We start from the raw sequence: 144,179 nt of genomic DNA on the forward strand, positions 1-144,179 counted from the left end.
TAAGATGGGATATCACTCCCATGTGCATGTTACATTCCATGACAAAGGGATTTTGCAGATGTAATTAAGGTTTATAATCATTTTATTTTGAACTAATCCAAGGGCAGATTATTCTAAGTGGGCCTGACCTAATCAGGCGAGTCCTTAAAAGTGATAAGAAGCAGCAACAGGTTCTTTCCTCCTGGCCTGGAAGAAAGCAACTGCCTTGTTTTGAGCTGTCCATGCAGGGCCACATGACTGAGACCTGAGGGTGGCCTCTAGGAGCTGAGAACTACCAGTTGGGGGTCAGTAAGAAAACAGACCTCAGTCCTATAACCACAAGTGAATGATTCTGACAACCACCTGAATGAGCTTATAAGAGAACCTGAGCATCAGGTGCAAAGGCAGCCTTGGCTGATACCTTGACTGCAGCCTGTGTGGCCTGAACAGATGATCCTGTTAAGCTGTGCTTGAACTCCTAACCCACGGAAACTGTGAGATAGGAAATGGATTTTTTTAAAGCTATTAAGTGCGTGTTTATTATGTAGCAATAGAAAACTAATCCACCAAGTAAAGGAAGTGTAGAAAGTAAAAAGGAGTGATTAACTATGTCAGAGGGCTGCTGATAGGTCAAGTAAGGTGAGGACTGAGAATCCACTACTGGATTTAGCAGCTAGGAGTTATTACAACTTGATGAGGGAAGTTTTGTGCAGTGATGGGAGTGGAAGCTGATTGGAGCCACGTACGAGAGAATGAGAGGATGAGCCAACTCCTTGAGGAGCATCGCTGTGAAGGGGAGCAGAGAAAGGGGCTGGAGCTGGTGGGGTCAGGGCAGGGTGCTTACATCTGCTCCTGGTGGGCTTCTCAGGGCCTGTCCTGTTCCTCCCTCCATCATGCACATGTGGGTACATTTCAGTGCTGCTCCCCAGGTAGACCACATGTTCCCTTGGGGTTTCCACGAGGCAGTCAGCCAGAAGGTCACGAGTGCACAGGGAACCTTGGGGAGAAAAAGAGCCAGAGCCAGGCTCAGAACGTTAGGTAGAAGCCTAAGGGGTCAACCTCTGCCTGTTGGCAGGTCTACCATGATGGACACAATGACAACCTCACATGTCAGGTGAGAGCTGCTCTCCTTCCCTCCTAGCCCTTTCAAGGCACATACAGCTTCGATGGCCCCAGGCAGTGTGATGGTTGGTAGAGGGGCAATGAGAAGTGACCAGGTGGTGGTTGTATTTTGAGGGCAGAGTCAACAGTGTCTGCTAATGGATTAGATACTGAGTGTAAGTAAAAGAATGACTCCCAGGTTTTCAGCCTGAGGCACTGGCAGAATGAAGGTGGCATCAATTGAGATGGGGAAGGCTGCGTGTGAAACAGGTTTTGGAGGGAAGATCAGAAATTCAATTTGGACATATTGAGTTTGAGACTTCTATATGATATGCAATTGGAGATATATAGCAAGCAGTTATACACATATGAATAAACTGGAGCTCAGGAGAGATGTCTGGACTGGAAACATATTAATACTTTGCAAGTTATTTAATCTCTCCATGCCTTGGTCAGTTTATCTGCAAAATTGTAAAACAATAGACTCTTGTGGATTTGTCATGAAAATTAAATGAAACTATAGGTAGAGTGCCTATTTTAAATAAGTACTTAATATTTAAGTACTTAATATTTGGTACTTATTATCTTTACTATGATCACTACTACTATGATTACTACTACTATTACTACTCCACTGTTTATGCCAATGATCATTTAGTCTTCCTCCTTTCTTTCATCGCAAAAGCATGTTTAATGAGGGCTTATTGGTTTCCATTTCCTATTTCTCTATACTTCTCCATCTTGTAAACATCATGCTCCTACATTTCAGGTTGAGCTACAACTCCTTGAAGGACCAATTGATATATGTCTTTAGAGAGTCCTCCTTAGCAGACACTAACACTCTTAAGAAAGTCTTAGTAAAGAGTAGAGGATGGGCTGGGCATGGTGGCTCATGCCTGTAATCCTAGCACTTTGGGAGGTGGAGGTGGGAGGATTGCTTGAACCCAGGAGTTCAAGACCAGCCTGAGCAAGAGCACAACCCTATCTCCACAAAAAATAGAAAAATTAGCTGGGTACAATGCCTCTAGTCCCAGTTACTTGGGAGGCTGTGGCAGGAGGATCTCTTGAGCCCAGGAGGTTGCAGTAAGTTATGATGTCACTGCACTCTAGCCAGGGTGACAGAGTGAGACCCTGTCTCAAAAAACAAACAAATAAACAAACGGAAAAAAAACCCACAACCAAATGGATTTCTCTGAATCCATTTCATCTAGGTTATCTAATTTATAGACATAAAGTTGTTCATAATATTCTTTTATTATCCTTTTTGTTTTTGAGACAGGGTTTTGCTGTGTGGCTTGGACTAGAGTGCAGTGGTGTCATTATCGCTCACAGCAACCTCAGGTTCCTGGGCTCAAGCAATTCTCCCATCTTGGCTCTCCCACTCTGGCTCCCAGAGTGCTAAGATTATAAGCATGAGCCACTGCACCTGGCCTGTTTTTCTTTTTGTGATGTTTAGTATCCCTCCTAATGCTGGTTTTCCCCCAAACATCTAGTGATTTTTGAATTTGCTTATTCTGTTATAGTTGTCTACTCCCAGGGATTGTGGATAATTTCTCACTGTGGGGGCTCCTCATCCTTCTTGAGGGTCAATAGCTCTGCAAAAGGCAGTGGCTCTGATGAGCCTGCTGCCCACATACTTCGCTGCCCAGTGCATTGGAGAACTAGAAGGAAGGTCGCTGTTTAAATGACCTAGTTATTGCTGATCGTGCTAATGAATGCTCCTGAAGCTCACATCACTCACATCCATTGACTTTGAGCTTGGTCTTCCCAAATCACTTCTTCTTCCATTGCTATCTTTCTTAGCCTTGCTTATACGTGGTTTTTCTTCATTTTGTTTCTCCATTTTCCTCCATCCTCTCTGCTTTCTGTTTTTTAAAATTACTAAAAAATGCTGGTGGTATTTATTCTTGGTCCCCAAACTATTATGGATAGATTCTTGTTTCTCTTGTCTTTTATGCAATTTCTTGGGGTTGAGGGTGGGAAGGAGAGTAGATGCTTGTGCTCAAGTTGTCATCTTGATTCAATTTCTTTTATTGCCTTACCTTTCTACATACTCTGTAACTGCAATCCTGATTTTTCATTTAGCAGAATATGTATAAATTTCCAAGTATATTATTTGAATGTCCCATAATGAGAATATATTTATGTTACTTGGGTGATAAAAAAATTAATAGTAGTAAGAACATTATCAAACTTTATGGCTGCAGTGAGTCTGACAAGATAAGTTTTTAAATGCCTTAACTATTGAATTAAAACGTATAAAAACATAAAAATAAATGATCTGGTTTTAGAGAAAGAACAACAAACCAAACTTAAGGAATGTAGAATGGAAGAAATAAAGAAGAAAAAGCATAGCTTAATAGACTAGAATACTAATAAAAAGGAGAAATAAATGAATTCAAATATTTTTAAAAGACCAGTAAAATTAATCAACAGACAAGGCAAAAGACCAAACACCTATTAATGAAAATTAGTTAGGGTTTTAACCATAGATACATAACTTAAAATTATAAGATTACTCTTTGCTAATGTATTTTAAAACTGAAAGATAATAAATGCTACTTTCTGTGAAAATATAAATACCTAATTTACTCTGAAGACTCAAGAATACAAATAGACAAATAATTATGAAAAATCTTTCAAAATTTGTCACCACCTTTCCAAACTCCAGCATCCAAAACATCAGATCTGTAGTTCAATCAGCCCTATAAGAAAGATATCATTCTTATGGTATTTAAACTATTTCGGAACATTGAAAAGATGAAAAATTCCACATTCATTTTATGAAGCTAACAGAACTGTTGTACTAAAACTTAAAGATGGTGAAAATAAACGTTAAGAGCATCCTACTTAGGAAGAGCAATACAAAATTCTAATTACCATACATAGTAATGGCAAGCCAAATTCAGTAAAAAATTTTGAGGACAACACATGATTTATGACCAAGGATACTTTTCCTCCCAGCTTTATTACTGAGGTATAATTGGCAAATAAAAATTGTATACATTTAAGGTATACAACATGATAATTTGATATATGTTTACATTGTAAAATGATTACCACAATTAACACATTCATCACTTCACATAGTTACCTTTTTGTGTGTGTGTGTGTGTGTGCTGAGAACACATAAGATTACTTTCTTACTAAATTTCAAGTATACAATGCAGTATTGTTAACCATAGTTACCATGCTGTACATTAGATTCTCTAGAACTTATTTGTCTTATAATTGAAGGTTTATACCCTTTGATTGACATCTTCTCACCTCCCCTTCCACCCCCAGCCTCTGGCAACCACTGTCCTACTCTCTGCTTCTATGAGTACGACATTTTGAGATTACACATATAAGTCATATAGTATTTTTCTTTCTGTGTCTGGCTTATGTCACTTATATAATGTCCTCCAGGTTCATTCAAAGATTTTTTTTAAAGGACTATAAGAAAGGTTTAAGATTATGATTTCTAATATGAAATTTAACATATCAGAAAGCAAATAGAGAAATGCCATATGATCATGATATATCTATAATTGATATTTATAAAATAAAATACAAATTTAAATTAAAAATCATTTTCTAATAAAAACTTTGTACACTTGAAACAGAATCAAACTCTTAATATAATAACATTAAAAACATGTTAATATTTTAAACTGTAAAGTGCTCATAAATTGTACCAGTTAATAAGTATTTTTTTTTTTTTTTTGAGACAGAGTCTCGCTTTCTTGCCTAGGCTAGAGTGAGTGCCGTGGCGTCAGCCTAGCTCACAGCAACCTCAAACTCCTGGGCTCAAGCAATCCTCCTGCCTCAGCCTCCCGAGTAGCTGGGACTACAGGCACGAGCCACCATGCCCGGCTGATTTTTATATTATATATATTAGTTGGCCAATTAATTTCTTTCTATTTTTATGGTAGAGACGGGGTCTCGCTCAGGCTGGTTTTGAACTCCTGACCTTGAGCAATCCGCCTGCCTCGGCCTCCCAGAGTGCTAGGATTACAGGCGTGAGCCACCGCGCCCGGCCAATAAGTATTTTTATACAAGTTATGTTATACCCAACTAATAGTACCTTAAGCAAAGTGTGTATATTATGTTACAGAGATAGGACAGTTCCAGTTCCAGGGTTAATTCAGTTGCTCAATGATGTCATCAGGGATCCAATTGCCTTCCATCCTTGTGGCTCTGTATCCTCAACATATAGGTAATGTCATTCCTCATGGTAGCAAGATGGATCCAAAAGCCCCTTTATATCCCACAAAGACATGACAAGTGAAGAATATGGGTTTCCTCTCCTAATCACTTCTTTTTAAAAGTCTTACCTTTTTAAAGCCCTATCTAAGACTTCCTTTTTCAGTTTCCATTGGCTACCTACCCCTAATTGAATGGGAGGTAAGGAAGTGGCCAACTGCCTTTGGATCCTTAGTAGGGCAAAGTGCGCTGGCAGCAGGGAAGAGGAGCAGGATAGGTGAAGACAGGGACTACCTGTTGGGTTGGCAGCCAAGTGTCCCCATATGAATCAGTAAGTAGAAGAATCTAATAAAAAAAATTACACTGCAGAGATGTCCAGAAATTGTAGAACTGTATTGGATCATAGAGTGATTCTGAGAATCATTTTCTTGTACCTGACCTTATAGGAAATACATTTAATTTTCTCCATTATTATGATTTTGGATGATTTTTGTTACATAGACCTTTCATTACTATTCTTAGTTTCTGAGATTTTGTTTGCTTATTTTTTAAATTTATGGAGTCAAACTTTATCAACCCAGGCTCAACTCCTTCTCTTACAACCTAAGGATACTTGTCTACTTCTAATGTCACCTCTTCCTAAGAGTTTAAAGGTGAGTCCCTAACTGCCAAGTGAAGGTGTCAAAAATGGGGGTAATTGACAGTGGTGTTTTGGTATCTTATATTCTCCACCCTGAGAATCATTTTTTCACTCTCTGTAAGTGAATCTGGAAGGACACAAACCTCTAAGGTTTTTGATATAAGCAAATGAAAAGATGGATCTAAACAACTGAGATGAAGAAAACTGTGGGCTTGCAGAAGATAAGAAGTTTGGATTTAGATAATTGATCAGAAATGTCTATTAGAAATTTAGTCTTTAATAGTTTGATTAAAGATATTTATTAGATGTCAAGTAGGCTACTTAATAAACATACTGGAACTTGGCTTTTTGCATAATCTATGTCCAGTATAAATAACTCTTTTGATGAGTTTTTCTGTAAAGTGGAAGAAAAAAATGGGGTGGATATATTTTTCCTTCTTTGGTCCTATCTTATTATTTTTTGTCAAAAATGAACTTTAACAATGTATTTTTTTCTCCCTGGCCCCGACCCCCTAACAATGTATTTGATTTTTAAAATTTACATATCTTTTGCAGCATACTCAGATTTTTTTTTTTTACTTGAGTATTCCCTGGCAGAATGTTAGAATGTTTGGTTTATGGATCTTTGTGTAGGAAGTTTCTTATACCATATTGCCTGAAGATATTTTTTTGTATTTCTACTATAACTCATGTGACAATTTGCTGGATATAAAATTCAAAGTTCAAACTTCTTTTCCTTCAGTTCTGGACTGTGACTCCATCTACTCTCCAAATGCTGTGATCAAACCCATCCTGTTTGCGGACAGCTCTACCTGAAGGGAGCATCAGTTCCCTTGTCCACTTCCATGTCATAAGACTTACAGGGCAGGCCTGAGTGCAGTGGAGTGGGTCAGTCTGTCTAAGTCTAGGGTTTATCTTTATCGATTGCTCAAAGATATAAGCCACATTTTCCAATTCATCACTAATAAAAGTAAGACTTTGCTTTTTCTTACAGCATTACTTTTAGATAATGTGTAATTGTACATTCTCTCTCCCTTGAGACATAAATATTTTAAAAACCTTCTTGCCAGTCTTATAATCCAGGACTGTCTTTCTCAAGGACCTGAGAACCTTTGAAATGCAATCGTCAAGGTATCTAGTTCCCCTACATCCCAGTCTCTGGAAGGACAGGGGCCTAACTTCAGTGAGAACCTTGCCCCAAGTTGTAAAATTACCTCTTGACATGAATATATGAGAAAGCTCAGTCTCCCTTTGGGTGAGGTCAATTAGCAAACACAGTTGGTCTACAATCTCCCTTAACCCATCTCTTAAAAACTCTCTAGTCTTTTGTTTCATCAGAGTTGGGTCCAAACTGAGTTCTGGCCTCTCTCCCCTATTACAATAACCTTGAATAAAGTCCTCCTTACCTGTTTAACTTTGTCCACTGTAATTCTGCTGTGTGATAGGATATACAACTGATTTTTAAATTGGTTACTTTTAAAAAGAAAAATGGTGGCCAAATAAAAACTGTATGTATGATAGCCCATTTGTGTGAAATGATACATACATGTATGTCTATGTGTGTGTAAAGACATATGAAATATGGTTATAAAAAGAAAAATAATGGCAATCTGAAAATGGTAGAATGGGATTTCTGGTGATCTTTAGTTTCTTTCTTACTCTTGCTTATATTATTTGAAATTTTCACAATGAGCATCCGTTATTTATGTTGCCTTTTAAATGGGTCAAATAAATAGCAGTGCTATTTGTATAAAGAAAATGAAAATCTCAGGGCTGCCTACACAACTCCTTATGCAAAAGGGAAGGTAAAGGCCTCAGGCCCTGTGCAGAGCTGGCCCCACAGATCATTCATTAAGAAAATTCCTGCGGACCTTCCATAAGCAAGGGCATGCAAGTTGTAACTATGTCTAGCACCTAAAATTAAAGCCTGTTCAATTAATCCCTCACTAATAATGAATTACAGATTTATCTTCACAGGCAGCAGAACAGAGGCAAGACAGGATCAAACATTCTTCCACCTACCCAAGGACATCTACATAATTGATGCTTCTGTCACTCCCTTTTTCTGTTCTAACATTTGCCTTATCTTATATAAAATGTAGATTTTCCTGGGTCACACAAGAATGTAATCATTTTTTCTCACTGCTCCCACTCTCTTGCCTTTTTTCCCTCTCTATATGCTTTTAAAATGAGGAAAATTCCAAATCGCCCTTGGGAAAAACATCCATAGGTCTGTCTGTGATTCCTGTCTTCCTGGTGTGTCTTCAACTTTGGCGTAATAAGCCTCCAGTGATCGAGATTTTTGCCTTGGTCACTTATTTTGGGTCGACATGTTTTACAGCCATAGGTTCCAAACCAAATGGGAGACTGACAAGACAGGGAAAGACATATAGAGATAAAGTTACTAGCTTTATTATTGATAAAGTTCAGATTGGAGTATGTGACGTGTATGTATAAGCAAGTGGGCTTCCTGATTCCGGTATCCACTATTTGACATATTTACACCCAGTCACAGGTCACTCTGAACCTTACCCATGTTGGGGTTACCCCCACAAAAGTGTAGAACATTCAAGGGCAGACTTTGCTGTATACTTCCTACAAGCAACTTACTTCCAAAAGGGAGATGGGAGAGGAAGGAATTAAGTTAATCTTGTCCAGCTATACCTTTGAAACTCACAAATCAGATTAAATTGCTCTTCCTACCTGCCAGGAGAGTGAGTGAGACTATTATGAGAGGCCAAGAGTGTGAAGCAGTCAGGACCCCATCTATACAAGAGGAAACAGCAAAACAGCAAAGAAACTTTCCTTCCTACTGTGAACTAAAAATAAAATCCTAAGTCCCCTGCTGACTGAATGGACTCATCTTGGCCAAGGGGACCCCAGAGAAACCTTAAAACGGAGTTCCCAGCCACCATGGGATGGGAGGTATGAAGCACAATTGCACATGCACATGTTTTCTCTTTTCATAAATATTTATGACTCCTATAACTTGTTAAATATGTATATTTAGCCACCCCATTCAGTTTAAAATCCTGTTCTCTTTGTCCCTCTCCTGAAGCACGTGTTCTTGGCTTGTGGCCGGGAGGCTGTTCCCCAGCCTGCCAGAGTGGCCACTGTGGGCGGAGGCTTTATGAGAAACAAATCTCTCCTTTTTCCAAATTATAAACCTCATTATTTATTCTTAGTTAACAAATTGGTCACCATGAAGGGATCCAGGGAGACCTTCAGTTTCCCCCAGCATGACTGGAAGTCAATGAACTGACATATGCATGAGCCCATTGATACCTCAATTGTCTCCCTGACCTCCCTGGGAGGAACTTGGGTAAGCTCCCCTGGATCCCAGGTCTCCTGCTTTTGGGATGAAGATCTCAGAGACTTTATTTCTGTCCACACCTTCCCTTCATTTCTCCCCAGTTCCAGTTCCTTCCATTACAGGCCACAGAGGGAATGTCTTTGTTGGCTTTGGGTTTTGGGGGGCTGAGGGGATACCCCAGCTTTCCTAATTCTCTTCATTTTGGATCTGGGAGGGAATTTCTTTGTTGGTGTTGGGTTTGGGTCGGGGGAAACCTATTTGGACTCAGCTGGTCCAAAAAGTTTTGTGAGGATGCTCACGTTATGGGCACTGGAAGGGACGCCTTCATAAGGTAAGCATGTTATCAAAAGTTTGGTACTTGTCCCTGAGGCTAAACCAGTGAGAACGAAGAATGAGGACAAGTGGTTTGAGGAAAAGGAAAGAGAAGTTTATTAATTTGCCAGCAAATGAAGAGGGTTGGTGGCAGACTAACATCTCAAAAGACTGCCATCCTGACTGTAAGCAGAAAAGCAGGGCTTTTTAAAAGGGGATTTTTCAGCAGTTGGGCATGGGGTCTACATGACCTGTGTCACATGTCATGGCTTCAGGCTTTTGTTGTTTAACTATAATTGGTGGTTTCTGTGAACTTTATCTTCAGTGACTATGATCAATCTTTGTCTGGACAATTCTGTTGAGCCATATCCTATGGTTTAAGATATTAGAAAACAAATGTTAGGTAGCTAGTGAGGGACTCTAGCCCTCCTGGGGACAAAGGCCAGTGTCCTGAGCAATTGCTACATATGGGGGAGGAGGGAACACCCTACCAATCTGCCAATCAGAACTTAGTGTGCTAACTGCAAAGGAATGCAGAAGTATAATAGGGTTTGGAAGCTGACCTAGGACAACCTAAGGCTAATTATCATGCCATTAGCTTAAATATACATTGTGGTTCACCTCTCGAAATGGTCTTTCAAAGAGGCTCATAAGAGATCCGCATGTGCAGAAAGGCTCAGGTCATGTAACTCCAAACTGTCCATCAAAGCGGCTCATGGTGACATCTCAACCACAGGGAGGGCCCAATCCAGACACTATAAAACAAGACCCAGACCTTAACCAAGGCCTTTTTTGTTACAAGAGGCCTGCTTGCCTGTTGTAACATATCTTGCTCTTATTCTGTAAACTAATATTTTACTATTGCTCTATAATCCTATCTTTCTCTCCTCAATAAGCCTTGTTTTGTGTTTACCCTGCTTTCAGTGTGTCTGGTCATTCTTTGGTCAAGAGCATACCAAGAACTGAAATTTCAGACTGCTAACCTGACACAAACAGCAAAGAACATTTTCCTGCCCCTTTGATTACTGGCCCTATTACTGAAAACTTGGCCACTTGTCCATGAGGACGAACCAGAAGAATGAGGACAAGTGGTTTGAGGAGGAAGGAAAGAGAGTTTACTTTGCCTACAAAAGAGAAAATATGATAGACCTTCTCTCAAAATCTCAAATTTCCTGAAAATAGGCAGAAATACAGAGCTTTTAAAGGGAGGGCTCTTAGGTTCAGGCATTTACTGTAGTTAACTATTCTAATCTTGCCGTCTTTGCCAAAGACAAAGCCTGTGAACTCCGCCAGGCGCCCACCTGGGGGGCTTGTGACACCTGGGAGGTTTTTTTTTTTTTTAAATTTCAGCATAGTATGGGGGTACACATTTTAAGGTTTCAAATAATGCTCTTGCCCCCTCTCCTTCCAAAAGTCTGAGCCTCAAGCATGACCATCCCCCAGAGGGTGCACGTCTCACTCATTATGTATGTATATACCTGCCCCTCTCCCCTTCCCACCCGCCCATTACCCAATTAATGTACTTCCTATGTGTCCACTTAGGTGCTGCTCAGTTAATACCAATTTGCTGGTGAGTATATGTGGTGCTTGTTTTTTTATTCTTGGGATACTTCACTTAGTAGTATGGGTTCCAGCTCTATCCAGGAGTATACAAGAGGTGCCATATCACCATTGATTCTTAGAGCTGAATAGTACTCCATGGTATACATATACCACATTTTATTAATCCACTCTTGGATTGATGCGCACTTGGGCTGTTTCCACAGCTTTGCAATTATGAATTGTGCTGCTATAAACATTCAAGTGCAGGTGTCTTTTCATAGAGTGACTTTTGTTCTTTTGGGTAGATGCCCAGCAATGGGATTGCTGGAAAAATGGTAGATCCACTAGTATCGCTTTAAGGTATCTCCATATTGCTTTCCATAGAGATTGAACTAGTTTGCAGTTCCACCAGCAGTGTAGGAGTGTTCCTATCTCTATGCATCCACGCCAACATCTATTGTTTTGGGACGTGTTGATAAAGGCCATTCTTACTGGAAATAAGTGATATCTAATTGTAGTTTTGATTTGCATTTCCCTGATGATTAGAGATGTTGAACATTTTTTCATATGTTTGTTAGCCATTATTCTGTCTTCTTTAGAAAAGTTTCTGTTCATGTCCTTTGCCCACTTTTTGATAGGGTTGTTTGATTTTTTCTTGCTGATTTTCCTGAGTTCTAAGTAGATTCTAGTTATCAGCCCCTTATCAGATGTGTAGGATGTGAAAACTTTCTCCCATTCTGTAAGTTGTCTGTTTACTTTCATGACTATTTCTTTAGCTGTGCAGAAGCTTTTTAATTTGATTATGTCCCATTTATTTATTTTTGTTGCTGCTGTGATTGCCTTTGGGGTCTTCTTCATAAATTCTTTGCCTAGGCCGATGTTTAGGAGAGTGTTTCCAACATTTTCCTCTAGAATTCTAATAGTTTCATACCTTAGGTTTAAGTCTGTTATCCAGCGTGAGTTGATTTTTGTGAGAGGTGAAAGGTGTGGGTCTTGTTTCAGTCTTCTCCATGTAGCTATCCAGTTTTCCCAGCACCATTTATTGAAAAGGGATTCTTTTCCCCAGAGTATGTTTTTGTCTGCTTTGTCAAAGATTAGATGGCTACATGAGGATGGTTTTATATCAGGGTTCTCAGATCTGTTCCACTGGTCAATATTTTAATAAGAGACTTAACCTGCCTTAGGGATACAGGCCAGGCTGCAATTCCCAAAAAGAGTCAGGGAAGTTTTAAGGAGACAGAAAATCTCTTTGGCATTTTTTTTTTTCCAGGCCATTCTCTCTGTTACAGCTCTGGGGAAGGAATGCAGGTTTTCATTCCCAAAAACGGTGGGAGTTTTGGAGAGACAAATCATAAAACCTTTCCTTGCCCCTTTTCTGACCTTAGCCTCTGTTACAAGCACAGTTATATAAAACTTTAGTTCTGAGGAGACAGACAGACTGGTCCACTGTCATCAGACTCCAGCAGCTAACATGCTTAAAAACTATAAAACATTTTTTGTAAATATTTGGGATCCTAAATAGAGCTAAACTGAAATGATTTAAAGCTTTGCTGGCTACAATAAAAATTTTAAGAGACTTCTAGTGTATCTGTATGCCCAATTAAAACAGACTATCAAGCCTTCCAAAACAATAAAGATCATTGTATATTTAGTATTTCACGTCTTCCAAATAAAATCAAGAGTCTCTCATAGCCTCCCTTAACAAAAATAATTTAAAATTAAAGGGAGACTCGATAAACTAGAAAAAAATGGTGCATGAGAAATATTTAAAGTTGTGTCTTTCTTTCTTCCCACCCTGTGTCTCCTCCTTCTCCCTCTCTCACCCCTCCTTCCATCCCTGCTCCTAAAACAATTGTTTTTTCCTTCCCGACTAATATAAAATGGATCCAAATGTTAACTTTTGTTTTTCTTCTGTTTGAAAGCTCCTCTACAATGCCAGCTCCTAGAATGGAACACAGCTGCGTAACTAAACGGATTTATTCAAAGAACTAAGAAACTGACTAAAGAAGCTATGGGATGATATGTTTAAATTTTGCTTTTTTCCCCTCATTTATCCCAGTTTGGGTTTTTTCCCTCTTACTCCTTTGTCTGTCTCTAACAACCTCTACCCTAAATTTCTTCAAAACTATCAGATTGGCTTTTAATTTGTATCATAAAACTTCTTAGCTTCAAAATGGAGACTAAGGAGATTAAGAATATTTTGCCCAAGGTATATTTCTTTAACATATTTAAATGGCTGCCAAAACCTCACAAATAAAAACAACTGCTGCAAAGCTGTCTTTTGTGGTAGAAAAAATTTACATCTGTAACACACACACACACACACACACACACACACACACACACACACACACACACACATGAGCTAGGTCTATCCTTTCCTGATCTAAAAACATTAACTGAGAATCTGAGTAGAAACATTTGCCATCTATTCTCTCCGAAGGCTGTTACCCATAAGGCTTCATTTGTATAACAAGACCACCTACCTTTTGCTAACTAGTCAAGACTTTTCCTCTCTCCCTCCCAAAGTCTGTTTTTCTGTTTTTCAAGCCACAAACCTTTAATTTCCTGTCTTTTCCCACCTACTAGAGGCACATGAGGCTTTTGAACTTTGGTGTGTAAAGGGTCCCCCGGAAAACCTGGAGAGACTATTGCCAAAAACCCCATAAAGTTCTAAAGTTCTAAAGGTAATTGACAACAGTTGTTCATGGTAGATGGTTGTTAACTACAGAAGACTACCGGTTTCCTTTGCACGTCTGGATAGAAAAGATGTGGTTTAAACACTGAGAAAAATGTCTTTATAAAAAAAGTGTATTATAAAAGCATTGTGTAGCATGATCCCATGGTGTCTTTCTCTTTTCTTGGGGTGGGTGGTGGTCCAAGTTTTATTGTTACCTGTCTAGATGAAGTTGGTCTCTTTATAAGCCCAGTGAGAAACTACTATGATTTTATGATGTGTTTGGCATCCGTTTTTGACTTCCTCTAACACATCCAAACTCCTTGAAAGGGCTTGGATTTTCTCTCTATGTGCTTTAAGATATTAATACCCTGTTTCTTCTGAAACTCTTCTGTCAGGGCTTAGGCTGTGTGTGAGTTAGACAAAAAAAAAAAATTTTTTTTTTAACCTTTTCCATTTTCAATGACATGGTTTAAATCCAGCTGTCTTTTTAGACTGAGGAGTTTTGCCAGTCCCATGGCTAGACATTTTCACCTGAACTTGTTGGTCAGGCAGGTCAGGTACTATGTAGATGTTTTTTCCTTCTTTTGCACTATTTGTAGCAAATTGGAAAAGCATATTTTCATAAACAGTTTGAAACATTTTTCTCACTACTTGATTGCTTCAAAGTTTAGAAAACCATTTATAAATGTTTTATTTTATTGGCAATATGGTTATTTGCAGAAGTTTAATAAGAATCTGTTTTCTTTCACAACAGGACAGAATTAGAGGTGCTGGTTATTTTACCAAGCCTTTGGCTGGAATGACATATTTTTCGATATGCCCAGACTGTTGTGAGGAATTAGGTTGACTTTATAAGGCCAGTAAAGACCCTCTGGAAAACTGTTCTGATACCTCATCTATAACATCTCCTGATCTGTGGTAAGTAAAGAATGTCACTTTCTGACAGATTTAGGAACCCCAAATTACTTTGGAACCTCAAGAAAAGAGTAATTTACCCAATTCATACAGGTATCTACAGGCAGTTAAACCCTTGGTTTGGCTTGAGAGGCTTTAAGTCTGACATCATATTTCTTATGAAAAAAAAAAAAATTCAAACAAAGCCAATTTAAAAAGAAGCCTATGGCCAATGATTATTCTTACCGTACTTTAAGCAAATAATCGAGCTGAGTATAATGAGACTAAAATTTATTTTGCAGATAAATTGGTCCTACTACGATTTGTCTTTAGTAAAAACGGGAAACTGGAGAGAGTAAATTATGCCTCAAACCTGTTATGAAATCCTAGCATTGTCCTTTTGTTTTTGAGTTTTTAATTATTTGTCTGATTTTGGACTAAATCCTGGGTTATTTCTAGACTACACAAAAACCAAAACAATAACAACAACAAAACCCCACAGAAAACAAAAATACAAAACCAGGTTGTAATTTTCTTCATGATGTTTTTATTTGGCTCCCTAATGAAATAAGTTCCTTCCTTTTTTTCCATTCTAACACCCAAGTGCTCCTTTAATTATCAAACTATTAATGTCATTTATCTCTTGTTTTACTTCCATAAAAACCGGAATCATGATATCCTAAAGAGGAGAGATGATTCGATGAAGCCTGCAGGTCTTCCTCAGCTAGGGTCCCACTGGGCCTGTTAACCACTGCCAGGCCCGCCGCTATGAGGACACTCCCTGCCCCAGGCGTAGGGACAGTGCGGAAGAGGGGAGTGCTTGATCTTGTAAGCGCCAGCTTGAGAGAGAGCATTAGTTCAGACCCTCCAAATTGAGGACGGGCACAGAGGTACAGAAGTCTCTAAATTCCTTAACTCAAATAATTTTAACAAAATGCTTATGTTCTATATAGCTAATTGCTCAATGCTTATAGATAAGTTAATTTTATAACCTTGTTTTTGGCTTTTGGTTTTCAACTATATTGCTTAAAATGTTTTAAGGGGTTAATGAATGCCTGTTCACTGCCATTCCTGTCTGGCCCAAAACTTTTAATCAACTCTAAACCTTTATGGCTGTAAACCTCTGCTCTTGGCCATAGGGATCCCACTGAAGGCCCACGGGGCAAATAGCCACTCCATCCAGGCAAAGGTGAGACGAAATCAAGTGTGTCCATTGCTACTGACTTGGGCATATCTTGGCCAAAAGGGGGACTGTGAACTACAAATAGAATCCTAAACTCCCTGATGGCTGAATGGACCCATCTCGGCCAAGAGGACGCCAGAGAAACCTTAAAACTGAGTTCCCAGCGTGACAGATGGGAGGTATAAAGTACAATTACGCATGTGCATGGTTTCTCTTTCATAAATATTCACAACTTCTCCTATAGCTTATTAAATATGCATATTTAGCCACCCTGCTCAGTGTAAAATCCCGTTCCCCTTGTCCCTCTCTTGAAGCACGTGTTCCTGGCTGTGGCCGGGAGTCCTGTTTCCCAGCCAGCTGGAGCGGCCACTGCAGGCGGAGACGTCATGAGAAATAAAGCTCTCCTTTTTCTCAATTATAAACGTCATTATTGTTTTAGTTAACACTGTGCTAATTCTCCCCAATATCCATTCTTCTCTTCTTTATCTGTATTAGAACTCTCAATTTTGCTGAGCCCATGGCCACCCAGAAGCAAAATCACATTTCCCAACCTCCCTTGCCAGTGGGTGTGGCCATGTGGTTAAATCTGGGCACTGTGAGGAAGTGGAATAGGTGTTGTGCAACTGCTAAAAAGTTTCCTCAAAGGAGGGGGTGTGCCCTTTTCTTTTCCTTTCTTTCCTTCCTTCCTGCGGTTTGTAACGTGGGCATGATAACTGAGGCTGGGGCAACCGCCTTGGACTGTGAGATAAAACATGTATGGTGAGGATGATAGAGGAAGAGGACTGGAGAAACTTGGGCCCCCATGGTGGTGGATTCGATTCATCATGTGAACTCTAGACTTCCCACAATCGAGAGAGTGGGGGTAGGGGAGGGAGGACATATCTAGCATGTTTAAGCCATTGTTTGTTTGTTTATTTCCTGCTGAACCCAATCTTAAGTAATTTATACCCTGTTACTTGAAGTGGGGACATGCATCTCTCTAACAGAAACTGAAAATATGGCATTGACTTGGTCATAACTAGTAGACAACTAGACTTTGCAGGCTGGCAGTCTGGTGGCTATTATTGCTATGCAGAGAAAAAACACATCTGAAAAAAAGAAGCTGCCACGGTTGGAAAGCTAACCATCTGCCCACTGAAGAAGTGGTATGAGTGAGAACAATGGCAAAAAATGCAGAATATTGGTGTGGGTTGGCAGCTTCTTGCCATTTTCCTTAAAGTCCTAGAAGAGAGATAAACCCAGGCTAGAGCTCAGCAGTCTACAAACAGAGGAGAGGGTACAGCTCTTTCCCAGGTGCTCCCTGCCTGAGGCCTCTAAGTTAAATTAACTGAAAATCTAGTATTTGCCTTGCTCTTGGGAAAAGATAATCACTATAGTACCTCAAAATGCAGGCTGGGAAAAGATAGCCCAAGCTGGAGATAAGCTGTGGCCCTAAGCATTTCAGCACCTGTTATGAAGACTTTTCTGTCAGACAAAGGTAGCCCAGTGCAACAACGAATTTCAGATTACAGATGTTACCTTTATGCTAAAATAGCTTTTTCTTTTTTTTTTCTTTCTGAGAGCTTCTAGACAGTTGCCATTAACTTGATGGCTTAAAGGTCGTGGATACAGGAAAGAAGTGAATAAGTACAGACCAGACTTTTCAGATTTAAAGACTCTGCACAGACGTGTTTGGTTGTGGGGTATTTATTTGCACGTGGGATATCTGGAACTGACCAGAGGCAAAGAGATCATATGTCTAGTAAGTTTTCAAAGGATTGTATTGACAAAGAAACCACAAGCCTGGCTGTAAAAGCCTGTGATTGCTCCAGCCCTGAAGCCCAGGCCTCTAACCCACAGGCAGTGGGAAGTCGTGCAGCTCCGGGGAAGGCAGTACTTTCCAGTGTCTGCCTCAGTTCCGAGGTGGAAGACAAGAGACCAGGAAGAACAGGCTAGATGGGGCGCTGGACGAGGGAGTTACTCCCTAGCAGAAGAATAGGGGAAATTCAGATGATCAAAATAATCACTTCCTCTGCCACCAGGGAACAATAGAATTTGTTAATTGTTAGGAACTGGTGACGGCTGTGTATTTTCCCTGCTCCCTCTTACCAAATCGTAGATTAAATTGCATTTAATCTGTTTCTCACTCCTCCATTGCGTCTTGAGGGTGTTTGAGGCAGGTGAGGTCACCAGATCGCAAAGACCCATATGTAGAATTGACTGAGACAGGGTTCGTAACCCAGAGATTCTGGACTTGGATCTGGAGGCTGTGCCTGGTTAGGACTTTGCTGTTGTTGTTTGTGAGGACGGTGTGTGTTTGTCCTTCAGGGAGAGGAGAGTTGTACACAGATGGTTGGGTGGCCTGAGGGACAGATTGTGTTAGAGACTGCAGTAGGACTCCCTAATGTACATTCTTCCCTTTTTCCCCAGTGGGAACCCTCAGGTGTCAGATGGAAACTTGACTGCTGGACCTACAGGTGATTTCCCAGCTGCCAGTGCTGCTGTGACGGCCTCCAGACTAAGTTCTGGCCAAGAGTATGTGAATGAAAGTGTTTGGTGCATCGCTGAGAGGTGTCATTAGAGGGGAGAATGGGAATGCCTTTCTTTTTCCTTTTCCTCTTTCCTGCTGGCCAGAATGAGGATGTGCTCCCTGGAAGTGGAGGAGATGTCGTCAGCCGGAAAGTCATGCAGAGTCCACATGGTGAAGAGGGTGGTATAACAGGACAGAAGGAAGCTGGGTTATTGATAATTGGGAAGCCCCAGAGCAGTCATGGGTTGCTTATGCCTATGTGAAAGGAAAATGTATTTTTGGATCTAATCCTAATTAATACACATTTCCCCTTAGATTTATGTAATCAGGTAAAAAACCCAGTGCAGCATTTTAAGTGACCACACAGCAACATAACCCAACGGAAACAGCTTGAAGAGGAGGCAACATGGAGAGGTGAAGATGAGAATTGAAATGTTTTGCATCCGATTTGACTGTCAAGAGACACGACAAATTGTGTTTTCTTTTCTCTCAGAGATCATTTCATTGACTCAAAGCACCTGATGTATTGCTTGGAATTTGGGGGCTGCGCTGCAATTTGGCGCTATTACAGAGCAGGCGTGTGTTCTGATATTGGTGTGATCCTTCCCTGATGAGGGACCTTTCTCAGACACTTTCTCTAGAGATACTTTTCATAAGCAAGCTTTTCTTTCCTTCAACATCAGGCATAAATTGAATTTATTAACAGGCAAAACAGGTTGATTTGGTGTTAGAGGGCTATACATAAATAATTGAAATACTACATAAATGCCACATAAAGGTAAAGTAGTTTAAACAAGTTGCAGTTACCAGCCCAGTTATGATATCATATAACAATAGAGCATCTGATACTGGCCACTTTAATGATCCATGTGTCTATATTCTATGTATATTAGAAATGTTCTTTCCTAATACATTATTCAGTGGAATTACCACATTCAAAAGCCTAATGCTAAAAAGTAATATTTGAAGCACTTAAATGTCATAAACATTTCAAATATATATGAAATAAAGAAACCATAATATCCTTTGTTTCAATGAAATCTTACTCTGAAGTGTGGAATTTAAAGAAGTTGGAAGTTTAAATTCTTCTGATATAAGCCCTGGAGGGTGCGTGGAGCCCCCCCCCCACAGCCTTCTCCCCAGTCCTGGTGTGTGCTTCTCAGAGGGGTGAGGGGGATGCCCTGGGTGTGGGGTGCAGTTAGGCAAAAACCTCTCTAGTTCTTTGCTCTCCTGTAACATAGGAGGGGAAGATATGCTTTTTGGATCATACCATGCAGTAAGAATCCTTTCTGTGAGTGGTATGTCTCAAGAGCTCTGTAGTGTTATGGCCCAGGGTAGCATGAAGTACCTTTTGTATTTATTACTCTTCAGTTTGTTTGTTGGGTCTACCAGAGAGAGCCTGCAGGCGGGGAGGGATGGAGAAGGGACAGGAGAGGTGATGAGGGGGACAGGAAGTGCCAGTGTTACTCTTTATTGAGAGTAATCTGGTAAGAAAGTTCCTTTCTTACTTTCATCGAACTAAACTTTTCAAACAGTTAAAAAAATGACTAATACAATATAGCACGAGACTATGTAAAAGACTTACTTAAGTCATTAACGAGGGAACTGGGAAGATGGGAAAGACTGCTATACTTGTTAAATTAAAGAAAAATTGCTGGAATAAGGTTGCAAAATTGGATTCAAAACTGATTGGTGCCTTATAGGACTCAACTTTGGAGTAATCTTTTCTGCTGGACAGAAAATCATTTATGACTTACCAGTATTCCCCAAATTAACATCCAACTTTACAGAATATGGGCTATACTCAATAATATTAGTAAGTCAAACAATACCACATTCCTTATAGAATCAGGTGACTGTTAGGTAAGCTTGTTAGACAACGTTCTCGTATGACTTTGAAAAGGTACATGGTAATCTTTTTGTCTTATTTCCAAGTTTTAAATAACTTTTCTTAATACTTGTTTGTTTTTTTTCTAATTTCCAAACATCTTTAATTTATTCCTTTTTTTTCTTTTTTTAAAAACACCCACCTAAAGTCCTTTATAAAACTGAGCTCTGTTCTGTTTTCTGGGATACAATGGAGAGAAAGCATCTACAGAGGTCTAGCTTCTCTTGCTCCATCCAGCTCTGTTCACTGGGATGGCAGCTCAACCAATCTGGTGTAAGAGGTGAGGACAGTCTTCCCTCTGCCCGATTCTCGTGTACCACCTTCCCAGGATTTAGCCCATCCACCTGTTGGGATGCTCTGACAGCGCTTGGTGAGGCTGGCGTCTGCTGTTACTTGATACACTGTCCTGGGGAAGAGGGAGCAGGCGCGTTATTTGTTGCTCAGGACACAACCAGTAAGTGGAGTTCTTGAGCTTCACATAAGTTTACCAATGTGTTTACCTTTTTTTTTGCCTCTACATTTGGAAGGTGTTTCAAAGTACGCATATCCAAAATTGTGCTCATCATCTACTCTTCCCTCTGTCCCTTACCATGTCCACCTCCTCAGAGTTGGTTCTTGTCCTTTTAAAAAACAAGTAATAGCTGTTGTTCCATTTTGTTTGTACATAATTACATGACAAAGAGCTTCCAAAGCAATTTCTTTGACAGACAGAAAAATAGTGACAGTGGCTGATGGTTTTCCTGTTTACAGCCAGCAATTTTGTTAATTATACTGTGCTTTATTACTTTCTGAATAAACACCTGAAGGACATGAACCAAACATGACAATTATGGTTGCATGAAGTTTCCTTGTTGCTTTTACAGTTTATAAATATTTCTGTCATCAACTTCACTATAGATGTGGGAGACCCAGAAACCTCTCTGAAAGCAAGTGAAGGAGAGCAAGGTGAATTTATCACAAAGCCACCTTGCTGCACAGGTGTCTGCTGTATGAGATACTGAAGGGAAACATTTAATAGCACCAGTAAAATATAATTCAGTGGCATACTTTCTAAAAGGAACTTTTACCTAGGGTTAATAAGTTTGGGGAAAATCTTAAAAGTTCTTCTTCAACATTTAAAAATGGTTTTTAGTCTAAGTAATAATTTTAAAAGGTTTTTCTCTTTTTTGGGGGGGATGGCACAGATGAGGGATAAAAGGCTTTTTTTTTAAGCATGAAATGAAGTTTATGGAGGAAAAACAAGATAGGTTTATAGAGCAAGAGCAAGATACATTCACCACAGAGGAAGAATGGGCCCCCTGTCATAATAAGAGGCCCTGGTTATGGGCTGGGGTTCTGTCATATTTTTTTAAATTTCTGCATATTATGGGGGTACAAATGTTGAGGTTATGTTGCCCTTGAACCCCATCCCCAGTCAGAGCTTCAAGCATGTCCATCCTCCAGACAGTGCGCATTGCACTCATTACATATGTATATACCCATCTCCTCCTTCCCACTCCCATCTGCCCGACGCCTGATAAATGTTATTCCTGTATGTCCACTTAGGTGTTGATCAGTTAATACTACTTTTCTGGTGAGCACATGTGGTGCTTGTTTTCCCATTCTTGAGATACTTTACTTAATAGAATGGGTTCCAGTTCTATCCAGGAAAATACAAGAGGTGCTATATCACCGTTGTTTCTAATAGCTGAATAAGTACTCCATGGTATACTATATCACATTTTATTAATCTACTCATGTATTGATGGGCACTTGGGCTATTTCCACATCTTTGCAATTGTGAATTGTGCTCCTATAGACATTCAAGTGTAGATGTCTTTTTTTATAGAATGTCTTCTGTTCTTTTGAGTAGATGCCCAGTAATGGGATTGCTAGATCAAATGGTAGACCTACTTGTATCTCTTATTGGTATCTCCACATTGCTTTCCACAGAGGTTGAACTAGTTTGCAGAGATAGGAACACTCATACACTGCTGATAAAAGGTTTTTTATTTCAAAGTTTTTGACAGACTCAGAACTAATGCAGCCTTTTCTTAAATTATTCCTGTAAAATCTGTTGGTTTGATTAGTGAGAACATAATGTGTTTTTCCAATATTTCACAGTGTCCCTTTGTCTCTCTTCTGTTTTACTTATACCCTTTGTGTTCTTTATTATGGCTGGATTGGTGCTAGAACAAACAAACAAACCTGGTTTGTATGTGAATGTTGATGTGTCTGACAAGTATTTGAAACATGGCTTATGTGATTTTGGTGTTTTTCTTTTGTGTGAAATTTTAAGGTGGAAAAGTTGACATTCTGCTTTTAATATTCTGCTTCACATCCTTATATGATGTGAAGAATTTCCAAATAGTATGGTTTGCATGTAAGATTCATGGTCTAAACACAATTAAAATATTAAAATAAAAATTAAATATGATTCTTAAAGACTATTTTGTTTAATGGCAAGCATGTTGGTACACCAAACAATTCTATAAATATTAATCTTGATTAGTCTTCCTCTTAATATTATTATTTAAAATATATTTCATAAACATTTGTTGGCTCAAAAGGAATAATATTCTTTCCAAATTCATCTAGCCAATGTACTCTCTTCATATTTGTATTAACTAAAAACCAATTTATCGAACAATTTAAAATTTAAAAACTATTTTTATACATAAATGAGTGGGTTTTATACTCATCGTTAATCCTTGCTGTGTCTGGGGTCCTCCAAGACCACCCTCAAGCTCTGTGATTCTTTAGAAGGACTCACAGAACTCATAAAGGCTGTTCTAATTACACAGTTGTAGTTTATTACAGTAAAAGTATACAGATTAAAAGAGAAAGGTGCATTTGGCAGAGTTCATGAGAAACCAGACAGCCACTGGGTTGTCCTCTCCCAGTGGAGTTGAGTGGATAGTGCTTAATTCTCCCAGCAACGTGTATGTGTACTGCCAACCACGGTGGCTCATTGGAGCCTTGGTGTCCAGAGTTTTTATTGGGGATCAGTCACATAAACATGGAGTACCTACATGATGGACTTCAGGTACTCAGTTTCCAGCTCCCCCAGTGTGGGGCGCGGTGTCAACGCCATTACAAGTTGGCGCCTGTTTCTGGCTTTGCCTAGAGCAGCTAACAAGTTCAGCGCACGCACAATTGTCGGTTGCCCTGTGGCGCGAGAATGCAAACAAAGGGTCCTGATATGGACTAATGCTTTGGTGGCTCGACAGCTGAGCGGCCTATTGCAGCTTAGGGGTTGTACTTCTGGGGTATATAGCGGCCTGCACGCTGCCGGGCTGGGTCTTCCGCATCATGTAAGTCTAAAGGGAACCCCATTAAAGCACTGTCAGAAGAACTCCTGTTGCCGCGTCTTCCTTGCTGGCGAGGCGGGCGCGACACCCCAGGGGTCAAACTGATGCAGTGTGGTCCAGAAACTGGTGAACAGAAACAGGCATTCACCATAACAGGCATTCACCATAAATCACATTATGAACTTATCACATATTGAACTTATAGCTCAAGTTCTTGGATATAAGAAGATACTCTCATTAGGAAGGGAATTCCAAAGGCTTAGAGGTTATCGCTCAAGAACTGGTCAAAGGCCAGTCATTTCTGTGGAATGTGCAGGGTTTGAACACCCAAGCTTACTAAGTTAACCCTGTACTGCACATTTGTGGAATTTACTCTTCCAACAGTAATCTCGTATGAGGGTTAGCAATGCATCTGAATGATATGGCTTGTTTGTATTACTGATGCTGTTAAATCATTAGCTTTGAAGGTCCCTTTAAGGTAATATGGTCATTGGTCATGCAGAGGTTCAGAAATGCCAGAAATGCATGTTGGAATAGGTATTGAGACAAAGGCAGAGGTATTGAGACAAAGGCAGAGGGAGACAAAGACAAAGTTGAAAAGCAGATTCAAAGACAGAAGAGGTTTTCCAATAGATTCTACATCTTGTATCTGCTTCCTGTTCCTTTTCCCCAGTAGCAGGTCCTCCAGAGTTAAGCCCTTTTCATGTATTTAACACACACACATACACACCCATAAACTAGACATTTCTCTTCTGAGTACTGCTCATGCACATTATGTACGTACCACCACTGGAGTATTTTAAATCCACTTCTCTGTTTCTTAGATGTGTTGGCCTTCTTAGAATGGTGAAATATGAGGCATCATTTAGATGCTGTTATGCTAGGAAGAGCAGAAAGGCCAGAATCTTATGACAACTCGATCACTTCTTCAGTCCTCATAGATCCCCAGGGGCTGTATGTATGTAAGAGAAGAAAAGCAAAAGTAAAAGCAAAGTAAATGCAAATTCAAAATCAAAGCATTTTTTTTTTGTTATTAACCAGGGCTTTGGTGGCAAACTCCAGGGAAGAATTCCAGTGAACTGGGCAGGATTACGTGGAAAACTCTTTCTTCATAGTTCATTCATTCAAGAAACTGTCCTTGAGTGCTATGTGTCAAGCATTGTTTTATATGATGGGGGTATAGGAGTTATCATAAGCCACGATCTGATAGATAGAGAGGTTGATTTTTTTCAGGCTATTGCAATAAGAAAAGCACCCCAAATCTGAAGATCAGAGTCTCAGCAGGGCGGTTTTGCCTTAGGTGGGAGGGGTAAACAAGCTGCATGCAGATGGGGTGACTTACAGTCGAAATGGTTTTAAAGGCAGGGAAAGTCTAGGCAGTTATCTGAATAGGAAATGCTTCCTCTGTGGTTAGATAGTATTTGGGGATAAACAGTTCTAATCTTAGCTAATCACATAGAAGGCAAGATTGGGAAGTTGGAGGTTCTGAATCTGGCTTTGTGAACAGGTTTTGGCAAAAGGGGAACGGTTTCTGTTTGACCTTGTTAGAATGAACAAAACAAACCACTGCCCTCATACAGATTACATTCTATGAAGATAGAAACAAAACAAAACAAAATAAGTAAATATGTAAATATGGTTAAGTGCTTAAAGGAAGGCAGAATCAGAATGTGACATTTTTCTTTATAATGGCACGATTAGGGACAGAGCCTCTGAGGAGATGGCATTCAAGGGGTGATCTAAGGCAGTGAGAGAGCGAGCCCTGTGGATATCTGGGGAAGAATGACCCGGCAGAAGCGAGAGCCGGTAGAAAAAGCCTGAGGTGGAGCATACCTTCTTGTGAGAGGCAAGGAGGCAACATGGCTGGGGGAATGTGAAAAAGGGGGAAGGCAAGAGTGGATGAGATCAGAGGGGTGGCTGGGGCAGGGCACGTGGGGCCTGTGAGAAGTGGGAAGCCCCTGGAGGCTTTTACAGTGGGCTCTCCATAAGCCCAGAGCCGTGGGTCAGAGACTGTGCTGATGCAAAACCACATCCAAGATACCCAGCAGAAACTGAATCAGTGTCACCAGCAGATGCCTGTTTTTATCCCAAATTTCTGTGCACTAAGTACTAGACCCAGTTAGCATCCCAAATCTGACCAATCATAACCTCCTAGCGCTTTCCTCTTTTTTGGGCAAAAATGAAGAGGAGGTGAGGTGGGAACAGTTCACTTTTATTTTTTCTCTTGCTAATGCATTGAGTTTAACAAACTTATAGCTCCTTGGAAGAGTAATAATTAACATTTGTTGATCACTTACTATGTGCCAGAAATTGTCCTAAACAATTTACATGTGTTAATACAAATTAGTTTGATTCTCAAACTTACACTTTGAATTAGACACCATTATTAACCATATTTTTTAGATGACGCAAATGGGATCATGAGGTTAATAACTTGTCCGAGATCTTCCAGTGGCCAAGTTGGGATTCAAACTCAAGCAGCCTGGTTTAGAGCCTGCACTTTTTGCCATCTTTCTGTTGGTAAAGGAGCTGATGCTGTGGAAAATATATCACTTATATATCCCCTTGAGACCAAACAATTGACTTCACATATTCTTTAATCTTGCCAGACAAACTTACTACGTGTGCCAAAGGAGGATATAATTCAGTTTATTCCAACACAATGCAGTGAGAATTCACCTCTGCGCTTGTTCCTTCTCCCTGATTTTATAATACTTCTGTATAGAGGGTCTATTAATAACTCTGGTCAGTGCAGTTTTATAATGACCACCAGATGGCAGTATAACCCAACGTAATACGATGCCAGCATTGACAAAATGCCCTCTATTGAACAGTTCTGCTTTCCTCCCGTTTTCATCATCCCACACAAAAACACTGTCCACAAATTGAATATTTTGCCCCTTGATCCCACCGAGAAATTAACTGGTAAGAATATTTCTTTCTCTTTTTCTCAGTTGTGCCACAGGAATTTTTCCTGGGGAGGGGGTGAAACCTAGTGGCTTCCCCAGCAGTAGCCACATCCGTGCCTGGACATCTACTGGCCATGTTTTCGTTTTTAGCATCCACATCAAAAGCTTATTTAGGTGAGGTGATGCATATGTTAATCAGCTTGATTTAATTTTCTACAAGGTATACACATATCAAAACATCACATTTACCTCATAAATATATACAACTATTATTTGTTAATTAAAAAAGCTTATTAGTGAGGCACATCCAACTATTTGGGAAATAAAATGTTTCCTTTTTCAAAGAATTGCATCTAAAGCATTAATATTGTTATCTCGATCCCCAGGGATTTACTGAGGCCTTCGCCTCCTTCTTCCTCCTTAGGGTCCATAGATGAAAATAAAAATTCTGGCATTTCTCCTTTCCTCCGGTTCCAGGAATCCTGGCTTCTTGATGTTGAAATTGGTGTCGGTGCTGTTAATATCTGCTATCTACCATGGTCTCACGTTACCTGCAGCCTGAATCATCTGTCCTGCTCAGTCTGCTTCTCCCTTTCCTGAAGGATCTCAGGGATATTTCAGGTGTCATTTATGACAGCTGCCATGGCCTCCAACAAGGTTTTTTGTTTTATGCCAGAAAAACCTAAGAGTATTCTGCCTTGGTCAAGCCTCTTCTCTTCTAAGCAAGGTTCCTTAGAAAAATAAATCTATGAAGGAGTCAAGACAAGCAGAGCAGCAAAGTTTCAGTACGTGTTAACAAACTCCTACATGGTCAACACCTATTTCCTTCCTACTTTCTTGCCTTAGCTGAGGTCTGGCTTTCTCTTGCAGATGCTTATATTCTTGTGGCCTTTCAAGGGGAGGCTGTTGCTGATCCCACACTCCATGTTCAAACCCAGGATCTTTACTTACCTATGCCAGCTTTTACCTTCCTCATTTTCAGATTTTCCTGGCACTTGTTGAAGCCTTCAGGACTTGCTCAGTCATTGCTGTATTTTAGGTCCTCACATTATCATCCAGTGTCCCTGCTCCTCTTTGTCCTTCCAGAGCTTTCTGACTACCTCACGCTGGGAGGACTCAAATAATGTCCTTCTACTTAGCAACCAATTATTAAACAGTTATTAGATTAGATTGAAATGATTATTATCTTATTTGTGGTTTCTAAATTAGTGATATCTAGTACACTGGGTTAGACTAGTAATTTTACAGCTGGGTAGCATATCCTGGGAGTATACAGTTACAGATAGCTTAAAGGGAATAAATCTGGAGATACTCAGTTTTCACATATTCTTTCCTAAAATTTGCTTGCCTATGAACCAGCCAACAATCAAGGAATCACGCTGCTGTGCCTTTCCCATCTCCCTTTCCTGATTATCTTTCCTACTTTAATGAGAAAAGCAGATTTCTCATCCATGCAGAATACTGCAGGTGCATTACCCTGATGTGTGAAAACCTCCAGGATGTCAAACAGAGGGATATTTGAAATATGGTGCCAGTGTTGAAGAAAGTGAATAACTCTAATGACTGAATGGCCAATCATTTTGCAAATCAAGTGACTTCTCTGTGTTAGCTGATAGATTATTAATTTTTTGATAATAGATGACTGTGATAGTTTCAAACATATAACTGAAAAGGAGTTCAAAGAATTGACTGACATTGTTAAAATAAAAGTTTATCCATTTCTATCAGCTAATTTATTTGAAATGATTTTGTCAGTGCTCACAAATAAAAATAAGAAATAGAAATAGTATTAATGCTGAACACTCTATAATTAAGTAATATTTGTACTTAGATTTATGAACTAATATTCATTCTTAGATTCATGCACCTCATAGATAGGATTATATTTTTGATATTTGTCAAGTGATATGTTTGATGGTTATCAAGATTTATAAGTTACATATTCTATTTTGATCAATCGTGAATATATAAAAATTGTGATAATAATTAAATTAAGAAGTAAATTTTTAGTACTTAGAAATTTGTGGCTACAGAAAAAAATGTAAATAATATACATATTTTTGTTAAAAAAGAATATAAGGTAATCAATAAAAATACTTTCAAGGACAATTATATATTAGGATAAATTTCTGTGGGAGAGTGAAATATAAATACAGGTAAAAAGACCAAAAGGAATTTTGTGAAATTTTTAAGTTTAAAAATACCTTGTCTTTTAAAACTGTTTGATGGTGGGTGTCAAATTTCTATGGCATTTAGATTCCATTGGATACATTTAAGAGAGTGAAGTAGCAGTTTCATTTAAAATGTCAGTATTATAATGTGCTAGAAGTTATATCACTTGCAACTATTTAAACTTAAATAATTTCTTTAAAAATCTTAAATGTCAATTTAAATGTGTGAGAGGATATACAGTTTTTCTCAAATCCTCTGAGGGTGCTTGTGAGTCAAATGTTTAGGCACCACATGGGTGTCTCCTTTGACCCCAGGCCTAAGCGGCCCCCTCTTTCCTTTGCCCAAGATAGAATATTCGAAGTTACTACTCGAAAGGGATGAAGAGTTTACATGTAAAAGTATTAGAGGAAAAAGAGCCAAAGTGAGGATTTCCCCGTTGCCTCTACCCACTAAAAAACATGTCTTCATGCTTGATCTGACCAATCAGAGTAGCAGGACTCCTTCTCCCAGAGAAAAAGCGAGGTATCAGTTGTTGGTAGAAACATAGACGGCCCCAGGTAAACAAAGACATGTTTATCAGGCAGGATATTTCAACAGCTTACTTGTTTTCTTTTCAAATCTGGTTAAGGGTCACACCTTTCTTTGGAATGTGCAGGGTTTGAACAACCCAGGTCTGCTGAGTTAATCCTTTGCTGCACAATGTTATTTTCTCCTGAAACAGGAACTGCATTTCATCTCTTGGGCTGTAATGTCACCTGACCTCAGTTGCTTTCCTGGAGGCAAAGAAGGAAAGCCAGGGCAGATTTTAAAAAGGGCAAGAAAAATCTTGTGAGTTACCTGTATCAAGTGTTATCTTTGTAGTTATTGAAGTAAAGGGAAGCTGCATGGCCTAGTAAGAGAGAGTCAGCTGCTTTGCTAGCCTGCATGATTCAGAGAAATCTGGGGTTTAAAATTCTCAGTATCGTTTGATCAAATATTCCTATATTCCCTTTCAGGTCCAAGTCTTTCTCTCTCAAAGCCTATACCAGCTTAAGAGACTTCTTAAGGTTTGTGTTGAGTCTTCTTTTCCAGTCTGCTACTCTTACAATTAAATCCTGTGCCTGGTTTTCAGCAACATCTGTGTTGACTACAGGTGATAAGGGTCTCCCATGAATGTGTTCTGTTTTCATAGTATGTGTTAAATTTACTTGGTTATCCTGAGTCTGTCAGTTTTGTTTGAGAATATTTTTAAAGCCATTTATAAAAGCTAGTTCACTCCATGCTTTTTATAATAACCATTTCCCCCACAGCATCCAAATACTACTTTGCAAGCCAAGGTCTCACTTTACACTGGCACCTTATCCCAATCTACCACCAGTGAAAATTTTAATAATTGCCTATTGTATGTCAAGGATTATCACCACCTCACTTATCCCCTATAACAGTATTGTTATTGCTTCTGAGAGTCTGCTTTCTGGGCCAAGACTTGTACCATCTTTCTTAATTTAGATTCTCTTGGATAGCATGGCCTGCAACAAATCTTACATGCAAATATGTATTTTGAGATGTGTGATCAGAGAACAAGATGTGAACTTGAAAGGGTGAGAGAAAATGGAAAGTCAAGCCAGGGATATGTTATTGAGCTGATTACTTTGTCAACTAGAGCTCAATTTTGCTGAGGACCTTCTAAGACACCATGTACAAGGTGCCTCACAATTGTTTGCCTAAAGCACAGTTCCACAGCTCCACTAGCTCCTCCAAAATATTGATCAAGAGTGTCCTCAAGGTGCGATACTTCTTTAAAATTTGAAACAGCTGTTTCAGAAAGTGAGCAACACATCATCTGGCTCAAGTGTGTTACCACCATATTGCACTTGAACACAGCTAATTGCCACAGTAATGGCTGGTATGAAAAAGGTGCCCTGAGAGGATGTGAGATGGCCATAAAAGATGTCTTACACATTTGGGAACTGGTAATTTTTCTACACTACACACTGACTCATTGGATAAGGACTATGATCGTTGGAGAGACCAGGTTGGAGCAATTTTGAATTGACTACTCATACAAAGTGACAGAGCAAAAGCAATACTATACCCATGAGCAAATTTCAGATTAGTGTCAATACCAAAAACTTGAAAGACAGATTGAATATGATTTCACTCATACCTAGATGTAGGTATGAGGGATTTTGCAAATATAATTAAAGTCCCCATTTAGTTCACTTTAAGGATGAGAGATTATCCTGAATAATATGAATAAGCCTAACTTAATCAACAGGCAGGCCTGCAGACACAGAGCCCCAGATCTGGACCACGACTGTCAAAATGCCTTTGAAAAACTAAGGTGGAGTCTTATGATTGCCCCAACTTTGGGGTAGCTTGACTTACAGAAAAAAAAATTAAATTATATGTTCATGAATAACAAAGAATGAGGCTTAGAGTCTTAGTACAGATGCTGGGAGACATCCTACATAAAAGCCACTGGACAATACTGTGAGAGGATGGCCCCCTTGCCTCTGGGCAGTAGCAGCTACTTGCGAGTTGTGATCAAAGACTGTGTCTACTTTCAATCCCGCCACCCTGTTACCAGCGGAAAAGAATGGGCCTTTGCAACATGACTCTTTAGAGGTTCTGGAGGCTGTCTATTCTAGCAGGATGGATCTGTCAGATCAGCGATGCCAGAGCCAGATGGGGACCTTTTCAACAATGGGAGCAGCTTTGTGGACAATGTACAATGAAGGGCTGGATAGGCATTGGTCATGGAAAGACGCTTATTGGAAACACTGACACTTATGCCTAAGACCAGAGCTCTTTAGTTATTCAGAGAAAAAGTAGGTAAACATTTATATGGAGTCTAAATATGCTTTTATGGGGGGGGTGAGGAGCAAGATGGTGATCGAGAAACACCACCAGACAGAGTGTCTCTGCAAAAAAGACAGTTTCTAGAAGAAATTAGAGGAAAGAAGCAAGCAGATGAGCATACATAGGCTGAGGGTCAGAAGGAGGGGTACTGAAGACTATGGAAGACTCCATGGGAGGAGGTTGCAGAGGAGAACTGAAAGCAGAGACCTCCCAAGTAGCCTGGAGACCAGCAACAAGGGTAGGTGGAGTGGTTAACTTTCCCCTCCCTTGCATCTTTGACTGCTGGTGGGCTCCCAGGTGGGTGAAGAGACCTGCAGACACCAGGCCAGAGACAGCTAGTGCCAGTGAGCTGTAACCCTGTAGCAGACATGGCACCAGCTCCCAACTCCCTTGGGGCACCTCCATGTTCACAGACCTGAGCCACGTAGCAGGTGCCATATTGGTCCATTCTCCCCTTCCCCAACCCTATCCTTGGTTGCCAAGAGAGATAATATAGCCACCAGCCAGAGGCATTGCCAGGGAGCGGGACATACCCTTTTGGGGGCCTTCAGCTAACTGAGGGGTACACAGACAGTGAGCTCCCTATCTACCAGCTCTCCCAGGTACTGCTGACCAAGTGATTACGGAAGAGCAGGGCAGACCCTGAGGCTGAGAGACATCAACCCAGCTTGGGCTCCCGTAGGTGAATTGGGACTGGCACTCCTCTCCCTGGTGGGGACAGAGACTAGACACTGGGACCCAGAGGTCAGAACTGCGGACCAGATACCATGCAACCAAGTCTCACATTGCCTGGGGCACAGAAAGGATATTCATGAATGAGCCTACTAAGATGTGTGGGCCTTTAAAGGCAGATTAGTGTGCTTAAGGGCAACCCTCCTCCCAAGGCAGGGCTGTGTGCATGGCTACCCTGCACAGGGAAACTCCAGGCTGTATCACACCCAGGGGAGACCTGGTGGTGTGAGGTCCTACCTGCTGGCAGAGGCCTAGGAGCAGCTGCGGAGTTGGGGAGGGTGGAAAGGAGTGGGGCCCGCTCCAGACTGCAGGTTTCAAACAGCCTGACCCCCACATGTAGACTTTCTGACTGAGTGGGGCCATTCCAGCCCCTCCCAGACAGATTTTCCAGGAAGCAGAGAATAGAACTTTGACCCCTGCCAACAGCATTTGTGGTGCCTGAGGGCAGGCTTAAGCAACCCGCTACACCCAGACTGACCCTCAGACCAGCCCTCACTGAGGTAGAGAATAAGGACACACCTGGAAGTCCCAGGGACCCACCCACCACCTGAGGCACTAGAGTGCCTCTTCAGAGGAACAAGAGCTGGTTACAGGACACAAAAACAACAGTGTAGCCTGCTCCTCTGAGCAAGCACCACCTACTGATAGGGAGGACATTCTGAACACCTTTTCACAGCACAAACTGACTCATCATACAGGGTGCGGTCGAATCTCACCCACAAACACCACCTACTGGTTCAGAGACCAAACAGGGCATGTCATTACCCAAAAGAAAACCAAAAGGCAAGAAGCAACAACTGATCCAGATGGAAGAAATCATCGAAGGAACTTTAGAAATATGAAGACTCAAATAAAAAGCACACCCCCGAAGAGGAACACCAGCTCTTTAGAAATGGACAGCAGACAATATCAGATCACTTAAATGACAGAAGAAGAATTTTGAGCTTGCATTGTAAGAAAATGCAATGACTTGCAAGAAAAACTGGATAATCAACACATAGAAAACACAAAAAAACTCCAGGACATGGAACAAAAATTCACTAAAGAAATTGAAACAATGAAGAAAAGTCTAACAGAACTCCTGGAAATGAAGAATCAATTCAGGGAACTACAAAATACAGTGGAAAGCCTCAAGAACAGGGTAGATCAAACAGAAGAAAGAATCTCAGAGATTGAAGATAATACTTTCTAATTAAATAAATCAGTCACAGAGATAGAACAGAGAAACAAGAAAAAAGAGTAAAGCCTACAAGAGATATGTAGGCTCTTGAGATATGTGAAGAGAGATATGTAGGCTACAAGAGATATGTGAAGAAACCTAATGTGAGGATTATAGGGTTACCCGAAAGGGAAGAAGAAAACACTCAAGGGTTGGACAAGATATTCGAAGATATAAAAGAGGAAAATTTCCCAGGTCTTGGTAAAAACTTCAATATATAAGTTCAAGAAGCTCAGAGGACACCTGGGAGATTCAATGCAAACAGAAAGATGTCACAACTTGCAGTTATCAGATGACCAAAATATCAACTAAAGAGGCCCTTCTACAAGCTTTAAGGCGAAAGAAGCAAGTAACATACAAAGGAAAGCCAATCCAAATAATGCCAGACTTCTCTACTGAAACTTTACAAGCAAGGACAGACTGGGGCCCCATTCTCACTCTTCTGAAACAAAATAATGCCTAGCCTAGAATCTTATTCCCTGCAAACTAAGTTTTGTATACGAAGGAGAAACCAAGAAATTCTGAGATAAGCAAAGACTGAGGGAATTAACCAAGACAAGATCAGCCCTCCAGGAAGTTCTCAAAAGAGTGTTACCCATGGATCAGCTTAATAAACACTCACAAATGTAAATCTACTCAAAAGCTAAAGATCAAAGCCCGGAAACCCTAATGGCTCAAGAGAGAAAACAAAGCAACAAAGTTCAACCAAACATAATGAACAGAAATCTGCCCCACCTATCAGTTATCTCAATCAATGTGAATGGCTTGAACTTCCCACTCAAGAGACATAGGCTGGCTGAATGCATAAAAAATTACAAGCCTAGTGTCTGCTGCCTTCAGGAAACACATCTGACCTGCAAGGATACAGTTAGACTAAAGGTAAAGGGGTGGAGAACACTATTTCAAGCAAACAGAAGCCAAAAGAAAGCTGGTGTGATGGTGCTGATTATAAATAACTTAGTTCTTAAATCAACAAAAGTAATAAAAGACAAAGAAGGTCACTATAAATGGTGAAGGGTACAGTTCAACAAGAAGACATAACAATTATAAATATATATGCACCCAACTTAGGTGCACCCAGTTTCATAAAGCAAACTCTGTTTGATCTAAACAAATGGATAAACAACAATATCATAATAGTCAGGGACTGTAACACCCCACTGCCAGCACAGGACAGATCCTCCAAAAAAAAAAATCAACAAAAAAATAATGGACTTGAGCAGAACTCTAGAACAAATGGGCCTGACTCACATTTACAGGACATTCTAGCCCCAAACCACTGAATATACATTCTTCTCAACAGTTCATGGGTCATTCTCTAAGATTGACCATATCCTAGGACACAAAGCATGTCTCAAACAATTTGAAAAAATAGAAATTATATCATGTATCTTTTCAGATCACAATGGAATAAATGTAGAAATCAACCCTAACAGGAACTCTCATTTCTACACAAACTCATGAAAACTAAACAACCTTCTGCTGAATGATCATTTCATAAACGAGGAAATCAAGATGGAAATCAAAAGATCCTTTGAACTAAATGACAAAGGAGACACAAGTTATCAAAACCTGTGGAACACAGCTAAAGCAGTCCTGAGAGGGAAGTTTATTTCCATAAATGCTTATATCCAAAAGTCAAAAAGATCACAAATAGACAACCTAATGAATCATCTCAAAGAGCTGGAAAAAGAAGAACAAACAATGCTCAAACCCAGCAGTAGAAGGAAATCTTTAAGATCAAATCAGAACTACATAAAATTGACAACAGGGAATCTGTACAGGAGATTAACAAAACAAAAAGTTGGTTCTTTGAAAAAATATACAACATTGACACACCTTTGGCTAGACTAACGAAAAGCAGAAAAGAAAAATCTCTAATAAGCTCCATCAGGAACAGTAAGGGAGAAATTAAAATGGATGCCATAGAGATACAAGATATAATTCATGAATACTACAAAAACCTCTATGCACACAAACTGGAAAATATGGAGGAAATGGACAATTTCTTAGGAACACACAGCCTCCCTAGGCTCAACCAGGAAGAAATAGAATTCCTGAACAGACCAATATCAAGTATTGAAATTGAAACAGCAATGAAAAACCTTCCTAAAAAGAAAAGTCCTGGACCAGATGCTTTCACACCTGCGTTTTACCACACTTACAGAGAAAAACTGGTGCCTATCCTGCAGAAATTATTCCACAACATTGAGAAGGATGGAAACCACTCCAACACATTTTATGAAGTGAACATATCCCAGATACCAAAAACAGAAAAGGATGCAACAAAAAAAGAAAATTATAGACCAATATCTCTTATGAATATACATGCAAAAAATCTCAACAAAATCTAGCCAATTGAATCCAGGTGCTTGTGAAGAAAATAATCCATCACAACCAAGAGCTTCATCCCAGGGATGCAGGGATGGTTCAACATATGAAAATGTATAATCTATGTAATTCACCAGCTAAACAGAAGCAAAAACAAAGACCATATGATCTTGTCAATAGATGCAGAAAAAGCATTTGACAAAATTCAACACCCTTTTATGATAAGAAAGCTAAAAAAAAAAAAAATAGGCATAGATGGGGCTTACCTAAAAATGATACAAGCCATATATGACAAACCCACAGCCAATATCATACTGAATGGGGAAAAATGGAAAGGATTCCCACTAAGAACTGGAACAAGACAAGGTTGCCCACTATCTCCACTTCTATTCAACATAGTGCTGGAATTAAGGGTGTCCAAATGGGAGCAGAAGAGATCAAACTCTCACTCTTTGCTGCTGACAGGATATTATACCTAGAAACCCCCAAGGATTCAATCAAGAGACTCCTTGAATTGATAAATGAGTTTGGTAAAGTCCCAGGATACAAAATCAATACACAGAAATCAGAGGCATTCATATACGCCAACAACAATCTAATTGAGAACCAAATCAAAGACTCAATTTCCTTCACAATAGCAACAAAGAAATTAAAGTACCTAGGAATATACTTACCCAAGGAGGTAAAAGACCTCTACAGGGAGAACTATGAAACACTGAAGAAGGAAATAGCAGAAGATGTAAACAGATGGAAGAATATACCATGCTCATGGGTGGGCAGAATCAACATTGATAAAATGTCCATACTACCCAAAGTCAATTGGGTAGTATTGACTACAGAGTCAATACAATCCCTGTCAAAATACCATCATCATATTTTTTTGTTTTAATTTTAATTTTTTTTGGCATATTATGGGGGTACAGATTTTAAGGTTTCAATAAATGCCCATTCCCCCCTCTCCCCACAAGTCTGAGTCTCCAGTGTGACCATCCCCCAGATGGTGCACATCTCACTTATTATGTATGTATATACCCGCCCCTCTCCCCCCCTCCCACCTGCCCAATACCCTATTACTGTAGTACCTATGTGTCCACTTAGGTGCTGCTCAGTTAATACAAGTTTGATGGTGAGTATATGTGGTGCTTGTTTTTCCATTCTTGGGAAACTTCACTTAGTAGTATGGGTTCCAGCTCTAACCAGGAAAATATAAGATGTGCTATATCACCGTTGTTTCTTAGAGTTGAATAGTACTCCATGGTATACATATACCACATTTTATTAATCCATTCTTGGATTGATGAGCACTTGGGCTGTTTCCACAGCCTTGCAATTATGAATTGTGGTGCTATAACATTTGAGTGCAGGTGTCTTTTTTGTAGAGTGTCATTGGATCTTTTGGGTAGATGCCCAGTAATGGGATTGCTGGATCAAATGGTAGATTCACTTGTATCACTTTAAGGTATCTCCATATTGCTTTCCACAGAGGTTGAACTAATTTGCAGTCCCACCAGCAGTGTAGGAGTGCTCCTCTCTCTCCGCATCCACGCCAGCATTTATTATTTGGAAACTTTTTTATTTTATTTTATTTATTTATTTTTTATTTCGGCATATTATGGGGGTACAGATTTTAAGGTTTCAATAAATGCCCCTTCCCCACCTCCCCCTACAAGTCTGAGTCTCCAGCATGACCATCCCCAGATGGTGCACATCTCGCTCATTATATATGTATATACCTGCACCCTCCCTTCTCCCACCGGCCCAGTACTCTATTACTGTAGTACCTATGTGTCCACTTAGGTGCTGCTCAGTTAATACCAATTTGCTGGTGAGTATATGTGGTGCTTGTTTTTCCATTCTTGGGTAGATGCCCAGCAATGGGATTGCTAGATCAAATGGTAGATTCACTTGTATCGCTTTAAGGTTTAAGATTTACTTGTATCGCTTGTATCTTACTCGCTTTAAGATTCACTTGTATCGCTTTAAAGCGATATTATTGCTTTCCACCGAGGTTGAACTAGTTTGCAGTCCCACCAGCAGTGTAGAAGTATTCCACTCTCTCCACATCCACACCAGCATTTATTTTTTGGAGACTTTTTGAAAAAGGCCATTCTCACTGGAGTTAAGTGATATCTCATTGTGGTTTTGATTTGCATTTCCCTGATGATTAGAGATGTTGAGCATTTTTTCATATGTTTGTTGGCCATTCTTCTGTCTTCTTTAGAAAAGTTTCTGTTCAAGTCCTTTGCCCACTTTTTAATGGGGTTATTTGATTTTTTCTTCCTGGTTTTTGTGAGTTCTGAGTGTATTCTAGTTATCAGCCCCCTATTGGATGCGTATGATGCAAAAATTTTCTCCCATTCTGTAGGTTGTCTGTTTACTTTCATGACTATTTCTTTGGCTGTGCAGAAGCTTTGTAGTTTGATCATGTCCCATTCATTTATATTTGTTGCTGCTGTGATTGCCTTTGGGGACTTCTTCATAAACTCTTTGCCTAGGCCGATGTCTAGGAGAGTGTTTCCAACATTTTCCTCTAGAATTCTAATAGTTTCAAACCCTAGATTTAAGTCTGTTATCCAGCGTGAGTTGATTTTTGTGAGAGGTGAAAGGTGTGGGTCCTGTTTTAGCCTTCTACAGGTGGCTATCCAGTTTTCCCAGCACCATTTATTGAAAAGGGATTCTTTTCCCCAGCGTATGTTTTTGTCTGCTTTGTCAAAGATTAGATGGCTATATGAGGATGGTTTTATATCAGGATTCTCAGATCTGTTCCACTGGTCAATATTTCTATTTTTGTGCTAATACCAGATTGTTTTAATTACTACAGCTTTGTAGTATAGTTTGATATCTGGCATATTGATGCCTCCCATTTTGTTTTTGTTGCCTAGAATTGCTCTTGATATTCGGGGTCTTCTTTGGTTCCATACGAAGCGTAAAATTATTTTTTCTATATCTGTGAAGAGTGATGATGGGATTTTAATAGGCATTGAATTGAATCTGTAGATCAGTTTGGGTAGTATAGACATTTTAATGATGTTGAGTCTGCCGATCCACGAGCATGGTATGGATTTCCATCTGTTTACATCCTCTGCTATTTCCTTCCTCAGTGTTTCATTTCTCCCTGTAGAGGTCTTTTACGTCCTTGGTTAAGTATATTCCTAGGTACTTTAATTTCTTTGTTGCTATTGTGAAGGGAATTGAGTCTTTGATTTGGTTCTCAATTAGATTGTTGTTGGCGTTTATGAATGCCTCTGATTTCTGTGTTTTGATTTTGTATCCTGAGACTTTACTAAATTCATTGATCAGTTCCAGGAGTTTCTTGGTTGAATCTTTGGGGTTTTCTAGATATAATATCATATCATCAACAAACAGTGAAAGTTTGATCTCTTCTGCCCCTATTTGGATAGCTTTAATTCCATTTTCCTCTCTGATTGCTGTAGCCAGGACTTCTAACACTATGTTGAACAGAAGTGGAGATAGTGGGCAGCCTTGTCTGGTTTCAGTTTTAAGTGGGAATTCTTTCAATTTTTCCCCATTCAGTATGATGTTGGCTATGGGTCTGTCATATATGGCTTGTATCATTTTTAGGTATGTCCCTTCTATGCCTATTTTCTTAAGTGTTCGTATCATGAAAGGGTGTTGAATTTTGTCAAAAGCTTTTTCTGCATCTATTAAAGAATCATGTGGTCTTTGTTTTTGCTTCTGTTTATGTGGTGAATTGCATTTATAGATTTACATATGTTGAACCATCCCTGCATCCCTGGGATGAAGCCCACTTGGTCGTGATGGATTATTTTTTTGATAAGTGTCTGGATTCGGTTAGCTAAGATTTTGTTGAAAATTTTTGCATCTATATTCATTAGGGATGTTGGTCTGTAGTTTTCTTTTTTTGTTGCATGCTTTCCTGGTTTTGGTATCAGAGTAATATTCGCTTCATAAAAGGTGTCGGGGAGGTTTCCGTTCTTCTCGATGTTGTGGAATAGTTTCTGCAAGATAGGTACTAGTTCTTCTTCGTAAGTGTGGTAAAATTTGGGTGTGAAACCATCAGGACCAGGACTTTTCTTTTTAGGAAGATTTTTGATTGCTGTTTCTATTTCAGCTCTTGAGATTGGTCTGTTCAGGGAATCTATTTTTTCCTGGTTGAGCCTAGGGAGGCTGTGTGTTTCTAGAAATTTGTTCATTTCCTCCACATTTTCCAGTTTGTGTGCAAAAAGATTTTTGAAGTATTCATAAATTCTTGTATCTCTTTGAATAGCTTCCCTGTTTTCAATTTCGTTTAGTTCTGATTTGATCTTGATTTTACTTCTTCTGCTGGGTTTGGGGTTGGTCTGTTCTTCTTTTCCAGCTCTTTGATTCATTTCATTAGATTGTCTATTTGTGATCTTTTTGTCTTTTGGTTATAGGCATTTATGGAGATAAACTTTCCTCTCAGAACTGCGTTAGCTGTGTCCCAGAGGATTCGATAACTTTTCTCTCCATTTTCATTTTGTTCATAGAATTTTTTTATTTCCGTCTTGATTTCTTCATTTATGAAGTAATCATTTAGTAGGAGGTTGTTTAATTCCCACGTTTTGTGTAGAAATGTGAGTTTCTGTTACAGTTGATTTCTAGTTTTATTGCACTGTGATCTGAGAAGGTACATGGTATGATTTCTATTTTTTAAAATTTCTTGAGGTTTACTTTGTGTCCTAGGATATGGTCAGTATTAGAGAATGTCCGGTGAGCTGATGAGAAGAACGTATATTCAGTGGATTTTGGGTAGAATGTCCTGTAAATATCAGTCAGACCCCATTGTTCCAGGGTTTTGTTTAAGTCCATTAATTCTTTATTAATTTTTTTGTTTGGAGGATCTGTCTGGTGCCGTCAGTGGGGTGTTGAAATCTCCGGCGATTATGGAGTTGCTATTAATCCATTTGCTTAGTTCCAGTAAAGTTTGCTTTATGAATCTGAATGCACCTAAGTTGGGTGCATATATATTTAAAATTGTTATCTCTTCTTGTTGGACTGTGCCCTTCACCATTACATAATGACCCTCTTTGCCTTTTACTACTTTTGTTGCTTTAAAAACTAAATCGTCTGAAATTAGAACTGCCACACCAGCCTTCTTTTGGCTTCTATTTGCTTGGAATATTGATCTCCACCCTTTTATTTTTAGTCTATATGCATCCTTGCAGGTTAGATGTGTTTCCTGAAGACAGCATATACTTGGCCTGTATTTTCTTATCCATTCAGCCAGCCTATGTCTCTTGAGTGGAGAGTTTAAGCCATTCACATTTATTGAGAGAACTGATAGGTAAGGTAGATTACTGATCACTCTGTTGGGTTGGATGTTGTTGCTATGATTTCTGTCTTGAGCCATTGTAATATCTGGCCTTTAATATCTTTGGGTTTTTGTTGTTTTTATATTCGTGGGTTATTATTATGATGTTCTGTGCATAACGCTGTTTTAAGTACTTCTTGTAGGGCTGGTCTTGTCTTGGTGAATTCTCTGAGCCTTTGCTTGTCTGAGAATGTTTTTATTTCTCCTTCATATGTGAATCTTAGTTTTGCAGGGAATAATATTCTAGGCTGGGCATTGTTTTGTTTCAAAAGAGTGAGAATGGGGCCCCAGTCTCTCCTTGCTTGTAAAGTCTCATTAGAGAAGTCTGATGTTATTCGAATTGGCTTTCCCTTGTATGTTACTTGCTTCTTTGTCTTACAGCTCTTAGAAGGGCCTCTTTAGTTGATACATTGGTCAGTCTGATGACTGCATGTCGTGACGTCTTCCTGTTTGCATTGAATCTCCCAGGGGTCCTCTGAGCTTCTTGAACTTGTATATCAAGATTTTGAGCAAGGCCTGGGAAATTTTCCTCTATTATATCTTCAAACAGCCTGTCCAACCCTTGAGTGTTGTCTTCCTCCCCTTCTTGTAAGCCTATGACCCTCACATTAGGTTTCTTCACATAATCCCACAGCTCTTGTAGGCTTTGCTCTTTTCTCTTGTTTCTCTGCTCTATTTCTGTGACAGATTTATTTAATTCGAGGGTGTTATCTTCAAGCTCTGAGATTCTTTCTTCTGTTTGATCTACCCTGTTCTTGAGACTTTCCACTGTATTTTGCAGTTTCTTGAATTGATTCTTCATTTCCAGGAGTTCGGTTACACTTTTCTTCAATGTGTCTATTTCTTTTTCCATATCCTGGAGGCTTTTTGTGGTTTCTTTATGTTGTTTATTGAGTTGTTGTTTCAGCTCGGTGAGTGTTCTTATGATCCACATATGAAATTCCTCTTCTGTCGTATTGGTTGCCTGATTTTGGTTGGTGTCCGTTTCTAGGGGGCTGTTGCTCCTCTTTTGGGGTGTGTTTTCCGTTTGGTTCTTCATATTTCCTGAGTTCTTTCGCTGATTTCTTCCCATGTCGATCGGTTGTTGTTTCTTTTCCTTAAGTTATTGTTTGGGTATTCAGACACCTTGTTTAGTTTCTGAGGTGTTAGGTGGTGTCTGTGGGTGAAATTGGACCACTCCCTGTATATTGAGTCAGTGGGTGCTGTGGAAAAGCTGTGCAAGATGCCGTCCCTGTCAGTAGGTGGCGTTTGCTTGGAGGAACAGGCTATGCTGTTGATTTTGTGTAAGCCTGCCCTCAGGCCGTTAGCAGGGGTCAAAGTTCTGTTCTCTGCTTCCAGGGAAAGCTGTCAGGGTGGGGCTGGAATGGTCCTGCTCAGCCAGAAAGTCTGGGTGTGGGGGTGGGGCTGTCTGAGACCCCCAGTCTGGAGCGGGCCTCACTTCTTTCCACCCTCCCCAAGTCTGCAGCTACTCCTGGGCCTCTGCCAGCAGGCCAGACCACAAGCCACCAGGCCTCCTGGGACTGTGATGTCGGCGGGGAGGTTCCCTGCACAGGAACGCCTCTTGGGTTGGGTGCACGGCCTCCTCCTGGGAGGAGGGTTGCCCTCTAGGATGCCAATCCACCCCTGGTGGCACAGAGACCTCAGTAGGCTGTTCACGTATAACCCTTCTGTGCCCCGGGCAATGCTAGCCCTTGGTGCAGGGGATCTGGTCTGCAGGTCCGACCTCTGGGTCCCAGAGTTCAAACTGTATCCCCACCAGGGAGAGGAGTTCCGATCCCAATTCACCCACAGGGAGCCCAAGCTGGGTCTGTGTCTCTCAGCCTCTGAGTCGGCACCGTTCTCCTGGGAGAACCTGGGAGGGCGGGCTGGTAGGGAACTCACAGTCTGAGTTCCCCTGAGTCAGCTGTAGGGTCCCAAAAGGGAAGGTCCCGTTCCCTGGAGGTGCCTCTGGCTGGTGGCTGTATTGTCTCTCTGGGCAGCTGCGGGTAGGGTTGGTGGAGGGGAGGAGGAGGCAATATGGCGTCTGCCGTGTGGCTCGGGTCTGTGCACACGGAGGTGCCCGGAGGAATTTGGGAACCCGGTGCCACGTCTGCTACAGGCTCACCGCTGGCTGGTGGTGGCCGTCTCTGGGCTGGTGTCCGCAGGTCTCTCCACCCTCTGGGGAGCCCACCAGCAGTCCCGAATGCAGGGGAGGGGAAACAGTAAATCCACCTACCCTTGCTGCTGGTCTCCGGGATGCTCCGGTGGTCTCAGCCTCCAGTTCTCCTCTGCAGCCTCCTCCCGTGGAGTCTCCCGGGGTCTCACGTACCCCTCCTTCCAGCCCTTGTCCGCTGTATGCTCGTCTTCTTGCTTCTTTCCTCTAATTTCTGCTAGAATCTGTCTTTTCTGCAGAGACACTCTGTCTGGTGGTGTTATTCGTCTGTCATCTTGCTCCACCTCCAAACGCGAGCCTCAGTCTTGAGTAGGGTGACCAACTCTTTAAGGTTTGCCTGGGCCTTTCCCAGGTTTTTCCATCCTAGGAAACCCTTTAGTCCTTATTTCTTGAAGATATAAGAGGAAATTCCTTCTGCCAGTTTGAACAGCTTTAAAGTGTACTTGAGGACACTTGGCCTGGCCGGAATCTACCGCCACTGGACGGTGCTTCCCTCCGTGGCGGCCACACCTGGTGCCGCGCTGCGGAAGTTCTGCAGTCTGCAAGCGCCGCACATGCGTACACGTGACGTAGGCGGATTTCACAGACGGTTGAGTAGAAAGCTTCCCTTGTGCGGAACACTGAAGCCGCCCAGTTGGGCAAAATCCTTGAGCTGACAGGGCTGCCTCCAGACGACGACTGGCCAGAGATCTGTCTGTACCCTGAGGAAACTCGCGCCAGGAAGGCCCTGCCAGTGCAGCTCATTGTGGTTTTGATTTGCATTTCCCCATGATTAGAGATGTTGAGCATTTTTTCATATGTTTGTTGGCCATTATTCTGTCTTGTTTTGAAAAATTTCTGTTTCATTTCCTTTGCCCACATTTTGATAGGGTTTTTTTTATTTTTTCTTGCTTATTTTCCTGAGTTCTAAATAGATTCTAATTATCAGTCCTTTATCGGATTTGTAGCTTGCAAAAATTTTCTCCTATTTGTGGGTTGTCTGTTTGCTCTTGTGATAGTTTCTTTGGCTGTGCAGAAGCTTTTAAATTTGATCAGGTCCTATTAAAAAGACACCTGCACTCGAATGTTTATAGCAGCACAACTCACAATTGCAAAGATGTGGAAACAATCCAAGTGCCCATCAATTCATGAGTGGATTAATAAAATATGGTATATATATACTATGGAGTACTAATATGCTACAAGAAACCATGGTAATATAGCACCTCTTGTATATTCCTGCCTAGAGCTGGAAACATTCTACTAAGGGAAGTATCCCAAGAATGGGAAAATAAGCACCATATGTACTCACCAGCAAATTGGTGTTAACTGATCAACACCTAAGTGGACTTGTAGGAATAACATTTATCGGGTGTCAGGCAGGTGGGGCGGGAGGGGATAGGTATATACATACATAATGAATGCAATATGCATCCACTGGGGAGTGGCCACAATATAGATTCTCTTTAAATACTGGGGCTCTGACATTTGGGATGACACTATTAAGTAGAAACAGAATTCTGATGGATTCATTCTCTTGCCTGAAGCCGTGGTTTTCCTCTTATGAGACACCTACGTGAATACACACTCTGGGGGCATGCTCTCATTGATTTGGTGGGACCTCACTAAAGAGGACCCTATTGGGAAACTATTTATGTGTTTGAAATAGTCCAAAGAGAGAAAGTCAACTCTTACACACAGAACCCAACACGTGGGTACCTACCATATTGAATACTGGAATTTCACTCAGGTGCCTAAACTTGTATTAATACATAACTTTCAGACTGGGTAGAGGCTTATCCTATCTGAATGGAGAAAACTTTTGAAGTTACCCGAATCCTTTCGAAGGAACTCACTCTCAGATGGGCTCCTACCAGTAGCTGGTGTTCCAGGTAGTGTCTGCACCGAGTTCCTGTGTGTGTATGCCAGTGCAGAGCAGGAAAAGTCCTAAGTGGATGACAGGATGATGGGCATCAGCTACCCAGGGAAAGAGGCCAAGTAGATGGAGAATATCAAGCTGGTGATGGATGCTTTGGGCAGGAGCAGCAGAGACAGCTTAGCAGCTCCCCCTCCTACAGGAGGAATGTCAGCAGGCACTGCAACAGCAAGGCTGAGCTTCAGAAAGTAGGGCCAGGAAGGAAGAGACCTGGATCTGATGGAGGCATACAAAGCTCAGACAAGGAAAGTCAAGCTGGCTGTGTACTGGGACTACATGAAGGCCGTCAGACTGTTCATCTCCTTCCTCAGCATCTTCCTCTTCATATGTAACCATGTTATTGCTATGGTTTCTATGTACTGTTTCAGTCTCTGGACCCAAGACTCTATTATCAAGATGACCCAGGAGGAGCATACTATAGTTCATCCAAGTGTCTACAGAACCCTGGAAATTCTGCAAGGTACTGCTGATTGGCCACTCCAAGGTGATGTCCACTAGGGGGGATCTTTGCCTCTCACCATCTGTACCTTGATCTGCTGCAGAATGTCCTGTGGTCACCACAGAGCTTCTTTGAGCAGACCAGGGCGAAGCTGGTGAACCAATTCTGTGATAAGCAGGACATGGTGGACTCAATGATCTCACAGGTCATCAGGATGTTCATAGGATCTCTTCCTCCATACAGAGTGATATGGACCCTCCTTTGTATTGGAAATAAACGAGCAAGTAAATAAAACCCTACACATAGATTGGACATTGCGTGCAATCCGGAATTGATGCAGGAAACCAATCTAAACTGGCATGGGTGTTTCTGCTTGCCATCCTTTAGATAATCGTAGCCCCAGATGCAGGCTTAAGTAAGCTCCTAAGAGATAGTTTATGAGAGACCGTTTCCAGCACCCAAGCTAAAATATAAAGATAAGTGAACAAAGCAATATATAAGATGCTAAGTCCTATGCATGAGTTTTGCCTCCTTTACATTTCACCGCAGTAGGAAGCAGAAAAGTGGAAGGGACCTTATGAAGCCCCTCTAACAACATATACCTCATTGAAATTGTCAAGAGTAAAACCTTGGGTCCATCATACCAGAGTAAAGAGGTGTCCCACTGAAGATATGAATCTAATCCCCCAGTAGAGGGGCAAGACTTTAGGCTATCTAAAGTATCTATTCAAGAAGAAGGAAAAAATGAAAATGCTGATTTTTTGCTAACTTTTCTTTGATTATTTCTTCTGCCTTTAGGACAGGCAGACAGACAACTTCTTATTGAGGATTTCCTGGGTTATTGCCTCTTCTGCTGATCTGTCTTGCTGCTTGGTTTGTTGTCAGACCTCATTCGGAGAAAGTATTCCTGTATATGATTTCTGAATTTACAGAAACCAGTCTCTCGGATCACTGACAGGGTTGCAACCAATAACCCTGTGCTCAGAGGATCCATGTTTCTTTCTCTCTTAGCCCTGTGTGAGAAATTGCATATAAGGTGACAGAAAAGACCCACAGTCCTACCAGTGTCTTAGATGCCAAGCCAGGTAAAATCTCTCTTATCAGATATCTTCCATTTTGTCTTATCAGTCTTTATAGCTATAGTTGTTGCTTATGCCTTGTATTCCACCTGGTAATCTGTTTTATTGTTTATTTTTGTAAATTTACTGCCTAAACTTTGCAATGTCATATATAAGTACAAACCTTCCATCTAAAACATTGCTCCAATTCAGCAGGAATAGCTCAAACTGTGTCCCCATCCCCATAGATATGGAAGTGTAAAATTGACAGTGTGGAATATGTAACAGAGGGAGTGGCCTGAACAAAGAGCAAAACCATTTACACGTTGTATCTTTTAAAACCACCTACCCCACTTTTTGGGAATTAAAGCCAGTACCCACTTCCCGAGGCCAGTAATCAGATGGGCAGGAGAGTGTCTTTTATTCCTTGTACCACAAGAGATGGGTCAATGGAGGTCACTTGTGTTTGTCAGAGATGGGGTTGGTCAGGACCATCAACTATATTTAAGCAGCACTAGCCCCAAGGTAGAAACTCCTTTTAAAAGTTCTGTATTTCTGCTGATAGGGAGGACTGTGTACTTTAAGATGTGCGTCTGCCATACTCCTCATTTGCCGGGAAATAAACTCCCCTTTCCTCCTCCTCAAACTACTTGTCCTCCTTCTCCTGATACAGCCTCGGTTACAAGTTCCAAACTTTCAAGAAAAATTTGGCACCCTGTGTCTTCCACACTAACTCTGTTTTTGTCTGTGCTTAAATAATATTATGAATTGGTCTTTTTTTTCTCTGACTTCATCACAGTCACTGAATGACCTTGTCTGATGTTGGTTCTTTGTGAGACTGTTTGTGTCCAACAGGAAAGCACCACTGCCCAGCAGGCAGCACCAGGTCACCTTCTCACAACTCCAAAGCCTGGAAGTGTCAAGGCAGTTCCCAGATGTCAGGAGCTGCTTTCCTTCTCACCTGTTAAGTCATTGCAGAGAAGATAAAAAATTCTGTGTCACTTGATAGAAGAATTTGTTGGAAACAAACTGAACATTTGTACCTAGTAAGTGTTGATGAGTGCATTCATGCTGAATGATTCTCTAGTGTCTAATACTATGCCTAAGACCAGTGTCTTATTTTTTAAAAATTGGATAAATATGTGTAAATTTCAGTTATTAAAAGGAACATAAGGAGGTACTATGTAAAATTCGAAGTGTCTGTCACTTAGATTGTCTAAACATGGGAAAACTACCCCACTACTCCTAAAAAATATACTGTTTTTATGTTGCTCATTATTATTATTTATTTGAAAGAAAATGAACTGATTAGAGATGAGTGATATACAGAAGGCAAGGTAAGTTGTTGTACGTTATCAAATGAAGTGTTGTTATGGCCCAGCCCCACAGGACCAGATGCAGAAGACCCAGGCAGATTCCACCTCAGTGATTTCGGACACTTGAGCCAAGAGCCTTAATACATGACCAGAGACCTGCAAGAGAAAAATAATATTATCAAGAGGTTTCCACAAAGGATGAAGAATGTGACTTAATTCTTTGAACTCTGAATGGGGACTAAGTGTCACATGTCACTGAATTCAGTGGCTTCAAAAGTAACAAGAGATTTTACATCCAAGAAGATAAACAACCCATTCCTGTCATTTAGGAATTTGGACATGTAGCCCAAGATGAAAGCCCCAGTAAGTTGGACAATTAGAGAGAAATGGAAGTCAGCTAATACATACTTGAATTTTCCCTACAATATGGCAAAAAGCAATTCACTGATAGGGGAGGACTACTGATGTATCTACACTATGGATCATTGAGCAAAGTGCCAAGGCTTGGCTCAGACATGAAAATATATTAAGCAATATTTGAAGAATAATTCAAATATTGAATTATTGATAAGAAATCTCAGGACTTCAATTATTTGGGCCTCATTCCAATTCCTTTTCTTACTGCTCATGTTCTCATTGTAACGTTTCAATTTCCTCTTCTTCAAAAGATTTATTTCATAAAGTGACTATGAGATTTAAATCACAGCATATATGTGAATTTTAGAGCACAGTTGCTGCATATGTTTAGATTTAACAAATATTGTAATCAATGCTATATTCAAGGGAAGGACAGGGCAAAATAAACCCAAAATAAAAAAACTGTACCTTGATTCTTAATGAATTTCCAAAATCCCAGAAATATCTTAAATAATATTAATATAACGTGCCCCAAGAAATGTTACACAGTTCACCCATCGTTAAGCCATTTCCCATTTTCCAGAAATTCTTTCAAGGAAACAAATAATTGTCTGATTTTACAAAACAGCAGTAAACATAGTCAATAACCCAGAACATAAAGGCACATAATTTGTCTTTCCAATGATGTTTCCAATAAAGAATAATTATCCTTAATAAATGCTAACATTTCAAGGTCCAGTCAAGTAGTATTGCTAAACTAGGAGTAACAAGCTTATGGCTCCTCTAATATTGATCTGTCGGCTTGACTTAGAAAACCACAAGGAATTAGAGAGCAATGTGAAGAAAACAGGGCTTTTCTCATATCTTCTCCCTTTGTGATCCTAGAAATATCGTCTTTGTTGGAATAGAGAACCAAGGGAAGCCAGGAACCACGTGAAGGAAGCACTCAGGTGGAATGGTCTTACCGTTTTTGAAGACGCAAACAATAAAACGGGACTTGGTGGTAGGGGCAGCAGTAGTCGTGGTGGTGGTACTGGTTTCAGTGGAAGTTGTCGTTTGTCCAGGGGCGTCTGAAATGAGGAAGAAAAGTTCCAGGTCAGACTTGACTCTTCCACAGGGAACAAAATTTGTTACACCCAGGAGTAGATGTACATTTCTAATCCTCAATTCATCTCTGCATCTGTCATCAATTCTGTTATACCTTTAGCCTCCTTTCTGACTTTGCTTTTTCCTCATCTTCCCTGCCCTGTCCATGCTAGCACAGAAAGAATTTGGCATTTCTCTCCAAGAGCAATGGCACTGACTTAAGAAATAGGCAAGTACTTTCTCCCAGGCCTGACCACAAAAGACCAAGTGCACATGTGGTGCTATCCACAGGACTACTCCCAGATTAACAAGGGGATTCCTCGTGGCCTGACATTCTGATGTAGTCCACGAAGCAGCCTAGGACTGCATATGTGCCATTGCAGTGTGGATGAGGACAAGCAGAGGGATAAATTGTAGAGGAGAAGAGGAGGAAGATTCAGAAGATGTATCCTATCTTAGAGTCATATTTCCTATCTTAGCTGTAAAATACCTTCTGTCACCTTCGAGCCTGACAAGAAGTCATATTTATCATACCCTTTGTGACAACTCAGACTCCATGTATTAGAGGAGTAATTGTGAGAGACACATTGGATATAATGGGACAAATTGGTACACTTCTGGCAATAAGAATGAGCACATGCCCCATGAATTAATACATGTTAAAGGAACTAAGAGTTATGAGAATTATCTTTCCCTTGACCTTACACCAGAGCTACTGACAAAGCCCAGGAGTCAGACTCCACGTTTGTGAGTTAAACTTCCCTCAACAACTGGATAGCTCCATCCCCAAACCCATACTTCAGCTGTGCTATCTCCGGCCTTCAGAGAAAGAACGCTGTTAAAACAGGACCCCATGTTGGCATCCGAATTCTCCTCTAGAATTTATTCCTCTTCATACTCTCATTCAGGTTACTATGGAACTTATGCAGCCCTAGGTTATTCCATGGGAAGGCATCAGAAGGTCAGGTTACCATGAATTCCCTTATTGCTTCTGGGCAGTAGTCCTGTGAGTAGCATCACATGTGGACTTGGTCTTCTGTGCTTATGCCTAGAGCAAAGTACTTTCCTATCTCTGCAGTCCTTGTCATTGCCCTGGAGCAAACCCCGAATTCACTCTTTCCCAGGAAGGACAAGGGAAGGAATGATGAAGATAGGGAGTATGGCCCACATTTATGAAGCCTCACTAGAGTCAATGTCCTATGGCCAAAGTGTGCAAATCACCAAGCTGTGGAGGATCAAACGAGAGATCCTCGTAACTCATTCATAAACATGACAAACACATAGCATATAATGCACAGGATCCTTTCAAAGAAACCCAAGAATGACCAGGGGTTTTGATTGACAACCTTGGTTTTCAGGTCACAAAGAGAAACAAACATCATCCTTGGAATAAGATGTTATACACCATTACAAAGAGCAAACCCAGAATCCTTTTACCAGATCGGTGTATTTCACATCCCACACACCACCTGTATTTGAGTTCAAATGATTCATTTTATATCCCTCTCAAAATTACAATCTGTTACTTCATTCTGTGACCCACTGGTCTCCTTGTTACCCTGGCCATATATTTAGGTTCAGTTTATTAAAGACTTTACATGCATCTGCCAAAAATTCTGAGGCCTCAACGTCACAACTCATGCACCTTTGCCTCTGTCTGAGGAGCAATGGAGAAACCCACAATTTATATATATCCAGGATATCACATTCTCTAACAATGTATAAGAGAAAACTAGATTACCTGTGTTCACTGAGTACGTTACTATCAGGAATACATATTTCTACTGTCTGTTTAGGATTCCTTACAACTTAGAATATCCACATGCAAACTGCTTGACATGAAGCTGGAAACAGAAAACAGTCATTGCAGGAAAGAGATGAAGTTCAAGTGCAGACTCACCATCATCAGAGTTGTCTGCTGGAGCAGTTGTTGATGTATCCTCTGATAAAGAAGAGGGAAAAATGTGATGAAAGATTAATACCAGTTGTGGAGGATAAGCAGATTACTTATGTTTATAATGTATGCTAGAAGCAGGAATACAGCTTTGTCAGGCTTCTGTTTAGGATTCCTTACAACTTAGAATATCCACATGCAAGCTTGATATGACACTGGAAATGGAAAACAGTCATTGCAGGAAAGAGATGAAGTTCAAGCGCAGACTCACCTCTACCAGGGTCATCCGATAAAGCATCTGGTGTTGAATCCTCTGAAAGAGAAGAAGGAAAATAGGGCAGAAGGTGAACATCAGTTTTGGGGGGAGGGGAGAAGAAAGGGAAAATATGGAGAATATTCATATTTCTCAATGGAAGAGCCTCTCTCCTTGGTGCAGAAACTGAGGAAGAACACATGCACAGGTGATGTAACTCACATGAACACCCATAGAAAACCTTATATACGCTCATATTTCCCTTACTGAAAGAAACTCTGATTGCCTTCTTAAACATATTTTATTGACAATATCAATGAAATTGAGTTTCAAGGTTATTATTGAATTAACATCTGACTGAATTAAGAAAAGCCTATGCAATGAATCAACTCCACTTTGAATGGCCAGTGAAAATGATGGTGGACCAAGTTAGAGGAGTAGAGGTCAGGAAGTGGACCATTCTAAGCACCTGAAAGCCCACATCTGCCCAGAGTGGCTATTTTTATGTACTATTTCTCAAAACTCATGTGGAAGTAAGAATCTTTATTTATGGCCAGAGACCAAGAAGGTGGAACCTCCCACCAGTAACAGGATTGCCAAGAACTTCATGGTGGTGAATTTAAGACTCAGGAGCACAGACAAGAATGCTTCAGAGCCCAAGGGTAGGCAAACGCTGACTCCAGGATTCCACATCCTGACAATATATATAGGCAGAATGCACCAATCAAAAGCTGCCAGACCAGAATTCAGGATAGTTAAGGCTAGAAAAGGTTGTGCACAGAGAAACCACTGGAAAATCAACAGCATAGCCAGAGGCCTTTTGGAAGAGTTGTGAATTTCAATCCTTGGTTCAACTAAAGACTTGTGGATATTAAATATTTTCCAGGCAGTAACTTGGCTTCCAGGCTTCCTCTTAATTGTGGGGTTGAGTGCCTCCATGAATATGAGCTCTTCTGTCAAGTTAGAGATGACCCATAACCAGCCTTCCTGATATCTGCATGCTCCTTTCACAGACATTAGGAGGTAGAAGCTTTGGAGGGCTTAACCTTCTGTCTCCTCAAAAGGGAATAATGAGGTTAGAGCAGATTAATGCAAAGACCATCCTGTGTATGCCAGGCGGTGTATTCTTCAAGCCATGAGTTCCCTCCTGTGTGCGTTGTTAGGGTCATCTGTCACTGGTACAGAATGAGTCCAATTTTTATCTAAAGAACCAAATTTGAACTGCCTAGTTTAAAGCAATTCTTATGTAAATATTTTAAATCAGAGGTTAAGAAGATAGAAAATTGAGCTAACATTTGTGAATTAGTGCATCTGATGAATACATTTATTCAACAAATATTCATTGAGCATTATGATGTGGCAGGCACAATCCCAGACATTGGAGAAACAGCAGTATGCAAAGCACAGAAAAATTTCACTACATGTATCCCCTGTAAGAATTCATACATTAATAGATCAAGAAAGTAAAAAGAGAACACCTTATATGTAATGACCACCTTCTTGGTCTCTGGCTGTAAGTATTCTTGAACATGAGTTTGAGAAATAGTACATAAAAATAGCCACTTTGGGCAGATGTGTGCTTGCAGGTGCCTAGAATGCCGCACCTCCCAAACTCTATTCCTCTATCTTGTTCCAACACCATTTTGACTCGCCGTTCAAGGGGTAGTTGATTCCTCCCATAGGCTTTTCTTAATTCAGTCAGATGTTAATTCAATAATAACGCTGAAACTCAATTTCATTGATATTCTCAATAAAATATGTTTAAGAATGCAATCAGAGTTTCTTTCAGTAAGGGAAATATGAGAATATATAAGGTTTTCTATGGGTGTTCATGTGAGTTATGTTACCATGTGATATGGTCTCATAAAAAATAAGAAAGAAGTAAGAAGCATAAGGTTGGACATGGAAAGTAGGGTATATTTTTAGATAAGGTGACCAAAAAGGGCATTATGAAAAAGATGATATTTGCGCAAAGATTTAAGGAGCTGAGAAATCATCCATGTAGTATGTTTAGACAGTGCATTGGGAGGAAAGAAAATGTGAGTGCATGTGCATATGGTCTTCCAGGTTTCTCTGCTGTTGCTGAGAAGGGCCAGCACTGCACCAAGGCATGTCCAACTACTCGTCCTTTGTGTAATAGACCCAAGCTGTTGAGTAAACACAAGAAGGGAGCTAAATCCCCACATTTACAGCATAACCAAGTGCTGTACCCAATCAAGTCTCCTGAGGGGTGCCGAACATCTGGAATATTCAGAATGGTGAGCTACTCACTGCGTATTAAAGACTTCCCTGTGGTTCAATGTCTCTCATTGCTTACAAGTTCTTCTTGTTCATAACACCATAACTTTTTGTATGGATCTCTGTTATCTGGGATAGTAATGAACATCTATTTCTTCATTTATGGAGAATATACCTGACAATAATAGCCAATCTACTTGCCAAGACATACTATAGGGTCACCATCAATTGAATGCAGAAGGACAGGCAAAATGAGAGTGGCCTTGAACATCTGAAAGGCAAGTAGGTGTCCTTGTCATAGGTAATTTCACATCTGCCATGAGGCATAGGGTTGTCATAACATGGTGAGGATTTAGCATGAACCAATGCTGAAAAATAAAAATAAAAGCATACTCTGAAGGGAAAGAGAAAGGGAGAAATATTGAAAGGAGATAAAGATGAGGAAGACACACTTACATGACAGATACTATCTGATTATACCCAAGAAGAATAAATCCTATAGCTAGCCACAAAAAGCTTCCGGAAAAAAAAAAATAAAAAGAAAAAGAAAACTGGCACAAATTGGACTGACTTCTAGGAGATGGTTCCTTACTGGGAGCTCACTGTGTGTCCCCCACAGAGGAGAGAGCCGGCAGACAGACTTACAGCAATGATTGGCTTGTTGAGTAAGGAAGATTAAACATGTGTATCTGTTAGGGTACACTTAGGAGACAGAAACCCCACGGTTCCTTGCACAGGTGAAATTTGATATAAAGAGGTACTAAAGTCTAATAAAATAGTAACTACGAGGGAACCACTTGAAAGCCCAGGGCTAAGGGAGAATGTCCAAGAAAGGACAACCATGGACAGGGGCCTCCTCCCTAAGGCAGGTGCTCAGAACTCACTGGAGAAGCAGCCTTCCGCATAGCAGAGAAGTTTGCTGCTTTGACCAGGCTGAGGCTGGTCTGCAGCTGCTGTGCAAGCAGAGATCCACCACCCAGAGAGTACACGTGGGAACAGACAATCAGCTAGTTGGGGCCTGAGTGTGCAGAGTGGGTGTGTGCTCAGGTGTAGCTTGGCCTCCTGGGACCTGTGACAGTTTTCAGGTTTTATTTGCCTGAAGTTATTAGATCTGGATAATATTACAATACTCAAATTGTATGTTTTTTTTGTATGTTTTTAATATTATCATTTCAGGGGAATCTAAAATTTTATTGTAATTATTATGTGAATATATAAAATATACTCAGAGAGAATATCTTTTTGCATTAAAATCAGTAGCATTATATATAGGCGATGTTATTTGAAAATTAGAGTGAGATCTTTCCAATATCTAAAATTTACTCCATTTTATGACATCTGTCAAATATCATTTAATATATTTTATGTAAAACCATGTATTTTAGGTACAACAAAATGTTATCTCTGCATGTCTTTATATACATACGTATGTATAGGTATATACTATATACTAGTATATATGGAATTAAAAAGTCAAATTAAGTACATAATACATCTCCTAAACTTTATACTATTGGTCTTCAGCATCACTAGCTTAATTTTGCATTTTCCTAGTAGAAATTATAATAGAAATATAGGTACAAAAAAGTAAGAGTCTCTAGACCCACCAAAACGATGAGAAAACTGCCATAATTACTTGGTAATTATATATTTGTAAAAAATATTATGCATGTATGAACACACATATTGTTATTTATCCATGGTCCTCCATCCCTAATATTCCATACTGTCACTGTCACCACTATCAAAAAGCAAATGTTAAATAAATTTTTCCATGTTTCCATTATTACAGGCAAATATGTGTAGACATAAATGACCATATATTTGTGTCTGTGTCTTTAAAAATACAGTACCATTTTTTTTTCATTGGTACACTCAACAATACTACTTAAAATTGTAAGTCAGCTCCTAAATCAGATATATCTGTATTATTCTTTTCAGTGGCTTTCATAATTTACTCTGGTATTACCTGTTTATAGGAATTCAGATAATTTTAATTCTTTTGCCTTTATTAAATCATAAAATCATTGATTTGCTTTTTAATGGACCCTATGTACAAAGGTTCTATATCTATGTAATAAATCTCCAAGGGTTTTTGAGGCATATCATATGTATATATTTAATTTTATAGATGTTTGCTTTCCCAAAGGGCTCCAAAAATTAAAATAATACGAGCAAATTATCACGGCATATTTTTATGGCCATTTCACTGCTAACACTAAATGTCATCTGAATTTAATTATGCCAATCTGATGGGTTAGAAACAATATTTGCTATGGTTATTGCACTTATCTGATTACAGTAAGTTTGAGCGTATTGCATATGTTTATTGATGACTTGAATTTCCTCTTCCATGATTTGCATATTTAATCTTTTTACCTATTGTGTTTCCTGCTTTTATCCTTTTAAAAATTCTGAGTATGTAAGAACTATTAACATGTTATCTTGTATAAAAGTCACAGTTTCCAATCTAACATATATATTTTAATTTGTTTGTAATGTGTTATTGAATCTTTGAAATTCAAATAGAGCTATCACTTTTATTATAATTTCTATAGTGAAGAATGTTTAAGACATGCAACTGGGTCATCTTATACCTGTGACAACTTAAAATTCCTCCACTCAATTTGTTATCTATTATTAATCACCAGATTTCCCCAATGATCACAAACTTCTACTGTACTGTAAGATTAGAAGTATTATTTGTCACTCTATTTTGCTTTTCTTTGAAATCTAGGGTAGTTATTAGATAACTAGGTAGCTTCCATAGATTTATTGACTATTTGGATTTCCTGTTGCATTATTTTCTTATTCAAATATTCTTATATCTTTTATCTATTGTGTTTTCTAGTTTTTAATCAATAGAAGGACTTCTAGTAAATCATAGCTATTATTATAATAATTTTTTATGAATATTACACCATTTTTCTAATTTAAAATCAGTCCTCTAATTTTATATCTAGTATCTCTCTCTAGGCAATACTTTATATTTTCTAATTTGAATTATTACTATCTTTTCTATTATAGATTCTGGATTTTTTTAGAGAAAACATAGGACCGAGATGACTTTCTTTTTTTTTTTGAGACTTCTTACTTAATAGATTCAGCTACTCCCAATCCCCAGTATACCCAAGGATTTCAAATGTTAGTCATTGACTACACACTAATTTGGAACAGATTTGTCTGCCCTATTTGACTGTGAGACAAGGGCCTGAAAGGAAACCTAAAGGGTAGCCCAGACAGAAGAGAATCTGTGGAAAGGAACGCTGAGGCCTCAAGTCCAAAACCAGACTTCTCACTCCTCAGGCCACGTGGACACAGAAGTCCAAACCTGGCAGAGACCAAAACCAGAATGCAGGGTAGAAGCTCCTACACTCAGAGAAAGGCCTGTCCCAAATTCTGGGTTTAGGTTCCCTCCCGGTTTTTAACCTCCCTTGTCCGTCTCTATGTGGCACACAAGAAAAGGTGATGAAATATTACACGGGCAACTTCAGTTGTTTCAGTTAACTTTGTTTCTCCTGAACCATCCAACCCTCATAGTTATTGACGCTTGGGCACGCATGAGGCTAATGCCCTTATAGTCATCAAATAAACATCTCCACAGTGGACATCTATCCCCTTCTTCCTTTCACTGTGGCCTTTTGTTACATTTATGTTTTTTACAGGCCCTCCACAACCCCTGCACACTCACTCAGGAAACGATCATTTTTCCCAACCTCCAAGTCGGATTTTCTTTCAACTCCCCCAAATGGGAAGTAACCCAAATGGCTCCCAACGATACAATGGATAAACAGATTGTGATATGGTCAAATGATGGAATACTATACAAGAGTGAAAATGCACAAACTACAGCTACATATAAAAATATGGATAAAACTAATAAACTAATGTTGACTGAAGGAAGGTAGACATAAAAACATCTATTAAAATGTAAGACTCTTGTTCTTTTGGGTAGATGCCCAGTAATGGGATTACTGGATCAAATGATAGATCTACTTGTACCGCTTTAAGGTATCTCTATATTGCTTTCTACGGAGGTTGAACTAGTTTGCAGTCCCACCAGCAATGTAGGAGTGTTCCTATCTCTCTGCATCCATGCCAACATTTATTGTTTTGGGACTTTTTAATAAAAGCCATTCTCACTGGCGATAAGTGATATCTTATTACGGTTTTGATTTGCATTTCCCCGAAGATTAGAGATGTTGAGCATTTTTTCATGTTTGTTGTCCATTATTCTGCTTGTTTTGAAAAATTTCTGTTCATGTCCTTTGCCCACTTTTTGTTAGGGTTGTTTGATTTTTCCTTGCTGATTTTCCTGAGTTCTAATAGATCCTAGTTATCAGCCCTTTATTGGATGTGTAGCTTGAGAAAATTTTCTCCCATTCTGTAGGTTGTCTGTTTGCTCTTGTGATAGTTTCTTTGGCTGTGCAGAAGCTTTTAAATTTGATCAGGTCCCTAAGACACTCTATTAAAAAGACACCTGCACTCAAATGTTTATAGCAGCACAACTCACAATTGCAAAGATGTGGAAACAACCCCAAAACCCATCAATACATTAGTGGATAAATAAAAAGTGGTATATGTATACAAAAAGTACTAATCTGCTATAAGAAACCATAGTGATATAGCACCTCTTGTATTTTCTTGCCTAGTGCTGGAAACATTCTACTAAGTTAAGTATCCCAAGAATGGAAAAACAAGCACCACATGTACTCACCAGAAAATTGGTATTAACTGATCAACACCTAAGTGGACATATAGGATTAGTTATCGGGTGTCAGGCAGGTGGGGCGGGAGGGGATGTGTATACACATACATAATGATTGTGATGCACATCTACTGGGGGGTGGACAAGATATAGATTCTCTTTAAATACTGGGGATCTGACATTTGGGATGACACTACTGAGTAGAAACAGAATTCTCATGAATTCATTCTCCTACCTGAAGCCATGGTTCGCCTCTTATGAGGCACCTACGTGAATACACACATTGGGGGCATGATGCTTTCATGGATTTGGAGGGACCTCATTTAAGAGGACCCTGTTGGCAAACTATTTATGTGTTTGAAATAATCCAAAGACAGAAAGGCAACCCACACAGAATCCAACACGTGGGGACCTACCACATTGAAGACTGGATTTTCACTCTGGTGCCTACACTTGTATTAGTAAATGTCTTTTCAGACTGGGTAGAGGCTTATCCTACCAGAATGGAGAGAGCATCTGAAGTTACCACAATCCTTCTGAAGAAACTCACTCTCAGATGGCTCCTACCAGTAGCTGGTGTTCTATGCAGTGTCTTCACCAAGTTCCTGTGTGTGTATACCAGTGCAGAGCAGGAAAAGTCCTAAGAGTATGACAGGATGATGGGCATCAGCTGTCTAGGGAAAAAGGCCAAGCTGATGGAGAATATCAAGCTGGTTTTGAATGCTTTGGGCAGGAGCAGCAGAGAGAGCTCAGCAACTCCCCCTCCTACAGCAGGAATATCAGCAGGCACTGCAACAGCAAGGCTGAGCTTCAGAAAGCTGGGGCCAAGAAGGAAGAGACCTGGAAGCTGATGGAGGCAGACAAAGCTCACACAAGGAAGGTCAAGCTGTCTGTGTCCTGGGACTTCGAAGGCAGTTGGACAGTTCATCTCCTTCTTGAGCATCTTCCTCTTCTTGTGTAACCATGTGGCTGCCGTGGCTTTTAACTATTTTTTCAGTCTCTGGACCAATGACCCCATTATCAACATGACCCAGGAGCATACTATAGTTCATCTGAGTGTCTACAGAGCCCAGGAAATTCTGCAAGGTGCTGCTGATTGGCCACTCCAAGGTGATGTCCATTAGAAGGGATCTTTACTTCCAACCATCTGAACCTAGATCTGCTGCAGAATGTCCTGTGGTCACCCCAGAGCTTCTTTGAGCAGACACCAGGGGGAAGCTGGTGAACCAATTCTGTGATAAGCAGGACATGGTGGACTCAATGATCTCACAGGTCATCAGGATGTTCATAGGATCTCTTCCTCCATACAGAGTGATATGGACCCTCCTTGGTATTGGAGATAAACCAGCAAGTAAACAAAACCCTACACCTAGAATGGACATTGCGTGCAATCTGGAATTGATGCAGGAAACCCATCAAAAGTGGGATAAGTTGTTGCTGCTTGTCCTCCTTTAGATAATTGTAGCCCCAGACACAGGCTTAACTAAGCCCCTAAGAAATAGTTTATGAGAGACACTTCCTAGCACCCAAGCTAAAATATAAGCATACGTGAACAAAGCAACATATCAGATACTAAGTCCTATGTATGAGTTTTGCCTCTTTTACATTTCACCCCAGTTGGAAGCAGAAAAGTGGAAGGGACCTTATGAAGTACCTCTAACACATATACCTCCTTGAAATTGTCAAGAGTAAAACCTTGGGTCCATCATACCATAGTAATCCCACTGAGGATGTGAACCCAATCCCCCAGTGTGGGGGCAAGCCTTTAGGCGATCTAAAGTATCTATTCAAGAAGAAGAAAAAATGAAAATGCTGATTTTTTGCTAACTTTTCTTTGATTATTACTTCTGCCTGGAGGATAAGCGGAGAGACAATTTCTTATTGAGGATTTCCCAGGTTATTGCCTCTTCTGCTGATCTGTCTTGCTGCTTGGTTTGTTGTCAGACCTCATTCGGAGAAAGTATTCCTGTATATGATTTCTGAATTTACAGAAACCAGTCTCTCGGATCACTGACAGGGTTGCAACCAATAACCCTGTGCTCAGAGGATCCATGTTTCTTTCTCTCTTAGCCCTGTGTGAGAAATTGCATACAAGGTGACAGAAAAGACCCGCAGTCCTGCCAGTGTCTTAGATGCCAAGCCAGGTAAAATCTCTCTTATCAGATATCTTCCATTTTGTCTTATCATTCTTTATAGCTATAGTTGTTGCTTATGCCTTGTATTCCACCTGGTAATCTGTTTTATTGTTTATTTTTGTAAATTTACTGCCTAAGCTTTGCAATGCCATAAATAAGTACAAACCTTCCATCTAAAACATTGCCCCAATTCAGCAGGAATAGCTCAAACTGTGTCCCCATCCCCATAGATATGGAAGTGTAAAATTGACAGTGTGGAATATGTAACAGAGGGAGTGGCCTGAACAAAGAGCAAAACCATTTACACGTTGTATCTTTTAAAACCACCTACCCCATTCTTTTGGAATTAAAGCCAGTACCCACTTCCCGAGGCCAGTAATCAGATGGGCAGGAGAGTGTCTTTTATTCCTTGTACCACAAGAGATGGGTCAATGGAGGTCACTTGTGTTTGTCAGAGATGGGGTTGGTCAGGACCATCAACTATATTTAAGCAGCACTAGCCCCAAGGTAGAAACTCCTTTTAAAAGTTCTGTATTTCTGCTGATAGGGAGGACTGTGTACTTTAAGATGTGCGTCTGCCATACTCCTCATTTGCCGGGAAATAAACTCCCCTTTCCTCCTCCTCAAACTACTTGTCCTCCTTCTCCTGATACAGCCTCGGTTACAAGTTCCAAACTTTCAAGAAAAATTTGGCACCCTGTGTCTTCCACACTAACTCTGTTTTTGTCTGTGCTTAAATAATATTATGAATTGGTCTTTTTTTTCTCTGACTTCATCACAGTCACTGAATGACCTTGTCTGATGTTGGTTCTTTGTGAGACTGTTTGTGTCCAACAGGAAAGCACCACTGCCCAGCAGGCAGCACCAGGTCACCTTCTCACAACGCTGAAGCCTGGAAGTGTCAAGGCAGTTCCCAGATGTCAGGAGCTGCTTTCCTTCTCACCTGTTAAGTCATCGCAGAGAAGATAAAAAGTTTTGTGTAACTTAATAGAAGTGTTTGGTGGAATCAAACTGAATATTTGTACCTAGTAAGTGTTGATGAGTGTATTCATGCTGGATGACTCAATAGTCTCTAATACGTCTAAGTCTCTAATAGTCTCTAATATGTCTAAGACCAGTGTCTTATGTTTTGAAAATTGGATATATATGTGGAAATTTCAGTTATTAAAAGGAACACAAGGAGGAACTAGTTAAAATTTGAAGTGTCTGTCACTTGGATTGTCTAAACATTGGACAACTACCCCACTATTTCCCCAAAATAGACCATTTTTATGTTGCTCATGATTGTTATTTACTTGAAAGATTAACTGAGTAGAGATGAGTGATATACAGAATGCAAGGTAAGTAGTTGAACATTATCAAATGAAGGTTTGTTATGGCCCAGCCCCACAGGACCAGATGCAGAAGACCCAGGCTGATTCCACCTCAGTGGTGCCGCACACTTGAGCGGTGATACATAAGACATGACCTGAGACCTGCAAGAGGAAAATAATATTTTCAAGAGTTTTCCAGAAAGTATGAAGAATGTGACTTCATTCTTTGAACTCTGAATGGGGACTAAGTGTCACATGTCACTGAATTCAGTGGCTTCAAAAGTAACAAGAGATTTTACGTCCAAGAAGATAAACAACCGGTTCCAGTCATTAAAGAATTTTTACACGGTAGCCCAAGATGGAAGCCCAAGTAAGTTGGATAATTAGAGAGAAATGGAAGTCAGCTAATACATATGAATTTTCCCTACAATATGGCAAAAAGCAATTCTCTGATAAGGCAGAGCTACTGATGTATCCATACTACAGATCATTGAGCAAAGTGCCAAGCCTTGGCCCACAGGTGAAAATGTATAAAGCAATATTTGAAGAAGAAATCTCAGGACTTCAATTATTTGGGCCTCATTCCAATTCCTTTTCTTACTGCTCATGTTCTCATTGCAACGTTTCCATTTCCTCTTCTTCAAAAGATTTATTTCATAAAGTGAGTGTGAGATTAAAATCACAACATGAATGTTAATTATAGACCACAGTAGCTGCATATGTTTAGATTTAACATATATTGTAATCAATGCTATATTCAAGTGAAGGGCAGGGCAAAATAAACCCATAAAAAAAACTATACCTTGATCCTTAATGAATTTCCAATTCCCAGAGATATCTTAAGTAATATTAAAACAATGTGCCCCAAGAAATGTTACACAGTTCACCCATCGATAAGCTATTTCCCATTTTCTGGAAATTCTTTCAAGGAAACAAATAATTGTCTGCTTTTACAGAACAACAATAAAGATAGTCTATTACCTAGCCACATAAAGGCACATAATTTATCTTTCTAATGATGTTTCCACTAAAGAATAATTGTCCTTAATAAATGCTAACATTTCAAGATCCATCCAGGTAGTATTGCTAAACTAGGAGTAACAAGCTTGTGGCTCCTGTGATATTCATCTGTTGACCTGATGTAGAAAACCACAAAGAATTAGAGAACAATGTGAAGAAAACAGGGCTTTTCTCATATCTTCTCCCTTTGTGATGCTAGAAATAAAGTCTTTGTCGGAATAGAGAAACCAGGGAATTGAGGAGCCAGTGAAGGAAGCTATCGGGTGGGATGGTTTTACCATTTCTAAAGACACAAGCAATAAAGCAGCACTTAGTGGTATGAGCATCAGTAGTCATCGTGGTAGTAGTGGTGTCAGCAGAAGTGGAGGATTTTCCAGGGGCGGCTGAAATTAGGAAGAAAAGTTCCAGGTCAGACTTGACTTTTCCACAGGGAACAAAATTTGTTCCACCCAAGAGTAGATTTATATTTCTAATCCTCAATTCATCTTTGCATCTGTCATCAATTCTGTCATACCTTTAGCCTGCCTTCTGACTTTGCTTTTTCCTCATCTTCCCTTGCTATTATAGAAGGAATTTGGGATTTCCCTACCATAGCAATGGCACTGACTGAGGAGATGGGCAAGTATTTTCTCCCAGGCCTGAGCACAAAAGACCAAGTTCACACATGGTGCTATCCACAGGACTACTCCCTGAGCAACAAGAGGATTCCTCATGGCCTGACATTCTGATGCCGTCCACAGAGCAGCCTAGGACTGCAGACGTGCCATTGCAGCGTGAATGAGGACACGCAGAGGGATCATTTCTAGAGGAGAAGAGGAGGAAGATTAAGACGATGTATCCTATCTTAGAGTCATATTCCTATCTTAGCTGTAAAATACCCTCTGCCACCTTCTAGACTAAAAATAAGCCATATTTATCACACCTTTTGTGACAATCAAACTCCACCTATTAGACGAGTAATTGTGAGAATTAGAATTGGATAAGAGTTATGAGAATTATCTTACTCTTTTTTTCCCCCTAGGGTTTCCATTTTTATTTAACATAAAATCATTTTATTTTTATTTTTATTTATTTATTTATTTTTTCCCAAATTCTGTGGGTACAAATATTGTTAGGGTTACATATCTTGCCCCTGTCCCCCTCCCCACCCTGCTCTGCCAGAGCTTCAAGCGTGTCCAGTCTTCAAGTGGTACGCCCTGCACCCACCATGAAAGTGCCTACCCTTCCCCTTCTCCCCGCTTCCACCTGTTCACCTCCCATTAACAAAAATTTTTTTTTTTAGACATTTTGGTTACAGTGCGTTTCTTCGCCTCTCCCTAAAAAGGGATAGAGGTAATTCTTTCCCCCCTACAATGCTCATCACATCCTTAAGATGTGGGTCTCCTCCCCCCAGATCCCTATTGAACACTACAATTATTCGAGCACCATATTTTTAGGCTGTCAGTACCAATTTTATGGCGAGTAGATGTGTAGCCCATTTTCCAGGTCTTGTGTCGTGAATGGATAACTAAAATGTGGTATATACTCACAATGGAATATTACTCAATCCTAAGAAACGATAGTGAACTAGCACCGTTTATGCTATCGTGGATTAAGCTTAAGCCTGTAATACAAATCGAGACAAATTATCTTACTTTTGACCTTACACCAGTGCTACTGACAAGTCCAGGGGTCAGACTCTGCATTTGTGAGTTAAATCTTCCTCAATAACTGTATAGCTCTGTCCCCAAAACCATATTTCAGCCACGCTGCATCAGGCCTCTTCAGAGAAAGAACACTGTTAAAACTGGCCAGCATATAGGGGTCCTAATTCTCCTCTGGATTTTATACCTCAATGCACCCTCATTCAGGTTACTATGGAACTTATGCAGCCCGAGGTTATTCTGTGGGAAGGCATTAGAATATCAGGTTACCATGAATTCACTTACCGCTTCTGGGCAGGAGTCTTGTGAGTAGCACCACACGTGGCCTTGATCTTCTGTGCTCATGCCTAGGGCAAAGTACTTGCCTATGTCTGCAGTGGTTGTCATTGTCCTTGGGGGAAACACCAAATCCACTCTTTCCCAGGAAGGCCAAGGAAGGGAAGGATGAAGATAGGGCGTGTGGCTGACAGTGTGATGCCTGACTAGAGTTAATAACCTATGACCAAAGTGTGCAAATCTCTAAGCTGTGGAGGATCAAAAGAGAGATCCTCATAACTCATTCATGAACATGATACACACATCGCATATATCCCACAGGACCCTTTGGGAGAAATCAAAGACTGACCAGGGGCTTTGGTCAAAAACCTTGGTTTTCAGGTCAGAGAGAGGAAACAAACATCATCCCTGGAATAAGATATTATACACCATTAGAAAGAGCAAACTCAGAATCCTTCTTCTACCAGACCCCTGTATTCCACATTTCACACACCATCTTCATTTGTAGTTTAAATGCTTCATTTTATATCCCTTTCAAAATTACAATCTGTTACTTCATTCTGTGACCCACTGGTCTCCTGTTTACACTCGCCATATATTTAGTTTCAGTTTATTGAAGACTTTACATGCATCTGCCACAAATTCCCAGGCCTCAACGTCACACCTCATGCGCTTGTGCCACTGTGTGAGGAGCAATGAAGAAGTCCACAATTTATATATGTCCTATATTTCATATTCTCTAACAATGTATAAGAGATTAATAGATTAACTATGTCTACTGTGTACATTAGTATCAGGACTACAACTCTCTCAGTCTTCTGTTTAGGATTCCTTACAACTTACAATATCCACATGCAGGCTGATTATTTGACATGAGGCTGGAAATGGAAAACAGTCATTGCAGGAAAGAGATGAAGTTCAAGTGCAGACTCACCATTAGCAGAGTTGTCCGATGGAGGATCTGTTGTCGTATCCTTTGAAAGAGAAGAAGGAAAAATAGGACAGAAGGTAAACACCTGTTGTGGGGGTGGGGAAGACAGTGAAAATATGGAGACTATTTCATATTTCACAATGGAAGAGCCTCAGTCCTTGGTGCAGAAATTGAGGAAGAACATGCACAGGTAATGTAAAACACATGAACACTCATAGAAAACCTTATATGTTCTCATGTTTCCCTACTGAAATAAACTCTGATTGTCTTTTTAAATTTTGATAATATCAATGAAATTGAGTTTCAAGGTTATTTCTGAATTAACATCTGACTGAATTAAGAAACGCTTCTGGGAGGCATCGACTCCACTTTGAATTGCCAGTCAAAATGGTGCTGGAACAAGTTAGAGGAGTAGAGGTCAGGAGGTGCAGCATCCTAGGCACCTGCAAGCACACATCTGCCCAGAGTGGCTATTTTTATGTACTATTTCTCAAAACTCATGTTCAAGTAAGAATCTTTACTCACGGCCAGAGACCAAGAAGGTGGAAACTCCCACCAGTAACAGGATTGCCAAGAACTTCATGGTGGTGAATTGAAGACCCAGGAGCACAAAGAAGAATGCTTCAGAGTCCAAGGGTAGGCAAACGCTGACTCCAGGATTCCACATCCTGACGATATATAGGCAGAGTGCACCAATCAGGAGCTGCCATACCAGCGTCCGGGATAGTTAAGGCCATAAAAGTTTGCTGCACAGAGAAACCACTGGAAAATCAACAGCATAGCCAGAGGCCTTTTGGAAGAGTTGTGAGTTTGGATCTTTAATTCAGCTTAAGATTTGTGAATGTTAAATATTTTCAGGCAGTAACTTCTCTTCCAGGCTTCCTCTTACTTATGGGGTTGAATGACTCCATGAATACGAGGTCTTCTGTCAAGTTAGAGATGGCCCCATAACCAGCCTTCCTGATATCTGCATGCTCCTTTCTTAGACATTAGGAGGCAGAAGCTTACAGAGGGCTTAACCTTCTTCTCCTCAAAAGAGAACAATCAGGGTAGAGCAACTTGATGCAAAGACAATCCTGTGTATGCCAGGCGGTGTATTCTTCAAGCCATGAGTTCCCTCCTGTGTGTGTTGTTAGGGTCATCTGACACTGGTACAGAGTGAGTCCCATACTTATCTAAAGAATCAAATTTAAACTGCATAGTTTAAAGCAATTGTTATGTAAATATTTTAAATCAAAGGTTAAGAAGATAGAAAACAGCTAACATTTGTGAATTAGTGCATCTGATGAATCCATTCATTTAACAAATATTCATTGAGCATTATTATGTGAGAGGAACAATCCTGGACATTGGAGACACAACAGTAAGCAGAGCACAGAAAAAGTTTCATGACATGTATCCCCTGTAAGAATTCATACATTAATAGGTAAAGAAAGTAAAAAGACAACACCTTATATGTAAGGTGATATGGTCTCATAAAAAATAAGAAAGAAGTAAGAAGCGTAAAGTTGGAGATGGAAAGTAGGATATAATTTCAGATTAGGTGACCAAAAAGGGTATTACTGAAAAAGATGGTATTTGCACAAAGATTTAAGGAACTGAGAAATCATCCATGTAGTATGCTTAGATAGCGCATTGGGAGGAAAGAAAACGTCAGTGCATGTGCATATGGTCTTCCTGGTTTATTTGCTGTTATTGAGTAGGGCCTGCACTGCATCAACGCATGTCCATCTACCCATTCTTTGTTGTAATGGATGCAAGCTGCTAGGTAAACACAAGAAGGGAGGTAAATTCCCGCATTTACAGCATAACCAAGTGCTGTACTCAATCAAGGCTCCTGAGGGGTGCCGAATATCTGGAATACCCAGAATGGTGAGGTACTCACTGTGTATTAAAGACTTCCCTGTGGTTCAATGTCTCTCATTGCTTACAAGTTCTTCAGTTCATAAATAGCATAACTTTTTGTATGGATCTCTGTTATCTGGGATAGAACTGAATATCTATTTCTCCATTTATGGAAAATCTACCTGACAATAATAGCCAATCTACTTGCCAAGACACTATAGGGTCACCATCAGTTGAATGCAGAAAGACAGACAAAATGAGAGAGTGGCCTTAAACATCTGAAAGGCAAGTAGGTGTCCTTGTCATAGGTAATTTCACATCTGCCATGAGGCATAGGGTTGTCATAACATGGTGAGGATTTAGTATGAACCAATGCTGAAAAATAAAAATAAAAGCATACTCTGAAGGGAAAGAGAAAGGGAGAAACATTGAAAGGAGATAAAGATGAGGAAAACAGACTTACATGACAGATACTATCTGATTATACCCAAGAAGAAATAACTCCTATAGCTAGCCACACAAAGCTTCCAGAAAAAAAAAAAAAATGGAAGAGTCTTCTAGGAGATGGTTCTTACTGGGAACTCACTGTGTGTCCTCCACAGAGGAGAGAGCCGGCAGACAGACTTAAGGCAATGATTGACTCGTTGAGGAAGGAAGATTAAGCATGTATATCTATTAGGGTACACTTAGGAGACAGAAACCCGATGGTTCATTGCACAGGTGAAGTTTGATATAAAGTACTAAAGTCTAATAAAAGAGTAAATATGAAGGAACTTGAAACCCCAGGGCTAAGAGAGAATGTCCAAGAAAGGACAACCATGGACAGGGGCCTCCTCCCTAAGGCAGGTGCTCAGAACTCACTGGAGAAGCAGCCTTCCGCATAGCAGAGAAGTTTGCTGCTTTGCCCAGGCTGAAGCTGGTCTACAGCTGTTTGGCAAGCAGAGAGCCACCACCCAGAGAGTACACGTGGGAACAGACAATCAGCTAGTTGGGGCCTGAGTGTGCAGTGGGGGTGTGGGCTCAGGATATAGCTGGGCCTCCAGGACCTGTGACAGTTTTTAGGTTTTATTTGGCTGAAATTATTAGATTGAGATAATATTATAATGCTCAAATTGTATGTTTTTAATCTTATCATTTCAGTGAAATCTAAAATTTAACTGTAATGTATCATGTGAATATATAAAATACATGCAGAGAGAATATCTTTTTGCAATAAAATCAGTAGCATTATATATATTGGCGATGTATGAAAATTAGAGTGAGATCTTTCCAATATCTAAAAATTACTCCATTTTGAGGCATATGTCAAATATCATGTAACATATTTTATGTAAAACCATATATTTTAGGTACAACAAAATGTTATCTCTATATGTCTTTATATACATATGTATATATAGGTATATACTACATACTAGTATATATGGAATTAAAAAGTCAAATTTAGTACATAATGCATCTCCTAAACTTTGTACTACTGGTGTTTCACATCACTAGATTAATCTTGCATTTTCCTAGTAGAAATTATAATAGAAATATAGGTACAAAAAGTAAAAGTCTCTAGACCCACCAAAATGATGAGAAAACTGCCATCATTACTTGGGAATTATATATTTCTAAAAATATTATTCAAGTAGGAACACATGTAGTTATTCATCCATGGTCCCCCATCCCATATATTCCATACTGTCACTGTCACCACTACCCAAAAAAAATGTTAAATAAATTTTTCCATGTTTTCATTATTACAGGCAAATATGTGTAGACATAAATGACCATATATTTGTGTCTGTGTCTTTAAAAATAGAGTACCATTTTTTCTTGTTTGTACACTCGACAATACTACTTAAAATTGTAAGTCAGCCCCTAAATCAGATATAGCTGTATTATTCTTTTCAGTATAGGAATTAAGATAATTTCAATTCTATTTCCTTTATCAAATCATAAAATGATTGATATGCTTTTTAATGGACTCTATGTACAAAGGTTCTATATCTATGTAATAAATCTCCAAGGGTTTTGAGTCATATCTTATGTATATATTCAATTTGCTCTTATCCTTTTAAATACTTTGAATATGTAAGAACTATTAACATGTTATCTTGTATAAAAATCACAGTTTCCCATCTAACATATATGTTTTAATTTGTTCATAATGTGTTATTAAATCTTTGAAATTCTAATAGAGGTATCACTTTTATTATAATTTCTATAGTGAAGAAGGTTTAAGACATGTAACTGGGTCATCTTATACCTGTGACAACTTTATATTCTTCCATGCAAAGATCATATCTACTGTTAATCCCCAGATTTACCCAATGATCACAAACTTCTATTGTACTGTAAGATTAGAAGTATTATTTGTCACTGTATTTTGCATTTCTTGGAATCTAGGGTAGTTATTAGATAACTAGGTAGTGTCCATAGATTTATTGACTATTTGGATTTTCTGTTGCATTATTTTCTTATTCAAATATTCTTTTATCTTTTATCTACTGTGTTTTCTAGTTTTTAATCAATGCAAGGACTTCTAGTAAATCGTAGCTATTATTATAATAATTTTTTATAAATATTACACCATTTTTCTAATGTAACATTAGTCCTCTAATTTTATTTCTAGTATCTTTTCCCAGGCAAGAAATTATAGTTTCTTAATTCAATTATTGCTATCTTTTCTATCATAGATTCTGGAATTTTTTTTAAAGAAAACATAGGACTGAGACTACTTACTTAATAAACACAGCTACTCCCAATCCCCAATTTACCTAAGGATTTCAAATGTTAGTCATTGACTCACACACTAATTTGGAACAGATTTGTCTGCCCAATTTGACTGTGAGTCAAGGGCCTGACTCGATGGTACCCCAGACAGAAGAGAATCTGTGGAAAGGAGCTCCGAGGCCTCAAGTCCAAAACCAGACTTCTCACTCCTCAGGCCACGTGGACACAGAAGTCCAGACCCGGCAGAGGCCAAATCCAGAATGCAGGGTAGAAGCTCTAACATTCAGAGAAAAGGCCTGTCCCAAATTCTGGGTTTAGGTTCCCTCCCGGTTTTTAACCTCCCTTATCGTCTCTATGTGGCACACAAGAAAAGGTGATGAAATATTACACGGGCAACTTCAGTTGTTTCAGTAAACTTTGTTTCTCCTGAACCATCCAACTCTCATAGTTATTGACGCTTGGGCACGCATGAGGCTAATGCCCTTATAGTCATCAAATAAACTTCTCCACCATGGGCATCTTTCTCCTTCTTCCTTTCACTGTGGCCTTGTTTTACATTTACCTTTTTTTCATAGGTGACCACACCCCCTGCACACTCACTCAGGAAATGATCATTTTTCCCAACCTCCAAGTCGGATTTTCTTTCAACTCCCCCAAACAGGAAGTAACCCAAATGTCACCCAATGATACAATGGATAAACAGATTGTGATATGGTCAAATGATGGAATATTATACAAGAGTGAAAATGCACAAACTACAGCTGCATATAAAAACATGGATAAAACTAATAAACTAATGTTGACTGAAGGAAGGTGGACATAAAAACATGTATTAAAATGTAAGATTATTGATCTTTTGTGTACATGCCCAGTAATGGGATTACTGGGTCTAATGGTAGATCAACTTGTATCACTTTAAGGTATCTCCATATTGCTTTCTACAGAGGTTGATCTAGTTTGCAGTCCCACCAGCAGTGTAGGAGTGTTCCTATCTCTCTGCATCTATGCCAACATTTATTGTTTTGGGACTTTTTAATAAAGGCATTCTCACTCTAGATGAATGATATCCCATTGTGGTTTTGATTTGCATTTCCCTGATGATTAGAGATGTTGAGCATTTTTTCATATGTTTGTTGGCCATTTTTCTGTCTTTGGAAAGTTTTGGAAAGTTTCTGTTCATGTCATTTGCCCACTTTTTGATAGGGTTGTTTGATTTTTCCTTGCTAATTTTCCTGAGTTCTAAATAGATTCTAGTTATCAGCCCTTATTGAATGTGTAGCTTGTGAAAATTTTCTCCCATTCTGTGGGTTGTCTGTTTGCTCTTGTGATAGTTTCTTTGGCTGTACAGAGCTTTTTAATTTGATCAGGTCCCAAAGACACTCTATTAAAAAGACACCTGCACTCAACTGTTTATAGCAGCACAACTCGCAATTGCAAAGATGTGGAAACAACCCAAGTGCCCATCAATACATGAGTGGATTAATAAAATGTGGTATATGTATACCATAGAGTAGTATTCAGATTTAAGAAACAATGGTGGCTGGGTGCGGTGGCTCACGCTTGTAATCCTAGCACTCTGGCAGGCCAAGGCAGGTGGATTGCTCGAGGTCAGGAGTTCGAAACCAGCCTGTGCAAGAGCGAGACCCAATCTCTACCATAAATAGAAAGAAATTAATTGGCCTACTTATATATACAGAAAAAATTAGCTGGGCATGGTGGCACATGCCTGTAGTCCCAGCTACTCGGGAGGCTGAAGCAGTAGGATTGCTTGAGCCCAGGAGTTTGAGGTTGCTGTGAGCTAGCCTGATGCCACAGCACTCACTCTAGCCTGGACAACAAAGTGAGACTCTGTCTCAAAAACCTCAAAACAATGGTGATATAGCACCTCTTGTATTTTCCTGGATAGTGCTGGAAACCATTATATTAAGTGTAGTATCCCAAGAATGGAAAAATAAGCACCACCAGAAGTACTCACCAGAAAATTGGTATTAACTGATCAACACCTAAGTGGACATATAGGACTAACATTTATCGGGTATTGGGCAGGTAGGAAGAGGGAGGATGTGCATATACATACATAATGAATGCGATATGGATTCTGGTGGATGGACATGATTTAGATTCTCTTTAAATACCAGGACTCTGACATTTGGTATGACACTACTAAGTAGAAACAGAATTCTAATGGATTCATTCTCCTGCCCGAAGTCGTGGTTCGCCTTTTATCAGGCACCTACGTGAATACATACATTGGGGGCATGATGCTTTCATGAATTTGGTGGGACCTCATTTAAGAGGACCCCATTTGCAAACTATGTGTTTGAAATAATCCAAAGACAGAAAGGCAACCCTTACACACAGAACCCAACACGTGGGGACCTACCATTTTGATGATTGGAATTGCACTCAGGTGCATAACTTGTAAATACATAACTTTCTGACTGGGTAGAGGCTTATCTTACCTGAATGGAGAGAGCTTCCGAAGTTACCTGAATCCTTCTGAAGGAACTCACTCTCAGATGGGCTCCTACCAGTAGGTGGTTGCCCACACAAGGCCTTCACTGAGTTCCTGTGTGTGTATGCCAGTGCAGAGCAGGAAAAGTCCTAAGAGGATGACAGGATGATGGGCATCAGCAGAACAGAGAAAGAGGCCAAGCAGATGGAGAATGTCAAGCTGGGGATGAATGCTTTGGGCAGGAGCAGCAGAGACAGCTCAGCAGCTCCCCCTTCTATAGGAGGAATGTCAGCAGGCACCACAACAGCAAGGCTGAGCTTCAGAAAGTAGGGGCCAACAAGGAAGAGACCTGGAAGCTGATGTAGGTCAATGAAGCTCAGACAAGGAAGGTCAAGCTGTCTGTGTCCTGGGACTATATGAAGGCCATTGGACTGTTCATCTCCTTCCTGATCATTTTCCCCTTCTTGTGAAACCATGTTTCTACCATGGTTTGTAACTACTGCCTCAGTCTCTGGACTGAAGAACCCATTATCAACATGACCCAGGAGCATACTAAAGTTCATGTGAGTGTCTACGGAGCTCTGGGAATTTTGCAAGGTACTGCTGATTGGCCACTTCATGGTGATGTCTATTATGGGGAGATCCTTGCTTCCCACTATCTGTACCTGGATTTGCTGCAGAATGTCCTGTGGTCATCCCAGAGCCTCTTTGAGCAAACACCAGGGAGAAGCTTGTTAACCACTTCTCCGATAAGCTGGACACGGTGGACTTAATGATCTCATAGGTCATCAGGATGTTCATAGGATCTCTTCCTCCATACAGAGTCATATGGAGCCTCTTTGGTATTCGAGATAAACCAGCAAGTAAACAAAACCCTACACCTAGAATGGACATTGTGTGCCATCTGGAATTGATGCAGGAAACCCATCTAAAGTGGGATAAGGTGTTGCTGCTTGCATTCCTTTAGATAAGGGTAGACTCTAGAGGCAGGCTTAAGTTAAGCTCCTAAGAATAGTTTATGTGAGACCCTTCCTAGCACCCCAAACACCCTAGCACCAAAATATAAGCCTAAGTGAACAAAGCAATATATCAGATACTAAGTCCTATGCATGAGTTTTGCCTCTTTTACATCTCTCCCCAGTTGGAAGCAGAAAAGTGGAAGGGACCTTATGAAGCACCTCTAACAACATATACCTTGTTGAAATTGTCAAGGATAAAACCTTGGGTCCATCATACCAGAGTAAAGAGGCGTCCCACTGAAGATGTGAACCCAATCCTCCAGTGGAGGGGCAAGAATTAGGCGATCCAAAGTATCTATTCAAGAAGAAGGAAAAATGAAAATGTTGATTTTTTGCTAAATTTTCTTTGATTATTTCTTCTGGTTGGAGCACAGGCAGAGAGACAACTTCCTACTGAGGATTTCCTGGGTTATTGCCTCTTTTGCTGATCTGTCTTGCTGCTTGGTTTGCCATCCTAGACCTCATTTGGAGAAAGTAGTCTTGTATATGATTTCTGAATTTACAGAAGCCTGTCTCTCGGATCACCGACAGGGTTGCAACCAATAGCCCTGTGCTCAGAGGTCTCATGTTTCTTTCTTACCTATCCGTATATGAGAAATTGCATACAAGGTGACAGAAAAGACCCGCAGTCCTACCAGTGTCTTAAATGCCAAGCCAGGTAAAATCTCTCTTATCAGGTATCCTCCATTTTGTCTTGTCAGTCCTCACAGTTATAGTTGTTGCTTATGCCCCGTATTCCACCTGGTAATCTGTTTTATTGTTTATTTTTGTAAATCTACTCCCCAAAGCTTTGCAATGCCATGAATAAGTACAAACCTCCCATCTAAAACATTGCCCCAATTCAGCAGGAATAGCTCAAGACTATGTCCCCACCGCCATAGATATGGAAGGATAAAATCAACAGTGTGGAATATATAACACAGAGAGTGGCCTGAAAAAGGAGCAAAATCATTTACATGTCGTCTCTTTAAAAACCACCTCCCACACTTTTTGGGAAATAAAACCTGTACCCCATTCCCAAAGGCAGTAATCAGAACGGTAGGAGAGTGCCTTTTGTTTCTTGTACCACAGGAGATGGGTCAACAGAGGTCACTGTGTTTCTCAGAGATGAGGTTGGTCAGGACCATCAACTATAGTTAAGCAGCACTAGTCCCAAGGTAAAAACTCCTTTTAAAAGTTCTGTGTTTCTGCTTATAGTGAGGACTGTGTACTTTAAGATGTGCGTCTGCCATACTCCTCATTTGTCGGGAAATAAACTCCCCTTTCCTTCTCCTTAACGTACTTGTCCTCGTTCTCCTGATATGGCCTTGGTTACAAGTTCAAACTTTTATGAAAAATTTGGCACCCTGTGTCTTCCACACTAACTCTGTTTTTGTCTGTGCTTGAATAATATTAAGAATTGGTCTTTTTTTTTTTTTATCTGACTTCATCACAGTCACTGAATGACCTTGTCTGAGGTTGGTTCTTTGTGAGACTGTTTGTGTCCAACAGGAAAGCACCACTGCCCAGCAGGCAGCACCAGGTCACCTTCTCACAACGCTGAAGCCTGGAAGTGTCAAGGCAGTTCCCAGATGTCAGGGGCTGCTTTCCTTCTCACCTGTTAAGTCATTGCAGAGAAGATAATAAATTCTGTGTAACTTGATAGAAGTGTTTGGTGGAATCAAACTGAACATTTGTACCTAGTAAGTGTTGATGAGTGTATTCATGCTGGATGACTCAATAGTCTCTAAAACTATGCCTGAGACCAGTGTCTTATTTTTTAAAAAATTGGATAAATATGTGGAAATTTCAGTTATTAAAAGGAACACTGGAAGGTACTAGTTAATATTTGAAGTGTCTGTCACTTGGATTGTCTAAACATTGGACGACGATACCACTACTCTTAAAAAGTATACCATTTTTATGTCGCTCATGATTAGTATTTATTTGAAAGAAGATGAACTAATTAGAGATGAGTGATATACAGAATGCAAGGTAAGTAGTTTTACATTATCAAATGAAGGTTTGTTATGGCCCAGCCCCACAGGACCAGATGCAGAAGACCCAGGCAGATTCAACCTCAGTGATTTCGGACACTTGAGCCAAGACCCTTAATACATGCCCAGAGACCTGCAAGAGAAAAATTATATTATCAAGAGGTTTCCACAAAGGATGAAGAATGTGACTTAATTCTTTGAACTCTGAATGGGGACTGAGTGTCATATGTCACTGAATTCAGTGGCTCCAAAAGTAACAAGAGATTTTACATATAAGAAGATAAACAACCCATTCCTATCATTAAAGAATTTGGACAATTAGCCCAAGATGGAAGACCAAGTAAATTGGATAATTAGAGAGAAATGGAAGTCAGCTTATACATATGAATTTTCCCTACAATGTGGCTAAAAGAAATTCATTGATAAGGGAGAGCTATTGATGTATCCATACTATAGATCATTGAGCAAAGTGTCAAGCCTTGGTCAGACATGAAAGTGTATAAAGCAATATTTGAAGAAGAAATCTCAGGACTTCAATTATTTGGGCCTCATTCCAATTCCTTTTATTACTGCTCATGTTCTCATTGCAACTATTCCATTTTCTCATCTTCAAAAGATTTATTTCATAAAGTGACTGTGAGATTTAAATCACAACATATATGTGGATTTTAGAGCACAGTGGCTGCATATATTTAGATTCAACAAATATTGTAATCAATGCTATATTCAAGTGAAGGGCAGGGCTAAATAAACTCACAATAAAAAACTGTACGTTGATTCTTCATGAATTTCCAAAATCCCAGAAATATCTTAAGTAATATTAATACAATGTGCCCCAAGAAATGTTACACAGTTCACCCATTGTTAAGATTTTTCCCATTTTCCGGAAATTCTTTCAAGGAAACAAATAATTGTCTTATTTTATAAAACAACAGTAAACATAGTCAATTATCTAGCCACATAAAGGCACATAATTTGTCTTTCCAATGATGTTTCCAATAAAGAATAATTATCCTTAATAAATGCTAACATTTCAAGATCCATCCAGGTAGTATTGCTAAACTAGGAGTAACAAGCTTATGGATCTGTTGACTTGATTTAGAAAACCACAAGGAATTAGAGAACAATGTGAAGAAAACAGGGGTTTTCTCATATCTACTCCCTTTGTGATCCTAGAAATATAGTCTTTGTCAGAGTAGAGAACCAAGGGAAGCCAGGAGCCATGTGAAGGAAGCACTCAGGTGGCATGGTCTTACCATTGTGCAACACGCAAGGAAAAAACTTGGACTTGGAGGTAGGGGCAGCAGTAGTCGTGGTGGTGGTAGTGGTGTCAGCGGAAGCTGTCGTTTGTCCAGGGGCATCTGAAATTAGGAAGAAAAGTTCCAGGTCAGACTTCACGCTTCCACAGGGAACAATATTTGTTCCACTCAGTAGATGTACATTTCTAATCCTCAATTCATCTCTGCATCTGTCATCAATTCTGTCATACCTTCAGCCTACCTTCTGACTGTGCTTTTTCTCATCTTCCCTGCCTGGTCTTTGCTAGGACATGGGGCATTTGGGATATCCCTACCATAGCAATGGCACTGACTGAAGAGAAAGGCAAGTACTTTCTCCCAGGCCTGAGCATAAAAGACCAAGTCCACATGTGGTGCTATCCACAGGACTACTTCCAGAGCAACAAGGGAATTCCTCATGTTCTGACATTCTGATGCCCTCCCATAGAGCAGCCTAGGACTGCATATGTGCTATTGCAGCCTGAATGAGGACGAACAGAGGAGTACATTCTAAAGGAGAAGAGGAGGCAGATTCAGAAGATATATCTTATCTTAGGGTCATATTTCCTATCTTAGCTGTTAAATACCTTCTGTCACCTTTGAGCCTGAAAAGAAGTCATACTTATGGCACCTTTTATGACAACTCAGACTCCACCTATTAGAGGAGTAATTGTGAGGGCCATATTAATATAAGGGGAAAAATCGGTACACTTCTGACAATAAGAATGAGCACATGCCCCATGAATTAATACATGTTAAAGGAACTCAGTAAGAGTTATGAGAATTATCTTTCTGTTGACCTTACACCAGAGCTATTTATAAAGCCTAGGAGTCAGACTCCACATTTGTGAGTTAAACCTCCCTCAACAATTGGATAGCTCGTCCCCAAACCCATACTTTAGCTGTGCTATGTCTGGTTTCTTTAGAGAAAGAACACTGTTAAAACAGGACCCCATGTTGGCGTCCGAATTCTCCTCTAGAATTTATTCCTCTTCATACCCTCATTCAGGTTACTATGGAACTTATGCAGCCCGAGGTTATTCCATGTCAGGTTACCATGAATTCACTTATTGCTTCTGGGCAGTAGTCCTGTGAGTAGCATCACATGTGGACTTGGTCTTTTGTGCTCATGCCTAGGGCAAAGTAATAGCCTATCTCTGTAGTCATTGTCATTGCCCTGGGGCAAAACCCAAATTCACTCTTTCCCAGGAAGGATGAGGAAGGGAATGATGAAGATAGGGAGTATGGCCCACAGTGTGAAGCCTCACTAGAGTCAACGTCCTATGGCCAAAGTGTGAAAATCTCCAAGCTGTGGAGGATCAAACGAGAGATCCTCGTAACTCATTCATGAACATGATAAACACATAGCATATAATGCACAATACCCTTTGAAAGAAACCCAAGAATGACCAGAGGTTTTGATTGACAACCTTGGTTGTCACAGAGAGAAACAAACATCACCCTTGGAATAAGGTGTTATACAACATTACAAAGAGCAAACCCAAAATCCTTCTTCTACCAGATCGCTGTATTCCAGATCCCACACACCACCTGTATTTGAGTTCAAATGGTTCATTTTATATCCCTCTCAAAATTACAATCTGTTACTTCATTCTGTGACCCACTGGTCTCCTTGTTACCCTGGCCATATATTTAGTTTCAGTTTATTAAAGACTTTACATGCATCTGCCAAAAATTCTGAGGCCTCAATGTCACAACTCATGCACCTTTGCCTCTGTCTGAGGAGCAATGGAGAAGCCCACAATTTATATATATCCAGGATATCATATTCTCTAACAATGTAAAAGAGAAAAATAGATTACCTATGTTCACTGTGTACGTTAGTATCAGGAATACAAATTTCTAAGGTTTGTTTAGGATTCCTTACAACTTAGAATATCTACATGCAAACTGATTGCTTGACATGAGGCTGGAAAGGGAAAACAGTCATTGCAGGAAAGAGATGAAGTTCAAGTGCAGACTCACCATCATCAGAGTTGTCTGCTGGAACAGTTGTTAACGTATTCTCTGAAAGAGAAGAAGGAAAAATATGATGAAAGATTAATACCAGTTGTGGGGAATAAGCAGATTACTTATGTTTATAATGTATGCTAGAAGCAGGAATACAGCTTTCTCAGGCTTCTGTTTAGGATTCCTTACAACTTAGAATATCCACATGCAAGCTGACTGCTTGATATGACACTGGAAATGGAAAACAGTCATTGCAGGAAAGAGATGAAGTTCAAGTGCAGACTCACCACTTCCAGAGTCATCCGATGGAGGTTCTGGTGATGAATTCTCTGAAAGAGAAGAAGGAAAAATATGATGAAAGATTAATACCAGTTGTGGGGAATAAGCAGATTAATTACGTTTATAATGTATGGTAGAAGCAGGAATACAGCTTTCTCAGGCTTCTGTTTAGGATTCCTTACAACTTAGAGTATCCACATGCAAGCTGATTGCTAGATATGACACTGGAAATGGAAAACAGACATTGTAGGAGAGATGAAGTTCAAGTGCAGACTCACCACTTCCAGAGTCATCCGATGGAGGTTCTGGTGTTGAATTCTCTGAAAGAGAAGGAAAATAGGGCGGAAGGTGAACATCAGTTGTTGGAGGATAAGCAGATTAATTACGTTTATAATGTATGGTAGAAGCAGGAATACAGCTTTCTCAGGCTTCTGTTTAGGATTCCTTACAACTTAGAGTATCCACATGCAAGCTGATTGCTAGATATGACACTGGAAATGGAAAACAGACATTGTAGGAGAGATGAAGTTCAAGTGCAGACTCACCACTTCCAGAGGCATCCGATGGAGGTTCTAGTGTTGAATCCTCTGAAAGAGAAGAAGGAAAATAGGGCGGAAGGTGAACATCAGTTTTCGGGGGAGGGGAGAAGAAAGAAATTATGGAGAATATTTCATCTTTCACAATGGAAGAGCCTCTGTCCTTGGTGCAGAAATTGAGGAAGAACATGCACAGGTAATGTAAAACACATGAACACCCATAGGAAATCTTATACGTTCTCATGTTTCACTTACTGAAAGAAACTCTGATTGCCTTCAGAAACATATTTTATTGACAATATCAATGAAATTGAGTTTCATGGTTATTACTGAATTAACATCTGACTGAATTAAAAAAGCCCATGGGAGGAATCAACTCCCCCTTGAACGGTCAATCAAAAATCAAAATGGTGCTGGAACAAGTTAGAGGAGTTCAGGCCTGAAGGTGCAGCATTCTAGGCAAGTACAAGCACACATCTGCCCAGAGTGGCTATTTTTATGTACTATTTCTCAAAACTTATGTTGAAGTAAGAATCTTTACTTACGGCCAGAGACCAAGAAGGTGGAAACTCCCACCAGTAACAGGATTGCCAAGAACTTCATGGTGGTGAATTGAAGACCCAGGAGCACAAAGAAGAATGCTTCAGAGCCCAAGGATAGGCAAACGCTGACTCCAGGATTCCACATCCTGACAATATATAGGCAGAGTGCACCAATCAGAAGCTGCCAGACCAGAATCCGGGATAGTTAAGGCCAGAAAAGGTTGCGGCATAGAGAAACCACTGGAAAATCAACAGCATAGCCAGAGGCCTTTTGGAAGGGTTGTGAGTTCGGATCCTTGATTCAACTAAAGACTTGTGCATATTAAATATTTTCCAGGCAGTAACTTGGCTTCCAGGCTTCCTTTTAGTTGTGGGGTCGAGTGCCTCCATGAATACAAGCTCTTCTGTCAAGTTAGAGATGGCCCCATAACCAGCCTTCCTGATACCTGCATGCTCCTTTCACAGACATTAGGAGGTAGAAGCTTTCAGAGGGCTTAAACTTCTGTCTCCTCAAAAGGGAATAATCAGGTTAGAGCAGCTTGATCCAAAGACAATCCTGTGTATACCAAGCTATGTATTCTTCAAGCCATGAGTTCCCTCCTGTACATGTTGTTAGGGTCATCTTACACTGGTACAGAGTGAAACCAATACTTATCTAAAGGACCAAATTTGAACTGCGTAGTTTAAAGCAATTCTTATGTAAATATTTTAAATCAGAGGTTAAGAAGATAGAAAACTGAGTTAACATTTGTGAATTAGTGCATCTGATGGCTCCATTCATTCAACAAATATTCATTGAGCATTATTATGTGAGAGGCACAATCCTGGAGATTGGAGACACAGCAGTAAGCAAAGCACAGAAAAATTTCATGATGTGTATCCCCTGTAAGAATTCATACATTAATAGGTAAAGAAAGTAAAAAGACAACACCTTATATGTAAGGTGATATGGTCTCATAAAAAATAAGAAAGAAATAAGAAGCATAAGGTTGGACATGGAAAGTAGGGTAAAATTTTAGATAAGGTGACCAAAAAGGCCATTACTGAAAAAGGTGATATTTGCAAAAATATTTAAGGAGCTGAGAAATCATCCATGTAGTATGTTTAGACAGTGCATTGGGAGGAAATAAAATGTGAGTGCACTTTCATACAGTCTTCCAGGTTTCTCCGCTGCTGTTCAGTAGGGCCAGCATTGCACCAAGGCATGTCCAACTACTTGTCCTTTGTGTAATAGAACCAAACTGCTAAGTAAACACAAGAAGGGAGGTACAGCCTCACATTTACAGCATAACCAAGTGCTGTACCCAATCAAGGCTCACGAGGGGCCGAACATCTGGAATAATACCCAGAATGATGAGGAATTCACTGTGTATTAAAGACTTTCTTGTGGTTCAATGTCTCTCATTGCTTACAAGTTCTTCTTGTTCATAAAAGCATAACTTTTTGCATGGATCTCTGTTATCTGGGAGAGCAATGAACATCTATTTCTTCATTTATGGAGAATATACATGACAATAATAGCCAATCTACCTTGCCAAGACATACTATAGGGTCACTATCAGTTGAATGCAGAAAGACAGGCAAAATGAGCGAGTGGTCTTGAACATTTGAAAGGCAAGTAGGTGTCCTTCTCATAGGTAATTTCACATCTGCCATGAGGCATAGGGTTGTCATAACATGGTGAGGATTTAGCATGAACCAATGCTGAAAAATAAAAATAAAAGCATACTCTGAAGGGAAAGAGAAAGGGAGAAATATTGTAAGGAGATAAAAATGAGGAAGACAGACTTACATGACAGATACTATCTGATTATACTCAAGAAGAAATAAATCCTGTAGCTAGCCACACAAAGCTTCCAAAAAAAAAAAAAAAAAAAAACAAAAAAAAAAAAACAAACAAAAAAACCCTGGCACAAATTGGATGGTCTTTTAGGAGATGGTTCCTTACTGGGAACTCACTGTGTGTCCTCCACAGAGGAGAGAGCCAGCAGACAGACTTACAGCAATGATTGGCTTGTTGAGTAAGGAAGATTAAACATGTATATCTGTTAGGGTACACTTAGGAGACAGAAACCCCACGGTTCCTTGCACAGGTGAAATTTGATATAAAGAAGTACTAAAGTCTAATAAAATAGTAACTACGAGGGAACCACTTGAAAGCCCAGGGCTAAGGGAGAATGTCCAAGAAAGGACAACCATGGACAGGGGCCTCCTCCCTAAGGCAGGTGCTCAGAACTCACTGGAGAAGCAGCCTTCCGCATAGCAGAGAAGTTTGCTGCTTTGCCCAGGCTGAGGCTGGTCTGCAGCTGCTGTGCAAGCAGAGATCCACCACCCAGAGAGTACACGTGGGAACAGACAATCAGCTAGTTGGGGCCTGAGTGTGCAGAGGGGGTGTGGGCTTGGGTGTAGCTGGGCCTCCTGGGACCTGTGACAGTTTTCAGGTTTTATTTGGCTGAAGTTATTAGATTGGGATAATATTATAATGCTCAAATTGTATGTTTTTAATCTTATCATTTCAGTGGAATCTAAAGTTTAACTGTAATGTATCATGTGAATATATAAAATATACTCAGAGAGTATCTTTTTGCATTAAAATCAGTAGCATTATATATATTGGCGATATGAAAATTAGAGTGAGATCTTTCCAATATCTAAAAATTACTCCATTTTGTGGCATCTGTCAAATATCATGTAACATATTTTATGTAAAACCATATATTTTAGGTACAACAAAATGTTATCTCTATATGTCTTTATATATGTATGTATATACTATATACTAGTATATATGAAATTAAAAAGTCAAATTAAGTACATAATACATCCCCTAAACTTTTTACTACTGGTCTTTCACATCACTAGATTAATTTTGCATTTTCTAGTAGAAATTATAATAGCAATATAGATACAAAAAAGTAAAAGTCTCTAGATCCACCAAAATGATGAGAAAACTGCCATCATTACTTGGGAATTATATATTTCTAAAAAATATTACGCATGTATGAACACATGTCGTTATTTATCCATGGTCCTCCATCCCTAATATTCCATACTGTCACTGTCACCACTAACAAAAGCAAATGTTAAAAAATTTTTCCATGTTTCCATTATTACAGGCAAATATGTGTAGACATAAAAAAACATATATTTGTTTCTGTGTCTTTAATAATACAGTTCTAAAATATCATTATGTTATGGACCATTTTTTCTTGTTTGTACACTCGGCACTACTACTTAAATTCTAAGTCAGCCCCTAAATCAGATATATCTTTATTATTCTTTTCAGTGGCTTTCATAATTTACTCTGGTATTATCTGTTTATTGAAATTCAGATAATTTCAATTCTTTTGCCTTTATGAAATCACAAAACCATTGGTATGCTTTTTAATGCACCCTGTGTACGAAGGTTCTATATCTATGTAATAAATCTCCAAAGGTTTTTGAGGCATTTCATATGTATATATTTAATTTGATAGATGTTTGCTTTCCCAAAGGGCTCTGAAAATTAAAATAATACAAACAAATTATCACAGCATATTTTTATGGTCATTTCTCTGCTAGCAGAAAATGACATCTGAATTTAATTATGCCAATCTGATAGGTTAGAAGCAATATTCGTTATGCTTATTGCATTTATCTGATTACAATAAGTTTGAGCGTATTGCATATGTTTATTGACGACTTGAATTTCCTCTTCCATGATTTGCATATTTAATCTTTTTACATATTGTGTTTCCTGGTTTTATCCTTTTAAAGACTCTGAGTATGTAAGAACTATTAACATGTTATCTGTATTAAAATCACAGTTTCCAATCTCTAACATATATGTTTTAATTTGTTCATAATGTATTATTAAATCTTTGAAATTCTAACAGAGCTATCACTTTTATTATAATTTCTATAGTGAAGAATGTGTAAAACATGCAACTGGGTCATCTTATACCTGTGACAACTTAATATTCTTCCACACAAAGATTGTATGCCCAGATTTACCCAATGATTATAAACTTCTACTGTACTGTAAGATTAGAAGTATTATTTGTCACTGTATTTTGCATTTCTTGGAATCTAGGGTAGTTATTAGATAACAAGGTAGTTTCCATAGCTTTACTGGCTATTTGGATTTCCTGTTGCATTATTTTCTTATTCAAATATTCTTTTATCTATTGTTATTTTCTAGTTTTTAATCATTTTAAGGACTTCTAGTAAATCATAGCTATTATTATAATAATTTTTTATAAATATTACAGCATTTTTCCAATTTAACATCAGTCCTCTAATTTTATTTCTAGTATCTTTTCCCAGGAAATAATTTATATTTTCTTAATTCAGTTATTGCTATCTTTTCTATTACAGATTCTGGATTTTTTCAAAGAAAACATAGGACTGAGACTACTTACTTAATAAACACAGCTACACCCAGGTTTTTCAAATGTCAATCATTGACTCACACACTAATTTGGAACAGATTTGTCTGCCCAACTTGACTGTGAGACAAGGGCCTGAAAGGAAACCTGAATGGTACCTCAGACAGAAGAGAATTTGTGGAAAGGAGCTCTGAGGCCTCAAGTCCAAAACCAGACTTCTCACTCCTCAGGCCACGTGGACACAGAAGTCCAGACCCGGCAGAGGCCAAATCCAGAATGGAGGGTAGAAGCTCCTACACTCAGAGAAAAGGCCTGTCCCAAATTCTGGGTTTAGGTTCCCTCCTGGTTTTTAACCTCCCTTATCTGTCTCTATGTGGCACACAAGAAAAGGTGATGAAATATTACACGGGCAACTTCAGTTGTTTCAGTAAACTTTGTTTCTCCTGAACCATCCAACTCTCATAGTTATTGACGCTTGGGCACGCATGAGGCTGATGCCCTTATAGTCATCAAATAAACATCTCCACCATGGACATCTTTCTCCTTCTTCCTTTCACTGTGGCCTTGTTTTACATTTACCTTTTTTTTATAGGCGCCCACACCCCCTGCACACTCACTCAGGAAATGATCATTTTTCCCAACCTCCAAGTTGGATTTTCTTTCAACTCCCCCAAACAGGAAGTAACCCAAATGTCACCCAATGATACAATGGATAAACAGATTGTGATATGGTCAAATGATGGAATACTATACAAGAGTGAAAATGCACAAACTACAGCTGCATATAAAAACATGGATAAAACTAATAAACTAATGTTGACTGAAGGAAAGTGGACATAAAAACATGTATTAAAATGTAAGATTATTGTTCTTTTGGGTAGATGCTCAGTAATGGGATTACTGGGTCAAATGGTAGATCTACTTGTATCGCCTTTTTTTTTTTGAGACAGAGTCTCACTTTGTTACCCAGGCTAGAGTGAGTGCCATGGCTTCAGCCTAGCTCACAGCAACCTCAAACTCCTGGCCTCAAGCAATCCTGCTGCCTCAGCCTCCTGAGTAGCTGGTACTACAGGCATGTGCCACCATGCCCGGCTAATTTTTTCTATATATATTAGTTGGTCAATTAATTTCTTTCTATTTATAGTAGAGACGGGGTATTGCTCTTGCTCAGGTTGGTTTTGAACTCCAGAACTCAAACAATCCACCCGCCTCAGCCTCCCCGAGTGCTAGGATTACAGGCGTGAGCCACTGCGCCCAGCCCTACTTGTATCGTTTTAAGGTATCTCCATATTGCTTTCTACAGAGGTTGATCTAGTTTGCAGTCCCACCAGCAGTGTAGGAGTGTTTCTGTCTCTCTGCATCCATGCCAACATTTATTGTTTTGGGACTTTTTAATAAAGGCATTCTCACTCTAGATAAATAATATCTCATTGCATTTTTGATTTGCATTTCCCTGATGATTAGAGATGTTGAGCATTTTTTCATATGTTTCTTGGCCATTATTCTGTCTTCTTTTAGAAAGTTTCTGTTAATGTCCTTTGCCCACTTTTTGATAGGTTTGTTTGATTTTTCCTTGCTGATTTTCCTGAGTTCTAAATAGATTCTAGTTATCAGCCCTTTATTGGATGTGTAGCTTGAGAAAATTTTCTCCGATTCTAAAGGTTGACTGTTTGCTCTTGTGATAGTTTCTTTGGCTGTGCAGATGCTTTTTAATTTGATCAGGTCCCAAATATACTCTATTAACAAGACACCTGCACTCAAATGTTTATAGCAGCACAACTCACAATTGCAAAGATGTAGAAACAACCCAAGTGCCCATCAATACATGAGTGGATTAATAAAATGTGGTATACGTATACCATGGAGTACTATTCAGCTATAAGAAACAATGGTGATATAGCACCTCTTGTATTTCCTGGATAGAGTTGGAGCCCATTTTACTAAGTGAAGTATCCCAAGAATGGAAAAATAAGCACCACATGTACTCACCAGCAAATGGCTATTAACTGATGAACACCTAAGTGGACATATCGGAATAACATTTATTGGGCATCGGGAAGATGGGAGTGGGGCTGAAGAGATGGATATATACATACATAATGAGTGCAATGTGAACCATCTGGGGGATGAACACGCTTGAAGCTCTGACTCCTGGCGGGGGGAGGCAACACACATAACCTAAACATTTGTACCCCCATAATATGCTGAAATAAAAAAAAATGTAAGACTCAATTCCTAGAACATTAAAAATTGAGCAAAATAAACTATGTTATTTGAAGTTACATAATTTTTTATCTCTAGAGACATGGGGATAGGCAGTGATGAAAATATTAGGTGCCTGCTGTGCTGGTAAGTTCCTATTTAATGATTAGTTTGGGTGCCACACATTCATTGAGCTGTACATTTATGCTGATTACATTTTTCTTTATGTGAGTCATATTTCACAATAACAAAAAGATTTAAAATGATTAGAATACATAGAAAATAAAACACAAACTTGACTCAGAATTAATTGAGGAAATTAATTAATTAATTGAGGAAATTAATTAATTAAGGAAGTTAATTAATTAATTAATTGAGGAAATTAATTGAGGAACATCAAATATTATGTACACTATCATTGAATCTATATAGAAATAATCATCTAACAGGTGTCCTGTACGGCATTATTGGTTTGGGAATGTAATCATTCATAGGTTCAATGTATTCTTTGTACATTAATTTATTACTTTTCTCCTTTATGCCCAACCATGGTGGGGATGAGTTAGTTTGGTATATTATTAATGTTTTGAGGTTTTACCATGAATGAATATATATACATTCTAATACATATTAGAAAAGGAGTGTATCTTTAGATGTTCCACTCTGAAAAGTAGAATTATCTACAATAGCCACCCAAGGAGGGTCAGAAATGAGTACAGCAAGCCTCAGAAACAGAGATTCATTAAGTCCTGTCAGAATAAGAAACAAGAATTGAATGGATGATGACAGCTTTGTTTGGAAAGACAGGATGAAGGATGGACACATGGATCCTGAGAAAAGGCAGAAGGTGAAAAAAGAAAAGTGGGAAGGAGACCAAGAAAAAGCAACATCTAGAAGTCATCTGATTTTAACTAACTGTGAACTTACAAGTGACATATGATATGAAAAAATAAACACTGAACAACAGTCTTGGATGCTCAAATGGGTTTGTCATCAGACACAGAACAAATGGATTCTCTCTAAATGAGCAAAAGGATCTCCCAGACATTGTATGCCTTAATGGATAAATGAAAATTTTATTGAATAGAATGATTGATTTATTTTATTATTAAGTCCTTTTTGATATTTTTTTGTTGCATCTGACTAAGAAATAGAGTGATTTTTCTAGTTGAGTTGTAAATTAAAAGATACATTTGTAGACCTTCCCTTATTTCAGGGAAGTAAGCTAGTGTGAGCCTTCAGAAAGGCAACGGATCCAAACCTCTATTATTGTAAAGAGAAAATTACATAGAATGACTGATGAAATGCAGTGAAAGCTGAACAGAGCATTCAGGGGACACAGAGGAATGAAGGTAGTCAAAGAAGCCTTCCTGGAGAGATAAAAATGGACCTCACAGGAGAGCCCACAGCTACTTCCCTTTGTTAACCTGGCCGTGTGACTCAAGTGATACAGTCCCCCATATTACATGGCTCCAGGCATGTTCCTTACAAGCTGCTGTTTGCCAGGTTCCTGTACCAATGCCCAGTTGGCATTTCCTCTGACGTCACTGGTGCTCAGGTTGTGGGCCCAGCATTGAAGGAAGGTGAGTGACAGATTTGCATGAAAGCAGAAGGTGAGTGACAGATTTGCATGCCTGCTTTCATGATGACTCCTCAAGATCACCTGAAGCTTTAGCACCAGGGTCCCATTGCTCTAAGCCCTGAGCCACATTTTCATATTGGGAGGATTGAGAGATAAAAGCAAGAACCAGGAAATATTACTGTGGGCCTCTTTCCAGTTTAAGCCCTTTTTGGGCATTTTCAGAACTGGAAAAGCCTCATTATATGACCCATGGAATAAAACTCTAATACTTTATGCTATGCCTTAAATTTATCAGCAATTTCTCTGCTTCTTAGAACTCAAGATATGGAATGTTTTGTGATCATTAAAATAATAAACCATAAAAGATAAATCATGAATTATTAAGAGAACATACAAAGTAGCCTGTGCATAATTAATACTATTTGAAATATTTAATGCTAAATATAAGAAAATAATGAAATGCTTCTCATGGAAAGAAACCTAATCTAAGATGAGTTTAAGAAGAAAAGTAACTTAAAGAATAGCAGACTATATTCCAGAAGTGGAAGCTGATGCTTGTAATCCCAGCACTTTGGGAGGTTGAGGTAGGAAGATCACTTGAGGCTAGAAGTTCAAGACCAGCCTGGGCAACATAGCAAGACCCTGTCTCTACAAAGTATTTTTTTTTTTCCCTTCTAAATATTAGCCAATTGCGGTAGCACGCACCTGTAGACCCAGCTACTCCAGAGGCTGTGGCAGGAGTTCTTAAACCCAGGAGTTCAAGGTTATGGTGAGTTATGATTGCATCACTACACTCCAGCGTGGGTGGCAGAGCAAGACCCCATCTCTAAAAAGAAAAAAAGAACAAGTATTGATACACTCAACAACTTGGATGAATCTAAAAGACATTATGCTACATGAAAGAAGCCAGTCTCAAAGGATTACATACTGTATGATTCCAGTTATTTGACAGTCTATAAAAGACAGAACTATAATGATAGAAAAGAAATCAAGTTTCTAGGAGTAATGGGTAGACCGAGGGTGTGACTATAAGTGGACAACACAAAGGAGTTTTTGTGGTGATGAAACTGCTCTATGTCCTAATGGTTGTGATGGTTACATAATCTATACACAAATCTACACAAATATGGAACCATGTACTAAAACGAAAAAAAAGTCAAATTTACTCTATGATCATTTTTAAAGTAAAATTTAAAAATAAGAAGGATTTTGTGGTAAGAAATAGGGACTGCATGAAACCACAAAGGAGAGACTGGAGTGGGCAAGAATTGATCGTGAAAAGCAGTATCAAGGCTCCTCTCATCATCTATAGAGGGACATTTCATCAGGGACATGGCAATAAGTCCTAAGTCACCTGAGCACAGGGAGGATCACAGAGCAAGCAAAGGAGTCGTAAATTTTTTATTAAAGAAGGCTTCCAGACAGAAAAAAAAGGCTGAAGGAACAATTGTGAGAAACTTCTCAATGGTACTGTTGATAATCCAGATCTACAAGAGATGGGACTGGAGGAGTCCAGCTCTTAGTTAAAAACCTATGTTTGATTTTTTTGGGCCTGATCCTAGGCGATTACAAAGGTTTTGCCTGGCAGGTTTCATGGGGTAGACTGCCCTCCCCATACCAGATATGCTGTACAACCATTGCTTACAGTCTTATGAAAGGGGTTGCTGGCAAAGTCTCAGGTCCCCCAGCCAGTCCCGCTTTTTCCCATATTGACCATGCTTGCCTGGTGCCTTAATTCCTAGGTCTCTTCATCTGAGGCTTTGTGCAGAAGTCCTCTTACGGCACTTCTGCTGAGACCTTATGGAGGGAGGAGGGAGAAACCTTAGCCCTGACTCAGTACCCAGTACATGTTTATTTCATGCCCTCTTCCCCTGTTCCCCACTCTGCCACCCCCCCACCTTAGGATCCATAAAACTGCTGGAGCCTTTTGATCTACAGTGAGACAACACCCACGTCTGAGCTGATCCACCTCACTGACCCTTGACTGCGGTGCCATCCCATGGGGGGAAATGGAATGGACAGACTGAGCATTTTCTCCACTGTTAGCCTCTTCCTTATACCATTGCAACAAATGAGTAACGGCTTCTCTTTCATTTATGGCTTGCTGCTTTAATCGGCTACTCCACCACTTGAAAGTTCTGCTCTTTTTTGCCCAGCTCAGTTGAGTGCCTAACAGGACACAGGAAATGAAAGAAGTTTCCCAGCCACCAGGAGAAGGATGCAATTGCCCAAATGTGTCTCAGGGCCCCCAGAACCGGCAGAATTCCAATGCTGGGCAGAGTGAAAAATAGCAGCCAGGGCTGGACGGAAGGACATGCTGCTCCTTTCTGAGAATACACAGTGTTTCTGTAATCACATTCCTTGTGAGCATGAAGATCCAGAAGCACCTCAGGTGCTAGGGCAGATTCTTTAGCAAATAATGGAGATACTGAGGATAGGAAATTATAATATGAAAAATTATATTGGTGGATTATTATAAGCATTTATATTAGTATAGTATTTTAGTCTTATATAGAAAGTCTACACACAGCAATTTATATAATTCTCATAAAATCACTTGATATTATTATCAAGATTTTAAAAATAGGGAAATTGAGGCATCAAAGTAATTACAGGATATGAGGACTTGCTCAAGGAAATAAACATCCTGACAACTGAAGTTCAAAGCTTAGCCAGGTGTTGAAATTTTTTTCAATTTAGCATTGCTTTGGGTGTGTTAGATTAGAAATGAAGCTCCACTCAGGATATCTGGGGTCTTAGGTCAAGAATACACTAAACTATTTTCCATCTTCTTCCACCCTTAATGATCATGAAAGTGAAATTCTTGACTTCTGGGCACTATGACATAGGAGGTAGGAGATGCTTTTCCTGTATCTCTATCTTTAATTTTTCTTTTATTGGTTATTAATTAGCATAACTTATATTAGCATTATTTTAATGAATTTTAGTATTTTATAAGGGATTTCTGACCAGTGTTAAGTTGTTAACACTTCAATCTTTATGAAGTAATGAAATAGAAACTGTTTTTTCATATTCTGTTGTAGAGAAATATGGTAGAGCAATGGAAAGATTTCCCAAGTTCAGATATTTGAAAGGATGCACTAAACCTCACAGGGAATACTAAGACATTTAAAGGCGAAGGATATGGTGCAGCTGAAGAAAGAGAGTTCAGACAAGTTTTGAAGTTTGAGAGGTACCCATGCTAAGTTTCCAGTGGTCTTCTCTGTAAGAAATCTTGGCTTCAGGAAAGCTGAAAACAGAAGTTCCCAACAAGGTCATTATGTCCTGCTGGTTGCATAGTCAAGCCTGCTCTTATCAGTTATAAATCATCAAAAAACAAACTGGCCCGGGGAGTTTCTAATATCATAAATCCACAACCCTTATCTTGCCCAAGAGTCAAAGGCACATATCCAGGAGCCTCCAGGGATAAAGAGAGATTTTCCAATTCAGTTGTAAATCAACTAAACTCTCCACAGTTCAGCCTCTGACTCTTGGCCAAGACGTTTTAAATAAAAAATTCCTCCTGATCACTCTTCCTTCTGCATCTTTTGCAACATTGATAAGACTAAAAAAGCACAGAGTTAGCTGCAAAAATACTAGTTATTTGTGCCATTAAATAAAGTTTAGGTAAATCAGTCAAATTAATCTTCCCAATAATACTAGTATTACACCAAATAGTAGTACTGTTCTGAATTAGACTAAGATCATTATAATATAAATCAGTAACCTCACTAATGGTGCCAGTAGTACACCAAATAGCAGTTACATTATGAGTTAAACTAAGATCATTGTAAAATAAATCAGCTCAAATTATAATATTATTTTCTCAGCCATTCCTATAAGTGCCCTTACTATATACCAAATACTATCATGGTCTGGAGTATGAATCAAGGGTTCATTCTTAGTTATGGTTGGATTCCAAATCTCTGTGGGTCTCACTGTATACCGTGTTTCATTCTAACCCAAGATAATATCATATGGGTAGTAACACCTCCAAATACACTTTAGTTTGAGTGCACCAAAGAACTTTCCATAGGTGTGCTCAGCAGACATTGGAGTTATCACTAGTAGGTGCATGAGCCCTCCCATGTCACCCCTAAACTGTATAGCTTAGTCAGATCAGGATGCCATAATGGAACAGCATAAACTGGGTACCTTAAATAACAGATTTATTTCTCACATGTATGGATTCTGGAAATCTAATATCAGGGTGCTGGCATGATGGGGTTCGGGTGAGGGCTCTTTTCCTGGGTTGCAGACAGCCTCCTTCTTGCTGTGTCCTCACATGGTGGAGAGGGAGAAAGAAGGAAAGCTCTCCGGTGTCTCTTTTTATAAGGGACTAATCCCACCATAAATTTCCTGTACTATGGCCTCATATAGACCTAATTACATCCCAAAGGTTCCATTTCCAAATACCATCACATTGGGGATTACATGTCCAAAAATGGATTATAGTCCTTTGGAATAGGACTGAGAACCCCGATATAAAGCCATACTCATATTGTCATTTAATCTTTGACAAAGCAGACAAAAATACACATTGGGGAAAAGAATCCCTATTCAATAAATAGTGCTGGGAAAATTGGATAACCACATGCAGAAGATTGAAACTGGATCCGCACCTCTCACCTCTCAGAAAAAACAACTCACAATGAATAACAGACTTAAACCTAAGACATGAAACCATAAGAATTCTAGAAGAAAATGTTGAGAAAACTCTTACAGACCTCAGCCTAGGCAAAGAATTTATGAAGAATACTCCCAAAGCAATGATAGCACCAACAAAAATAAATGGGACCTGACTAAGTTAAAAAGCTTCTGCACAGCCAAGGAAACTATCAATAGAGTGAATAGACAACCTTCAGAATGGGAGAAAATATTTGCATGCTACACATCTGATAAAGGGCTGATAACTAGAATGCATATAGAATGTAGGAAAATCAACAAGAAAAACTCAAACAACTCTATTAAAAAGGGGTCAAAGGACATGATCAAAAACTTTGCAAAAGAAGACAGAATAATGGTCAGCAAAGATATAAAAAATGGCTCAACATCTCTAATCATCAGGGAAATGCAAATCAAAACCACAATGAAATATCACTTAACTCCAGTGAGAATGGCTTTGATCAAAAAGTCTCCAAACAGCAAATGCTGGCAAGCATGTGGGGATATAGGAACACTCTTACACTGCTGGTGAGACTGCAAATTAGTCCAACCTCCATGGAAAGTAGTAGGAGATACCTCAAAGAAGTAAAAATAGTACTAGCATTTGATACAGCAATCCCACTACTAGTCATCTACAGAAAGGAAAAAAAGTCATTTTATAATAAACACATCTGCACTTGAATGTTTATAGAGGCACAATTCACAATTGCAAAGATGTATAAACATCCCAAGTGCTCATCAATACATGAGTGGATTAATAAAATAGGCATTTTAACAATGTTGATTCAACCAATCCATGAGCATGGTAGGGATTTCCATCTGTATACATCTTCTACAATTTCTTTTCTCAGTGTTTTGTAGTTCTCCTATATATCTCTCTCACTTCCTTCATGAAATATAGTCCTAAATATTTAATTTTCTTTGCTGCCATTGTCAAAGGTGTCACAACTTTGATTTGCTTTTTGGCTTGACTGTTATTGGCATATATGAATGCCACTGATTTGTGTACATTAATTTTGTATCCTGAGACTTTATTGAATTTGTTTATCAATTCCAGAAGTCTTTTGGTTGAATCCTAGGGATTTGCTAGATATAATAGCATATCATCAGGAAAGAGTGAGACTTTGACCTCTTCTGATCCCATTTGGACACCCTTAATACCTCTTTCTTGTGTGATTGCTCTGGCAAGGACTTCCAGCACTATGTTAAATAGAAGGGGAGATAGTGGGCAACCTTGTCTTGTACCACTTCTGAGTGGGAATGCTTTCAATTTTTCCCCATTCAATATGATATTGGCTGTGGGTTTATCATACATGGCATTAATAATTTTAAGGAATGTCCCATCTATGCCTATTTTATTAAGGGTTGTTATCATAAAAGTGTGCTGGATTTTATCAAATGCTTTTTCTGCATCTATTGAGAGAATCATATGGTCTTTGTTCTTGCTTTTATTTATGTGGTGACTTGCATTTACAGATTTACCAGCCGTGCATCTCTGGGATACAGCCCACCTGGTCATGATGAATTATTTTTTTTTGATGTGCTGTTGGATTCAGTCTATTAACAGTTTGTTGAGAATTTTTGTATCTATATTTATGAGGGATATTGGTCTGTAGGTTTCTTTTTTTGTTGTGTCCTTTTCTGGTTTTGGTATGAAGGTGATGTTGGCGTCATAAAACATGTTGGTGAGGATTCCTTCCTTCTCAATATTGTGGAATAATTTCTGCAGGATAGGTACCAGTTCTTTTTTGCAGTTCTGGTAAATTTTGATTGTGAAACCATCTGGTCTGGGAATTTCTTTTTAGAAATATATTTTTTTGATTCTTCATACTTCTGTAATTCTTTCACTGATTCCTTCTCATCTGGAGTAGATGTTGCCCCTTACCTTTGGATTTTCTTTTGTTTAGGTACATTTTAGTCTTGAGCTGGTAATTGGTGTTTTGGGTTGGGAATTGACCACACTCTGTAGGATGAGTCAGTAAATGCAATAAAAGGGCATTCAAATTGACCTTCCTGATAGCAGGTGGCACGTTCCAACAATTCCTGCAATATTGTTTTTGGGTACTGTGACCAGCTCTAGTTCCTCAGGAGAAACACTTGAATGCCCCAGGGGGCCCTGGAACTTCCATGTGTGTCTTTATTCTCCACCTCAGCAAAGATGCCTGGAGGAGTGAGGCTGGGCTTGGCTGGGTTGGGTAAGCCTGCCCTGCAGCTCCACAAGTGCTTTTAGCAGGGGTCTAAGTGCATTCTCTGCCCCTGGACAAATCTTCCTCAGAGGGGTGAAATGGCCCCACTCAACCAAAAAGTCTGCATGTGGAGTGGGGCTCTTTGAGACACTCAATCAGGCAGTCTGGAGCAGGTCTTGCTCCTGTTTGCCCTCCCTTATACCGTGTTTTTTACTTAGGCCCCTGCTGGCAGGCAAAACCCCAAGTCAGCTGAGCTTCCTTATGACTGTGATGTGGCCTCAGCTGGGAGGTTCTCTGCTCAGGATCCTGGTCTCAGCCGGGAGCACGGCCCTCTTGTGGGAGGAGGGGTGCCCTGCAAGCACACTGCAGCTAGGACCCCCACATTCTGCACTTTCTGTCCTTATCTGTCTCTGCTGGCAATCCCACCTTGCAAGACTAATTCACAAATATTACCTCTGTGCCCCTGAGCAATGCGATCAAGACCTCAGTGTGTGGAATCAGGCCTGCTGGCCTGTCCCTGGGCTCCAGAGATCAATCCCTATCCATGCCAGGGAGAAGAGTGCCAGTCCTAAGTCACCCATGCAGTGCCCAAGCTCATTCAATGTCCCTCTGCCTTGGGGTTTGCCCCTCGGCTGGAGTCACTGAGTAAGCAGTACCATGCAGGGCCAGAGGGGAGGGAGCTCACAGTCAGAGCACCCCTCAGTCCACTGTAGGACCCCAAATGAAAGGTCTGAGCCCTATTCCCTGTGGATGCCTCCGTGTGGTGGCTAAATTGTGTCTCTCTGCAGCTGTGGTGGGAGCATGGATGGGGAGAATAAAGGTGCAGGTGGAGGAAGGTCTGCATATTGGTCATCTCTGACCCTTTCTCCAGGAGGCAGTACACCCAGAATGATCTGGCTGGGGAGTCAGGCAGATCGTCCAGGACCCACTGAATCCCTGTGGCTCCTACAATCTGGATTAGAGTTGGGAAATGTCTGTGTGAGGACGTGCAAGACAGAACCTGAGGGGTAGAGGCCCCCCAGGGAGGACAAAGGTGCTTGGTGTGTAGAGAATTAATATGACACCTGCCTTCTGGCTTGGTCTGTCAGGTGGGTGGTGCCTTGGGGGGCTGGCAGCTTGGTGCCCTGTCCATAAGATGCTCTCTGCTCACTGGCTGTAGTAGTGTCTGGGCTTGTGTCAGCAAGTCTCTCCAACAGCTCAGGAGCCCACCAACAGTCCAAGATGCAAGGGAGGGAGAACCGCTCCACCTACCCTTCTAGCTGATCTCCAAGCCTCTCAGGGCTTAAACCCCACCGATGCCTTTTTCTTTCCAGTTCTGCTCTGCAGCCTCTTCCTGTGGCATCTCCTCTAGGTTCAGCTACCCTTCCTTCTGACCCTCATCTGATTTATGTTTGTCTATCTGTTTGTTTTCTTCTCTTTCATCTAAAATGTCTCCTTCTTACAGAGATGCTCTAGCTGGTGGTGTCTCTTGTCTGCCATCTTGAGAAATCAATACAGAGCTTTCTTTTTCTTTTTCTTTTCTTTCTTTCTTTCTTTCTTTCTTTCTTTCTTTCTTTCTTTCTTTCTTTCTTTCTTTCTTTCTTTCTTTCTTTCTTTTTTTTTTTTTTGAGACAGAGTCTCTGTTGCCTGGACTAGAATGCCATGGCATCAGCCTAGCTCACAGCAACCTCAAGCTCCTGGGCTCAAGTGATCATCCTGCCTCAGCCTCCCGAGTAGCTGGGACTAGGAGCATGGACCACCATGCTTGGCTAATCTTTTTCTATATATTTTTAGTTGGCCAATTAGTTTGTTTCTATTTTTTAGTAGAGACAAGGTCTTGCTCTTGCTCAGGCTGGTTTCGAACTCCTGACTTTGAGCAATCCGCCTGCCTCGTCCTCCCAGAGCACTAGGATTACAGGCATGAGCCACTGCTCGTGGCCAACACAGAGCTTTTAAAGGGCATTTTCAACTTGGGGATATTGCTGTTTAATTATAGTTGATGGTACTGATCAACCCCATCTCTGGTGAATATAACCTTGTGGTCTCTGCCTGTACAATTCCCTTGAGCCATCTCTTGTTGTACAAAGAAAGAAGGACACTCCCCTACCCATTGGCTTTTAGGAAGGGATGCATGTTTTTAATTCCCAAAAAGAGTAGGGGTGGTTTAAAGAGACAACTTGTAAAACATTTTACCCTTTTTCCAGCCGTTCCCTCTGTTACACTCTCAAGTTGAGTTGTCAGTTCTTCAAATAGTTCAAAATATTTGCTCTAAAAACATTTCTTACTGGGTTGAATTATCCTATTGAACAAGGAGAGCTAAGTTTTCTTCCTAGGAACTGTATTTGTATTCTGTTAGCCCAGCTGGCTTTGGGATCCAGTGCCTCTCCACTTCCTCAGTAGGGAAGTTTTCCTGCCACATGACATCATGAGGCTCTTGTCATTCCTGATATTGATGGGCGTGACAAATCTCCTAGTAACTAGTGTAATTTCAAATAATACCCCAAGAGTAGAATTTTTAAAGACACATATTAGAGACCCAATTAATTGAAGGAAGAGGGATTAATATAAATTATGTTTGTGACTTACATTTCTCACTATTCTCTCTAACCACGTAGTTTGTGCTGAGTCCACCCCCAAGCCAAGGATGGACTCACAATTAAGTAGATTTAGGTGCAACCTTCTTATCATGGAGCTAAATGGCAGAAGATGGTTAGCTATCTCAATAATGTTCCTCTATGGTGAGTCATCTGTTGAATTTGACTGGGGATTTGAATGAATTCAGTACTATTCTGATGGCACGGGGAGGAAAATGTAACTTAGACACTTGTCTACAGAGCTGCTACAGATTAGATTGAGAAAAAGAAAGTCTGTGCTTCAAAGTGTGATTTAAGTTACTTATTCCTCCATATCACTTTGTGAACACTGCATAGCATAGGTTCAATTGTCCTTAATCTTAACACATCTTCTAGGCAAGGGAATTAGTAGTCTTTTTTTTTTTTTTTTTTTTTTTTTTTTTTTTTTTTTTTTTTTTTTTTACCAATGTGAGTGAAATACCTGCATCATTAAACATTTTTAGAACTAATATTTGGTTTGAGGTTACCCTGCTCTTGCTTCATGACTATTGATGCAAATTATTATGAGTTAGGGAAAATTCACTGTGCAAGAGGCCAGAGTCTCTTAATCCTTTCCCCACTGCTTCCAACATGTGCTACACTGTAAAACTATAAAGTCTTCTTTTCTTCTTCAGAGGACCGTCCTACTACCACCTTCAAGATGACATCAATTTGGTGAGTCTTTGAATCTTTTCAACTTGAAAGATTTCATGCTCACAAGTCAATGTTTCCTTATTCCTAGCTTTTGACAATTTTCATCTCTTTAGCACCTCTATCCTAAAATCTGAACTTGATGACAATTTGATAACAAGATTATGCTCCAATTTACTTTATCCCTCTCCCTCCTTATTGGAGCAAACAATAATAATTCTTATTTTTTCCCTTTATGATGCTTGAAGCAAATTATTTCCAAGAAGTTTAAGGAGGCTTTTTTCTGTTTCTTAAGTTTAGAGCTATGAAATCAGCTTCTTCATCAATGCTGTTTAACCAAGAAGTCTCTGAAAATTAGATCACATGAAATTGGCAAATATCCATTTTTCATTTCCAACAGAAAATGGAAAAGAAGAATGTGATCTGATATTACTCTGGGAAGTATGAAATGTAAATATAGGAACTTCTTGCCTGTAGAAGAATTATCATTATTGTCTCAATGCCTTTATACATTGTCAATTTAAATGGCTGAGTTTGCAATCCTATTAGCACATGACAGAAGATAAAAAAAGTCAGTGCAACCCACACTGTAGAGAGTAAAGGCAATATTTGTGTACAATTCTAGCAGATTATCAATAAGTAAATGAATTAAAGCAAATGGTTTTATGAAGACAATGTGGTTTAATGAAGAGTATCCTCATATTTTTATTTTCTGGAAGAACCCAAGAATTATTTTAGTCTGATTCAGTCTTCCACTCTTTTCAACAGCACAGGTCTCCAAGGATGATTGTTCCCCCCTGCCCCTCCTCAAGGATGCTTGTTGAACCACAACCAATAATTGTAACTTTGAGTTTAGCTTTGGGCTTTCTTAGTTACTGCTAGTGCTTTTAAATTTTTATTTTCCAAGTAATGTAGAGAGTATATGCAAATGAGGGAAACCTTGTTTGTAGTCTCTCTTTTTCTATTGGGTTTATTAGAAAATAGCTCATACAAAGAGTTTGACATAAAAAACATGTAAGAAAGTTAGCTGGTGATGCAGCTTCTCAACTGTTGAGTATGCCTTTGTGTTTGAATCCAAACTTCTGTGGTTTTTCTCACTAGGAAAAAATGGCTAAGTGGTAGGTATGGATTTTAAAAGATAGTAGAAATTGTTAGTATTAGAAGGACAGAGGCATTGAGGTTGAAAGGGACAGAAAAGATCCTTATAAGGCATCTCTCAGACTTTGCACCTTGATATTCTAAGATAGGATTTCAGGATAGGAAGAAAGGAGAGATTTAATATCAATTTAGAGTGAGGTTTAGGCAACACAGTGAAATGTGTTAAAGTGCATGAACTTTTCATGGGAACTCATTGTGTTGGTGACTCTTAGAGCTAAAGGAATCCAGGGAACTCTACTCTGGATCCAAGCTGGAGGACGAAGCTCAGGCCACACAATAACTGTTCACAAACCACGGAAAGATTTGTGTAGACGTTTCTCAGGTCAAAAAGGCATTCCATCCTGGTGTTGAGTTCTGTAAGGTGGAGAAAAGTGGAAAGAAGAAAAATAAACCTTACTAGTTTCTTTAGTTCTGTGTCTCCAGATTTGATCTGGGCATAATACTCCTACCAAGGTTTTTGTAATTATACAAGAAGTCAAAGAGCCACAGATTTGAGGCTTTCCCTAAAACGTGAAGAATCAACACTAGCCTGAGCCGACAATTCAAGCTGTCTGTGATTTTAGTGGTGAGCTGAGGCAATTGTAAGAAATCAGAACATGGCAAGACAGGCCTTGGACATTCACCAGAAAACATGGGAGTGTGGTGTCAAGGGAATGGGAGGGGCCTTCAGGGAGTTAATTTTAAGGCATGTGCTCCATGAATTTCTAGGCAGTTTCCACTCTTGAATGAGACACATGTCATGACTCTGATACCAGATAAGACTGGGAGTCATGGAATATGATCCATATCTTTAGGGGATCAAATTAACAAGAGCTATTTAAGAGATTGGGAGATACATATTGATATCTATCTATTTATATATAGATATGTATCTCTACACACACACACACATATATATACACATATATACATTTATATATGTGTCTGTATATAGATCTATATAATCTTAGGGCTATATTTCAGGAAAACTACAAAATAAACAGTAGAATTTGAGGAAAGATGTCTATATTCCAGGCAATGGCTCTTGAAGACCGACTGGGAACACACTGCAGGAAGGATGATGTGGATCAATTGGCACATTCACGACGATGGACTCAGCTCAAAGTACCAGGATTAATTTAAGTTTTCACTTCATAATTGGATCCACTTCTCATATTTTGTTTGTTTTTATTATAATTTGAGTGAGTATGTGTGGCTGAGCCTGAAGTTCAGGGCAATTAAACTGGGCTGTTGGTATGGATATTAAAAATCACCCTCCTAAATTATGCATAACTCAAGATAAGGTCCACACATTTGTATAAAGCTTATATTGTTGCCTTTTTGTTCTAGCATATAAAGCTGCCATATTTTCACTTCTTTAACTGGCATCTGATGAGGCAAAGACTTACCTGACCATGATATAGACCAGTGTTTAGACACTTTTGTCCTTCTGGATCCTGCCGAAATGCAACAGTCAAGGATCTCTACCCTTTCCTTTTCAGCACTTCCTCCTTTACCTAAATTCCTCCATAAAGAGTTAAATACAACTTTAGTAAAGTATTAGCAAAGTATTAATAGAATGGAATACTTTAGTAAAGTATTAATAGGATGCAAAGCATCTTCATTACCTAAAAATACACATCTAGCAAGTACCTCTGAAAACTCAGAAGGATTGTATCTATGAAAAAAACTATATTATATTTTACATCTTTTTAATAAAAATAGGCCATTTGACTATACAACATGCTTTCCTGATTTGCCTATCATCTTAAGCATCCAGTAGGTGCAATATTAGCTTGACTAGTAAATCCAAGTAGCATAAAAATGTATGCTCACATACTTAATACTGATTAATCAGAAAACACAGCTGTTTTTTTATTGAACCAAAAATATTAAACTAATCTTATTTATCAAAGATGCACCCAAGTCACATAAATCTGAAAGACATTTGGGCTAGTTTCTATATATCTGGGAATTTTAGGAATACTTAATGTAAAGTGTGACTTGTCTCTAAGCCAATTTAAATAGAAGTTCTTTAAGAGATTTTGCAAATTAATTTGATAATCCAGAGGTAGAAAAACATCAAATATACCTAACATATATGCATATGTAAGCATGCATAAACATACACACTGATGCAAACAAATATTTTATAGCTTTTATTTTAAAGATTAGCCATGAGTCAGTAGCCACTGCTTTGTATAAAAGGGTTGAATCTCCTCTGTACACCACTTTACATTTTTATCCAAACATATTTCTGTTCAAAAATGGGACAAGGTAAATTTACTTGTTTACCATGAGGGCTAAAGTTTTTACTAATCTTTGTGGAGAATATTTTTAAGATTTGCATTGCCCTGATGGATAAGTTAATGATGACTATGGACTACATTCTAAGCTAGTGACTAAGGAGACAGTAAGCAGCTGTTTGGATGTCTCCAAAGCCCATCTGAGTGGATAAAATGTCAGTATATTTCCAATTATCTTTTTATCTAGTAAACCTCAGGGAGTTGCTATAGGGGAAACCTGAATCCCTAAATTCACTCCCAGTGGGAGCAGGAGGCCTGAAGTTCAAATGATTGTAAAGAGCTGAGGGGCTGAAGCAGGAATGGAGAAGACTTGCAGGGGTGAACAGAGGAGTAGAGATTGTAGGGGCTTAAGGGAGACACATTGAAGGACTCAAGGGAGGCAACACGAAGATCCAAGATGGGAAGAAAAAGAAAGAAGAACAGAAGTGACAGGAAAGGAGAGGTTTTAGAGGAGCCATTCTGGAAAGATTCTAAGTTTCCCAAAGTGACCAATGAAGTTCCAAATCATCCCCAGCAAAATCATGCCAACAAAAAGGAGGTAGACAGATATGGGGGAGCATAAAGTCCTCAGGAGATCACAATTGATTTTAGTTGACAAAAAAGTTCCCATGAGAGAGACAGCCTCAAATAGAGGAAATAGAGGGACCTTACAAAGATCCAGGAAAAAAAGTTTCCAGCTCAAATCTTGGGCAGTGAATCCCTCTCAAAACAGAGTCAGGAAAAAATCTTCCAGCCCAGGAGTCGTGGAGAACATCCTCACTTGAAACAAAAGAGCTAGGAAGAATTTTCCAGCCCACCGCCTGAGCCAGGAGTCAGGAAATGAATCATTTCCACTCCAAACAAAGAAACTTGAAGAAAGACCTCCAGCCCCACAGATACCTTCAAACAATGAAGCCTGGATCTCTGACACAACTTCTGCTTTCCTGGGACTCTAACCCAGCTTCTTACAAACAGAAAGCCTAGATTTCTAATGCAACCTCTCTCTGAAACTCTAACCGAGCTTCTAGATAACATGCAGAATCTTAAGAAAAAAAATATATCCTTACTGAGGGTCAAAAACTGTCATCCAGAGCAATGGTTCAGGGATCTGACTCACCAATAGATCCCTAATCAATCAGTAAGGAGTGAAGACAATGCCTTCAAATACACACAGTAAGAGTCCTAAGCGAGATTGCCAGGAGTCTGATGATGACTCTGATCCTAACTAAGCCAGTGAAAGAAACAAGTACTATGTCTTGTTCATTTATAATATTCATACCAATAATGCATTTGGGTGTCAAAACCCTCTAGCCAAAGACCACCAGGAGCACATCTGGATTGAAAAAGTTGGATTTTTTGTTTCAGTGGGGACAAGAAACATTAGAACTAAAATAAAATCTTAAGCCCTCCCAGGTGACTGAATGGACCACTTCTTGGCCAAAGGGACACCGGAAATAGCCTAAAGCTGAGTTGCTGGTCATGAGAAGGGAGGTCAGACATGCTTCATCATGCTCCCCTCTGTTCTTGGAGATATCCTTTGTAACTCATTAGCAGGTCTAAGGCTATGCAAGCCAATGCTTAAACCATGCCTGCAGGTCATCAATTTACTTAACAGATCACTTGAACCTGGGTGTATGTCCAGTATATGTCCAGTGGCTTGTCTCTGATTAACAGACTTCCTTATTTTAGCTGAAAACATTCCAAACCTGTGACAAAGCTTCATTTCTTTAAACGATTACAAATCAAAGACTCTTTAAACCCACGTATAACCTCTAATGCCCTGTTGTGAGATGCTCTGCCCTTACAGACCAAACCAATCTCCACCTTCCACGTATTGATTTATGACCTTATGTTTAATCCCTGTCTCCCTAAAATGTATAAAACCAAACTGTAACACAACCATGGCAAGACCACCTGCTCAAGGCTTCTTCAGTATGGCTCTTCAGGCCATGGTCACACATATTTGGCTCTGAGTAAACCTCTTTATATTATTTTACAGAGTTTGGATTCTTTTCCATTGACACACATTATGTGGAACTGCAGGGGATGTCTTACTGCTGAGGTGTGAGAAAGGACTTTTTTTTATAGGATTCAGGCTTGAGTCAGATTTGCCAGAAGAATTAGAGAAGTGGAGCTAAGCTCTAGATAGGATGCTATCAGGAAGCATGAACACTGCAAAGATTGAGTGGCTTGATAAACATTATCTAAAAGGAGGGTAGACTAGAGTGAAGCTGAACTTGTAATTCGTAATGAAGAAGCAACCACTGAATGAAAGAGGGGGTATGTTTTGTAACAGAGGGAATGTTCTGGAAAAGGGTAAAATGTTTATGAGTTTTCTCATTACCTCCCCCCAAAGCCCCCCCCCCCAGTTTTTGGGAATTAAAACCTGTATCTCTGCCAGAGGCCAGTAATCAGAGGGGTAGGGGAGTGTCCTTTTTTCTTTGTATTAAAAGAGATGGCCCAATGGAATTGTCTGGGCAAAGGTCATAAGATTGTATTCAGCGGAGATGGGGTTGATCAGGACCATCAACTATTGTTAAACAGCACTAACCCCAAGCTAAAAACTCCTTTTAAAAGTTCTGTATTTCTGCTTATAGGGACAACTGTGGTACTTTAAGATGTGAGTCTGCCATACTCCTCATTTGTCAGGAAATTAATAAACTCCCCTTTCCTTCACCTCAAGCCACTTGTCCTCATTCTTCTGATGTGGCCTTGCGGATGAGTGCTGAACTTTCAATAATAGTATTTGGCATCCCTGGTGGGCCCATCCGTATCCCAGTGGAACAGCACCCCACAACTGTTGGAAGGGGTAGAGAGCATCCCCCAGTCAAGCCATGGGTAAGAGCATTGCCTTCTTGGATAAGAGAGGTAGGCAGCATCCCAGCAGCTGCTGGAGCTTCATTAGCTCTGAGGAACTTCTATCACTCTTCTCTAAATTATAAACAGCTCTGAATAGCTTTAACTTTGTTGAGGAAAAGGAAATGGATTTAGGAAGTGTTTGGATGCCATGGCCATTTGTTTAAGTTTCCTGGCATGCATGCTGAGACTCTTGATTCTACCCACTTGGGTGAGATTTTCAGACCTTCCTGCTCTGTGGTAGGACATTTTGTTTGGATTTGTTTGGGGGTGCCATTTGGGAGTCTAAGTCATGGTTGAGCAGAACTAGGGAACCTGTTTTGAATTTGGAGCTCATTTGTATGTTTCCCAGGGAACCTTGGGAATTCATTTGCTTTTGGATTTGGAGATGTTGGTTCTCATTTGAGAGAATTTGGTTCTCATTTGTACAGTTCCCATTTGTTTGGTAGGCCTTGACATTTGAGATTGTTTGGGTTGGGAATTTCCTGTATTGTTTGTGTTTGTTATTTGTGAGTTTTGTACTAACATGGAAGGCTTCACTTCTATTCCCTTTGAAAGTCCCTTGGGAAGAATCTTGGCTGAATGGCCAACTAATAGCACTGTATGTAGGTCTATGTCTAAAAGAGAATGATGTTAGAGTAAAGCCAGTGTATATGCTGGAGTGTGAGGAGAAGGAGCCAGTGAAGGAAACCTTAAATCATTATACTATCTTACCACTGGAACTATTTTTTCAAAGATCAGGTAAATGGGATGAGATCCCATATGTACATTCTTTCATGCAATTGCATAATAAAGAGGCTGAAAGGACAGGACATAGAATTGGGGAGGGATTAACCAGGTTGGATCTCATGAGTCCTTTACCTGCTGCCCTGCCCACCCTGGGGGCTTTGTGATACTTTGTTTAAACAGTCAGATTCCCCTAGTCTGCACCAGTTCTATGTCAGCTGCTAGGCACCAGCCGAGGTGAGGTGCCACATGGAACCATGGCCCCAGGGCCTGCCATGTGTGTGTGTGTGAGCCAGTGCTCATGGCCTGCTGCCCAGTGGTGCGTGGCAAGGGGACAGGGAACAGAGGAGGGTGGGGGAATCAACACTTGCCACCCAACCACCCCCAGCATACATGCACGTAGTGCAGGGGTTGGCCATGCTGCCTGCCATAGCTGGGGTGATTCATAGGAAGACACTACAGGCTTGGCCACATTTGAGCTCACGCTGATGAGGTCCCAGCTGGAGGCCTGCAGCCAGCCTGGAAAGTGCCCCCATGTGGAGCCCAGCCCATGGCAACTTCTTTCCACTGCCACCACTGCCATCTCTTCACCATGAGAGGGGCCGGTGAGGGTACAACTGGAACTAATTCTTCAGGCTCAGCCCAGTAGTTTATTACTTGGGAGTGGGAGTGGCCTCTCCTTCTAAGATCCAACAGGGAACTCAATTTAGCCAGAGGGCACCCATAGACACGGCAGCACAATTTCCATTATGGCAATATCAGACCGGGGGCTTGAATACATAAGGACAGTCTTCAGAGACAGTCAAATGGAAAGGGTGAGCAAAAAAGTCACCCCAGGTTGATGTACAATCAGTGTGCTTTTTATAAAAAGGAAGGACATTGGAAAGAACACTGCCAGGGCTCCAAGTAATAAGAAATCCCCAGGAGAGCAAATGGTTTTTCGAAGTCCAGAACTCAGATGATGAAGAGGGGAACTGGGGCCCCCTGCCTCACTAGTGGCTCCAATCGAAATATTCCTCACAGAAGCCCTGAGTGCAATTGACAGTGGGTAATTTATTGATGCCAAGCAGCATGAGCAGAAGAGGTCTGGGCCCTTCACCCCTTGGCCACCTCACAGCCCCTGGCACCAGCCATGTATGGCACTCTGCAAGCCAGGCAGGGAGCAAGGGGAAGCTGGGTAGAAGTGAGGCTGCTATGGGCAAGTGGTGGCTGAGGAACTTGCCACAGCAGGCTCAGGGACTACATGGAGACCATCGGAATGTTCATCTCCTTCCTGAGTAACTTCCTCTACTTGTGTAACCATGTTGCCACCCTGGCTTCTAACTACTGGAAAATGACACCATTGTCAGTAGGACCCAGGAGCACACTACAGTTCATCTGGGCATCTACAGAGCCCTGGAAAATTTGAAAGGTATCACCATGTTAGGTATCACCACCACTCTATGGTGGTGTCCATTAGGGGAAGGGATTTTGCTCCCACCAATTGCACCTTGATCTGATCCACAATGTCCTGAAGTCATCTGTGAGCTTCTTTGTGAAGACTCTCAGTGGGAACTTGGTGAACTCCTTCTATGAGTAGCTGGACATAGTGAATACTATGGTTCCATAGGTCATCAAGATGTTCATGGGGTCTTTTCCTCCACACAGAGTGGTAATGGGCTATCCTTTGTACTGGAGGTAACCCAGCAAGTAAGCAAAGCTCTGCATTTATAATGGAAACTGCATGCATCCTGGAATCAATGCAAGAGACCCATCTAAAGTGGAATAGGGTGCTGGCACTTAACCTCCTCTAGATAGTTCTCTAAAAGCAGGTTTAATTTAAGCCCCTAAGAAATAGTTTATGAGAGACCCTTCCTAGCACCCTGAGGTAAGTATGGTAATATAACAATAAGTGAAGGAAGCAATATATCAGATTCTAACCACTATGCATAAATTTGCATCTTTCGTGTCCCACACCAATTGGAAACAGAAAAGTGGAAGAGACCTTATGAGGTGCCTCTGAAAACACACACCTCAATGAAATTCTCAGGAGTAAACCTTGGGTCCATCATACCAGAGTAAAGAGGTGTCCCATGGAAGAAGAGGACCCAATTCCCCAGTGGATGGGCTAGCCTTTAGGCTATCTAAAGTAACTGTTTAAGAAGGAAAAATGAAAATTTTGATATATTCACTAAGCTTTCTTTGGTTAATTGTTCTGTATATAGATAGGATGGAGAGACATCTCCTTAGTGAGTATTTCCCATGTTATCACCTCTTCTGCTGATCTGTTTCATTGGTGGGTTTACCATCCTAGAACACGTTTGGTGCAAGTATTCCTGTATGTGATTTCTGAATTACAGAAGCCAGTCTCTTGGATCACTGTCAGGGAGCAACTAATAGTCCCATGCTCAGAGGTCTCAGGTTTCTTTTTTGCCAAGACCTCTGTCAGACATTATATAAAAGGTGACAGTAAAGACTCCCAATCCTATCAATGTCTTAGATGCCAAGCCAGGTAAAATCTTTCTTATCAAGTATCCTCCATTTTGTCTTGTCAGTCCTCACAGTTGTAGTTGTTGCCTATGCCTTTTTTCTACCTTGGAATCTGTTATATTCTATTTTTTGCAAATTTACTACCAAAGCTTTGTGATATCAAAAATATATATAAACCTTCCATCTAAAACATCACCATAATTCAGCAGGAAACAGATTGATGACTACATCCCAGCCTCCTCCCGTAGACACGGAAGGGGAAAATTGACAGTGCAGAATATGTAACAGAGGGAATGGCCTGAAAAAGGGTAACATGTTTTACATGTTTTCTCTTTAAAACCATCCCCACAATTTTTGGGAATTAAAACCTGCACCCCTGCCTGAGGCCAGTAATCAGAGGGGCAAGAGAGTGTCCTTTGTTCCTTGTACACCAGGAGATGGCTCAATGGAAGTCACCTGTCTTCATCAGAGGTGGGGTTGATCAGGACCAGCAACCCTAAACTGGAAAGTCCTTTTGAAAGTTCTGTGTTTCTGCTTGTAGGGAGGTCTGTGGTACTTTAAGACATGAATCTGGCATCCTCCTCACTTGCCAAAGAAAAATATTCTATGTCCTTCTCCTCAAACCACTTGTCCTTGTTCTTCGGATGTGGCCTTTGGGACAAGTCTTGAACTATTGGGAACAGTTGGCACCCTGTGGCTTCCATACTAACTCTGTTTTTGTCTGTGCTTAAACAATATTATGAATTGGTCCTTTTCTCTCACTTCATCACAGTCACTGAATGACCTTGTCTGATCTTGGTGCTTTGTGAGATTGTTTGTGTCCAACAGGAAACACCACTGTACAGCAGTCAGCACCAGGTCACCTTCTCACAACTCCGAAGCCTGGAAGTGCCAAGGCAGTTCCAAGATGTCAGGACCTGCGTTCCTTTCTCAACTGTTAAGTCATCGCAGAGTGTGTCACTTGATGGAAGAGTATGATGGAATCAAACTGAACATTTGTACCTAGTAAGTGTTGATTAGTGTATTCATGTTAGAGGAATCTCCAGCCTCTAATACTATGCCGAAGACCAGTGTCTTATTTTAAAATATTGGATAAACATATGGAAAGTCCATTTATTAAGAGGAACACAAGGAGGTACTAGGTAAAATTTGAAGTGTCTGTTACTTGGATTGTCTAAATATTGGACAGCTACCCGACTACCCCTAAAAATATACCATTTTTGTGTTGCTAATGATTATTATTTATTTGAAAGAAGAAAAACTGATTAGACATGAGGGATATACAGAAGGCAAGGTAAGTAGTTGGATGTTATCAAACAAGACTATGTTATGGCCTAACCCCATAGGACCAGATGCAGAAGACTCAGGCTGATTCCACCTCACCCATCTAGTCTAGCTGAAAGGCCGTTTTAAACCATGGCAAGAAAGCTGCAAGAGAAAAAAAATATTGTCAGGACATTTCCAAAAAGAATGCAAAATGTGACTTCATTCTTTGGACTCTGAATGGTGAATTCAAATGTCACTGAATTCAGTGGATTCAAAGGGAACATTAAATTTTAAACCTAGAAAAAAAAAACAACACCAATTTCTGTCCTTAAAGAATTTGGATATGTAGCCCAAGATGGAAGCCCAATTAAGTTGGATGATTAGAGAGAAAGGGAAGTCAGCTAATACATATGAGTTTCCCCTATATTAATAATAGAGCACAAAGCAATTCTCTGATAAGGGAGAACTCCTGATGTATCCATAGTACAGATCATTGAGCACAGTGCCAAACATTGGCCCAGACATGAAAATGTATAGAGAAATATTTGAAGAAGACACCTCAGGACTTCAATGATGTGAGTGTTATTCCAATACACTCTCTTACTGCACATATTCTCAAGAGAAAGTTTTTCACTGTAACTTTTCCATTTCCTCCTTATCAATATATTTGTTTCATAAAGTGACTGTGAGATTTAAATGACAACATATACATGAATTTTATAGTGCAGTGCCTGGTGTATGTTCAGATTCAACAAATTTTGTAGTCAATGCTACATGAAAGTTGAAAGGCAGGGAAAAATGAACCTGGAATAGAAAAACTATACCTTGGTCCTCAATGAATTTCCAAATTCCCAGAAATACCCTAAGTAATATTCAAAACAATCTGCATGATGTTTCCACTAAGGAAAAACTGTCCTTAATAAATGCTAACACTTCAAGATCCATGCAGGTAGTATTGGTAACTGAGAAGTAACCACCTTTGGGTGCCTCTGTTATTTATGTGTTGACTTGCTTTAGAAATCCACAATGAATTAGCAAACAATTTGAGAAAAACAGAGCTTTTTCAAAGCTTATCCCTCCTTGACACTAAAAATATAGTCTGTGTGGGAATAGAGAACCCAGGGAATTCAGGAGCCAAATAAGGGAAGAATTTGAACAGAATACTTTTACTCTGTGAAGGGTGGTGAGCAGCATGTGTGGTCCCAGTAGTTGTGGTGGTGGTACTGGTTTCAGCAACAGTGGAAGTTTCTTCAGGGGCAGCTGAAATTAGGAAGAAAAGTTCCAGGTCAGACTTTGATTCTGCTGCAGGGAACACAATTTCTCCCACCAAGGAGTGGGCATACATTTCTTATCCTCAATTCATCTCTGCAACTGTCATCAATTCTGTCATACCTTTAGCCTACCTTCCCACTTTGCTTTTTCCTCATCTTCCCTGCCTGGTCCTTGCTAGGACAGAAAGAATATGGGATTTCCCTCCAAGAGCAATGTCACTGACTGAAGACATGGGCAAGTACTTTCTTCCAGGCGTGAGCACAAAAGACCAAGTCTACATGTGGTGCCATCCACAGGACTACTTCCAGAGCAACAAGGGATTCATCTGGCCTGACATTCTGATGCCGTCCAGGAAGCAGCCTAGGACTGCAGACGTGCCATTGCAGTGTGAATGAGGACAAGCAGAGGGATAATTTCTAGAGGAGAAGAGGAGGAAGATTCAGAAGATGTATCCTATCTTAGAGTCATATTTCCTATCTTAGCTGAAAAATACCTTCTGTCACCTTCGAGCCTGAAAAGGAGTCATATTTATCGCACCCTTTGTGACCACTCAGACTCCATCTATTAGAGGAGTAATTGTGAGAGACACATTGGATATAATGGGACAAATCGGTACACTTCTGGCAATAAGAATGAGCACATGCCCCATGAGTTACTACATGCTCAAAGGAACTGAGTAAGAGTTATGAGAATTATCTTTCCCTTGACCTTACACCAGAGCTACTGACAAAGCCTAGGAGTCCGACTCCGTATTTGTGAGTTAAACCTCCCTCAACAGCTGGATAGCTCCGTCTCCAAACTCATACTTCAGCCATGCTGCATCAGGCCTCTTCAGAGAAAGAACACTGTTAAAACGGGACCCCATGCAGGTGTTCAAATTCTCCTCTAGAATTTATCCCTCTGCTTACCCTCATTCTGGTGACAATGAAACTTATGCAGCCCGAGGTTATTCTGTGGGTTATTCTGTTATTCAGAATGTCAGGTTACCATGAATTCACTTATTGTTTCTGGGCAGTAGTCTTGTGAGTAGCACCACATGTGGACTTGGTCTTCTGTGCTCATGCCTAGGGCAAAGTACTTGCCTATCTCTGCAGTCCTTGTCATTGCCCTTGGGAGGAAAACCCTAATTTACTCTTTCCCCGGAAGGGCAATGAAGGGAAAGATGAAGATAGGGCATGTGGCCCACAGTGTGATGTCTGACTAGAGTCAATGTGCTATGACCAAAGAATGCAAGTCTCCAAGCTTTGGAGGATCAAAAGAGAGATCCTTGTAACTCATTCATGAATATGACACACACAGCATATAACACACAGACCCTTTGGGAGAAACCCCAAAATGACCAGGGGTTTTGATTGACAACCTTGGTTTTCAGGTCAGAGAGAGAAATGAACATCACCCTTGTAATAAGATATTATATACCATTAGAAACAGCAAACTCAGAATCCTTCTTCTACTAGTTCTATGTATTCCACATCTCACACACCACCTGCATTTGCAGTTCAAATACTTCATTTTATATCACTTTCAAAATTACAATCTGTTACTTCAGTCAATAACCAACTGGTCTCTGTTTACACTGCCCATATATTCAGTCCTTCAGCTTATTAAAGACTTTACACGCATCTGCCAGAAATTTTCAGGCCTCAACATCACACCTCATGCACTTGTGCCACTGTCTGAGGAGCAATGAGGAAGTCCAAAATTTACATAAGTCTATGTTCTAGATTTCGTATTCTGTAACAATGTACATGAGATAAATAGGTTAACTTCATTCACAATGCATGTTCGTATCACGAATACAGCCTTCCCAGGCTTCTGTTTAGGATTCCTTACAACTTAGAATATCCACATGCAAGCTGATTATTTGCCATGAGCTGGAAATGGAGAACACTCATTGCAGAAAAGAGATGAAGTTCAAGTCTCACCTGAAGATGCAGTCTCACCAGTAGCAGAGGTGTCATATGGAGCAGCTGTCGTATCCTCTGAAAGAGAAGAAGGAAAAATAGGATGGACGATGATCACCATTGTAGGTTGGAGAGAAGAGAGAATGTGGACAGTATTTCAACTTTCACAATGGAAGAACCTCAGTCCTTGGTGCACAAATTGAGACAGTACACATGCACAGGTAAAGTAAAACACGTGAAATCCCATAGAAAACCTAACATGTGGTCATATTTCCTTTCCTGAAATAAACCTCTGATTACCTTCTTAAACATATTTTATTGACAATAACAATAAAATTGCATTCCATTGTTATTAAGATTTGACTGAATTAGGAAAATCCTATTGGAGGAATCAACTGCACCTTGAACGGCCAAAGTAGTGCTGGAACAAGTTAGGAGAGGGGAGGTCAGGAGGTGCAGCATCTAGCACCAGCAATAAAATCTGCATAGAGTGGCTATTTTTATGGACTATTCCTTCAAACCTCATGTTTAGGTAAGCATCTTTACTTACGGCCAAAGAGCAAGATGGTAGAAACTCCTACCAGTACCAAGACTGCCAAGAACTTCATGGTGGAGAATTGAAGACTCAGGAGTACAAACAAGAATACTTCAGACCCCGAGGATAGGCAAAATGCTGACTACAGGGTTCCACATCTTGGCAATATATAGGCAGAGGGCACCAATCAGGAGCTGCCAAATCCAAATCCGGGTTAGTAAGGCCAGAAAAGGTTGGGGTATAGAGAAACCACTGGAAAATCAACAGCATAGCCAGAGGCCTTTTGGAAAGGTTGTGACTTCAAATTCTTGATTCAATTCACGACTTGTGCATATTAAATATTTTCCAGGCAGTAACTTGTCTTCCAGGCTTCCTTTTACTTGTGGGGTTGAGTGCCTCCATGAATTCAAGCTCTTCTGTCAAGTTAGAGATGGCCCCATAACCAGCCTTCCTGATACCGGCAGTGCTCCTTTCATATACATTAGGTGGTAGAAGCTTTCAGAGTGCTTAACCTTCTGTCTCCTCAAAAGGGAATAATTAGGGTAGGGCAGACTGGTCCAAAGACCATCCTGTGTACATCAGGCTGTGTATTCTTCAAGCCATGGGCTTCCTCCTATATGTGTTGTTAGAGTCATCTGACAGTGGTACAGAGTGAGTCCGATAATGATCTAAAGAACCAAATTTAAACTCCCTAGTTTAAAGCAATTATTGTGTAAATATTTTAAATAAGAGGTTAAGAAGATAGAAAACTGAACTAACATTTGTAAATCAGTGCATCCAATGAATCAATTCATTCATTCAACAAATATCGATTGAGCATTATTATGTGGCAGGCACAATGCTGGACATTTGAGAAACAACAGAAAGCAAAGCACAAAAAAATTTTGTGACATGTATTATATTGTATAATTCATACACTAAAATCTAAGGAAAGGAAATAGACAATGCCTTATATTTGAGGTGATAAAGTCTAATAAAAAATAAGAAAGAAGAAAGAAGAGTAACATTGGAGATGGAAAGTAGGGTGTAATTTTCTATAAGGTAACCAAAGAGGACATTAGTAGAAGCAGTGACATTTGCAGAGATTTAAGGATCTGAGAAATCAACCATGTAGTATGTTTAGATAGTGCATTGGGAGGGAAGGAAATGTGAGTGCACGTGCTTTATCGTCTTCCAGGTTTCTCCTGCTGTTGAGTAGGGCCAGCACTGCTCCAAGGCATGTCCAACTACTCGTCCTTTGTTGTAATGGACCCAAGCTGCTAAGTAAACACAAGAAGGGAGGTAAATCCTCACTTTTACAGCATAAGCAATGCTGTACCCAATCAAGTCTCCTGAGTGGTGTTGAACATCTGGAATACCCAGAATGGTGAGGAATTCACTGCATATTAAAGACTTCCCTGTGTTTTAATGTCTCTCATTGCCTTAAAGTTCTTCTTGTTCATACAGAGTATATCTTTTTGTTGGATCTCTGTTATCTGGGATAGCACTAAACATCTATCTATTTTCTCTGTTTATTGGATCAACTACCTGGCAATAACAGCCAATTCACTTGCCACAACATGCTATAGGGTCACTATCAGTTGAATGAAGAAAGACACACAAAATGAGAGAGTGGTCTTGAACCTCTGAAAGGCAAGTAGGTGTCCTTGTAGGTAATTTCACATCTGCCATGAGGCATAGAGTTGTCATAACATGATGAGGAGTTAGCATGAAACAATATTGAAAAATAAAAATAAAAGCATACTCTGAAGGGAAAGAGAAAGGGAGAAATATTGAAAGGAGATAAACATGAGGAAGGCAGACTTACATGACAGATACTATCTGATTATACCCAAGAAGAAATAAATCCTGTAGCTAGCCACACAAAGCTTCCAAAATAAATAAATACACAAATTGGACTGTCTTCTAGAAGATGGCTCCTTACTGGGAACTCACTGTGTGTCTTCCACAGAGGAGAGAGCCGGCAGACAGACTTACAGCAATGATTGGCTTGTTGAGTATGGAAGATTAAGCATGTATATCTGTTAGGGTACACTTAGGAGACAGAAACCCCACAGTTCATTGCACAGGTGAAGTTTGATATAAAGAGGTACTAAAGTCTAATAAAAGAGTAAATATGAAGAAACTACTTGAAACCCCAGGGCTAAGGGAGAATGTCCAAGAAAGGACAACCATGGACAGGGGCCTCCTCCCTAAGGCAGGTGCTCAGAACTCACTGGAGAAGCAGCCTTCCGCATAGCAGAGAAGTTTGCTGGTTTGCCCAGGCTGAAGCTGGTCTGCAACTGCTGGGCAAGCAGAGATCCGCCACCCAGAGAGTACACGTGGGAACAGACAATCAGCTAGTTGGGGCCTGAGTGTGCAGAGGGGGTGTGGGCTCAGAGTGTAGCTGGGCCTCCTGGGCCTGCAACAGTCCTGAGATTTTATTTGGTTGAAGTTATTAGATCTGGATAATATAATGCTCAAATTGTATGTTTTTAGCATTATTACTTTCTGTGGAATCTAATATTTAATCATTATGTATTTTGTCCATATATAATGGACAAAAATAATATAGTCAAAAGTAATATCTTTTCTTATTAAGATACACATGATTATATATATATTGGGTATGTTGTATGAAAATTAGGCTGAGATCTTTGGAACATCTATAAGTTACTCCATTTTTATGGCATCTGTTACATATTATGTTATGTTTTTATATAAAACCATATATTTTAGGTATAACCAAATGTTATATCTGCCTCTGTATACATGTATATATATATATGTACATACTACATACTAGTATGTATGTAATTAAAAATTCCAATTAAATACATTATGCATCTCCAAAATTTTTTACTACGTTCCATCCAAAACTAGATTACTTTTTCATTTTCTTTTTTTTTTTTTTTTTTTTTTGAGACAGAGTCTCGCTTTGTTGTCCAGGCTAGAGTGAGTGCCGTGGCGTCAGCCTAGCTCACAGCAACCTCAAACTCCTGGGCTCGAGCGATCCTTCTGCCTCAGCCTCCCTGGTAGCTGGGACTACAGGCATGTGCCACCATGCCCGGCTAATTTTTTATATATATATCAGTTGGCCAATTGATTTCTTTCTATTTATAGTAGAGACGGGGTCTCGCTCTTGCTCAGGCTGGTTTTGAACTCCTGACCTTGAGCAATCCGCCCGCCTCGGCCTCCCAAGAGCTAGGATTACAGGCGTGAGCCACAGCGCCCGGCCTACTTTTTCATTTTCTTTATACAAATTAAAATAGAAGTATAAGTATCAAAATAAAGTCTCCAGACATACCAAAATAAGAGATAACTACCATCATTACCTGGTAAGTATATATTCCTAAAACATATTATGCATGTATGAACACACATATACTTATTTATCCATGCTCCTCCATGCCTAATTCCATACTGTTACTGTCATCACGACCAGAAAGCAAATGTTAAATAAACTTCTCCATGTTTCTGTTATCACAGACAAGTATATGTAGATGCAAGTGACCATATATTCCTGTCTGTGGCTTTAAAAATACTGTTAAAAAATATCATTATGTTATGGACCCTTTTTTCTTGTTTGTACACTCACCACTGCTACTTAGAATTCTAAGTCATCCCTGTATGTCTGTATTATTCTTTTCAGTGGCTTTCATAATTTACTCTAGTATTACCTGTTTATAGGAATTCACATCATTTCAATTCTTTTGCCTTTATCAAATCATGAAACCATTGATATGTTTTTTGATGGACTCTTATGTACGAAGGTTCTCTATCCTTGTGATAAATCTCCAGAGGTTTTTGAGTTATATTATATATATGTATTTAATTTGATAGATGTTTCTTTTCCCAAAGAGGTCTAAAATTAAAATAATAGAAACAAATGATCAGGGCATACATTTATGGCCATTTCTCTGATAGCAGTAAATGTCATCTTAATTTAATTATGCCAATCTGTTAGGTTAGAAGCAATTTTGTTATGTTAATTGCATTTACCTGATTGTTTGAACATATTTGAACATATTGTTTGAACATTTTTGAACATATTGTTCATGTTTGAACAATAAGTTTGAACATATTGCATACATTTATTGACAACTTGAATTTCCTCCTCCATGATGTGCATATTATAATCTTTTTATCTATTGTGTTTCCTGTTATATCCTTTTAAAGACCCTGAGCATATAAGAAATATTAACATATTATCTTGTCTAAAAATCACAGTTTCCAATCTAAAATATATTTTTTAATTTTCTCATAATATGTTATTAAATCTTTGAAATTCAAATGGAGCTATCATTTTTATTATAATTTCTATAGTGAAACATGTGTAAGACATGCAACTGAGTCATCTTATACTGGTGACAACTTAACATTCCTCCACGCAAAGATCATATCTACTGTTAATCCCCAGATTTACCCAATGATCACAAACCTGTCTCTAGTCATCACTACACACGTCAGCTGGGAGCATATTAAAAAGGCAGGCGGGCCCTGAGAGGAAAGCAGCAAAGAAGCCCCACCCTGAAGAGAGGTCTTAGCATCAGAGACTCAGTCCATCCAGACCCCTCACTGGTAGGCACGCGCCACACAGAGGTGGGAGCACCTGCCGCAGTCCTGGACTGGGATGGGCAAGGACACATGGGTTTCAACAAAACAAGGTTTAATGAACACAGACCAGCAATGGTTTTATTTTATTTATTTATTTTTTTTGAGGCAGAGTCTCGCTTTGTTGCCCAGGCTAAAGTGAATGCCATGGCGTCAGCCTAGCTCACAGCAACCTCAAACTCCTGGGCTCAAGCGATCCTACTGCCTCAGCTTCCCGAGTAGCTGGGACTACAGGCATGCGCCACCATGCCTGGCTATTTTTTTCTATATATATTAGTTGGCCAATTAATTTCTTTCTATTTATAGTAGAGACGGTGTCTTGCTCTTGCTCAGGCTGGTTTTGAACTCCTGACCTGGAGCAATCCGCCTGCCTTGGCCTCCCAGAGAGCTAGGATTACAGGTGTGAGCCACTGCGCCCGGCCCAGCAATGGGTTTAGATACTGAGTTTTTAGAAAAAGAATTGAGGTGAAGGGAAGTCCTGGGATGATGGGAGGCAAAATAGAATTTTGCATTAGGACCAAAAGGAAAGATTTCTTCCTGCGATCATATCAAGAGCTGAGGCACACACAGGGCTGTGCAGTGAGTGTCCAGCATTAAAATCTGAATGTGTGCACCAGGCATGATATACAGACTCAGTGTGTTTCTACTATTTATCAATACATGTGACTTCCATTGCATATTATTGCCAATCAATCTAAACTTAATTATTATGTCTTTAAGGAAGCCTTGAATAGCTTTCAAATTACAGTAAACCCCAAATTGCAGGTATACAACTTGATTCTACTTTCCACATAATACTTATCATTATTTGATATTTGCTTGAATCTTTATTTTTTCCGATTGTTGGTTTTCTATCTCCCCTCTCAAAAAAAGTTCTATGAGCTAAAAAACAAAAAAGGTTGCTTTGTTCTACACTATGACACAAGATTTAGAATAGTGCCAAGCACCTAGTCAGTTCTTGATACATGTGAGTCAACTAGAAGAATCAATGAATGAATAAATGCAATTCAAATTCATATAATAAGCATAAGAGGGAAGACTTTTCTTAAAGTATTGGGGAGACAGGAGAGGTCCCTGAAACATAAGAACTCAGCACAATGTGGATCAGATTGTGAAAGGAAAAACCTCAGGCTATGATGGTGAGTTAGGATATAAAATGGACAAGGAAAGTTTAGGCAGGCAGGAACCCTATAACCAGAATGAAGCAGGGAAGGAGTCAAACTCAATACTGTTATGATCACAGAAACCTGGATGAACAAAAAGCACCATGTACTTGTAGGTGAGGGTAGGAGGTCCACACCCAAGTGAAGCACAGTCATTACTCAGATGTCATTAGTACACCACACAAGTTACTTCCTGTAATGAAATCCATGTGTCCTGGTTCGTTATTTTACTCCAAGGAAAGGTCTCTCTTGAAGCACAAACTTGTTCCACCATTGGCTTTCGATAGTTAAGGAAAAGAACTTCCAATCTTTCTCTTCTCATTCTTTTCCTAGTCCGCAGTCATCCTGTTCACAGCTGTGTACACAATTCCCATCATTGCTTATCTTGCTCCCACTAATGTCGATGGCTACTTCAAACAGGAAACTCAGAAAAAACCACAAAATGCTCATGCATGAAGTGAAACAATCAGAAGAGTGACTTTTCTCACTTCATTTTTCTTTTCCTGTCTTTATGAGACTACCACACTGTTTCTTTCTCGATATTTGTTGCATTCTTTTCCTTTTTCTGAATTTGCAGCTCTTCCTCTTTTTCTAAATGTCTGTCTGTCTTTCTCATGTTCAGTTGATCCATTGGTTCCATAATCCTTTGCCTAATCCCAAGCTTTGCTAACACATTGCACTTTTTTTCACTTAGAAAAATTTCATAAGCTATGTAATATTCTCAGGCATTCAAGCATCCCTTCCTGGAAATCTGAAAATAATTACACTGTGAGTCTCCTCAGTAGCACTTTGGGGAAACATCTTTTCAAACACAGTGTAAGGCTCACCCTGGAATAATTTAAGGGAGCCTCCTTCCTCCTCCTCACCTCTCTCTACCCTCAAACTTACCCTATCAGTCTTTGATGATCACCGTACCCTTCTGGACATTGACAACACTTAGATTGCAAGAATCCCCATCTTGACATACTGAATCTGTATCTTTCTAAACTTGGTGCCAGACTGACCTTGATACATTAATGGAACCTCCTTCTTCCTGCAGCTCACCTCCCTCTGCCCTAACACTTACCTTACCAGTCTTTGATCAGCACACATGCTGGATATTTACTTTGCATATTATGCAACATTTATTCAGAAACTTACATAAGCTTCTTGGACATTCTGGTAGTTTTTACCTGGCATATCTTGTGATCTATTCAACACTCTTGTCAAATAAAGCATTACACTCTTTGATAAAATAAACAGATTCTGGGGTGATGGGAATTAACACCAAAACCTCAAGAACAGATCTTTTCAACAGATATGATACAATAGCCCTTATGTAAAGCTCTGGCTGGGAATGCATAACTTGAATGCAATTGTGAGAAATCTTTAAACTATCCCCAAATGAGGAATATTTTTATTTATTAGAAATGGTGATAGAAATGTATTCCTCAATTTGTCAATGTCATCAAACACAAAGACAGCTTAAAAATTGTTGCAGGATAAAATAAACTTATATGAACTAAACAGTGTGGTTTGTGATGAGGATTTACAATTAGACTATGGAAAAAACAGAGAGGCAAGGTCACAAATATACAGTGATGGAATTTAAAACCAAAGTAAAGAAAAGATGGACCTTTAAAAGAATGCTTTTAGGGAAATTGGAGATTTATAGAGAAAACAATAAATACTAACCATAGCTTCACTTGATACACTAACATAAATTCCAAATAGATAGTTTACCTAAATAATACATATAAAAGTTTATTTACAGGGGGGGTCTGAAGTTCAAGTGACTGTAGGGAACTGAGGGGTTGAGGTGGAAGGAAAAGCCTGGCAGGACACAGGGATGAAGGTGTAGAGTTGAGGGGGGATGTATTGACGGATTCAAGAGAGCTGAGGACAAGATCCAAGATGATGAGAGGATAAAGGGGCATTAAAAGCAATAAGAAGAGAGAAGCCTTGGGGAGACAGTTTTAGGTAATTATAATGAGTTTCCTAAAAGGCCAGTGAAATTCCAAATTAGCTTCAGGAAAATCATGCCAAGAAGAAGGAAGTGGACAGACTGGTGGAGCATATAGTCACAGGAGTTCAAGAAGGAAGTTTCAGCCAACTAAGAAGTTTCCCTGGGAGAGACAGGAGAAAATGGACAGAACAGAGAGTCCCCTGAAAGAGCTAAGTAAATTTTCCTGCTTAAGACAAAGATCCAGGAAAAAAAAAAACATCCAGCCCAGGGAGTCAGGAATAATCCCCACTCAAGACAGAGAGCAAGAGCCAGGGAAAGAGACTTCTGGCCCAGCAGGCGCCTTTCAAACAAAGAACCCTAGGCCTCTACCCCAGGTCCTCTTTCCTGGGACTCGCCTACTTTCTTATAAACAGCTGCTTATAACCTCGCTTCTTGCAAACAAAGAAACCTCCGACTCTAATGCAGTTTCTTGAGTATTCTCAGAATCTTAAGCATCAAAATCTGTCCTTGTCAGTTTCAATGAACTGTCATCCAGAGTAAGGACTCAGGAATTTGACTCACCAAGGGATCACTGTTCAACCAGTCAGAATTGAAGATAAAAGATTGAAAGGCACACATGTAAGGCCCTGGGTGAGAGACAGGGGATACAATGTTGACTCTGATTCTATTCAAGTCACAAAGACCATAGCTTTAAAGAAAAAATTATTTATGTTAAAGATTGGTAAAGTAGAAATTATTTAAGGAAGAATTATCATGATAAGTATATGTATCATATAAAAAGGAAGATACTATAAAAAGATATAAAAAGGAAGTTACACCATGACCTAATGAAACTTATTCTAGGAATGAAAGGTTCCTTCAACATATGAAAATCAATCAATGTAATAAATTACACTAAAGGAACAAAAGAGAAAGATCCTATGATCATCTCAATAATAGCAGGAAAAGTGTTTGACAGAAGATATACTCATTCATGATGAAGAAAAACCACTGAAGAAGAGAGGAATAGAAGGAAACTTCCTCAACCTGATAAACCCTTGCACTTAACAGTGTTTTTATTGCTGAGAGACTGGATGATTTCTCGTTAGCTTAAAAAAAAAAAAGAGAGAGAGAGAAAAGAAACATTGACTCTCACCATTTCTACTTACTGTTTTAGAGGTTCTAGACAGGCTAATTTGGCAAAAAAAAAAAAAAAAAAAAAGAACTAAAAGCTATGTAGATAGGAAAGGAAGAAGTAAAAGTATCTGTACTTGCAGATGATATGAACTTGAATGTATGAAACAATGAGCAATCCAGAAAAAAGGAATATTAGAACTAAGGAACAAGTTCAACAATGTTTCAGGATATGAAATCAATATTGAAAAAATCAGTTGTATATATAAACACCATCAATGCACAATCTAAAGTGGAATTAAGAAAACCACTTCATTTATAATAGCATCAAAAAGAATAATATACTTAGAAATAACTTTAGCAAAAGAATGTGTGCTTGTTAAGTTTTGGTGTCAACTTGACTGGATTAAGGAATATCTAGACAGCTGACAAAACATCATTTCTTTTTTTTTTTTTTTTTTTTTTTGAGACAGAGTCTCACTTTCTTGCCTAGGCTAGAGTGAGTGCCGTGGTGTCAGCCTAGCTCACAGCAACCTCAAACTCCTGGGCTCAAGCGATCCTCCTGCCTCAGCCTCCCGAGTAGCTGGGACTACAGGCATGCGTCACCATGCCCGGCTGATTTTTATATTATATATATTAGTTGGCCAATTAATTTCTTTCTATTTTTATGGTAGAGACGAGGTCTCTCTCAGGCTGGTTTTGAACTCCTGACCTTGAGCAATCCTCCCGCCTCGGCCTCCCAGAGTGCTGGGATTACAGGCGTGAGCCACCACACCCGGCCAAAACATCATTTCTGAATACGTCTGTGAGGGTGTTTTCAGAGGAGATTAACGTATGAGTCAGGGGGCTGACCTGGGGAAGATCTACCTTCAGTGTGGTTGGGGACCATGCCATTGGATGGGCCCAGACAGAATAAAAAGTCAGATTAAAAGTAAATTCTCTTTCTCTCTCTCTTCTCTCTCTACTACCTCTACACTCTCTGTCTTTTGAAGCTGCAATGTCTTTCTTCTCCTGCCCTTGGACAGCAGAATCCCAGCCTTCCAGCCTTTGAACTCCAGGACTTGTATGAGCAAACCTTCCAGGTTCTCAGGCCTTTGGCCTTGAATTGAGAGTTACACTAATGACAGCCCTGGATCTCCAACTAGCAGAGGACCTGTCGTGGGACCGTGCAGCCTCCATAGTCACCTGAGCCAATTCCCCTAATAAATCCCCTCTCATATATCTCTATCTATATATTCTATTGGCTCTGTCTCTCTGAACAACTCTGCCTAATACGAAGTGCAAAACTTGTACTTAAAAACTGAAACACATGAATCTCAGCCCAGTGGCGCATACCTATAATCTCAGTGACTTGGGAGGCTGAGATAGGAGGATTGTTTGAGGCCAGGAATTTGAGATCATCCTGGACAGTGTAGCAAGATCTCACCTGAAAACTAAAATATTTCAAAAATTAGCCAAGTGTTGTAGCATGCACCTGTGGTCTGAGCTACTCAGGAGGCAGAGGCAGGAGGATTGCTTGAACCCAGGAGCTCAATGCTGTGGAGAGCTGTGATTATGCTACTGCACTCTAGCAGGGAGACAGAGCAAGAACCTCGTCTCTAAAAACCAAAACAAACAAACAAAAACATGAAAAACATCATTGAAAGAAATTAAATAAAACCTACATAAATAAAAGGACTTCTCCTGTTCTTGAATCAAACGACTTAATGTTGTTAAAATGGGAATATTTAACATTTGTTCGTTCTTCCATATAATTATTTAATTCATTCCTTCAACAAATATTAAATAAGTATTATCATGTCCCAGGTATGGTGCTAGGCAATGGGGAAACAATAGAGAGAAAACAAAAATTCCTGCCTTCATGAAATTTATACGCTATTCAGGGAAATCCCATAAACAGCATAAATTAATATACATAGTATATAGTAGATTCAGTGGAAATAATGAATAAGAAGAAAAATAATACACCAAAAAGATACAGAAAGCATTTGTGAGAACAGCTATGGAGCCAGTGTCACAATTTAGCTAGAGTGGCTAAAGGAAACCTTACTGAGCAGGTGACATTTGAACAAAGACTTGAGAGAACAGGAATTAATCATGAGGTATCTTGAGGAGTTGTATTGTAAAAGAGGAAAGAGAACATAAAAATCCCGTATAGCATTTCTGGTCTTTCCTACAATTACTGAGTAAGGTGCAGCTATGCACCATGATGTGATAAGAAACATGCCCTTCATTGGGGGATGGGAGGAGGAATCATCCAAGTTGCTAAAACGACACATCGAGATGGCCAACCATGAGATGCTGCACCCATATTACAACCATAAGTGTGCCTCCCCAAGGGAAAACATCCTCCACAGTGTCTGGCAGAGTTGGCTGCCCAGCATTTTCTGATGTAGTTAAAGAGCTGGAAAATTCTTTACCTGCTATCAAAAAAAAAAAAAAAAAAAAAAAAAAAAAAAGAAAAAAATTAAGCATTATCTGCAGCTGCTATCAAAAAAAGAAAAAAAGCATTATCTGCATTTAGATGACTAGTAGTTTAAAGGTTCTTCTTCAAAAAGACTCACATTATAACGTGCATTCACTCGGTGGGGCTCTGCAATTTGGAGCAACTCTGAACAAGTCTGTTCTTTCCTTCACAGGAGTGTCCAACAGGCAATAGCAGACATTGGAATTACCAAGAGGAGGTAGCAAGTCTCCATCAGGTAAATGGAGCAGGGAAGGTAAAATCCTGAAAGAATGATTTGCAAACTCAAGAATACAGGTTGACTGTCCTGTCTTGGACACCCTCACCTCTGCCATGAGGGACAGAGCTGCCATCAGATGGTAAGGTGTAGTAATGAGTATGAGTTGACAGAAGAGACTGTATATTTTTTTTAAACTATTGTATCTCAGAGCATAATACAGTACTCGATAAACACTTTCTGAGGACAAAAGAAAAGGATAGAAAGCTTCCAGTTCAGACATCATAAAGTAGAATTATTTTTCTCTGCTCTCTGCTAAATACAAGTATAAAAACTGGGAATAAAAGAAAAGGCAACCAGGCTGGGTGCGGCAGCCTGTAATCCTAGCACTCAGGGAGGCCGAGGTGGGAGGATTGCTTGGGCTTGGGAGCTACAGACAAGACTGAGCAAGAGCGAGACCACATATCTATCAAAAATAGAAAAAATTAGCTAGGCATGGGGGCACATGCCTGTAGTCCCAGCTATTAGGGAAGCTGAGGCAGGAGGATCGCTTGAGGCCAGGAGTTTGAGGTTGTGGTGAGCTATGATCACACCACTACACTCTAGCCTGGGCAACAAAAGGAGGCCCTACCTCAAAACAAAAACAAAAAACAAAAAACAAAAAAAACAAAAAAAAAAAAAAAAGAAAGAAAGAAAAAGAGGCAACAAAAGAGAAGTAACTCTGAAAGTTAAGAAGAGGATGGTGGGCCTCATGACTGGGGCAGTAACATAGTGTCAAGACATCTTAGGACTTCCAGCACTCTTCCAACAGGATGACCCAGATCTAATGTTTCCCAGTGTCCAACCTAGGAACAGAAGGTGACTCAGGTTTGCTCATTTCTCCCCCACAAACAGCGGGAGAGTCTGGCAAGAGGAATTCCTTGGAAGCCCCATTGACAATGAAGTAGCCAGGAAAAGTGCTCTCCTTTCCTACCAGGCCTGCAAATCCACACTTCCACCAAGAGACACTTGACATTCAGAGAACTATAGCAAGAAGTTTCCCACCATGATAAACAGCCCAGCCTAGAAAAAAACTCTTTGTCTTTCCCAGGGAAGAGAGAATCCTGCCACACAGGGACTGGACCCAGCATGTACTCTTTGTTCCTGCCAGGCCTGAGACTCCCTTCTACTACTAAGGAACACTGCATGGTTAGGAGATAATAGCAAGGAAAACCTGGTCACAACAAGTGGCCTCAGAAGCCTCTTTGTCCCCATAGGCCAGAGGTCCCCTTCCCCCACTCACAGGTACCAGGTGGACTGGCCTGAGAAAGTACCAGCAGGAACCAGGGGGAGCTACAGCAGCACCAATTAAACCAAGCAGACCAAAACAGCCCTACAAAGGCTTTGAACATTAAATGTCACTGGAGCCATAACTCATAAAAGCAAACAAAAATCTGCATACAAAATCTAAACAGAGTGACCACCTGCTAACATAAAAGATTTAAATAAGATCCAGAGTCTCTTAACATAATAGACAAAATATCTGCATACAATTGAAAATGACTCATGATACTAAGAATCAGAACAATAGTAACTTTTTTTTATTTCATCATATTATGGGGGTACAAATGTTGTTAGGGTTACATATATTGCCCTTGCCTCCCCTCTTCCCTTGAGTCAGAGCTTCAAGCAAGAACAATTGTAACTTGAATGAGAAAAGGCAATTCACTAATGCCAATACTGAGATGTATCACATGTTGGAATTAGCTGACAACGATATTAAAGAAGCCATCATAAAAACATTTCCACAAGTTTCTAAAAATTCTCTTGACACACAAGTAATTATACAACTGTTTAAACAGAAGCTTGGTAGAATTATAATTCTTGGGATATTATTTTTTAACAAGAAAATTATATATTGTTTATTTAAGAATGAATTTTGTGAATTAAATTTTACATCAAATTTTGTTTCATTTTCTTCCGTTTCTGGATAGTGAAAGTATAGTATTTTAGTTTTTGGTGTTGTATTAGTTTCTTGCAGCTGCTGTTACAAAATACCACAAACTGGGTGGTTTAAAGCAACAAATTTACTCTCTTGTAGTCTGGAAGCCAGAAGTCCCAAATCAAAATGTCAGCTGAGCAATACTCCCTCTAGTGGCTCTAGGGGAGAATCCTTCTTTGCCTCTTCCACCTTATGGTGGCGACCAGATTTCTTTGACTTCCTTGGCTTGTGGCCACACGTGCCTTTGTCTTCAGATTGCCTTCTCCTCTGCATATCTATCTTATAAAGGTACTTCTCACTGGACTTAGGACCCACTCAGGTAGTCCAGGGTGATTTCCTCATCCCAAGACCTTTCACTTACTTACATCTGCAAAGACCCTTTTTCCAGATAAAGGTACCATTGACAGGTTCTGGCAATTAGAACATGGATATACCTTTTTGGGGAACACCATTCAACCTACTATAGCGTTTCACAAGGCCCCCAGAACATGAACTGTAGTGAGAGTTTTACATGAGAAGTCTGGCAAGTGGAGACATTTGAAACTCAAAATCGATTTCTGTATACTAAGGGCTGTATCACCTCTAGTTGCTAGATTATCATGTTAATCTTTTAAAATGGTAATATTTCTGGAAAAAAGATAATATATTTATGAAATAAAAAGATAGTGAAATAGGAAAAAATCTGTCTTGACACAAATGATAAAAAATAGAGAAGGTAATAAAAGAAATTAAATTAAAATTATAAAACCAAAAATATAAAAACAGAAATGAAAAAGTCAATGGGTGGGCTCAATAGTAGAAGGAAGATGACAGAAAATAGAATCAGGAAACTTCAGGACAGATAAATAGAATTTATTCATTCTAAAATACAAGTAGAACATAGACTGAATGAAAAAGAACCAAGCATCTGGGGCATGTGGAGCTATAACTAAAGATCCAATATTTATATCATTTAAGTTTAAGAAGAAGGAAAAGAGAGTGAATCTTAAAGCATATTCAAAAATCTAAAGATTTAAAAATTCCTGAATTGGGAAAAGACATAAACCTAAAGATTTGAGAAGCTAAGCTAAATAGGACAAATCTAAAAAAAAAAAAAAGTATGTCAAGGCACATTATAATTAAAATTTTGCAAACTAGAGGCAAAGAAAAAAATTGAAAGCACCTAGGGAGAAATGACAGATTACCTACAATGGAATGCTGAACATATCATTGAATGTCTCATTTCTTATCTGAAACTAAACTTTGAAGGTCAGAAAAAAAACACAATATTTTTCAAGTGCTAAAAGAAAAGAACCATCAGTTGTAAACCCTATAGCCAGCAAAACAGTTTTTCAGGAATGAAAGGGAAATGAACACATGAACACATAAAAATAAAAGTAAGAAAATTGTCACTAACAGACCTATCTATCCTTAAGGAATGACAAAAGGAAGTTCCTCAAACAAAAAAATATTGATTAAAAAAGAATCTTAGAGGATCAATAAGGAAGACAGAACAATAGAAAGAATAGAAATGTGGGTACATACTATCCTTCTCTGCATGAGTTTTATAAATCAGATAATTGAAACAAAAATTATAACACCATCTGATCCTCAAGAAATGTGGTAAAGAAAACTAAATGGAAGTAAAATTTCCACACTTCACTCAAAGTGCTAAAGTGTTGATACTATTAGACTGTGATAAGTCACATATGTATATTATAATATCCAGAGCAACCACTAAGAAAATTGTGCAGAGAGATATAGTGGAAGCCACAATAAATAAGTACATATGGAATTTTAAAATATATTCAAATAATCTACAGGAAAGCAAGAGGCAATAAACAAAGGAACAAGAAACTGAGAGAAAAAACACAAAACAAATAATGAAACGATAGTAAAATCAGTAGTTATCTTAAATGTAAATGGCTCAAATATAACAATTAAAAGGCAGAGATAGTCAGGAGGGATTAAAAAAAGTATAACAAATATATGCTGTTTAAAAGAAACTCACGTTAAATGCAACAGCATAGGTTTCAAGTAAAAATGTAGAAAAAGATATACTATTCAAACAGTGAGCAAAAAAGTAGGAGGGGCTAATTAATAACAGATGAAGAAGACATTATAGCAGAGAAAATTACTAGAGACATAGAAGGATATTACATACTGGTTAAAATTATCAATCCAGCAGGAAATCTCGATAATCTTAAATGTGTACACACCAAAAAAGAGAGCCTCGAAATATGTCAAACAAAAAGTGATAGAGACAAAAAGAGAGATAGACAAATCCATAGTCATAGAAAAAAACTTCAAAAGCCCATTCTCAACAACTGATATAGTAACATAGATCTTAAAAAAATATAAACAACACAATTAATCCCCAGAATCTGATTGGCAAACATAGATACTCCACTCAACAATAGCAGAATGCACATTTATTCAAGTGCCCATAGCATATTCACAGGCATAGATCATATTCTGGGCCTAAAAACAAACCTCAATACATTTAAGAGAATTCATATCCTATATAGAATCTCCTCTGACCATAATGGAATCAAAGTAGAAATCACTAACAGAAAAACAAAAAAAAACCCCTTTAAGCTCTTGAAAATTAAGTATTGCTAGGGGAGACGATAAGATGGCCAACTAGAGACATTGGTTGTGAGATCATCCCCAAAAGAAGAAGTTTCTGGTGAAAAAGCATAGCCAAGGTGACATACTGAGGGAAAGGTGCCAGAACTAATGAACCCAGAGATGCCACGGGAAGAAGTTGCAGAGCAGTAAAAGAAGGAGCAAGATTTTGGCAGAGACCAACCCTTGATGGATTCAGAGTCACATGGAGAAGAAAAATGGAAGCATTTACTTTTACTCCCCTCACACCTGTGGCATTCTGCCAGCTCCAGATCTGTTGGCGAAACCCTTCTACCCTAGCGAATCCAGGCACTACTACCATTGGCAAACTGGAAGGGCCACTAACACTTTTTAGGGCACTATCTTGCACCTGAGAGTCCTTGGCTCATGATCCAAAGTTGTCTACACCCCTCCCAGTGGAGACATGAATATAGCGAGGAGTCTGTAGGATATAAGAGTGTCCCCACCCCAGAGCAGAAGCAGCACCAGAGCCTGGGAAGGAATATGAAGATAGAACCTCCCCTCCTTCACAAACCCCATGCTGCAGACATAGCTGCCTCTGCTTACAAGCATGAGATTTTAGCATGAGTGTGCTGTGGGATAGCCAATTCTACACTTGCAGGGGGAATACACCATCAGTAGTACTCTGCCAACCTCACCTGGGTTCTGAGTGGAGGGCACAGCTCATTTCCTCCCCTTCATGGACAGGCAGCATTTATGCAGCCCCTGGGTCTCTATCACTGGATCCATAGCCACATGCTCCCCAGTATTGATTTGGACCACAGTAGCCTTGGGGGACTGGTGGGTCCCGGGGAACTGAGGAACTTCTGAATCCTGGCCAGGCTGCTTACAGCTGAAAGGAAAGTGCCACATGCTAGTGGACCCTTAGTATAAAGGGGACCAGGACACCAGCTCCCCACCATTTGAGGACTTCTTCTCTTCCTCCCCTTTTCCATCCACTGTTGTCAAGGCAGCTCCATATGTTTCTGCTCAGGACTAGTGAGAGTTCCATAGGGGACAATTAAGCCAGGACACTTGGGAGCAGCTGTCCCACCTCTGGCAGTGCACCTATCACACACAGGCTTTGACATAGCTTGGGGACCACTCCTTTCCCTCTATAAAGCCATGGCAAGTGCGTTTGTGTACTCCAAACAAAAACTATCATCTCTACTAAGGGAGGGTAGGACTAGCAGCCCTCTCTTTGAGCTTCCTGTCTCTTCTGGAAGGAGCCTACCCATCCTGGAGGCAAGTCCTTGGCACAACCACACCTCCTCCACGGGAAGATTCCAGCCACAGCCCACAGCCAGTCTGGTGGCCCTGCACATAGTGGGTTGGGTTGCCTCCACCACCATTGCTGAAGCTGGGCCAGGCTGGGAGCTGGGAAAGTGGGCGCTTTTGTGTCTCCAAAGGACAGAGATGACTGTCATGCTGAGAGGGAGATGTGAGCAGTATATGCAACCTACAGCTGCCTACCTCTGCTACTCTTAAGAGGAGCCCACCTCTCCTGCTGCAGGCTCACAGCACATCCTGTCTTCTCCCGCCGCAGCATTCTTCCAAGCAGGAGATCGCCCCAACTCTCGTTATCATAGCAACCGCCTGAACTCAGAGAAGTTTGAAAGCAAGTTTGCTAGTCCAGTCTCAGTTTGTTCTCCCCACAACTGAATTATGCCATCCAAGGGCCTGGGAACCAAGGAATGTCTAGCCTAGTCCACCACTTCTAGGGCCCGAACACACTCCCAGGAGTCTGAGGTCCAATTGACTCCAATTGCCAGCAACACTACAGGGGCCCCCTACCTGCATGAGCATAAAGGCAGTGTACCTCTCCCTCTCTACACTGAGCAGCAGAGTTCCTGGAAGAGGAAGACAGGTGGACTACAAAAACCACCTGTTTTGAGCTGAGGAAAGGGGTTCCAGATGAGAAAGAACCAAGATAAGAATTCTGGCAGTATGTAAAAACAGAAAATTTTGACAACCCAAAAGGAGCACGCTAGGTTTCCTGCAATGAATTCCAACCAAAAGGAAATTTTTGAAATGTCAGATATAGAATTTAAAATATGGATCACAAGTATGCTCAATGGGATTGATGAGAAAGTTGAAAACCAACAAAAAGAAATAAAAAAAATAATTCAGGACATGAATAAAAAATTCAGTAAATAGATAGATACTCTTAAAAAACAACAGAACTTCTGGAAATGAAAGAGTCAATTAGGGAACTTCAAAAGACAGTGAAAAGTTTTAACAACAGACTAGAATAAGCACAAGAAAGAATTTCAGAGCTTGAAGACAAGACTTTTGAATTAACCTCATTAGAGAAAATAAAGAAAGAGAATGAAGAGAAATGAACCATCTCTGACAAATATGAGATTACGTAGAATGTCCAAACATAAGAACCATCAATATCCATGACAGAGAATAAGAAAAAGCAAAAATCATGCTAGAATTATTTAAGGTAATAATGGAGAAAAACTTCCCTCATCATCCTAGAGATTCAGACATCCAGATAAAAGAAGGTTATAAGACTACTGGAAGATTCATTGCAAATATGACATTGCCAAATCATATACTCATCTATCTGGCCAAAGACAAAGTGAAGGAGAAAATACTTCTGGCTGCCAGATGAAAGCATTAAGTAACTTACCCAGGAAAACCCACCAGACTAAAAGCAGACTTCTCAGTAGAAAACTTACAAGCTAGATGGGATTGGGATCCAATTTTTAGTCTTCTTAAGGAGATTAACTCTCAGCCCAGAATGTTGTGCCCTGCAACACAAAGTTTTATAAATGAAGGAGAAATAAAATCTTTCTCAGAAAAGCAAACACTAAGGGAATTTTTTCCCACTAGACCTGCCTTACAAGAAATCCTCAAAAGTGCTCTAAACACCAAAAAGAATAGTCAATACTTATCAGGGTAAAAACACTTGAAAGTAAAAATTAACAGCTATTATAAAATAGTAACACAAGGGAGAATTCAAGGCAACAAGGTAACAATCAACATGATGACTAGAACAGAGTCTCACTTATCAATATTAACATTGAATGTAAATGGCCTAAATACCACACTTAAAAGACATATATTGGTGGAACAGATAAAAAAAAAAAAAACAACAACCACACTATATCTCCTGTCTCTGAAAAATTCACTTAACTCATAAAGAGTCTCATAGACTCACTGTGAGGGGAGGAGGGGAAATTTCCATAATAATGGAAACTAAAAGGAATCAGGAGTAGCTATTTTTACATAAAATAAGGTAGGCATTAAATCAACAACAGTAAAGGAAAAAAGACAAAGATGGTCATTATATAATGATAAAAGGATGAATTCAACATGAAACAACTGGACGCAAGCAATCCTCTTGCCTCAGTTTCCCCAGTGGCTGGAAATACAGGCAAGTGTCACCATACCTGGCTGATTTTTTCTATTTGTAGTGAATTGGGGTCTCCCTCTTGCTCAACTGGTCTCTAACTCCTGACATTAAGCGATCCTCTCGCCTCAGCCACCCAGAGTGCTGGATTACATGCATGAGCCTCTGCCCCCAGCATGGTTGTGTCCTCTTTTATTTCCAGGGTTTATAATTGTATTTAGCAGGAAGCAGAAAAAAACAATTCTACTTTGTACTGTCTGAACTGGAAGCTTTCTATATTTTTCTTTTGTCCTCAGAATGTGTTTCGTTTGTACCATATTTTGCTTTGAGATACAATAATTTAAAAAGAAATATACAGTTTCTTCTGTTAATTCATACTCATTACTACCCCTTACTTTCTGATGGCAGCTCTGTCCATCATGCAGAGATGAGGGTATCCAAGGAAACTGTATTCTTGAGTTTGCAGATCACTCTCTTAGGATTTTCATGTGCCCTGCTCCATTTATGTGATGGACACTTGCTACCTCCTCTTGGTAATTCCAATGTCTGCTATTGCCTGTTGGACACTCCTGTGAAGGAAAGAACAGACTTGTTCAGAGTTGCTCCAAATTGCAGAGACCCACCGAGTGAGTGCATGTTATAATGTGAGTCATTTTGAAGAAGAACCTTTAAGCTATTAGAGTCGTCTAAATGCAGATAATGTTTTTTTTTTTTTTTCTTGTTTTGATAGCAGGTAAAGAATTCTCTACCTCTTTAACTACTTCAGGAAATGCTGGGCAGCCATCTCTCTGCCAAGCACACTGTGGAGGATGTTTTCCCTTGGGGAGGCACACTTATGGTTGTAATACGGGTGCGGTATCTCATGGTTGGCCATCTCAATGTGTTGTTTAACAACTTGGATGATTCCTCCTCCCATCCCCCAATGAAGGGAATGTTTCTTATCATATCATGGTGTGTAGCTTCACCTTATTCAGTAATTATAGGAAAGACCAGAAATGCGGTATGGGATTTTTATGTTTTCTTTCTTCTTTTATGATACAATTCCTCAAGATACCTCATGATTAATTCTTGTTCTCTCAAATCTTTGTTCAAATGTCAACTGCTCAGTAGGGTTTCCTTTAACCACCCTAGCTAAATTGTGACGCTGGCTCCATATCTGTCCTCATTAACAGTTTCTATATCCTTTTGGTGTATTATTTTTCTTCTTATATTTTATTGCCCCCAAATCTGCTATACACTATGTATATTAGTTTATGTTGTTTATGGTGTTTACTGGTATAGCATATAAATTTCATGAAGGCAGGAATTTATTTTGTTTTTCTTCACTACTGTTTCCCTACTACCTAGCAACATAACTGGCACAAAATAATGCTTAATAAATATTTGTTAAAGGAATGAATTAAATGATTATGTGGATGAACTAATAAATGTTAGTTAAGTAGTCTCATCTTTTTTTTTTTTTTTAAGAATTCCCATCTTAACAATATTAAGTGTTTTGGTCTAAGAACACAGGAAATCTTTTTATTTATTTGGGTTTTACTTAATTTATTTCAATAATGTTTTTCAGGTTTTTGTTTATTTGTTTGTTTTAGTTTTTAGAGAAGGGGTTCTTGCTCTTTCAACCAGCCTGAGTGCAGCGGCATAATCATAGCTTGCTGCAGCCTTGAATTCCTAGGCTCAAGTGACCCTCGTTCCTCGGCCTCCAGAACATCTGGGACCACAGGCGCATGCTACTACACCTGCTTAATTTTTAACATACTTTATTTTACAGATGAGGTCTTGCTATGCTGCCCAGGCTGGTCTCAAACTCCTGGCCTCAAGTGATTGTCATGAGTCAGCCTCTCAAGTCACTGAGATTATAGTTATGAGCCATTGGGCCGAGATCCATGTGTTTCAGCTTTTAAGTACAAGTTTTGCCCTTTGTATTAGGCAGAGTTGTCCAGAGAGACAGAACCAATAGAATATATAGGTGAAGATATATGAGAGGGAACTTATAAGGGGAATTGGCTCATGTGATTACGGAGGCTGCACAGTACCATGACAGGCCCTCTGCTAGCTGGAGATCTAGGGATGCAGGTAGTGTAACTCTCAGTTCAAGGTGAAAGGCCTGAGAACCTGGGGTAAGGTAAAGGGGAGGGGTGGTTGCTGGTGCAAGTCCTTGAGTCCAAAGGCAGGAGAGGCTGGAGTTCTGCTATCGAAGGGATGGAGAAGAATGATTTTCCAGCTCTGAGAGACAGAGAGAAAGAGAGAGAGAGAGAGTGATGAGGGAAGAGAGAGAGAGAAAGAGAATTTGCCTTTCTAAGCCAGGCGCAGTGGCTCACGCCTGTAATCCTAGCACTCTGGGAGGCCGAAGCGGGCAGATAGCTCAGGAGTTCGAAACCAGCCTGAGCAAGAACAAGACCCCGTCTATACTAAAAATAGAAAGAAATTAATTGGCCAACTAAAAATATATAGAAAAAATTAGCTGGGCATGGTGGCACATGCCTGTAGTACCAGCAACTCAGAGGGCTGAGGCAGAAGGATTGCTAGAGCCGGGAGTTTCAGGTTGCTGTGAGCTAGGCTGACACCACAGCGGTCTAGCCTGGGCAACAGAGTAAGACTCTGTCTCAAAAAAAAAAGAGAATTTGCTTTTCCTCTGCCTTTATGTTCTGTTTGGGCCCCCAGCCAATTAGGTGGTACCAAATCACATTGGAGGGTAGATCTTCCCCAATTCAGCCCATTGACTCATATGTTAATCTCCTCTGAAAACACCCTCACAGACCCATCAAGAAATAATGCTTTATCAGTTTTCTAGATATTCCTTAATCCAGTCAAGTTGACACCAAAAATTAACTAGCACACATTATTTTGCTAAATTTATTCCTCAGTATTTTATTCTTTTTGATGTTATTGTAAATGAAGTGGTTTTCTTACTTTTATTTTGGATTGTGCATTGATGGTGTTTATAAATACAATTGATTTTTCAGTATTGATTTCATATTGGGAAACTTGCTCACTAGTTCTATATATATTTTTTTTTACTGGATTCTTCAGTATTTTATATATTCAATGTATGTTATCTTCAAATAGAGATAGTTTTACTTCTTCCTTTCTTTTTTTTTTTTTTTTTTTTGAGACAGAGTCTCACTTTGTTGTCCAGGCTAGAGTGAGTGCCGTGGCGTCAGCCTAGCTCACAGCAACCTCAAACTCCTGGGCTCGAGAGATCCTTCTGCCTCAGCCTCCCGAGTAGCTAGGACTACAGGCATGCGCCACCATGCCCAGCTAATTTTTTCTATATATATCAGTTGGCCAATTAATTGTTTCTATTTATAGTAGAGACGGGGTCTCGCTCTTGCTCAGGCTGGTTTTGAACTCCTGACCTTGAGCAATCCGCCAGCCTCGGCCTCCCAAGAGCTAGGATTACAGGCGTGAGCCACAGCGTACTTCTTCCTTTCTTATATTGGTAGCTTTTATTTCTTTAACTTGCCAAATTACCCTTTCTAGACCCTCTAAAACAATGAGTAGAAGTGTAAAGAGTGGAATTTTTTTTTTTTTTGATGTTAAAGAAAAAGCATCCGATCTGTCACCATTAAATATAATGTTAGGGGTATGTGTTTTGTATATGTCTTTTATGAAGTTGAGATAGCTTCCTGCTATTACTATCTTGTTCAGAATTACTTTTTCTTTTATATGAATGATATAGGTTTTGTCAAATGCTTTTCCTGCTCTTCTCACATGGTTTGTGCCTTTTGTTCCTTTAATATAATAAATCACATTGATTGACTTTCATATATTGAAGAAACCTTGCATTCCTAGGAGAAATTCTACTTAGTCATGGTGTATCCTCTGTTGTACATGTTCTGAAATCATTGCAGTGGTGCTTATTCCCATCATGGTAATTCTCCCTTGAATAAAGTCTACTTTACCATTCTTTAACAGAAATAATTTTTTCTTTAATAGCTATCGTGTCTGTGACTTGAATAGAATCAGATTCAACATTGCATCCCTTGTCTCTCACCCTTACCTGTGTGCCTTTCAATCTTTTATCTTCGATTCGGACTGATTGAACAGTGATCCCTTGGTGAGTCAGATTCCTGAGTCCTTACTCTGGATGACAGTTCATTGAAACTGATAAGGACACATTTTGATGCTTAAGATTCTGACGATACTCAAGAAACTGCATTAGTTTCCCAAGTTTCTTTGTTTGCAAGATGCGAGGTTATAAACAGCTGTGTATAAGAGACTAGGTGAGTCCCAAGTAAGAGAATCTGGGGTAGAGGCCTAGGCTTCTTTGTTTGAAAGCTGTCTGCTGGGCCAGAAGTCTCTCTTCCTGGCTCTTGCTCTCTATCTTGAGTGGGGATTATTCCTGACTCTGTGGGCTGGAAGTGTTCTTCCTGGATCTTTGTCTTGAGCAGGAGAATTTACTTGGCTCTTTGAGAGTCCTCTCTGTTCTGTCTATTTTCTCCTGTCTCTCTCATGGGAGCTTTTCCCATGGGCTGAAACTTCCTTCTTGAACTCCTGCTGCCTATATGCTCCACCAGTCTGTTCACTTCCTTCTTGTTGGCAGGATTTTCCTGAAGCTAATTTGGAATTTCATTGGTCTCTAAGGAAACTTCTTATAATCTCCCAAAATGGGCTCATTAACGCTTCAGTCTTCTTCTTCTTCTTTTTTTTTATTTCAGCATATTATGGGGCTACAAATATTAAGGTTATGTATATTGCCCATGCCGCCGCTCTGGCCTTGAGTGAGAGCTTCAAGAGTGACCATCCCCCAAACGTTGCACATCTCACTCATTATGTTTGTATATACCCATGCTCTCTTCCCTCCCCCCACCTGCCTGACACCCGATAAATGTTATTCCTATATGTCCACTTAGGTGTTGATCTGTTAATACCAGTTTGCTGGTGAGTACATGTGGTGCTTGTTTTTCCATTCTTGAGATACTTCACTTGGTAGAATGGGTTCCAGCTCTATCCAGGAATATACAAGAGGTGCTATTATCATGATTGTTTCTTAAAGCTGAATAGTACTCCATGGTATATATATACTACATTTTATTAATCCACTCTTGTATTGATGGGCACTTGGGCTGTTTTTACAACTTCACAATTGTGAATTGTGCTGCGATAAACATTCGAGTGCAGGTGTCCCATTTGTAGAGTGTCATTTGAACTTTTGGGTAGATGCCCAGTAGTGAATTGCTGGATCAAATGATAGATCTACTTGTATTGATTTAAGGTATCTCCATATTGCTTTCCACAGAGGTTGAACTAGTTTGCAGTCCCACCGGCAGTGTAGGAGTGTTCCTATCTCTCTGCATCCATGCCAACATTTATTGTTTGGGGACTTTTTGATAAAGGCCATTTTTACTGGAAATAAGTGATATCTCATTGCAGTTTTGATTTGCATTTCCCTGATGATTAGAAATGTTGAGCATTTTTTCATATGTTTGTTGGCCATTATTCTGTAGTTGTTTGAAAAATTTCTGTTCATGTCTTTTGCCCACTTTTTGATAGGGTTGTTTGATTTTTTTTTTTCTGATTTTCCTGAGTTCTAAATGGATTCTAGTTATTAGCCCTTTATTTGATGTGTAGCTTGTGAAAGTTTTCTCCTATTCTGTGGGTTGTCTGTTTGCTCTCTTGACCATTTCTTTGGCTGTGCAGAAGCTTTTTAATTTGATCAGGTCCCATTTATTTATTTTTGTTGCTGCTGTGATTGCCTTTGGGGTCTTCTTCATAATTTTTTTGCCTAGGCCAATGTCTAGAAGAGTATTTCCAATGTTTTCCTCTAGAATTCTAATAGTTTCACACCTAAGTTTCAAGTCTGTTACCCAGTGTGAGTTGCTTTCTGTGAGAGGTGAAAGGTGTGGGTCTTGTTTCAGTCTTCTACATGTGGCTATCCAGTTTTCCCAGCACCATTTATTGAATAAGAATTCTTTTCCCCAGTGTATGTTTTTGTGTGCTTTGTTAAAGATTAGATGGCTATAGGAGGATAGTTTTATATCAGGAAACTCTGTTCTGTTCCACTGGTCAAAGTCCCTGTTCTTGTGCCAGTCCCAAGCAGTTTTAATTATGATAGCCTTGTGGTATAGTTTTATTTCTGGTAGATTGATATCTCTATCTCCACTTCTATACAGCATAGTGCTGGAAGACCTTGCTACAGCAATCAGGCAAGAGAGTGGAATTAAGGGCGTCCAAATGGGAGCAGAAAAAAACACAAAAAACAAAAAACAACAACAAAAAAAACCCAAATGGGAGCAGAGGAGATCAAACTCTTACTCTTTGCTGATGACATGATATTATACCTAGAAAACCCCAAGGATTCAACCAAGAGACTCCTTGAATTGATAAATGAATTAGTAAAGTCTCAGGATATAAAATCAATATACAGAAATCACAGGCATTCATATACACCAACAACAGTCAAAGTGAGAACCTAATCAAAGACTAAATTCCCTTCAAAATAGCAACAAAGAAAATAAAGTACTAAGGAATATATTTAACTAAGGAGGTAAAAGATCTCTACAGGGAGAACTATGAAACACTGAAGAAGGAAATAGCAGAGGATGTAAACAGGTGGAAGAACATACCATGCTCATGTGTCGGCAGAATCAACATTGTTAAAATGTCTATGCTAGCAATGTGACCTACAGAGTCAATGCCATCCCTGTTAAAATACCATCATCGTTTTTCACAGATATAGAAAAATAATTTTACCCTTCATATGGAACCAGAGAAGACCTCATATGGCAAAACCAATCCTAGGCAATAAAAAAAAAATAGGAGCCTTCTCTCTTGTTATTGTTTCTGCTGTTCCTTTATCCTCTCACCACCTTGGATCATGTCTTCAGCTCCCTTGAATCGTCAATATGTCCCCCTTCAACTCTACACCCTCATCCCTGTGTTCCTGCCAGGCTTTTCCTTCCACCTCAAACCCTCAGTTCCCTACAGTCACTTGAAGTTCAGAACCCCTGTAAATAAACTTTTACATGTATTATTTAGGTAAACTATCTATTTGGAATTTATTTTAGTGTATCAAGTGAAGTTGTGGTAAGTATTTATTGTTTTCTCTATAAATCTCCAATTTCCCTAAAAGCATTCTTTTAAAGGTCCATCTTCAGTTTTAAATTCCATCACTGTATATTTGTGACCTTGCCTCTCTATTTTTTCCATAGTCTAATTGTAAATCCTCATCACAAACCACAGTGTTCATTTCATATAAGTTTATTTTATCCTGCAACAATTTTTAGGCTGTCTTTGTGTATGATGACAGTGACAAATTGAGGAATACATTTTTACCCCCAGTTTTAATAAATAAAATATTCCTCATTTGTCGATTGTTTGATGATTTCTCACAATTGGCTTCAAGTTATGCATTCCCAGCCAGAGCTCTACTTAGGGGATATTGAATAATATCTATTGAAAAGATCTGCTCTTGAGGTTTTGGCATGAATTCCCATCACCCCAGAATCTGTTAGTTTTATGAAAGAATATAATGCTTTATTTGACAAGAGTGTTGAAAGGATCACAGGTTATGCCAGGCATAAACTACCAGAATGTCCAAGAAGCTTATGTAAGTTTCTGAGTAAATGTTGCACAATATACAAAGTAAATACCCAGCAAGTGTGATGATCAAAGACTGGTAACGTAAGTGTTAGGGCAGAGGGAGGTGAGCTGCAGGGAGAAGGAGGCTCCATTAGATGTATCAAGGTCAGTCTGGCACCAAATTTAGAATGATACAGATCCAATATTTAAGGAAGGGGATTCTTGCAATCTAAGTGTTGTCAATGTCCAGAAGGGTAGGGTGATCATCAAAGACTGATCTGGTACGTGTGAGGGTACAGAGAGGTGAGGAGGAGGAATGAGGCTCCCTTTAAGTATTCCAGGGTGAGCCTGACACTATATTTGGAAGGATGTTTCCCAAAGTGTTAGTGAGGTGACTCATAGTGAAATTATGTTTAGTTTTCCAGGAAGCGAGTCTTGAAAGCCTGAGCATATTGCATATAGCTTTCAAAATTTATGTAAATAAAGAAGAAAATGTGTTAGCGCTGCTTGGGATGGGTTAAAGGCTGATGGGACCAATGGATCAACTGAGTATGAGAAAGACAGAGAGACATTTAGAGAAAGAGGAAGAACTACAGATTCAGAAAATGGAAAAGAATGCAACAAATAATATAGGAAGAAGGAACAGTGTGAGAATCTCATAAAGACAGGAAAAGAAAAGTGAAGTGAGAAATGTCACTCTTCTGATTGTTTCACTTCATGCAAAAGCATTTTGTGGTTTGTTCCAGGCTTCCACTTTGAGTACCCTTCGACCTCAGTGGGAAGAAGAGAGGCGATGATGGGAAATGGGTACACAGCAGTGAGCTGGATGACTGAGTACTAGGAGAAGAAAGAGAAGTAGGAGAAAGATTGGAAGTTCTTTTCCTTAACTATGAAAAACCAATGGTGGAACAAGTTTGTGCTTCAAGGGAGACCTTTCCTCAGAGTAAAATAATGAACCGGGGCATGTGGATTTCATTACAGGAAGTAACTTGTGTGGTGTACTAATGACATCTGAGTAATGACTGCTTCACTTGGGTGTGGAACTCCTACCCTCACCTACAAGTGCATGGTGATTTTGTTTAACTCTTTGTATGTCCAGGTTCCTGTAAGAATAAATAAGAGTTTTGAGTTTGACTCCTTCCATAGTTCATTCTGGTTGTAGGTTCCTGCCTGCCTAAACCTTCCTTGTCTATTTTATATGCTAGCTCATAATCATAGCCTGAGTTTTTACGTTTCACAATCTCATCCACATCGTGCTGAGTTCTTATGTTTCAGAGACCTATTCTCTGCCTCCTATACTTTAATAAAGTCTTCCCTCTTTGTCTTATTCTTATTTTATTTATTTATTTATTTATTTTTGAGACAGAGTCTTACTTTGTTACCCAGGATAGAGTTCCATGGTGTCGGCCTAGGCCATAGCAACCCCAAACTCCTGGGTTCAAGCGATCCTTCTGCCTCAGCCTCCTGAGTAGGAGGGACAACAGGCATGTGCCATCATGCCTGGTGTATTTTTTCTGTATATTTTTAGTTGGCCAATTAATTTGATTCTATTTTTAGTAGAGAGTGTCTTGCTTTTGTTCAGGCTGGTCTCGAACTCCTGACCTTGAGCAATCTGCCCGCATCGGTATCCCAGATTGCTAGGATTACAGGTGTGAGCCACCGCACCCAGCCTGTCTTATTCTTATTATATGAATTTCAGTTGCATTCATTCATTCATTGATTCTTCTAGTTAATTCACATGATCAAGAACTGACTAGGTGCTTGGCACTCTTCTAAATCTTGTGTGTTCGTGTAGAGCAAACAACGTTTTTTGTTTTTTAACTCATAGAACTTATTTATTGAGAGGGGAGGTAGAAAACTAACAATCAGAGAAAATAAAGAGACAAGCAAATATCAGATAATGATAAGTATTATGAGGAAAGTAGAATCAACTTGTATACCTGCAATTTGGGACTTAGTTTAGTTTGATAGCCATTCAAGGCTTCCTTAAAGACTTAATAATTAAGTTTAGATTGATTGGCAATAATATATGATGGAAGTCACATGTATTGATAAATAGTAGAAACACACTGTATATCGTGCCTGGTGCCCACATTCAGATTTTGATGCTGGACACTCACTGCACAGCCCTGTGTGTGCCTCAGCTCTGTTGATATGATGGTGGGAAGAAATCTTACCCTTTGGTCCTAACACAAAATTCTATTTTGCCTCCCATTATCCCAGGACTTTCCTTCACCTCAATTTTTTTTCTTTTTAAATATTTTTCCTTTTTATTTCATCATATTATGGGGGTACAAATATTGTTAAGGTTACATATATTGCCCTTGCCATCCCCTCCTCCCCCCACCCCCGTCAGAGCTTCAAGTGTGTCCATCCTGCAGGAGGTGCGTATCACACTCGTTGTGTAAGTATATACTCTTTCCCTCCTCCCTCTCCTACCTGTCCACCACCTTATAAACGTTTTTGTTTGTTTGTTTGTTTGATTTGTTATGTTTTTTGTTTTTATGACATTTTGGTTGCATTTTATATCTTTGCCTCTCACTTAGAGGGGTTAGAGGTAACCCTTCCCCCTCACAGTTCTTGCCATATCCCTAGGATGTGGATCTCTCCCCACCCCTGAATCCCTGGTGAGCACTATCACCATTTGAGCACCATAGTTTTAATCAGTCAGTACCAATTTGATGGCGAGTACATGTGGAGCCCATTTTCCTGATCTCGTGTCACCTCACTTTGGATAATGGGCTTAAGCTTAATCCAGGAAAGCATGGCTGTCATTTCTTAGAATTGAGTAATATTCCATTGTGAGCAAATACCAAATTTTGATTCCACTCATGAATTGACGGGCACTTGGGGTTGTTTTTAGGCAAAGAATTTTTGAGGAAGACCCCCAAGGCAATCACCACAGCATAAAAAATAAACAAATGGGACTTGACAAAATTAAAAAGTTTCTGCACAGCCAAGGAAACTATCATTAGAGCAAACAGACAACCCACAGAATGGGGAAAAATATTTGCACTCTACACCTCTGATAAAGGCCTAATAAAAGAATCTATCTAGAACTCAAAAGAATTAACAAGAAAAAAGCAAACAACCCCATCAAGAAATGGGCAATGGAAATGAGCAGAAACTTCTCCAAAGAAGACAGAATAACAGCCTGTAAACGTATTAAAAAATGCTCAGTATCTCTAATCATCAGAGAAATGCAAATCAAAACCACCTAACCCCAGTGAGAAGGGTCTGTATCAGGAAATCCCAAAACAACAAATGCTGGTGAGGATGTGGAGAGACAGGAACACTCTTACACTGCTGGTGGGACTGCAAATTAGTGCAACCTTTGTGGAAAAGAATTTGGAGAGACCTCAAACAGCTAGAAATAGAAATACCATTTGACCCAGCAACAGCATTGTTAGACATCTATCCAAAAGAGCATAAGATACTCTACCATAAAGAATCTGCACCCAAATGTTTATGGTGGAACAATTCACTATAACAAGGAAATGGAAATTCTTTTTCTAAAAACTTAGTATCTAAACCCATTGCTGGTCTGTGTTCAGTTAAATCTTGTTTTGTTGAAACCCATGTGTCCTTGCCCATCCCAGTTCAGGACTGCGGCAGGTGCTCCCACCTCTGTGTGGCGCGTGCCTACCAGTGAGGGGTCTGGATGGACTGAGTCTCTGATGCTAAGACCTCTCTTCAGGGTGGGGCTTCTTTGCTGCTTTTCTTTCAGGGCCCGTCTGCCTTTTTCATATGCTCCGACTGGCGTGTGCAGTGATGACTAGAGACAGGTCTGTGATCTTGGTTAAATCTGGGGATTAATGGTAGATATGATCTTTGCGTGGAGGAATGTTGTCACAGGAATAACATGACCCACTTGCATGTCTTACACATGCTTCACTATAGGAATTATAATAAAAGTGATAGCTCTTTTTGAGTTTCAAAGATCTAATAGCACATTCTGAGCAAATTAAAACATATATGTTAGATTGGAAACTGTGATTTTTATACAAGATAATATGTTAATATTTCTTATAAACTCAGGGTCTTTAAAAGGATTAAAGCAGGAAACACAATAGATAAAAAGATTAGAATATGCAAATCTTGGAATAGGAAATTCAAGTTGTCTAATAT

Source organism: Microcebus murinus, chromosome 10 (genome assembly GCF_040939455.1).
Source record: "Microcebus murinus isolate Inina chromosome 10, M.murinus_Inina_mat1.0, whole genome shotgun sequence".
Classification (NCBI taxonomy): Eukaryota; Metazoa; Chordata; class Mammalia; order Primates; family Cheirogaleidae; genus Microcebus; species Microcebus murinus.